The sequence below is a fragment of the Cricetulus griseus genome, chromosome 2 (assembly GCF_003668045.3).
Source record: "Cricetulus griseus strain 17A/GY chromosome 2, alternate assembly CriGri-PICRH-1.0, whole genome shotgun sequence".
In the NCBI taxonomy this organism is placed as follows: Eukaryota; Metazoa; Chordata; class Mammalia; order Rodentia; family Cricetidae; genus Cricetulus; species Cricetulus griseus.
In genome coordinates this window covers 235827930-235972108 of record NC_048595.1, presented here as the reverse complement: position 1 = coordinate 235972108, position 144179 = coordinate 235827930, and the positions used below count along the sequence as shown (strand labels likewise).

At 39.8% G+C, this 144179-nt stretch overlaps 1 protein-coding gene, 1 long non-coding RNA gene and 1 pseudogene across 4 annotated transcripts; 1 reads left to right on the top strand and 2 right to left on the bottom strand.

Annotated features, from left to right (window-relative positions):
* Positions 1-73305: 73305 nt before the first annotated feature.
* On the bottom strand, positions 73306-80920 carry LOC107977850. Its single transcript, XR_004768407.1, has 3 exons — positions 80754-80920; positions 77324-77387; positions 73306-73966 (listed from the first exon to the last, which is right to left on the bottom strand). It is a non-coding gene; the product is annotated as an uncharacterized LOC107977850 (long non-coding RNA).
* A 49-nt stretch (positions 80921-80969) lies between these two features.
* Positions 80970-111480, top strand: Tmx3 (thioredoxin related transmembrane protein 3). Of its 3 annotated transcripts, none has more exons than XM_027403645.2 (16): positions 80970-81164; positions 82029-82083; positions 85115-85154; positions 86591-86714; positions 87899-87944; positions 89179-89259; positions 92111-92210; positions 92835-92912; positions 95256-95322; positions 100251-100349; positions 102120-102177; positions 102329-102382; positions 103509-103565; positions 105987-106116; positions 107431-107499; positions 108238-111480. In XM_027403645.2, the coding sequence occupies exons 1-16, from the start codon at positions 81098-81100 to the stop codon at positions 108493-108495; spliced, it is 1383 nt and encodes a 460-aa protein (XP_027259446.1). In that variant the 5' UTR covers positions 80970-81097; the 3' UTR covers positions 108496-111480. The 3 variants fall into 3 exon arrangements, with proteins under 3 accessions (XP_027259446.1, XP_027259445.1, XP_027259444.1); XM_027403643.2 differs by having other exon boundaries at positions 80972-81164; positions 86591-86780; XM_027403644.2 differs by lacking the exon at positions 103509-103565 and having other exon boundaries at positions 86591-86780.
* On the bottom strand, positions 97336-98241 carry LOC103159334 (annotated as a pseudogene).
* Positions 111481-144179: the final 32699 nt, after the last annotated feature.

Genomic DNA, 144179 nt, shown 5'->3' with positions numbered 1-144179 from the left:
GTTACTAAGGCCACAGGGATGCCTGTGTCTGGGCCACTACCTGTAGCCATTTTGGTGTCCAAAGGCAATGCCACCACTAGAGCCATGTTGATCTGTGCTGCCACCAGGGGACATGATTGAAAGGTTCTGGCATTATGCTGGCCTGCCCCTGTTACTTGGCAGAACAGGCAGTACACTGGTCAGCCCAGGGTTCCATGGGAACTAAGTCTGCACGCAGGTGCAGAGGACCCTTTAAAAGACAGATCCCTGCCCATTTATGCTCTGTCTACACTGGCTGTCTACTCCCTCTCTTTCTCTCTACTCTTCTCTCTACTCTCTGCTCTTCTCTTCTCCCACCTTCTCTCTCTCTCTCTCTCTCTCTCTCTCTCTCTCTCTCTTCTCTCTCTCTCTCTCTCTCTCTCTCTCTCCTTCTCTCTCTCTGGCAACCAGCCATGGTGGTCAGCCATTAACCCTGTTTCTCTGTTTCTCTTCTCCTTTAGTCTCCCTACTCTGCCAGGCCTATAATAAACTGGTTAATATGTCTAATAGTCTCATGTCTCATCTTGAGCCTTCCTCCTCTTCTTCTTTATCTTTAATTTAAACAAAAATCTAACAATGATGACATCTGGGTCTGAGCTACTGCCAGGGGCCATGTCTGGATCTGTGTCCCTGCAGCAGCCTTGGTCTGTGTTGATTTCCATGGCTTCATTAACCACTGAAGGCTGTGTGGATGACTGGGATCTGGTCAGACATCTGAGTCCATGTTGGTGTCCAAGGGGTACACTGATGTCAGGGCCATGCTAATCTGGTTGGCCTGTGCTGCCACCCAGGGTGCCATGGTGATGTCTGGGTCTGTGGTCCTACAGTAGCCAGTGTCTGGGTTGATAACCATATTATTCAAGACTATGCCAATACCGGGTGGTTGGGCTGCCTCCTGGGGCCATGTTGGTGTCTGAGGTCTGTCTTGCCCTGGAGCCATGCCAATCTGAGTGGCCTAAACATTCACAGGGGGTCATGGTGGGTGGGGGGAGAATATATTGGAAATCTATTCCATCCTGCCTCGAGTTCAGAGAGCCTCAACTCCTATTGTCTATAAGATATCAGCTAATGGCTGCAGGATGTCCTGGCCTCTGTGGTGAATGGCTCCTATCTAAATAACAATAGACTTAGTCCCAGGCGAGTTTATACTAAAGGTTGGATGATATGTACAGCTATGGAGAACCTGAGAGCCCAATAGTACATGCAGCTACAGAGTGTCTTTAGGATTAAGGGAAGTAATTGCTATTTGCCTTTTATACATGATAATAGAAGTCTTCTGCCTTTGTCCCCACCTTTGGTTGATGACTTAAGATGGTGTATCTTTAAACTGAGTTGGCATTCAGTATTAACTGACACTGCCCTCCTGATATGATCTGATGTCTCTATCTTTTCTTTAACTAGCCTTCCCTCATCCACACTTCCCAACTCAGGAATGGACCCGGGACTGTTCGGCTGGTCCAGATCGCAGCCCCATAGAAACCAGGCTGAGGGCTAATACAGATGGCACCTGACACATGGTGACATCTGAGCCCAAATGAAGTCTTTGTCTCAGTCTATGGTCTTGTCACAGCTGGGGTCTGCATCGATGTCCATGGACTGTGGTGCCACCAAAGTCTACACAGATACCCAGGGTCTAGGCTGCAACCTATGGGGTGCTGGTATCTGAGGGCCATGATACCACTGGGGCCATACTGATCTGGCCATTGTCTGTGCTGCTACACAGGTTCAAGGTGTCATCTGAGCCTGGGATTCTGGCTAGGAACATGTCTGGGTCTGTGGTGCAGCAGTAGCCAGGGTTTGAGTAGATATCCATGGAGCCTGTTACTACTGAGGGCTATGTGGCTGCCTGGGGTCTGGACAGCTGAGACCATGTTGGTTTCAGAGGGCCTTGTTGCCTCCAGGACCATACTGACCTGGGTGAGCTTGCTGCCACCAGGACCATGGTAATGATCCAAGCTGCTGCCATGTCTGGGTCATGTTCCTTCTGCAGCTAAGGTCTGTGATGATGTCCATAGTCCATAGGGGGGCCATAGTAACCATGTGTGTTGAAATTTAAGGGCTCATGCTGAGCTGGCCCACCCCTCACTTGCCCTGGGAGAGCTGGCCCTGCCCTTCTCTGGACACTGCAGCAGGAGAGTCACCTGCACATGGGAGAGCTGGCCCCATCCCTCACCATGGGTGTGGGAGAGCTGGTCCCAGTGGCTTGGGCCTAGGAGAGCTGGCTCTGCCCTTCACCTGAGAGGGGCAGACCTAGTAGCCTGGACCAACCAGCTCAGCTACCACCCAGACCCAGACCCAGATCCAGGGCTTTGGGTTGGCTCATCCTAACATCTGCCCCATCTGGAGCACGTGGTCCTGAGGAACAATAACCACAGGATCTCCATGACTTGGAACAACAGCAGGATATCTGAGAGGAGTTTCTGTGAGGGTTCGGTGATAATGGTCTGCCAGAGGTCTTGAGCCGGACCAATGACTCATTGCAATGACAATTTTTGCTGGTGGGGCTGATTGAACAAAAGGGTATACTTTGTTACACACCACAGCACCCAGTGCCGGTAAGTGTAATGAAGAGCTCAGAACGACAGGAAAGATGGTGGAATGAGTTTGTTGTTTGTGTTTGTGTTGTTTTGTTTTTATTTGATTGGGGGGATGCTGCAGGGGGGGAGCGGAATATGGGAGGGACTGGAGGTGAGTGGGATTGGGATGCATGATGTGAAATTCCCAAGGAATCAATAGTTATGAGGGGTGTGTGTGTGTGCGCGTGCGTGTGTGTGTGTGCGCGCGCGCGTGTGTGTGTGCGCGCGTGCGTGTGTGTGTGCGTGTGTGTGTGCGTGCGTGCGTGCGTGCGTGCGTGCGTGCGTGCGTGTGTGTGTGTGTTTCCAGGAAAGTATGGAACTTATTGTGGTTAATGTAGTTTTCCAAAGGGCATCATATTTTTAAAAATGTATAACAACTTCACCAGATTCTGAACTTTAGTAAACAGAAAGTTATGAGAATTTAGATTCCATTCTGTTTTAAGAGGTTGGTTTGGCCGGGTGTTGCTGGCACACTCCTTTAATCCCAGCACTTGGGAGGCAGAGGCAGGTGATCTCTGTGAGTTGGAGACCAGCCTGGTCTACAGAGTGAGTTCCAGGACAGCCTCCAAAACAATACAGAGAAACCCTGTCTTGAGAAAAAAAAAAAAAGAGGTTGATTTTATATAGTTAGTACTCTCCCCAAAGTAGTTTATTTTTACATGTTTTTCTAGGTCTGAGAAGTGAATCAGGAAGAGTATATCCGTTTTCTTAAGAGTGTTTCTCTTGAGATCAGCCAAGAAGTTTTTTGGGGTTTTATTTTCTGTAATTTTTTGTTTTTGTTTTTCTTTTTTTTTTCTTTCCACAGAATATTCCGCCTTGGGAATAAATGTAGTTTGACATTTTTTAGATCTACTACAGCCTTGGTCCTGCCAGGGCAGAGTTGGGGATACGGGAATCTGTCAAGATTATAGCAAGAAAAGTATATGGCAAGCTGTGAGTACACAGTGTACTCAGGCTTCTCCTGACTCATCCTGGAATGTTTTCCTCTAACATCTGTTTTGTATTTCTTTTTTTTTTATTTTTTTAGATTTTTATTTATTTATTATGTACACAACATTCTGCTTCCATGTATATCTGCACACCACAAGAGGGCACCAGATCTCATAACGGATGGCTATGAGCCACCATGTGGTTGCTGGGAATTGAACTCAGGACCTCTGGAAGAGCAGTCAGTGCTGTTAACTTCTGAGCCATCTCTCCAGCCCCTGTTTTGTATTTCTTAGAAACTGCTATTCCATTGAACTGCAAACATACTTGCATTGACCCTAGAAATAGAAGGAAAGTTACTCCTCTGCTTTATGTCATTGCTGTCTTGGAGACCTCACTGTGACCACACCCCTAAACCCAAACATGCAAATTGCTAATACTCCATTACATATCAAGAATAGGGGATTTCATATTTGTGAACCTTCTGAGATTATGTATTTGTGACTACAGTCAGAGAAGGGAACTGAGTAGTTCAGCGAAGTGATAGTCACGCACATAGTTGATCACATGACCTCTTATTTTTTCCAAGTCTCCAATCTAGATTTCTTCCTCCTGCCTAAAAACACCACTCCACTGAATTTCACGGCTTTGCTTTCTGACCCATTACTTTTCAGGGTTTTACATATTTCTCTGTGGTGATATATTCGTTATTATTTAATAAAGATTGCCTGAAGTATCAGAAAGCAAATCCAGCCACACTAGTTAGCTGTAGAAACTAGGCAATGATGGCACACACCTTTAATCCCAGGACTCAGGAGATAGGCAGATGGATCTCTCTGAGTTCAAAACCACTCTGGTCTACATAAAAGTAAATCAGTCTAGAAGAGAAACAGAGCTCATGCTTTTAATCCCAGCTCTAGAGAGATATATAAAAGTGTCTCAGATTGCATTCTGATAGTTTCTAGCCACGCTGGGGAGAGCACTGCAGTCTGAGTGAATCTGAGGAGCAGTGAAGTTGGGAGCAGTCTGAGGATCACCCCTTTGGTCTGAGGTAGAGGTGAGAGCAAGTGGCCGGCTGCTTTGCTTTTCTGATCTTCATCTTGAATCTTGAACCCCAATATCAGCCTCTGGGTTTTATTTTTCAAGTTCCATTTCGTTTGGTGAGTTGTATGTTTTTGGCAATGACCAGTTCTCACTCAGTGTTCACTTTGCTTTCTTTCATCAACACCAGTCCCAACTTTAAGCCCTGACCAGCTGGCTTTGAATTCACAGAGATCCACCTGCCTCTGCAGCCCAAGTGCTAGGACTAAAGGTGTGTGCCACCACACCCAGAAAACTAGAATGTTTAAAAAGAAAATCAAAAATCTTGTTTTTCTTTTCATCATAAAAATAGTACATTTTTTTTTTGTAAATATTTTGGAAGATAAAAAAAGTAAGCAGAGAGGAAAAATCACCCATATTCTCACCACCCAGTTACAATCACCACTGATGTGCTTGGGGTATCTCTTTTGATCTTTTTCCCTCTGCAGACATTTATGTGTTTTATACATTGTATATATAATTTTTGTATACTGTTTTTTTAATTCAGCTTATATAATCTTGGTAGCATATTTACCCTGCTTTTAATGCCTGAATAATATCACTCTGCAGATAATTATGATCATTTATTTAAGCATGATTCTATTGGCCTATAAATAGTGCTGTATGAATGTTTTGGTTTTTTCTTCCTTTTTTAAAAAGATTTATTTATAGCTGGACAGTGGTGGCATATGCCTTTAATCCCAGCACTTGGGAGGCAGAGACAGGTAGATCTCTGTGAATTTGAGGCCAGCCTGGTCTACAGAGGGAGTTCCAGGACAAGCTCCAAAAAAAGCTACACAGAGAAACTCTGTCTTGAAAACAAAGATTTATTTAATTGTTATATATACAGTGTTTTGTCTGCATGAATGCCTGCACATCAGAAGAGAGAACCAGATCTCATTATAGAAGGTTGTGAGCCACCATGCAATTTCTGGGAATTGAATTCAAGACCCATGGAAGAACAGTCAGTGCTCTTAACCTCTGGGCCATCTCTCCAACCCCTCTTCTTAAAATTTCGGTGAAAGCTTTATTATTCAATCTACCATGAGTAGTTATGAAAATCAATAGCTCCCTTCCCCCAAAAGGAAGTTGAATATCATTTAATAAAAAGAGCCAATGCTAAGACATGGTGGTGCATGAAACTGCCTCAAAAGGGAAAAATCAAGAAAATAAAAAAATCAATGTTAAGTGAAAAGAAAATCCCATAGAGGGGGAAAAAAAACCAAAATAATCAAATCACAACACAGGTTGGGCAGCCTAGAGCCTGGGAGGTGAAAGCTTCAAGTCCCAGGCCAGAAACAAAACATCCACAAAATAAAACAAACACCCCAAAATGGGCGAAGAGGCAGAGGGATTAATTAAGCTGTCATCCCCAGACACCAGAGTGAGCTAAAAGCCAACCATGAGCCCCACAAACATGCTGCAGAAACGGAATGCTGCAGATGAGGGAGTAAGATGTGCCCTACCCCGCAAGGGTCAGAAATCTGTGGCATGCCATCTCTGCTTTGGTACCTAGAAGAGAGTATGAGCCTTCTCATGGCTTCCAAAGTTTCAGGCAGCCTGGGGTTGGTGTTTTCGGAGAATTCTTCGGGGTTCTGCCTACTTGTCCATCTTGATGCTGCTTGTACAACATTTTGTATTGGCTGAACAGGGGGCGGGGATGAACAGGCAGGAGAGACTGTGGGTACAAGACTCTCACATGACTTGTACACCCTGTACCTGAGCTGTACTCTGTAGGCCTTGGACAACTACTTGAGCTTTATCTTGTTCTTTCAAAAAAGGAACCAAATCTTCATGTCTCTCTTGGTCAGTTTGAATCAGTCAAGTAGGGACCTTGTTCTAGGTTTTTAGCACCTGGTGCTTCTCACGTGTAAACTCAGGGTGTTGATCCCAGCAGGACAAACTCTAAATTCCCTCTATTGCAGTCACTTCCGTCTTGGCTGCAGCTTACTTGAATTCAGTTCATCAGCTTCCTGTTTTTTCTTTTTTTTTTTTTTTTTAAATTTTATTTTATTTTATTAGTTCTAGTTAGGGAACAAGCTTATTTCAAGTCCCTTCTCCCTCTCCCTCCCCTCACCCCCAAACTTTCTCCCCCACCCCCAGCCCACCCCCCCAACCCCATCCACCCACTACTCCCCAGGCAGGGTAGGGCCCTCAACGGGAGCTCAGCAAAGTCCACCAAGTCTTCCTATGCTGATCCTGGGCCCTTCCCCATGTGTCCAGGGCCAGAGTGTAACCCTTCATATGGGATGGGCTCTCAAAGTCCCTTCTTGCACCAGGGAAAAATACTAATCCACTACCAGAGGCTCCCTGGAGTGCAGAGGCCTCCTTATTGACATCCATGTTCTGGGGTCTGGATCAGTCTTGTTCAGGCCTCCTGGACAGCATCTGGGGTCGATGTGCTCTCCCTTGTTCAGGCCAACAGTTCCTGTGGGTTTCTCCATCCTAGTACAGACCCCTTCGTTCTTCATTCCTCCCTCTCTTCAACTAAATTCCCGATTTCGGCTCAATTTATATCTGTGGATGTCTGTCTCTGTTTCCATCAGTCACTGGGTGAGGGCTCTAGGATGGCATAAAGAGAAGTCATCAATCTCATTTTAGGGGGAGGGTTTTTAGGTTATCCTCTCCACCATTGCCTGGATTGTCAGATCGTGTCATCCTTGTAGGTCTCTGGAGATCTCCCTGGTTCCTGATCCCTTCTCGGGCCTACAGTGGCTCCCTCTGATATCGTATCTCTCATCTTGCTCTCTTTCCTCTATTCTTCCCCCAACTCAATGTTTCTGCCCCTCCATTTCCTCTCCTCTTCTCCTCTTCTCTTGCTCTTATTGTAGCAGCTCCTTCCCCCCCCACCCTCATGCCCCCAATTAGTTCGGGAGTTCATGCCACTTCCATTCCTGGGGACCATTTAACCCTTAGAGTCCTTCATGTTTCCTAGTTTCTTTGGTGAAGAGCATTATATACTGGTAGTCTTTTGTTCTATGTCTAAAATTCATATATCAGTGAGTACATACCTTGCTTGTCTTTTTGTGACTGGGTTACCTCACTCAGGATGGTTTCCTCTAGTTCCATCCATTTGCCTGCGAATTTCAAGATTCCATTGCTTTTTTCTGCTGAGTAGTACTCCATTGTATAAATGTACCACATTTTCTCAATCCATTCTTCAATAGAGGGGCATCTAGGTTGTTTCCAGGTTCTGGCTATTACAAACAATGCTGCTATGAACATGGTTGAACATATGTCCTTGTTGTAAGTACATGCCCTATTTGGGTATATACCCAAGAGAGGAATGGCTGGATCTTGAGGTACACTGATTCCCATTTTTCTGAGCAACCGCCATACTGATTTCCAGAGTGGTCTTACAAGATCGCACTCCCACCAGCAATGGAGGAGTGTTCCTTTTTCTCCACATCCTCTCCAGCATAGATTGTCATTGGTGTTTTTTATTTTAGCCATTCTGACAGGCGTGAGATGGTATCTCAGAGTTGTTTTGAGTTGCATTTCTCTGATGGCCAATGATTTTGAGCACTTTTTTAAGTGTCTTTCAGCCATTTCAGATTCCTCTGTTGAGAATTCCCTATTTAGTTCTGCACCCCACTTTTTAATTTCGTTGTTTGGTGTTTTGGTGGCTAGCTTCTTGAGCTCCTTATATATTTTGGAAATCAGTCCTCTGTCAGATGTGGGATCGGTGAAGATCTTTTCCCATTCTGTGGGTGGTCGTTTTATCCTACTGACTGTTTCCTTTGCCTTGCAGAAGCTTCTCAGTTTCAGGAGGTCCCATTTATTAATTGCAGACCTCAATGTCTGTGCTTCTGGCGTAATGTTCAGGAAGTGGTCTCCTGTGCCAATTTGTTCAAGGGTAGTTCCCACTTTCTCTTCTAGAAGATTCAGTGTGACTGGATTTATGCTGAGATCTTTGATCCATTTGCACTTAAGTTTTGTGCATGGTGACAGGTATGGATCTATCTGTAATTTTCTGCATGTCCGAATCCAATTGTACCAGCACCATTTGTTGAAGATGCTGTCTTTTTTCCATTGTATAGATTTAGCACCTTTGTCAAAAATAAGGTATCCATAGGTGCGTGGGTCGATATCAGGGTTTTCAATTCGATTCCATTGGTCTATCAGTCTATTTTTGTGCCAATACCAAGCTGTTTTCAGAACTATGGCTCTATAGTAGAGCTTGAAGTCGGGGATGGTGATGCCTCCAGAAGATCCTTTATTGTAAAGAGTTGTTTTGGCTATCCTGGGCTTTTTATTTTTCCATATAAAGTTGAGTATTGTTCTTTCAATGTCTGTGAAAAACTGTGTTGGGATTTTGATGGGGATTGCATTGAATCTGTAGATTGCTTTTGGCAGGATTGCCATTTTTACTATGTTAATTCTACCTATCCATGAGCATGGGAGATCTTTCCATTTTCTGGTATCTTCTTTAATTTCTTTTTTTAAAGTCTCAAAGTTCTTATTGTACAGATCTTTTACTTTTTTGGTTAGTGTTACCCCAAGATATTTTATGTTGCTTGTGGATATTGTGAAAGGTGATGTTTCCCTGATTTCTTTCTCATTGGATTTATCATCTGTATATAGTAGGGCTACTGATTTTTTTGAGTTAATTTTGTATCCTGCTAACTTGCTGAAGGTGTTTATCAGCCGTAGGAGTTCCCTGGTAGAGTTTTTCGGGTCACTAATGTAGACTATCATGTCGTCTGCAAATAGTGAAAGTTTTACTTCATCCTTTCCAATTTGTATCCCTTTGATCCCCTTTTCTTGTCTTATTGCTATAGCCAGAACTTCAAGTACAATATTGAAGAGATATGGAGAGAGTGGACAGCCTTGTCTTGTTCCTGATTTTAGAGGAAACGCTTTGAGTTTCTCTCCATTTACTTTGATGTTGGCTATTGGTTTGGTATATATTGCCTTGATCATGTTTAGATATGTTCCTGTTATTCCTGTTCTCTCCAAGATCTTTATCATGAAGGGATGTTGGATTTTGTCAAAGGCTTTTTCAGCATCTAGTGAGATGATCATGTGGTTTTTCTTTTTCAGTTTGTTTATATAGTGGATTACATTGATGGATTTTCGTATGTTGAACCATCCTTGCATCCCTGGGATAAAGCCTACTTGATCATGGTGGATGATTTTTCTGATATGTTCTTGTATTCGGTTGGCCAATATTTTATTGAGTATTTTAGCATCGATGTTCATGAGGGATATCGGTCTGTAGTTCTCTTTCTTAGTCATATCTTTGTGAGGCTTGGGTATCAAAGTGATTGTAGCCTCATAGAAAGAGTTTGGCAATATCCCATCTGCTTCTATTGTGTGGAACAGTTTGAGGAGTACTGGAATTAGCTCTTGTTTGAATTTCTGGTAGAATTCTGCAGTGAAGCCATCTGGCCCTGGGCTTTTTTTGGTTGGGAGGCTTTTGATTACTGCTTCTATCTCATTAGGGGTTATAGTTCGATTTAAACTGTTTATCTGATCTTGATTTAATTTTGGTAAGTGATATTTATCCAGAAAGTTGTCCATTTCCTTTAGGTTTTCCAATTTTGTGGAATACAGGTTTTCAAAGTATGACCTAAAGATTCTCTGGATTTCCTCAGTGTCCGTTGTTATGTCTCCCTTTTCATTTCTGATTTTGTTAATTAGCGTGCTCTCTCTCTGCCTTTTGGTTAGTTTGGCTAGAGGCTTGTCTATCTTGTTGATCTTCTCAAAGAACCAACTCTTTGTTTCATTGATTCTTTGTACTGTTTTCCTAGTTTCTACTTTGTTGATTTCGGCTCTCAGGTTGATTATTTCCTGGCGTCTACTCCTCCTTGGTGTGTTTGCTTCCTCTTGCTCTAAAGCTTTCAGTTGTTCTGTCAATTCTCTAATGTGACTTTCCTCCAGTTTCTTCATGTGAGCACTTAGTGCTATGAACTTCCCTCTTAGCACTGCTTTCAGGGTGTCCCATAAGTTCGGGTATGTTGTGTCTACATTCTCATTAAATTCTAGAAAGTCTTTGATTTCTTTTTTTATTTCTTCCTCAACCCAGGAATGGTGCAATTGGGAGTTATTCATTTTCCACGTAAATGTAGGTTTTCTGCAATTCGTATTGCTGTTGAATTCTAGCTTTAATGCATGGTGGTCTGATAAGATACAGGGGGTTATTTCAATACTTTTGTACCTGTGGAGGTTTGCTTTGCTGCCAACTATGTGGTCAATTTTTGAGAAGGTTCCATGTGGCGCTGAGAAGAAGGTATATTCTTTTGTGTTTGGATGGAATGTTCTATAGATATCTGTTAAACCCAGTTGTGTCATAACTTCTTTCAGATCCTTTGTTTCTTTGTTAAGTTTCTGTCTAGTAGTTCTGTCCAGTGGTATAAGGGGGGTGTTGAAGTCTCCTACTATAAGTGTGTGTGGTTTTATGTGTGGTTTGAGCTTTAGTAATGTTTCTTTTACAAAAGTGGATGCTTTTGTATTAGGGGCATAGATGTTCAGGATTGAGACTTCATCTTGATGGACTTTTCCTGTGATGAGTATGAAATGCCCTTCTTTATCTCTTTTGATTGCTTTCAGTTTAAAGTCTAATTTGTTAGATATTAGTATTGCTACCCCAGCTTGTTTCTTGAGCCCATTTGATTGGAAAATCTTTTCCCATCCTTTTACTCTGAGGTATCGCCTGTCTTTGAATTTGAGGTGTGTTTCTTGTAAACAGCAGAAGGATGGATTCTGTCTTCGTATCCATTCTGTTAGCCTATATCTTTTTATGGGTAAGTTAAGACCATTGACATTCAGGGATATTAACGTCCATTGTTCATTGGTTCTTCTTAGTTTTGGATTTATTGTTGGTGGTATCATTGCATGTGGATTTTGCCCTTCTGTTTCTTTTTGTGTTTGGTGAAATTCGATTAACTACTGCCAGTGTTTTTGTGAGTGTAGTTATGTTCGTTGGGTTGGAGTTTTCCTTCCAGAGCCTTCTGTAGTGCTGGATTTGTTGATATGTATTGTTTAAATCTGTTTTTGTCGTGGAATATCTTGTTTTCTCCATCTATAGTGATTGAAAGTTTTGCTGGGTACAGTAGTCTGGGTTGACATCCATGCTCCCTTAGTGCTTGTAGGGTATCTATCCAAGACCTTCTGGCTTTCAGAGTTTCCATTGAGAAGTCGGGTGTGATTCTGATTGGTTTGCCTTTATATGTTACTTGGCCTTTTTCCTTTGCTGCTCTTAATATTTTCTCTTTATTCTGTAGATTTGGTGTTTTGATTATTATGTGTCGGGGGACTTCTTTTTGTGGTCCAGTCTGTTTGGTGTCCTGTAAGCTTCTTGTACTTTCATAGGCATATCCTTCTGTAGGTTGGGGAAGTTTTCTTCTATGATTTTGTTGAATATGTTTTCTGTACCTTTGAGCAGTATTTCTTCACCTTCTTCTACACCTATTATTCTTAGGTTTGGCCTTTTTACGGTGTCCCATATTTCCTGGATATTTTGTGTTAGGGTTTTGTTGGACTTGAGGTTCTCTTTGGTGGATGAATGTATATCCTCTAGCGAGTCTTCAGTGGCTGAGATTCTCTCTTCCATCTCTTGAATCCTGTTGGATACACTTACATCTTTAGTTCCTGATCGTTTATCCAACCTTTCCATTTCCAACATGGTCTCATTCTGTGTTTTCTTTATTGTGTGTATTTCAGCTTTCATGTTTTGAACTATTTCAAGAGCTTCCTTCACTTGCTTGGATGTTTTTTCTTGGCTTTCTTTAGATTCTTTAAGAGATTTATTTATTTCTTGAATTTTTTGGTTTGTCTTTTCCTCCAATTCATTTAATTTTTTGTTTGCTTTCTCTTCTATTTCTTTAAGGGATTTTCTTGTTTCCTCTTTAAAGGTCTCTATCAACTTGCTGAGATAATTTTTGAGGTCCATCTCATCTTCATGCTCTGTGTTGGGCTTTTCAGCTCTTGCCGGAGTGGAGTCCCTAGGTTCTGGTGGTGTCATGTTGGTCTTTGTGTTGTTGAGTGAAATCTTATTCTGTCTTCTCCCCATATCCTTTTAGTGGGTGCGGGTGGGTTCTCTCTATCTCCTCTTGTGGCCCAGTGGTGTGTGGGGGCTAGGAATTCGATGTCCACAACTCTAGATGATCTCGACGCTCCTGGTGGTCTCCTCGCTAGTTCCTAGTTTCTCGGTCGTTCGGCGGAATGGAAGAGTGGGGTGCTACCAGATTTGGGGCACAGGGAGCTCCTCCCTGCCTGGGCTTGTCTGGCCCAAGCCGGCAGGCACAGGCGGGGGTGGTGGGATGGGGGTGGTGGGGTGTTCTGGTCTGGGGTCGGGAGCGGGCAGGAGCTCACTCACCTAGTTCCAGGTCAGTCTGCGGCGGCGGAATGTAAGAATGGGGTGCTAGCAGATTGGTGGGGCAGGGGGCTCCTCCCTGTCTGGGCGTGTCTGGCCCAAGCCGGCAGGCACAGGCGGGGGTGGTAGGGTGTTCTGGCCTGGGGTCGGGAGCGGGCAGGATCTCACTCACCTAGTTCCAGGACAGTCTGCGGCGGCGGAATGTAAGAATGGGGTGCTAGCAGATTGGTGGGGCAGGGGGCTCCTCCCTGTCTGGGCGTGTCTGGCCCAAGCCGGCAGGCTCAGGCGGGGGTGGTGGGATGGGGGTGGTGGGGTGTTCTGGTCTGGGGTCGGGAGCGGGCAGGAGCTCACTCACCTAGTTCCAGGTCAGTCTGCGGCGGCGGAATGTAAGAATGGGGTGCTAGCAGATTGGTGGGGCAGGGGGCTCCTCCCTGCTCTGGGCGTGTCTGGCCCAAGCCGGCAGGCTCAGGCGGGGGTGGTGGGATGGGGGTGGTGGGGTGTTCTGGCCTGGGGTCGGGAGCGGGCAGGAGCTCACTCACCTAGTTCCAGGTCAGTCTGCGGCGGCGGAATGTAAGAATGGGGTGCTAGCAGATTGGTGGGGCAGGGGGCTCCTCCCTGTCTGGGCGTGTCTGGCCCAAGCCGGCAGGCTCAGGCGGGGGTGGTGGGATGGGGGTGGTGGGGTGTTCTGGCCTGGGGTCGGGAGCGGGCAGGAGCTCACTCACCTAGTTCCAGGTCAGTCTGCGGCGGCGGAATGTAAGAATGGGGTGCTAGCAGATTGGTGGGGCAGGGGGCTCCTCCCTGTCTGGGCGTGTCTGGCCCAAGCCGGCAGGCTCAGGCGGGGGTGGTGGGATGGGGGTGGTGGGGTGTTCTGGCCTGGGGTCGGGAGCGGGCAGGAGCTCACTCACCTAGTTCCAGGTCAGTCTCTGTTTTTTCTTAAATGGTTCTCAGAACCAGGTAAGAATAGTTTAACACTTTCCAGGAACATTGTTTTGCCAAGTTGCGCCCTTTTATTCTCTCTCTAGCACTGGATTTGTCATTATACTTGAGTTAATTTGTGTTAATTTGTGTATCTTTGATTGTGGTTGTTCAATTTTCCACATTTATTGATTATTTTTTCAATTGATTTATCGTACATGTATTAGTGTTTTAACTACATGTATGTGTAGCATATGCATCCCTAGTGTCCAGGGAAGTCAGAGAAGGCATTGAATCCCGTAGGACTGGAGTTATGGATGACTGTGAGCCACCATGTTGGTGCTGAGAATTGAATCCAGGTCCTTTGAAGAGGAACTAGTGTTCTCAACCATTGAGCTGTCTCTCCAGCCCATGATTTTTATTTTTCTATGAGTTAATTTATGCTTCACACTTATTCACCTATTGGGTTTACATTTTTCCTAAATTCATTTGTATTTTTATGTATACATATACCATCACAATCTTTCTTTTTCTAATTGCAGATTTTTACCAATTTTTTAAAATTTGAATGTTTTTCTTGTTTTTGTTTGTTTGTTTTTTTGTGTTTTTGTTTTTGAGACAGGGTTTCAATGTGTAGCCCTGGTTGTCCTGGAACTCAGGATCCAACTGCCTCTGCCTCCAAGTGCTGAGATTAAAGTATGTACCACTACTAACCGCCTTTACTTTCATTTTTTTAAAAAATAATTTTCAGGGGCTGGAGAGATGGCTCAGTGGTTAATTCCCAACCTCCACATAGTGGCTCCCAAATTATTGATAGTGAGATCTGATTCCCTCTTCTGCAGATAGAGCACTCATATACATAAATAATAACGAAAATAATTTTTATGTGTGTGGGTGTTTTGTCTGCATGTATTTATGTATACCACATGCATGCAGTGCCTGTGGAGGCCAGAAGAGGACATTGCATTCCTTAGGACTGGAGTTACAAAGAGTTGTTTAGACACTCTGTGGGTACTGGGAATGGATTCTAAGTCATCTGGAAGAACAGCCAGTACTCTTAACCACCAGGCCAACTCTCCAGCCTCAAGTTATTTTCTTTTGTGCCACTGCTCTTCTGCCATGTCTTGGTTATATGTAGTTTCATTTTAAGTCTAATTGGAATATATCTTGATATAAAGGTAAAAATTGTATGTTCTCAAGGCAAGGTATGGTGGCATATGCCTTTGGTCCCAGCACTTGGGAGGCAGAAGCAGGCAGATCTCTCTGAGTTCAAGGCCAGCATAGTCTACAGAGTCAGTTTCAGGACAGGCTCCAAAGCTACACAGAGAAACCCTGTCTCAACACCCACCCCCCAAATTATATGTTTTCAAATTACTAAAGAATTTTAAAATATTCATTCAATTGTATGTGTGGGTGTGGAGTGTGGGATATATGTGTGAGGGTACACTGCACCACAGCAAGTGTGTGTGTGTGGGGGGTCAGAGGGAAACTGTGGGAGTTGGTTCTCTCCTTCTAGCTTCTGAGTTCTGAGGATTCAACTCAAATTATCAAGCATGGCAGCAAGCACTGAACCATCTCTGCAGCCCTTGAAATTGGTAAACAATTCTGTTAGCAGCATCAAACAATACTTTTCTCTCTCTATTTTGTCTTCCCTCCCTCCCTCCCTCTATCGCTCCCTCCCTTCCTTCTTTCTTTCTTCCTTTCTTTCTTTCTTGCTCTGTGTAGCCCTGGCTATCCTGGAACTTGCTCTGTAGACCAGAGTGGCCTCTCTTGAAGTGCTGGAATTTAAGGTGTGTGCCACCACCATTCTGCTAACAATACTTTTCTTAATGTATTAAGACACCATTAAGACACCATTATCACCATATATGAGCATGCTTTGTTCCACATAATTGTATATATTATTGAACTATCCCATATATTATTGAACTGTACTAGATGTATATTGTACATCTCTTAAGAACAGAAAATGGATGACTAAGAAGGTAAAAGTGCCTTACACAAAAGCCTGATGACCTAAGAGCACAGTGTGTGTGTGCGTGCAAGTGTGCGCTTAGGCAATTATTTCGAAAACATTAGATTTTTATCAGCTGGGCCATGCATATTTCATACTGTATTTATTCCTGGCTAGTCTATGAATTTTGCTGCCACCCTAACTGGCCAGGAACTTTGTTTTCACTGTTTCATGATTATATGAAAGTGTAGTGTTGAATGTGATAGGCTTATTATCAGCCATTCTGCTCATCTCTTATTATTGTATCCATAAGCTCTTAATTATTTTGAAATTCTTAATAAATGTTAGTAACCACTAATTCATCATAAGTATGACAGGATCTGTACTTATTTTATATAATGCTTCTTTTAAAATTAATTTATTTTGTGTGCATGTATGTGGATGAGTGTGTGTCACTGTGTATGAGTGGAGGTCCAAAGACAACTTTGTGGGCATCAGTTCTCATTTTCACCATGTGAACTCTGGCTCTCAGGCAGTCAGACTTGTCAACCAGTCCTTTAACCCTGAGCCATCTCAACAGATGCCCTTTGACACATCTCTAATGCTTGCTAATAATGTGTTTTGTTGTTCTCAAGAGTTGGCATTAGACTTCAAATATTAAACAAGCAACAGTAACAGAATTTTATTTATTTACTTTACACATTTTTACTTATTTATTTCATATGCATTGGTGTTTTGCCTACATGTATGTGAAGGTGCTGGATTTAGTTACAGAGTGTTGTGAGCTGCCATGTGGTTGCTGGGAACCCAGGTCCACTGGGAGAGCAGCCAATGCTCTTAACCTCTGAGCCATCTCTCCAGTCTCCCAGAATTTCATAATATTGTTTTGTGATTTTTTTTTATGGCTGCCTCTTCGTTGTGGAAAATAGCTTTGTTTTCTTATCTTCTGTAATAATACAGCTCAATTTTTTTATTAGTTCAAATTAGGAACAAGCTTGTTTCAAATATCAATCCCTTCTCCTTCTCCCTCTCCCCTCACCCCCACTCCTCCTCCCCCACCCGACCTACCCCCTACCCTATCCACCCTCCACTCCCCAGGCAGGGTAAGGCCCTCAACAGGGGCTCCACAAAGTCCACCACATCATCCTGGGCCAGGCCTGGGCCCTTCCCCATGTGTCCAGGCCGAGAGTACATCCCTTTACGCAGGATGGGCTCTCAAAATCCCTTCTTACACCGGGAAAATACTAATCCACTACCAGGGGACCCCTGGAGTGAAGAGGCCTCCTCATTGACATCCATGTTCAGGGGTCTCGATCAGTCCTGTACTGGCCTCCCAGACAGCAGTCTGGGGTCGAATATACAGTTCCATTTTAAAGCAAAATTTAAGTATAAAAAATTACAGTAGTGAAAAATGTTATTCAAACAATAATGCATGTTTTATTTGGCATATAAATATTTAATTGATGTTAACACATGAATGAAGAGAAAGACACTTTCTTTATTTGTGAAAGGGCTTTTTATATCAGAAATTAGCAAGTGCTTTAAGATGAATTATTTCTGTGTAAAACTAGCAAAGCATGAAAAGAAATTTAAAGATGCATGCTAAAGTCCAAACTGAAACTCTCCCTAAAAGTAATTAGGTTAGAAAGAGAATCAAAATAAATGTTTTTTTTTTAAATGGTGGCTTTCTATGATTTTATTTGCCAATATAAAACTTAGTTGTTATAACAGCCCACGTATGAAAAAAATTAAAATGTAGGCTGTTGTAACTGAGGCGGGAGCTAACAGCTGCGAGTCCACCCACATCTCTCTGCTTCCAGCACCAAGAGTGCGCAGAGAATGCCTAGCCTGGGGCTCTGAGTAAAATGATTCCTAGTCACTGTCCTAGAGGATATTTATGGAGGATATTTATGCAAAGCTACCCCCTGAAAAAGAGTATGGGAAATATATCAAGACATCACAGCATAACTAGAATGCTTGTGTTTTGACTACAGCCAGTTATTTTAAGAACACACTTGATTAGTTGTCTATACATAGAACTTACCCAGGCAACTACTGATGTCATTCCATTGGACTATGTACTCCAAGAGCTTCATTATATTAATTTTACATAATTCTACAAATACCTTTGGCATTTTGTCCTACATTAAATATCAGAATGTAACTCCCAATTTTTATCAAGACGGTGGCCTCTGGCTCCTGTTGATTACAAATCAGAACTGGATAAAATATCTATTAAAACACTATCTCAGGACTTTACAAAGTGAACACGATGGACAAGCTGTAGCATGAACTCAAAAATTAAAGCAACACAGGGCTACAGAGACAGCTTCTTCATTTAAGAGAATTAGCTGCTCTTTCAGAAGACTTGGGTTTAATTCCCAGCACCCACATGGTAGCTCACAACCATTTATAACTCTAGTCCCAAGGATCCAATGCCCTATTCTGGCTTCTGCAAGCACTGGAGGCACATGCTGTACTAACACCCACACACATCCACACCCACACCCACCCCCCCAACCCCCCCACACACCCACACCCACACACAATGCAACACACTTTTGGTTTCCCCAAACACTGTAGGCACATGGTACACTAAAACACACACACACACACACACACACACACACACACACACACACACACACACACAGCCCACATAGAGGAGTGAGTTTCCCACTTTCCCCCTTTTTTTCCTATGGCTTTTCTCTAAGGGGAGAACTGAACTGCAGAGCTTCTTAGCAGCACTAATACAGGGTGTTAAAACTCTTAGAAGAAACCATCTCTCTGCACAGAACTGGGGGAAAGATACCTCTATAAAAGAATGTGAAAGGAATCCTGGAAAAAAGTGAGCTGGGGAAGAGAATGACCCCAGAAATGAGTAAGAGGCTCCCAAAGTGCCAAGTTACCTTTGAGGTACGTGTACATGAGACCAGCCTAAGGCAAGACAGAAATATCTTTGAGAACTGAATAAAGGAATTCAACTCTGCTATTTGGAGCCAGGTAATTCCTTGCTCTGTCCTGTGCAATGAAAAATGTTTAGTAACACTTCTGATCTCTATGCAATGCATGCCAGTCACCAGTGAGGGCCAATGAGATCCCAAGGGACCACACAAGTTGGAAGTATATTTTGATGTTTAAGTGTTGTATAGATATAAATTGACATTGACAAAGATCTGGAAATGTTAGAAACCCTGTCTACAGACAGAAAATTTTAAAACTTGCAATTGGATGGCGGGCAGTGGCGGCGTACTCCTTTAATCCCAGAATTTGGGAGGCAGAAACAGGTGGATCTCTGTGAGTTCCAGACCAGCCTGGTCTACAGTGTGAGTTCCAAAACAGCCAGAGCTACACAGAGAAACCCTGTCTCAAAAAAACTAAAACCAACCAAACAAAAAATCCCTTACACTCAAAAGCTAATGTGATTGGTCATCGGCAAAAATAACAATTATTTAAAATAACACTTTTTAGGTTTTTACAAGACTCATATCCAAATAACAAAAATTCAAAAGGTCCTAAACACAATAAAAATGAGTCTAAAACTGAAGAACCAGGAAAAAGTGACTATCAAGAAGACATGTATGTTAATATGGTCAGACAAAGGCTTTGAAGCAGGAAAAATTGAACACATGAAACAAAGGAGAAGAAAAAATTTTTCTTGGCAAAGGAATGAAGTTATATAAAGAGAAAAAAACAGACAGTGGAATCACAATGACTTTTTCAAGGAGCTTAAAAAAAAGTATGCCTAAAATATATATGGAACCACGAAAAGCCTGTAATAACAAAAGCCATTTCAACAAAAAGAACAAAACAGAAGGTTAACTTCAAAATGTACTACACAGCCATAGTAACCAAAGCAACACAACACTTCCACAAAATAGGCACAGAGATTGTGATGGTCACTATCATCAATTTGACAGGATGTAGAATCACATGGGAAGACAACCCCTGGCTTTCCTGTGAGAGACAATCTAGATTAGGTCAGCCTCTGATCATGCCTTTCTTGGTGATATATTGTGTATGATTTATTAAAACTTGCCTGAGGATTCAGAAAGCAAAGTCAACCACAAGCCATAGAAGCCAGGCACACACCTTTAATTCCAGCAGCCAGAAGTTAGGAAGTGGTGGTCCACACCTTTAATCCTAGGACTCAGGATTAAGAGGTAGAAGGATCTCTGTGAGTCCAAGGCCACCCAGATCTACACAATATTGATTCAGTCCTAAAGAGAAACAGCTTACACAAAGATGATCTCAGCACTTGGGATCACACCCCTTTAATCCCAGCATTAGGGAGGTATATAAGATAGGAACAGGGTCTCAGTATCAGGCATTCATTCTCCAGCCACGTTGAGAATAGATATCCCCCAGCCCTGTTAGAGATAAGAGCTCTCTGGTAGCTTGGCTACTTTGCTTCCCTGATCTTCAGCTTGAACCCCAGTATCTGTCTCTGGGTCATTTATTCATGTTACACCTTTCAGATTAACATAAGACTTTCCCATCTTCCTCCTCTTTTATCTTCCTGCATAGCCACTAAGTTTTTCCTGCTAATTGTACAGGTCCTGAACTACACTCCAGTCTAAAGACTACACATGGCAGAAGAGTAATTCTCCAAAGGAAAGCCATTGATGTTACATTTTCAGTTGCCAACATTAACTGGATTGTTTTCATTACATTGCTTCCCCATTGGGAGGTATACGCACAGTTAGAGTTATTACTTCTTTTGGTAGGCTACCCATTTGTAATTGTGTTATGTTTCTTTTTCTCAATAATAATAATACTTCTTTTCCTAAATTTCCTTCAGTGTAAGCTGTCCAAATTCATGACCTGGAAATATTCCATCTCACATTCCTGAGTCACATATCTTAATCTAATTTAGTCAGAAAATCCAGTAGTTTACATGTTTCTAAAAACAGAACTATTGGGCTTAGAACAAATTGAGAATTGTGTGACTAAAGCATACAACCCACATACAAGGCCATCTCACATCACCAAAAAAGAAAAATTTTAGAAAGTATTCTGTGAACTAGCATATTGAATGTAAATTGAAATGATAAGTGGAACCTTCTGCTGAGTTTTCCTCTACATTTAGGACACTCTAGCCTGTTTCCTTTCTATACTTCCTCAGCACACTAGGAGGAATAATCTTCACAGTGCCACCCCCCCCCCAGTCCTCATGCAAAGCATACACACCACACACACACACACACACACACACACACTCCCTAAATGCCAACCCAAATTCCTGAGGGAGCCGAGATCTACTTGATATCTATTTCTGGATCTGTGGGTAGTGGAGAATTTTGTCAGGTTGTTTTTAGACTAACAAGGCAGCATACACCAACTGTGTCATTGGTGGGGGAAATTGTATCTCCTCACTACCTACTCATGCCTGGTTATTTATTTCCCTGGCATAGCCCTTTCCAAAACCAAGAAAAGCTACAAATCAGAAAACAGCCCTTATAGTCAGAGGGAGAAACTGTCTTTGGTGAGATTTGGCAAAAAAGTTAAAGGATGAAAATGGAAGTGCCCTTATGTCTCAGCTCTCTTTTCTGGGGGTTGTTCTGAGAAGGAACTGAGATTAGTGATATGGTTCAGTAGGATAGGGCATTTCCTGCCAAGCCTGGATGGCCTGAGTTCCATATCTAGGACACACAAGGTGGAAAGAGAGAATTGACTCCTTCAAGTTATCCTCTGATCTTCACATGCATCACAATACCTAAATAAATACATTAAAAATAAAATACTTTAGTATGCTATAAAACATTTGATGCTACGTTTCCTTTGATTCAATAAAAAAGCATTTGATGCTAACTATTAATATTCATTTCTCTATGTACCAATAAGATTTATCATCTTACTTCTTTAGTTGGAATTGGAAAAGATGATTTCTTTTGTTTGTTTTTCAAGACAGGATTTCTTTGTGTAGCTTTGGAGCCTGTCCTGGAACTCTGTAGACCAGGCTGGCCTTGAAATCACAGAGATCCTCTTGCCTCTGCCTTCTGAGTGCTGGGATTAAAGGACTGTGCCTCCACTGCTCAGCTGAAAAGTTGATACTTTTAGTTTATATTTTCTTAAAATTCTCTTACTATAGAGAAAGGCCATTGGCATATCAGAATTTCTCCCCCTGGTGCTGGGGACTGAGCCCAGGGCTTTGCAATGTAGGCAAGTCTGCCATGGAGCTAAATCCCAAACTCTCAGCAAATAATTTCAAATTGCTTTATCTTTGCTATTTACTGCTCTCCTTTCCATCTCCAATGTGAGTGATTAAATCCACCCACATTATTCTCAAAGAATTCATATTAATGTAAAGGCATTTCAAGCTTTCAGAGTATTTTCACGAACATATATGGGGCCTTTTATCTTGTAGGACTAAAATTGAAAGCAAAAACTCCCCTGCTCTTTCTAGAATGCATTAACCCTAAATACTGATTGTGGGTGATATCTTGCTTATAGTGGGAAATTACCAATACAGAGTCAGGTAGAAATATAAGGGCATTTAATAGGGAAAAGCCTTACTTACAGAGCGACCTAGCCAGCCGGCGTGGCAGCGGTCTGTATGCAAGCCCAAAAGAGAAACCGAAAGAGAAAATGCAGTCCCCTTCAAGTCTCGCTCTATGTCACTCTGACCACGCCCTCGCAAGTGTGGTCAGGCACACCTGTAACCAGCCCCTAAGTAGGCGTGGCTACAGCTTCCCCTACACTTGCTCATACAAATAAAGCCTCTCTGAGGGTCTGAGAATGGAGCTTGCTACTAGCTAACCTTAGAGGTCTGGAGGTCTGTACAGACAGGAAGTGAGATGGCTGGGCAGAAACAGGATATAAGCAGGGAGAAACAGGAATTGCTCTCTTGTCTTTGGAGATGCTAATGAGGTAAGGTATGTGTGTGGCTTGCTCTTTCTCTCTGATCTCTCAGCATATCCCTCTCTATCTGACTCTGGGTTTTTATTACTTAGACCAATTAAAAACTCATTTAAAATCAATGTTTGATAAATAGGAAGTCACAAGTTCTCAGACGTTGTATCTAGTAATTTTAAAGTTTGCAATAAAGTCTGTTTTTTGAGTATGTGAGTAATAAAAATAACTAAAATATAATTACATTTTAATTGGCACAGATCACACTAAATTTAAAATTTGTTAAATTATTTATATTTATGTGTATGTTTGTGTATCCCTGTGAGTTAATGTGCACCATGTGTGTGCAGGAGGCCAGAAGATGGAAGCAGTTGTAAGCCATCATATGGTTCCTAGGAACTGAACCTGGTTCCTCTGTAGCAGCAGTATAAACTATGTTTTCCCTTTTTTCTTTTTAATTTAGAAACAAGCTTGTTTTACATATCAATCACAGTTCCCATTACCTTCCCTCCTCCCCTGTCCCACACAAGTCCCCTATCCCGTCCCCTTTTTGCTCCCCAGCGAGGGTGAGGCCTTCCATGGGGATCTTCAAAGTTTGTCACATCATTTGGAGCAGGGCCTAGGCCCTCCCCAATGAGTATAGGCAGAGAGAGTATCCCTCTATGTGGAGCGGGCTCACAAAGTCCATTCGTACACTAGGGATAAATACTGATCCACTACCAGAGGCCCCATACATTGCCCAGACCTCCTAAGTGACACCCAGGTTCAGGGTGTCTAGATGGGTTCTATGCTGGTTTCCCAGCTGTCAGTCTGGGGGTCCATGAACTCCCCCTTGTCAGGTCAGCTGTTTCTGTGGGTTTCTCCATCTTGGTCTTGACCCCTTTGCTCATCACTCCTCCCTCTCTACAACTGGATTCCAGGACTTCAGCTCAGTGTATGGCTGTGGGTTTCTGCTTCTGCTTCCATCAGCTACTGGTTGAAGGCTCTAGGATGGCATATAAGTCAGTCATCAATCTCATTATACGGGAAGGGCATTTAAGGTAACCTCTCCACCTTTGCTTAGATTGTTAGTTGGGGTCATCCTTGAAGATCTTCGGGCATTTCCCTAGTGCCAGATTTCTCCTTAAACCTATAATGGCTCCCTATATTATGGTATCTTTTATCTCGCTCTCCTGTATTCTTCTCCGGACTCAACCTTCCTGCTCCCTCATGTCCTCCTCTCCCCTCTCTTTCTCCTAACTCCCTTTCCCCCCACCCCATGCTCCCAATTTGCTCAGAAGATCTTGTCCCTTTCCCCTTCTTAAGGGGATCATGTATGTCTCCATTAGGGTACTCCTTGTTTCCTAACTTCTCTGGTGGTGTGGATTGTAGCCTGGTAATCCTTTGCTCTGTATCTACAGTCCATATATGAGTGAGTACATACCATGTTTGTCTTTTAGTGACTGGGTTTCCTCACTCAGGATGGTTTCTTGTAGTTCCATCCATTTGCCTGCAAACTTCAAGGTTCCATTGTTTTTTTTTTTTTTTTTCTGCTGAGTAGTACTCCATTGTGTAAATGTACCACATTTTCTCCATCCATTCTTCGGTTGAGGGGCATCTAGGTTGCTTCCAGGTTCTAGCTATTACAAATAAAGCTGCTATGAACATGGTTGAACAGATGTCCTTGTATAAAAATGTACATGTTTTAGGTATATGCCTAAGAGTGAAATTGCTAGATCTTGTGGTAGGCTGATACCCATTTTCCTGAGGAACCATCATACTGATTTCCAAAGTGGCTGTATGAGTTGGCACTCCCACCAGCTATGGAGGAGTGTTCCTCTTTCTCCACATCCTCTCCAGCATAAACTGTCATTGGTGTTTTTTATTTTAGCCATTCTGACAGGAGTAAGATGGTGTCTCAGAGTTGATTTGATTTGCATTTCCCTGAAGGCTAAGGATGTTGACCACCTTCTTATGTGTCTATCAGCCAGCCATTTTAGATTCCTCTATTGAGAATTCTCTATTTAGTTCTGTACCCCACTTTTTAATTGGATTATTTTGTGTTTTGGTGACTAGCTTCTTGAGTTCTTTGTAAATTTTGGAAATCAGCCCTCTGTCAGATGTGGGGTTGGTGAATATCTTTTCCCATTCTGTGTGCTGCCATTTTTGTCTTGTTATCTGTGTCCTTTGCCTTACAGTTTCCAGAGGTCCCATTTATTAATTGTCAATCTCCATGTCTGTGCTACTGGTGTTATGTTCAGGAAGTGGTCTCTTGTAGCAATTCATTCAAGGGTACTTCCCACTTTCTCTTTTAAGAGGTTCAGTGTGGCTGGATTTATGTTGAGGTCTTTGTGCATGGTGATAGATATGGATCTATCTGCAATCTTCTACATGTCCGCATCCAGTTTTGCCAGCACCATTTGTTGAAGATGCTTTCTTTTTTCCATTGTATAATTTTAGCTTCTTTGTCAAAAACCAGGTGTTCATAGCTTTGTGGGTTACTATCAGTGTTTTCAATTCAATTCCATTGGTCTGCCTGTCTATTTTTGTGCCAGTACCAAGCTGTTTTCTATAATAGATCTTGAAGTCAGGGATGGTGATGCCTCCGGAAGTTCCTTTATTGAACAGGGTTGTTTTGGCTATCCTGGGTCTTTTGTTTTTCCATATAAAGTTGAGAGTTGTTCTTTCAAGGTCTGTGAAGAATTGTGCTGGGATTTTGATGGGGATTGTATTGAATCTGTAGATTGCATTTAGCAAGATTGCCACTTTTACTATGTTGATCCTACCTATCCAAGAGCACGAGAGATCATTGCATTATCTGGTATCTTCTTTAATTTCTTTCTTTAAATACTCAAAGTTCTTTCGATACAGGTCTTTGACTTGTTTGGTTAGTGTTACCCCAAGATATTTTATGTTGTTAGTTGCTATTGTAAAGGGTGGTGCTTCTCTGATTTTTTTCTCAGCACATTTATCATCTGTATATAGTAGGACTACTGATTTTTGGAGCTAATCTTCTATCTTGCCACTTTGCTGAAGGTGTTTATCAGCTGTAGGAGTTTCCTGGTGGAGTTTTTCAGGTGACCTATGTAAACTACCATATTATCTGCAAATAGTGAAAATTTGACTTCGTTCTTTGCAATTTTTATCCCCTTGATCTCCTTTTGTTGTCTTATTGCTCTAGCTAGACCTTCAAGTGCAATATTGAAGAGATTTGAAAAGAGTAGACAGCCTTTGTCTTGTTCCTGACTTTAGAGGAGTCATCTTAAGTTTCTCTCCATTTAGTTTGATGTTGGTTGTTGGTTTACTGTATATTGGTTTTATTATGTTCCTGTTATCCCTGATTTCTCCAGGACCTTTATCACGAAGGGGTGTTGGATTTTGTCAAAGGCTTTTTCAGCATCTATTGAAATGATCATGTGGTTTTTCCTTTGCAGTTTATGTATATGGTGGATTACATTGATAGGTTTTCGTATGTTGAACCATCTCTGCATCCCTGGGATAAAGCCTACTTAATCATGGTGGATGATTTCTCTGATGGCTTCTTCGATTTGGATTTGCCAGTATTTTATTGATTATTTTTGCCTCAATGTTCATGAGGGATAATGGTCTGTAGTTCTCTTTCTTAGTTGTGTCTTTGTGTGGCTTGGGTACCAAGGTAATTGTAGCCTCATAAAATGAACCTTTGGCAATGAACCTTCTGCTTCTATGTTGTGGAACAATTTGAGGAGCATTGGTATTAGCTCTTCTTTGAAATTCTGGTAGAATTCTGCACTGAAGCCATACTCAACTTCATCTGGAGAAACAAAAGACTCAGGATAGCCAAAACTACCCTGTACAATAAAGGAACTTCCGAAGGCATCACCTTTCCTGACTTCCAATTCTGTTATAGACCTGTAGTCCTGCAAACAGCTTGCTATTGGCACAAAAATAGACAGGCAGACCAATGGAATCGAATTGAAAACACTGATACTAACCCACATACCTATGAACACCTGATTTTTGACAAAGAAGCCAAAGTTATGCAATGGAATAAAGAAAGCATCTTCAACAAATGGTCCTGGCATAACTAGATGCTGGCATGTAGAAGACTGCAGATAGTTCCATGTCTATTGCCATGCACAAAACTTAAGCCCAAATGGATCAAAGACCTCAACATAAATCCAGCCACACTGAACCTATTAGAAGAGAAAGTGGGAAGTACCCTTGAATGAATTGCTACAAGAGACCACTTCCTGAACATAACACCAGTAGCACAGACATGGAGATTGACAATTAATAAATGGGACCTCCTGAAACTGTGAAGCTTCTGTAAGGCAAAGGACACAGTCATTAAGACAAAATGCCAGCCCACAGACTGGGAAAGGATATTCAGCAACCCCACATCTGACAGAGGGTTGATCTCCAAAATTTACAGAGAACTCAAGAAGCTAATTTTCAAAACACCAAATAATGCAATTAAAAAGTGGGGTACAGAGCTAAATAAAGAATTCTCAATGGAGGAATCTAAAATTTCTGGAAGACACATAAGAAAGTGCTCAACATCCTTAGCCATGAGGGAAATGCAAATCAAAACAACTCTGAAATACCATCTTACTCCTGTCAGAATGGCTAAAATAAAAAACACCAATGACAGTTTATGCTGGAGAGGATGTGGAGAAAGGGGAACACTCCTCCACTGCTGGTGAGAGTGCAAACTTGTACAACCACTTTGGAAATCAGTATGATGGTTCCTCAGGAAAATGGGTATCAGTCTACCACAAGATCCAGCAATTCCACTCTTAGGCATATACCCTAAAGACGCACATTCATGCAACAAGGACATCTGTTCAACCATGTTCATAGCATTATTTGTAATGGCCAGAACCTAGAAGCAACTTAGATGTCCCTTAATTGAAGAATAGATAGAGAAAATGTTGTACATTTACACAATGGAGTACTATTCAGTGGGAAAACAATGGAATCTTTGTATAGTTCTATCATTCCTAGGACTGCCTGACCAAACATGATACCCCCACAGTGATTAAATAATTAAGAAATGAAGTTCCACACTGTCTAGTCTATATGCTAATTTGATGCAAAACCAGTATACAAATCAATTCAACTTATCTTTAACAGTGCATTATCAAGTATATTACTTCTTCCCACCTCCAGCACTGCTGTTCTTAGGCAAGCCATCATGATGCCTCAGATCAGGTATTTTAATAACCTCCATCCTTTTTGTTTCCAAATGAATCTACAGACCCACTTGTTGAAGACAGTGACTCTAGAGAATATGATTTTAAAACTTATTTTTCTCTCATATATTACATCATGACCATTTTCCCTCCCTCCACTCCTCCCAGTTCCCCCCACCCCCACATACACAAGTCCCCTCTCACCCAGGTCCACTCATTTGTTTCTCTTAAGAAAATAGTAGGCCTCTCATGGATATCAACCAAACACAGCCCATAATAAGAGGCCCATGCCACAGAGGTAGGGAACATTTTAATAGGTAAATCAGATTATGCTAGTCTCCTGCTGAAATTCCTTTGGCAGCTTCCAATTCACTCCTAGTGTAAGTGAAAGTACTTCAGTTCTCTTGGACCAACAACCCCTCAGTTCACATTTTCTACCCAAGCCTCTATTCTCCCCTAATCCCTTTGACCTTGTTAGTGTTCTTTGTAGACTCCAGGCACACAACAGCAAGATAACTAAAATTAGTTAATATCATGATGCACAGAATAAGCTATTGAAAGAATACAATAGAGAAAACTGACCCAGAAATTAATGACTGAACTTACTCCTTTAATAGCTGAACTACTTTTTAAATATTATTTACAATCAACTTTAATTTTACACTTACCTCTTGAAACTTAGGCTAAGACTGATGGAGTTGTAACAAAATATATTTAGCAGATGAAAAGTTGCTGACAATATAATGTAGATGCAAAAGTTGATTCATTAGCAGAATTATGAAAGACATCCACAAATGATATGCTACAATTTTTAAAGAGAAAGCATCATGAATGGGAAGAATCTGCTAAATCAATCAATGGATCTTCATTAGAAAGCATTTTCCAAGATGTATCCTTTTGTTTGATATTTAGTTCATATATTCTCTCATAAGACCTTTTTATCTGAGGTTGCACCATGATACAATTTGAGTATTACTCTGTGAAAATTCTCTTTTCATATTCTATTTTGAGAACTCCAACTTTGTCATTGGTTGTATCTCTAACTTCAGAAATAGCTGATATAATTTGATAGGCAATGTAAAAACCACCCTAAAGATATTGTCTAAATACTGAAAGTAATGTATAACCTATAAACATAAAGATTTACATGTTTTGCTGTAATATGAAAAGAGAATTTCATTTATAAAGGGGTGTAGCACATGGTATACTTCAAAAGCTTGATGCTTTCATTTTGCCTTCATTTCATCTATCAGGACAATCTGAAGCCATTTAGTGATTAATGCAGACAACAAAGTTCAACTCTTAGTGAAATATGTGTGGCATAATTGTGTCACTGTTATTAACAATGGACATAGTTTGGTCTCCCCTGAATATCAAATTCACCATTTCTCCAAGAAGGAGTCAAGAAATTATTTTACAAGTTTCTTCTTGGAAAAAGAGGTATGAATAGTAAAAATCTTTATATGCCTATAAAAAATCTATAAATTTGCACACATCTATGCAAAACTCTTCTTTCCTCCACTCAAAAATTTAATTAATCATCTTGGGGTCAAAGGTAATCATTCTTCTTACATTCAGTTTTATGGAGTTAGAGTGTGTGTCACACTAAGGAATGTGTCCCTCCTGCATCTTCATTTAAATTGTGGAGTCAGAAGTAAATGTAGGAGATTCACCTATTTTCTGTTTTGGAACCTCTGGTAAGTTCTTTATTTCCTCTATCAGTCTTATGCAGGAATTCACTCAGACCATCACTGACTTCTTCACATCTCAGACTTGGTAGTACATGATAGTACCTCAGTGTTTAGGTGAGGTACAGATTTTTTTTATGTGTCCATCTGGCTTGTTTAATCTACCATAAGTCAAAAAGGGAAAGTTACAAAGTCCAGTTGTTTGTTCAAACATATAAGGAAGCACAAAGATTAAAAGTGCCCAGAAAAAGCCCTTTTCTCTTTTAAATTGCTTTAGTCTGTGATTTATCACAAAAATAGGAAAACAAGCTAGAATATTTGTATTTTTGAGAAGACATTCCAAATTGCTTCAAAAGCCAGCCTATTTTAACCTACAGTATGTAATTAAGAATCTACACTATACATTCTATTGCAAACTTTTTTCCATTCATTTATTTAGCTCATAAATAAAGTCATGCACAATTATGATACATAATACAGTATGTTCACAATGGCATGGCTAAATTAAACCACTTAACATGTTATATCACGCATATTCATCATTTTTGTTCTGAGAACACTTAAAGTATACTATCTCATAACTTTTAAAATATAGCATATTGTTATCAACCATATTTATCATGCTCTCAGTAGACCTCAAGACTTCACAGAGTCCGTGCCTCTTGTCCAACTGCAGTTTTATATCCTTAAATCAATCATTTCCCCATTGTTAAAAGAACCACATTGAAGCCTAATAGCCACAATTAGGTGAGGTACAGATTGTTTTGACAATGCATTTGTTCAAAGACTCTGTGTCTCAGGCTTATGGGAAGAAAGGAATTTTTTCATCCTTTTACAGTTTTTTAAAAAGATTTATTTATTTTATGCATATGAGTGTTCTATCTGCATGTACACCTTTATGCCAGAAGAGGGCATCAGATCCCATTATAGATGGTTGTGAGCTACCATGTGGTTGCTGGGAATTGAACTCAGGCCCTCTGGAAGAGCAGCCAATGCTCTTAACCACTGAGCCATTTTTCCAGGCGCTACCTAACAGTTTCTTTCTTTTGTATTTTTCCCTTTCTATCTGCTCTGGTTGGGACAATCCTCAAAGCTTTATTGAATACCAAATATCAGATCACTTAGAACCATAGATTCAGCCATGATCTTTCTGCATGTAGCTGAGATTTTTTTTTTTTACTAACTCTCTTAAGCCAAGCTTTTATCACAAAAATAGGAAAACAAGCTAGAATATTTGTATTTTTGAGAAGACATTCCAAATTGCTTCAAAAGCCAGCCTATTTTAACCTACAGTATGTAATTAAGAATCTACACTATACATTCTATTGCAAACTTTTTTTTGTATTTTTGAGAAGACATTCCAAATTGCTTCAAAAGCCAGTTTTTATACTAATAAAACCTAGTAAAATAATGGGTTTCAACAATAAGAATTTACTTTCAACTTCAGGCAACAAAGGGCAACTACAATAACTTATATTGCCTTTCCTGATCACCCCTTCAAAATATTTTTGGTGCCTGGCACATGAATATCTATTTCTGAAAACACTATATACTTTGGACACAAAATTCAGAGGAACTGAGCTAGATCTGACCCAAAGACTCCTCTGTGAGGACCATCTTACTACCAGTAAGTGCAATGCAAGTTGGCAAGGGAGGAAAGAAATAAATATTCCTGTGCAGTTGTGACATCTATAAACCACAACAATGACCATCATGGCAAGATATCCCTAAATGTGCAGCAGTGGCACTTATATCTTGGTGGTAAACAATATTTGTCTGAATTGGACTGAAGGTTTTTTCAACAGAAGAGATATAATGCCTACTACTAGAAACCTAGCTAACTATCTAGGGCTAGTGAGGTCATGGATTTAAGAGAAGAACCTAATACTTCCACTTTTCTAACTGGTATAATTCCTAAATGCATTGTAAATACATATCATTATACCCATATGAGTTGGCTAGTTTTTAGTCAACCTGACACAAGCTAAAGTCATCTGAGAAAAGTCATCAAGAAAATGTCTCCATTAGATCAGGCTGAAAGGTAGGTAAGTCTGTAGGGCATTAGTTATTGATGAGGGCAGGTACCACCCCTGGGCAGATCGCTCTGGGTTCTATTAGAAAATAGGCTAACCAATCTATAAGGAGCAAGCCCGTAAGCAGCACTCCTCCATGACTTCTGCATAAGTTCCTGCCTCCTTGTTCCTGCCCTGCTTGAGTTCCTGTCTTGATTTCCTCCAATGATGAACAGGGATGTGGAAGTGTAAGCCAAATAAACACAACCTGTCCTCCCTGAGTTGTTGGTAATGGTGTTTCATCCCAGGAATGTTAACCATAAGACAACACAAAGAAAGTTTGTTTTCACCTCTCATGAAGAAGAAGAAGAAGAAGAAGAAGAAGAAGAAGAAGAAGAAGAAGAAGAAGAAGAAGAAGAAGAAGAAGAAGAAGCTTCTCTTTTCATCAGGAGACCACTAAAGAAAGATACAATCAGTCAAAATGCCAAGACTAACTCATCTGATGTCTACAACACAATTCCAATAATGAAGGCTCAGCAGACAACATGGAAGATGAGCCTGGGGGACATGATTGCAATAGTTAGAGAACCCAGAAATTTGAGCAAAATTGTATATTCTATATATGACAGGGGAAACTCAACCATGAAATCTTAACAATATGGCTACTTAAATGGGACTTGAATAATGAGCATTTGGCATGTCAACAAGAATGGGGACAATCTCTAGGGCCTCCATTCTTATTGTCATCTTTTTGTATTTTTAAAGTTTGTTTTCAAATAGTTTATTTAGATTATAAATTAAGTATTTTCTAAAATACTCAATTGAAGTTGATATACCATACTTTTCTATCAATAATAATGTTAGAAACCATAAAGATATATACTGTCTTATCCTAAAAAACATATTTAGCTGCTTCTTGAAATTATATATCTGTTACATTTCCTCCATATTATCAGGTTATAACATAGTTTCATACTTCAAACTATATATTGAATAATACAATATAATATATTGTAATAAATACACAAAATAAAATAATTATTGCACTCTTACAAAATATTTTTATTAATAACTTGTAAAATTATCTTTTCACTGACTACACTAAAGAAAGCATAAATAAAACAGAGAGAATTCATGTCTCATTTATCAATAAACAATTTCATCCTTGGAAACACAAATAGTCACCTACCCAATAGACAACCTATGCACTAAGTTGTCTGTTTGACAGTAACTGCATAGCATAATAATTATTAAAAGCACATTCTAAAAGAAATATTGATATTATTTTACAAGTTATGAAGAAATGGAAAATATTTTGTAAGAGCACAGTCATTGTTTTGTTTTTAATCTCCTAAACATATGCCAAAGCCACATTTCAACGTAATAGCAAAATTCATTATTCTCATCTATAGGATTACTGATTCAGATGGTCTTGTTCCAATATTTTTGTGAAAAGAAAGGTTAGAAACTACCTAAGATGCCAAATATTTTGTGTCTTATGTTGAATTTGTTTCTCAAAACCAATATTTCAAAATACCAACTTGGCACCACCTCATTTCTCCAGGCCGACAACATGCATCAAAATAACCCTGGAGTTGTGGATACTTACACCATTATTATAAAAATCAGATGGAAAGTCATATGCGAAAGGAGAGTATGCTTGAAAACCTCTGCCCTTAAACAGATTGATTCCTGAAAGACCATAGATGGAATCTGTAAATCTGGTATTGGAAGTCATGTGACAATTCCTGAAGAGAACAGAGACAGTGGTGTGGGGCTGGTGATCACTGTGTTCTGTTTGCAGAACTCTCCATGAGCTTTTAAAGTTCTATGGATATCTACAGAATTGTGGGACAACTTGTTTATATAAATCCTAAGCCAAAAGATTAAAACAATGAAATGACACCAAGAATTTCAGGACATTAACATCTACTTAACACAATTAAAGGAATATAACCTGATCTGGTAAAATCCTAAAATAGTGAAGCAACATTTCCTGGAAAATCTTATTGAGTAGTCTCAGAAAGGATAAATCCAGACAAAAGTGAGGCAAGATTCAGAGGCTGCACACTTTAGAGACTAGGTACAGGGATACCTATGGACATTAATTGTTTGTTGTTCTAATACATTTTTATTTTAAGTAAAAATTTAAGGAATAGTATTATTATAAGAGAAAAAGATATATAATAATGTTCTTATACACAATGAAAATGCATTGCAGATAATGATCATTCTAGAAATACCCCAGATGAAATTAAGAATCTAAATTTTTGGTATAATCTAATCAGAATTAATGAAATGATAAATTATCCAAAAAAGATTAAAAATGAGAAAAAGTAATATTATTCATGGAACACTCAAAATAAAAGGAAAATAACTTAGTCTTTATTCTAATGAAAACTGAAAAGAAATGTGGAATATTGGAACCTAAACATGAATGCATCAGTGAACCAACTTTCCATGAAAACCATGTCTCTAGGTGACTTATACTTTGTATTTTTTGTGTTAAAATAATTAGAATTAAAGACAAAGTATTTAAGAATGAATTAGAAGGTAAACTAGAACAAATAAGTAAAATGTATTCAGAGAACATGAGAACAAATTAAATGCCAGATTCCTAACATAAAAAAATTAAAAAAAAAAAAAACAAGGTAAGACATTTAGAACCTGAGAGATGTTCCAGAAGTGCCTGCTATCAAGCCTGAAGACCTGATTCCATTCCTGGGATCCACGTGGTAGAAGGACAAAAACTAAATCCCACAAGTTGTCCTCTGACTTGGAGATGCATGCATGACAGGTATATATTGTGTGCTAGGACAGAGGTACATGATTGTGTACACACCGATACAGTACACAAATAAATAAGTAAGTTTATCTGTATAAAATATTTCAAAAGATAAAATACTTAAAATAGTTCTAGCAGCTGTGATAAAGAAAAGGCACAAATGGCATTTAACATATTTGTAAGTATCTCAGACTTTCACTAATAAGCCTTAGGAATACTGGCTACCTCATGTATAAGATGTGATGGGTCCCACTAACAGAAACCTAGACTCTGATGCAATGGCTTATTACAGATTTAAAACAGGATATTCCAAGTATATGTCATCATTCTATAGAATAAAGAAACTGGGAAACATGACTAAAATTGTGTCAGTTGTGCTTGGCAAATAACATGGAGTTATATCTGATCTCATAATGCATTAACTTTTGAAAATTAGTAAGGATAATAAGGTAAAAAGTTGAAACTACCTGGATATTCAAGTTCACGTACACATAATTCTACATGTGAGCACTTGATACGATGACCCCTATAAGCTAATGTATTTGAATGGCTGGTCCCCGATTGTTGGAGTGTTGTGAGGTGAGTTTTGGGGATGAGTTTTGAGATTTCAGACACCCATTCCATTACACTTAGTTTCTCCTCATCTCCTCACTCTCCTTGCTCTTGCTCCACTCTGGCGTCTTTCCCAGGCTCTACCTATCTCTGTCTCTGTCTCATGTTTGTGCTTCAGATTTAAGTCCTCAGGAACTATTCCAGCCCATCTGCCTGCTGCCATCCTCCTGTCCAAGATGATCAAGGGCTCTGACTCTAGGGAACTGTAAATAAGCCCCAGTAAACTCTTCTATAACTTGTCTTGGTCATAGTGTCTCATCAAAAAAAAAAAAGAACAAAATTAGATTCACTCAACTTTAGAACATTATGTACATTCATATTTTTGCTACTATGAATCCTGAGATATCTAGGTGAGCAAAATATGAATTAAATGAATTTGTCTTTATTTTTAATATACCTGCTAATATCAAATTAGAAACAGTTACTGGAGCATCACAATTCTGCAACTTTTTTTTCTAGCTATTTTGGATCACAGAGTGAAACTCCATTTCAAAAAGGTCTACGTGATAGCTTAAAGTGTAAGCACCAAGCCTTAGAGTACCTCAGTTAATATCAGCTTTGCATGGATGTTTGTTGTGTGACCTTGAGCAAGTCTTTTAGCTTTCCTGGCTTGCCATCCCTATCTGTGCATCCACGAGGACTGTTCGGAACAGTCAATTCTGCAACTTTTGATCCATGGTTCTGGGCAGAGAGTATTTCACAAAGATGAACAACCACTGTGTTCCCACCCATAGGAACAAATGGACATAGATATTATTTTTTTCAATTGTTGCTGCTTTTTAAGACCCAGCTGTCCAACTGTCAGAATTCTGTTCCCTCCCGCACAGACTCTTTCAAAGCTACAAAGGGGATTTATGTAAATCTCTGTCCTCTAAAAAACTCAAGATTCAAAGGTTGAGGTGGAATTCAGCTCCTGGGAGAGGCTGAATAGCAAGTAGCTCAACCTCCTCTCCTCCTAGCAGCCCTGGTACTTCTCCTTGGCCCTCTTTAAAAACCCTTCTCAACCTGGCTCTTCCCTACACTTCCCGTCAGCCAGTTGCTGACTCAACCTCCTGACTGCTTGTGACATCTTTGCATCTTTTTATTTTATTTTATTATTTTTTTATTAACTCAAGTTAGGGAACAGGCTTGTTTCACATGTAATTCCCCTCTCCCTCTCCCTCTCCCTCCCATCACCCCATCCCTCCTCCCCCACCCCCAACCTACTCCCCACTCCATCCACCCAACACTCCCCAGGCAGGGTAGGGCCCTCAACTGGGGCTCTACAAACTCCACCAAATCTTCCTGTGCTGGGCCTGGGCCCTTCCCCATGTGTCCAGGGCCAGAGTGTATCCCTTCACGTGGGATGGGCTCACAAAGTCCCTTCTTACACCAGGGAAAAATGCTAATCCACTTCCAGAGGCTCCCTGGAGTGCAGAGGCCTCCTTATGGGCATCCATGTTCAGGAGGCTGGATCATTCTTGTACTGGCCTCCCAGATATCATCTGGGGTCGATGTGCTCTCCCTTGTTCAGGCCAACTGTTCCTGTGGGTTTCTCCAACCTGGTACAGACCCCTTCAATCTTCATTCCTCCCTTTCTTTAACTAGATTCCAGATTTCAGCTCAGTGTATTTCTGTGGATGTCTATCTCTGCTTCCATCAGCCACTGGATGAGAGCTCTAGGGTTGGCATAAAGAGTAGTCATCAATCTCATTTTAGGGGAAGGGTTTTTAGGTTATCCTCTCCACCATTGCCTGGATTGTCAGATCGTGTCATCCTTGTAGGTCTCTGGAGATCTCCCTGGTTCCAGATCTCTTCTCGGGCCTATAATGGCTCCCTCTAATATGGTATCTCTCATCCTGCTCTTTCTCCTCTATTCTTCCTCCTACTCAATATTTCTGCTCCTCCATTTCCTCTCCACTACTCCTCTTCTTGTGCTCTTATTGTGGCAGCACCATCTCCCCTACCCTCATGCTCCAAATTAGCTCAGGAGTTCATGCCACTTCCCATTCCTGGGGTCTATTTATCACTTAGAGTCCTTCATGATTCCTAGTTTCTTTGGTGAAGAGGATTATAGGCTGTTAAACCTTTGCTCTATGTCTAAAATTCATATATGAGAGAGTACATACCATGTTTGTCTTTTTGTGACTGGGTTACCTCACTCAGGATGGTTTCTTCTAGTTCCATCCATTTGCCTGTGAATTTCAAGATTCCATTGCTTTTTTTCTGCTGAGTAGTACTCCATTGTATAAATGTACCACATTTTCTCTATCCATTCTTCAGTTGAGGGGCATCTAGGTTGCTTCCAGGTTCTGGCTATTACAAACAATGCTGCTATGAACATGGTTGAACATATGTCCTTGTTGTATGAACATGCATTATTTGGGTATATACCCAAGAGATGAATGGCTGCATCTTGAGGTACATTGATTCCCATTTTTCTAAGCAACCACCATACTGATTTCCAGAGTGGTCTTACAAGTTCACACTCCCACCAGAAATGGAGGAGTGTTCCCTCTTCTCCACATCCTCTCCAGCATAGATTGTCATTGGTATTTTTGATTTTAGCCATTCTGACAGGTGTGAGGTGGTATCTCAGAGTTGTTTTGAGTTGCATTTCTCTGATGGCCAAGGATTTTGAGCACTTTCTTAAGTGTCTTTCAGCCATTTCATATTCCTCTGTTGAGAATTCTCTATTTAGTTCTGCACCCCACTTTTTAATTTCATTGTTTGGTGTTTTGGTGGCTAGCTTCTTGAGCTCCTTGTGTATTTTGGAAATCAGCCCTAGTCAGATGTGGGGTGAAGATCTTTTCCCATTCTGTGGGTGGTCGTTTTGTCTTACTGACTGTGTCCTTTGCCTTAAAGAAGCTTCTCAGTTTCAGGAGGTCCCATTTATTAATTGCAGACCTTAGTGTCTGTGCTACTGGCGTGATGTTCAGGAATCGGTCTCCTGTGCCAATTTGTTCAAGGGTAATTCCCACTTTCTCTTCTAGAAGAATCAGTGTGGCTGGATTCATGCTGAGATCTTTGATCCATTTGCACTTAAGTTTCATGCATGGTGACAGGTATGGATCAATCTGCAGTCTTCTGCATGTCCGAATCCAATTGTGCCAGCACCATTTGTTGAAGATGCTATCTTTTTTCCATTGTATAGATTTAGCACCTTTGTCAAAAATAAGGTGTTCGTAGGTGTGTGGGTTAATATCTGGGTCTTCAATTCAATTTCATTAGTCTATCTGTCTATTTTTGTGCCAATACCAAGCTGTTTTCAGAACTATGGCTCTATAGTAGAGCTTGAAGTCGGGGATGGTGATGCCTCCAGAAGATCTTTTATTGTAAAGAGTTGTTTTGGCTATCCTGTTTTTTTTTATTATTTTTTCCATATAAAGTTGAGTATTGTTCTTTCAATGTCTGTGAAAAACTGTGTTGGGATTTTGATGGGGATTGCGTTGAATCTGGTAGGATTGCCATTTTTACTATGTTGATTCTACCTATCCACGAGCATGGGAGATCTTTCCATTTTCTGGTATCTTCTTTAATTTCTTTCTTTAAAGTCTCAAAGTTCTTATTGTACAGGTCTTTCACTTTTTTGGTTAGTGTTAACCCTAGATATTTTATGTTGCTTGTGGACATTATGAAAGGTGATGTTTCCATGATGTCTTTCTCATTGGGTTTATCATCTGTACACAGTAGGGCTACAGATATTTTTTGAGTTAATTTTGTGTCCTGCTACCTTGCTGAAGGTGTTTGTCAGCTGTAGGAGTTTCCTGGTAGAGTTTTTCGGGTCACTAATGTAGGTTATCATGTCATCTGCAAATAGTGAAAGTTTGACTTCTTCCTTTCCAATTTGTATCCCTTTGATCCCCTTTTCTTGTCTTACTGCTCTAGCTAGAACTTCAAGTACAGTATTGAAGAGATATGGAGAGAGTGGACAGCCTTGTCTTGTTCCTGATTTTAGAGGAAACGCTTTGAGTTTCTCTCCATTTAGTTTGATGTTGGCTATTGGTTTGGTGTATATTGCTTTTATCATGTTTAGATATGTTCATGTTATTCCTGTGCTCTCCAAGATCGTTATCCATTTCCAGCATCGCCTCATTCTGTGTTTTCTTTATTGTGTCTATTTCAGCTTTCATGCTTTGAACTGTTTCAAGAGCTTCCTTCACTTGTTTGGTTGTTTTTTCTTGGGTTTCTTTAGATTCTTTAAGAGATTTGTTTATTTCTTGTCTGTTTTGGTTTGTCTTTTCCCTCCATTTCGTGTAATTTTTTGCTTGCTTTTTCTTCTATTTCTTTAAGGGATTTTCTTGTTTCCTCTTTAAAGGTCTCTATCATCTTGCTGAGATAATTTTTGAGGTCCATCTCTTCTTCATGCACTGTGTTGGGCTTTTCAGATCTTGCTGGTGTGGAGTCCCTAGATTCTGGTGGTGTCATATTGGTCTTTCTGTTGTTGAGCGAGTTCTTATTCTGTCTTCTTCCCATATCTTTTTCCAGTGAGTGCAGGTGGGGTCTCTCTATCTCCCCTTGTTACCCAGTAGTGTGTGTGTTCCAGGAATTCAATGTGTGCAGCTCTGGATGGTCTTGCCTCTCCTGGTAGTCTCCTCACTCTGAAGGAGTTAGGCCTCCATAGGGGTCAGGTGTGTGTGGGGAGGACAGGAAGTAAGAGTGGGGTGTTTCCAGGCTCTGGGAGTTCCTCACTGCCTGGGCAGGTCTACTCCAAGCAGGCACAAGCCCAGGGAGATCTGGGTGAATTATGCTTTGGAAGGTAGTTGGGTAAGAGCAGGGAGCCACTCACCTAGTTCCATTTTTGCATCTTTAAACAAATGTTCCAGAGCATAAAAAAGTAACACACCTTAAAATAATATACAACAGATAGACTTGAAACACAACTCAACCAAACCCTTAGTGTTCAGCCAGTGTTCATGAGAAATCCAGGGACTAGAGTAAGATACCCAAACATACTACCAAACTCTACAGGATAAATGAACTGATTATTTAATACATAAATTATCTGAAGACAAAAAATGAAGAAAACATTTAAAGTAGACAAAGCTCAATAAATTTAAGCTGTGTTTGATTTCTGATTCAATAAGTAAACTATAAAAACATGGTTTTACTAGAAAATTGGAAATTTGAATAATGCACATCTATGTTGGGAAATTGATTCAACATTTTGCTTTTAAATGTCATTGCTACATTTACCAAGACATAGTCATTACACTTAGAGATGATGCAGAAATCCAGATAAACTAAGACAAGGTAAGAATATGAATAAAATAGTATGGCTAGAAAAGATTGCCTCTGGGTGATAATAACTACCAATGGCTGATGAAAATGTATAACTTATCTGACTATTCTGTTAATTTTATACATGTTTGGAATCTTCCATACTAAAAATTTAAAGATGATAATCCTCACTTTTAATGTTGGTGCTCTATCTTTCTCTATATTTGGGAGGAAAGATTCACCCTTCGTTTCTATCCACGAGTCCACATAGTTTTAATTTATTAACAGACCTTGAAAATTATTAAAGATAGTCATATTTTTAACATGGCTCCATGGAAAGTGCATGTAATAGGTGGAGGACATTTGGACATTTTCCTATACTGTTTTTCAAGTGCTGAACTATTACTTCTTAACATCATAAATAAGAAAAATCCAGAAATTGAATGTAAATTGTCCAAATGGCCATTTTAATAAACAGAGTTGTTTTTTGTTTCTTTTTTTTTTTTCTTTTTCTTTTTGGTTTTTCGAGACAGGGCTTCTCTGTGTAGCTTTGGAGCCTATCCTGGCACTCGCTCTGGAGACCAGGCTGGCCTCGAACTAACAGAGATCCACCTGCCTCTGTCTCCCGAGTGCTGGGATTAAAGGCGTGCGCCACCAACGCCCGGCTTAAACAGAGTTTTTAAACTTTTATTCTTTGTGTCTTTCACATCTTGTCTTTACATCATGTCTGCTGATTGCATCCACCCCCCCCAAATAAAAATAAGAAATGAAACAAAATAAAATTCAAGAAAAGCAAAAAAAAAAAAAAAAAGCAAGAAAGGGAGAATCTCATCATGGAATCTGCAGTGTAAAACAATGGGTTATGCAGTAAACCTCTTATTCATAGATTTTTACATGCAGGTGTTCATGCCATCAACACTATGTCCTCACTGGGACTCGTCCTGGACAACCTGCTGCTGTACTGTGTCATGGGGATCTTGTCGCCCTGGGTCCACAGGACTGACTTCTCCGCCCTCCTCCTCAGTGCGCCAGAAGGTCACAGATGGGGTGGATGTTGGGGTGGGACAACACTGGTTCTGGCCTGGGTAGTTGCAGGGTTGATGAGTCTGCCACTTCTCCCTGTCTTAGCCACCAGGTGAGCTCTCCAGCATTGCTATGGCTAGTTCAACCCTCACCTGGGCAGCACAGTAGAGCCAGCTCTATTGAGGAGGTCTGGGTGAGCCAGCCAAGGTGAGTCTGAGAGAGCTGTCCCCATTACTTACCTATGATGTGGCAGCATGGACTGAGGAGAGCTGGCACTGAGGTCAGCAGCAGCAGCTCTCTCCCCTACACCTCACCTTTGCAACACAGCAGAGCTGCCCTGAAGGGTTAGGTGTGGGAGAGCTGACCACGAGGAAGTGAAAGCAGGAGAAATGGCCCTGCCTCTTCTCAATGCAGTTATTTTTTAGAATTACTAGATTTCTGGTTACAATAAAGTTCCAGTCGTTCTTTTAATGACACAAGGTTATCCACTTTAGCTGATGTCTTGTTTTTATCCATAGTCACTCAAAAGTCAGAGAAAATCTAATTAGTGTCCCAAAGGGTTATTTATAGCCCTTAAGAGACTTACCCAAAAGTTTGTAAAGTATATCACCGTGTCAAGAGAATCATGACAGGCAAAGAACATTGATCTGAGAAGTTTAATTTATATACTTTTACGAATAGTTCATATTTTTTAGATAAAACTTCTAAAAAGTGAACATATTATGTGCCTATGTGTCAATCTATGTAATATTCATGTAGAAATAACAGACATCTTTGATTGGTACAAAAGAAGTTGCTTTGCAGTCTGGTATAGTGTAGAACACCTTTAATGCCAACACCTGGGGGCAGAAGAGAGAAACAGTGAGCTCAGGTTTAGACTCTGTAACAAGACCCTGCCTAAAATGTTACTTGGTAAAATTATTGACAAAATATAATTCTTTTCTAAAAGTTGAGTACTTTTCATTATCCAATTTTTAATCAAGAAACATTTCATTAAACTTATGGTGTTTATTTTTAATAACTTCTGATACTAAGCCACAAAATAAATATCTTTTTATAGGCGCCTAATAAAATTTTATCATTTTGGGCTGAAATATAACTGCAGAGCAGCCCAGTAGGACCCTGGAAACAAATGAAGAATTGTTCTTTAGATGTGATCCTAATTAAACTCTTGAACACATTTGGATATTACAGATGTTTTAGGTCTCCACAATATTAGAAAGACATTTGCCATTTTCTCCTAAGAAACTTATCAATTAAAGAAAATGATTGAAATTACACTTGGCAATATATTATTTAATCAGAAGACTGAGCAATGTCTTAGAAACAAAGTAAAACATAAAATTTTGAATGAAAGAAGGAAATAAACTTTGCTAACTAAAGAAAAATTAAAACGCCTTCTGGAGCCAGGTATAGTGGTGTTTGTCTGTAATCCCAACACTTAATGGAGGAGAACAAGTAGAGGTATCATGGAAATCAGGAACTTAAGGTCATTCTCAGCTATATAATGAGTTCAAGGCCAGCCTGGGCAACCTGAAACTTTATCTTAATCAATATTTTTAAAGATCCAAATATATTTTCATAGCTCTTCACAATACATATTACACATAAAATACATAATATATAAAACTGACTGAGTTTTAAGTTTTTTCAAGTCATATTTTAAAGGAAACACAAAACAAAACTGTCCTTTTAACATATGATCAAATGACACTGGCTGCTATCCAAAATAAAGTCATAAGAGACCAATTTTCCAAAAGACAGGACAAAATACAGTAAACTATTGAGAACACACTGACTATAGGGCCATACTTGAGCATGAAGAAACAAATCAAAACAGATGCAAGATAACTCAGCCTCCACTTGTTGGGTGCTTTCTATCTGTGGCTTGCAAAGATTGAACCAAGCAAGCAACCAGTGGTGGAGCTCAGATTCTACGAGGGTGGGGTATATCAAGGCATAGCTTTTACAAGGCAGAAGATCTTCAAAAAGAGAACCTTGTGGATTCAGGGTACACAACAGTAGGTGGCCGTTTATATTACCTATTTCTGTGTCATTATTACCACAGTAATAAAATTAGACTTAACAGCAAAGCTTGAAGATAATTACAAAATAATTTGAGCTAGAAAGATGTCTTGTCAGTTAGGAGAGCTTGCTGTTTTTGCAGATGACCCGTGTTCATTTCCAGTACCCTCAAGGCTACTCACAACTTTTAACTCCAGTTCTAGGGCATTCAGTGGCCTCTTCTGCCATCTGCTAGCACCGGGCATACACATGATACACACACACACACACACACACACACACACACACACACACAAAATGAAAGGGTAATCTTTAACAGAATTATGAAAACATTCACCATGCAACAACAACACATAGTTAATAAGAGGAATTCCCTTAGTATTACATGACATTCAAATAAATAAGAAAACACGACCCATAGTAAGGTTAAATTCATTTCAGCATTGACCAAGAGGACTTTTATTTTCACTTTAGCTAGATGAAACTTTAGAGGACTTTGTAATTATAGAATCTTGACTTCATTTTTTTTTGGAACAAAAACTTAAACCAATAAACCGAAATTATGTTAAATTTATCTCTGATCCTGTGAAACATAGCCTTTTGCTAGCCATAAAAGTCTTCTCAAAGCCTGGAAACAAACACTGAAACAAACACTGAATGGGTCAATTCTCAGCTGCCCTTGAGAAGGTAGACTTAACTTCATTGAGCCCCAGTTAGCAAACAGAGCTGGCCGACCCAAAGAAAATGACATTAGAAAACCCAAGCATATCTCACACTGATTGAAAAATCCATTGACCAAACTACCTTCCTAAATTCTCTCACCATAGTCCAATAACTTACCTGGTTACCTTAAATATTAGCCAATAGCACCGCAACATAAAGCTATTCAATGGCCTGTGATCTATTTGCAAATAAATTTCTAAGCAGAGATAGGATCTATCTGAAAAACAAGTAAGTATCAGAAGTTTCCCAAATGTAATATAAAGTATACACTGCAGATTATAGAATTTAAGCAAGTCCCAAGAACATAAGAGAACACTATCCTAACACACCAAAAAAGAAACCCATATCTACTGATCATTTTCAAGTGCCTCAGCCTAAAGTAGCAGAGGAGCCCATAAGAAGAAGCGATTGTTTCTACTGCCAGGGTGACTATACTGTGTAAACAAACAGGAGAAATCACGTACTAAAATGCATGTTCTCACTACCAAATACTCTTTGATAACTGTAGTTTGACAATGACGCCACCTAATGGACTCTTAGGGAAGTAAAGGGAAAAACAGTCTTGGGTTTTACAGTTGGAAACAAACTGTAGGACAGAAAGCAAATATTTATTCAGAATGAGAAAGACAAAACTTCACAAATTTCAGAAATCTGGAAAAAACCCACAAAATTTCATCAATTCAAAAATAAACACAATAACTGCGTGAAATAATACTTTCTTTTACAGGTTTACCTGCATATCCTGGTCAGCTCTTGATGTAAGACTGACTTGTAATTATGTTTTTTTAGTATACAGGTTATAATCATTCTTTCAGAAAACTTGATTTTGTAATGAGATTAAAGTAATGAGTTCATAATGTTAACATTTAAGCCTATTTGGTGTTTGGAATATTCAGTTTTCAAAGCTTGTATCTCATACATGGGTATCTTAAAATTAGTGTTTTGTGTAACTTCATTTAAAAGTTCAGTGAAGCCCATCCTGGCAGGGTCCAGCCAAGCCAGAAACTGCCAGCTAGTGCTCTGGTCCCTTTCTCTGCCCAAGAGACTAGGTGAGATTGGGCCTGTTTCTGGCCTACCTTCTGGGCCATGCTAAGAGCCATCTAAGCCCTGGAGACTACGTGCTTCAGATCCCACCCAGGCAGGGTCCAGCCCAGCCAGAGACTGCCAGCCAGCCTCCAAGTCCCTTTCTCTGCCCACAGGATGAGGAAGAGGAGGGCCATCAGAGTATTGGACCTGCTTGCACCCACTGGAAGGGAACATTGGTCCCATACCCACCAGGGGAGGAAGAAACTCTTGTAGGGAGAAACCCTGATTACAGGTACCACTGACCATGCCCGACCTTTGTGATTGTTAATTATAGATAACTTACACTGTTAATTATAAATCCTCTTTAGACTAGACTAAAAGGGGAATTGTAGGGAGAAACACTGATTACAGGTACCTGGGTGTGGTCAGTGGTACTGTAATCAGGTTTCTCCCTACAGACTCCTTCTGCACCCACTAGAAGAAGGGATGGGAAGAAGCCAATATAAAAACACACTCAACAACAGAAAAACCAATAAGACACCACCGGAGACTAGGGACTCTATATCAGCAAGACCTGAAAATCCCAACCCAGATGAAGCAGAAGAGAAGGACCTTAAAAACAACTTCATGAAAATGATAAAGGTCTTCAAAGGGGATGTAAGAATCCCTTAAAGAAATCAAAGAAAAAAAAAAACCCCAAAATCTAAAAGAAGTCAACAAATGTCTTAAAGAAAGCCAAGAAAATCAAACAAACAGATGAAGGAAACAGTTCAAGACCTGAAAACTGAAATATAGACAATAAAAAAACACAAACTGAGAGAATGCTGGAAACAAAAAAGCTGGGTAAATGATCAGGAACTAGAGATGCAAGCATAATCAACAGAATACAAGAGATAGAAGCAGTCAGCAAAAGTCTCCCAACAACAACAACAACAACAACAACAACAACAACAACAACAACAACAAAGCCCAGGGCCAGATGGCTTTAATGCAGAATTTAATACGAGAAATTTAATTTAATACGAGAAATTCAAAGAACAGCTAATACCAATTCTCCTCAAAGTGTTTCACACAATAGAAGCAGAAGGGTCATTGCCAACCTCCTTTTACGAGGCTTCAATAACCTTGGTGCTGAAGTCACACAAAGACACACTTAAGAAACAGAACTACAGACCAATATCCCTCATAAACATTGATGCAAAAATACTAAATAAAATACTGGAAAATCAAATCCAAGAACACATCAGTAAAATCATCCACCATGATCAAGTAGGGTTTCTCCCAGGGATTCAGGGATGTTTCAACATGCAAAAATCCATCAATGTAATCCACCATATAAACAAACTGAGAAAGAAAAATCACATGATCATCTCAGTAGATGCTGAGAAAGCCTTTAGCAAAATCCAACACCCCTTAATGATAAAGGTCTTGGAGAGATCAGGGATAACAGGAACATACCTAAACATAACAAAAGAAATATACAGTAAACCAACAGCCAAACTAAATGGACAAAATCTCAAGGTGATTCCTCTAAAATCAGGAACAAGACAAGGCTGTCATTCTCTCCGTACCTCTTCAATATTGTACTTGAAGTTGTAGCTAGAGCAATAAGACAACAAAAGAAGATCAAAGAGATACAAATCAGAAAAGGAGAAGTTAACCTTTCCCTATTTGCAGATGATATGATAGTTTATATAAGGGACCCAAAAACTCTACCAGGGAACTCATATGTCTGATAAACACCTTCAGCAAAGTGCAGGATTAACAACAACAACAACAACAACAACAACAACAAAACAGTAGCCCTACTATATACAGAAGATATGGGCTGAGAAAGAAATCAGAAAAACATCACTCTTTACAATAGGCACAAACAACATAAAATTCCTTGGAGTAACACTAACCAAAGAAGTGAAAGACCTCTATAGCAAGAACTTTGAGTCTTTAAAGAAAGAAATTAAAGAAGATACCAGAATATGGAAAGATCGCCCATGTTCTTGGATAGGTAGGATCAACTTAGTAAAAATGGCAATCTTGCCAAAAGCAATCTACAGATTCAGTGCAATCCCCATCAAAATCCAGGCACAATTCTTCATAGACCTTGAAAGAATGACTCTCAACTTTATATGGAAAAACAAGACCCAGAATAACCAAAACAACCCTGTACAATAAAGGCATGTCAAAAGGCATCCCCATCCCTGACTTCAAGCTCTATTATAGAGCTGTAGTCCTGAAAACAGCTTTGTTTGGCACAAAAATAGACAGATAGTCCAATGGAATTGAGTCGAAAACCCTGATGTTAACCCGCACACCTACAAATACCTGATTTTTTACAAAGAAGCTAAAGCTATACAATGGAATAAAGAAAGCATCTTCAACAACTGGTGCTGGCATAACTGGATGCTGGCATGTAGAAGAGTGCAGATAGATCCATATATATCACCATGCACAAAACTTAAGACCTCAACATAAATCCAGCCACACTGAACCTCTTAGAGCACAGGAGACTGCTTCCTGAACATAACACCAGTAGCACAGACAGTGAGATCGACAATTAATAAATGGGACCTCCAGAAACTGAGATGCTTCTGTAAGGTAAAGGAGACAGTCAGCAAGACAAAACGGCAGCCCACAGACTGGGAAAAGATATTCACCAACCCCACATCTGACAGAGGGCTGATTTCCAAAATTTACAAAGAACTCAAGAAGCTAATTTTCAAAACACCAAATAACCCAATTAAAAAGTGGAGTACAGAACTAAATAGAGAATTCTCAGTAGAGGAATCTAAAATGGCTGAAAGACACATAAAAAAGTGTTCAACATCCTTAGCCATCAGGAAAATGCAAATCAAAACAACTCTGAGATAGCATTTTACTCCTGTCAGAATGGTTAAAATGAAAAACACCAGTGACAGTTTATGCTGGGGAGGATGTGGAGAAAGGGGAACACCCCTCCATTGCTGGTGGGAGTGCCAATTCATACAGACACTTTGGAAATCAGTGTGAAGGTTCCTCAGGAAAATGAGAATCAGTTTATTACAAGATCCAGCAATTCTACTCTTAGGCATATACCCAAAAGATGCACATTCATACAACAAGGGTTTTCAATTCGGATCCATTGATCTACCTGTCTATTTTTGTGCCAATACCAAGCTGTTTTCAGGACTATAGTTCTATAATAGACCTTGAGGTGATGCCTCCAGACATTCTTTTATTGTACAGGGTTGTGTTGGCTATCCTGGGTCTTTTGTTTTTCCATATAAAGTTGGTGGGTACAGGATTATGGTTCTCTTCTGGTGGGTGCAAGCAGGTCCAATACTCCAATGGCTCTGCTCTTTCTGTGGGTGGAGGGGAGACTACTACAGGGCCTTGGCAGTCTCTGGGTAGTCTGGCTTGCTGGCATGGGTTTCTCAGCACACAGTTCCCAGGGCTCAGGTGGCTCTGAGCAGAGCACCAGAAGGCAGGCCGGAAACAGGCCCATGCTTACCTTGGGTGGAGAAATGGACTAGGATGCCGGTGGTCTCTGTATGGGCTGGATCGCTGGGATGGGATCCCCAGTGCTCAGTCCCCAGGCCTCAGGGGCTCTGAGCAGGGCACCCCAGTTGTTCTACCTCTTTTTCCATTGCTTCACATATTCTAAATACACTTAGGACTTAGAACAAAATAGAGAAAACTTTTAAATAACTTTTAGAATCCATCAAATTTTGTTTTCTATTTCTGTAACTTTTTATATTTATCATATAAAATGTTTTCAACTATTCCAAAATACAAGTATTAAAACTTGACTTGATGGACAGTTGTTAGGATTAAAGTCTCTTTATTCAAGAAGACACCAAGGCAAAACACAGGCCAGAGCTAGGTTATAGAACCCAGCAAGCACGACCAGAACAAAAGGGGCCCGGGTCCCCACGTGCAGCCCCTTAGGAAGCTCCCTTACGTCACCCCGGCTTTCCTTCACCACGCCCTTATGGGCGAGTCCCGGGTCCACCTGGTACCTGTCCCAGGACTATTGGGCGGGGCTAGGGTGTCTCCCTACAGACAGTGGTGGCACATAGCTTTAATCCCAGCACCCTGGAGCAGAGGCAGGCAGATCTCTGTGAGTTTGAGACCAGCCTGGTCTATAGAGTAAGTTCCAGGACACTCAAGGGTATATAGTGAAACCCTGTCTGGAACAACAAAACAATAAACATGATTTATACTTTATTAGTTTTATATTATGTTACATATATTTAATTTGTAATTATTAGTATCGGTTTTCTACCTTTTTTTCTTTCTCTCTCTCTCTCTATCTTTCTCTCCTTTGTATATTTGTATACATAGAAGAATATTCCATATTGTTTTAATGTGGTTTTTAGTCCAGGTTCCTACTGTGGCTATCAGTGAAGAATAATCCCTCTAGGTGACACAGAATATGTAGTAGTGTCTCTTATTTATTGTTAAACATCCATCCTTAAGCCATCAAGGAGGCACATTCCTGTAATACAAGTAATCAGAAGGCCAAGACAACAGGGTCATAGGGGAAGGCCAATTTGCAGCAAATTTTCAAAAGAGATTGCTTAATGGTTAAGATCATGTAGTTCCCTTGCAGAGTACTCAAGGTCTCTCCCCAGTATCCATGGGATGGGGGACTCATGGAAGGAAGGTGGGCCACAACTGCAAATAATGTAAGTTCCAATGAATCTGGTGTGTTCTTTTGTATTCCCCTAGAATCTGCACTCACACAATCAGACTGGCAAATACATACCTACATGTATACATAATTTAAGTGTGTGGGTGCATGTGCATGTGCATGCACACACATGTAAAATAAACCCCACCTACCAGACTGCTCTGAAACCTGGCAAAACAGTGTAACTTGGAACTCCAAATAGGACCTCTCCAGAGCCAGTCCATCCTTTGTCCAACCAACACATCCACTGTGCAGGACCAAACTGAGTCCTGAGATTCAGAACCTCAGGTACAGAACTCCAGAATAAGTCCATCCAAAATGCCTCCACAAATTAGCACCTCTATCATAATGTTCCCTGAAAAAAAGCAACTTAGCTGATGCACAAGTCAATGACTAATAAACTCAGAACATTAAAAAATGCCAGAATGAAGAGCAAAACCACAATAAATTGGATAAAATGTGAAAATAATAAATATGAAAATATAATAAAGAGAATAATAAAGAGAATCTCTGAAGAAAAGCAAAATTGAAATCAAAGTTGAAATGGAAAACTCAGAAACCCAAACAAACAGCTAAAAAAAAAGTGCTTCACCAACAAATTGCATCAAAGAAAAGAGAGACTATTGAGTCTTAACAATAAGGCAGAGTAACTGGATTCCTTCAGTGAAAGAAAATATTATATTAAAAATATAGAAATGCAGGAATTCTTAAACACTATAAAACAACTTAACCTACACATTACAGATAATAAAAAAGAAGCTTAGATCAAAGACACAGAAAATAATTTAAACAAAGTCATAGAAGAAAATTCCCCAAATCCAAGGAAAAGAGATGACTGCCAAGATACATGAAACATACAAAACAACAAATACACAGACTAGAAAAGAAATTCCTTATATCACCTAATAATCAAAACTCTAAATGAACAAGACAAAGAAAAGCTATTGAAAGCTGAAAAAAAAATAAAAGATCAGCTCACATATTAAGGAAAGCCTGTAAGAATAACACCTGATTTTTTAAATGACGACTTTGAAAGCAAGCAGGACACAGACTGATGTTCTACAAGTTCTGAAAACCATAGATGCCAACCTAGACTACATCCAGAAAACATATCAAACTGTCTATGGCAGAAAAAAACTATTTAAGGAGTTTACAAGCTGTATCCATAGAAAATGATAATAATAATAATAATTCTGTTTGAAGAGAATATTAAACATACAAATGAAGGTATAAAGGATAAACAATTCCATATAGTACTCAAAGTTCGAGCTAGAGCAATAAGACAACAAAGGGAGATTAAGAGGATACAAGTTGGAAAGGAAGAAGTCAAACTTCTTCTATTAGCAGATAATATGATAGTATATATAAGTGTTTCCAAAAATTCTACCAGGGAACTCATACAGCTGACAAACAACTTTAGTAATGTGGTAGGATACAAGAATAACTAAGAAAAACCAACAATAACAACTCAGTGGCCTCCTATATACAAATGATAAACAGGTTGAGAAAGAAATCAGAGAAACATCATCCTTCACAACAGCCACAAATATAAAATATCTTGGGGCAACGCTAACCAAACAAGTGAAACAACTGTACAACAATAACTTTAAGTCTTTGAAGAAAGAAATTGAAGAAGATATCAGAAAATGGAAAGATCTTCCATGCACTTGGATAGGTAGGATCAACATAATTAAAATGGAAATCTTACCAAAAGCAATCTACATATTCAGTGCAGTCCCAATCAAAATCCCAACACAATTTTTCACAGACCTTTGAAAGAACAACTCTCAACTTTATATGGAAAAACAAGAAACCCAGAATAGCTCAAACAATCCTGTGCAATAAAGGAACTTCCGGAGGCATCACCATCCCTGTCTTCAATCTGTACAAAAACATCTTGGTATTGGCATAAAGACAAACATGTGGATCAATGGAATAAAATGAAGACCCTGACATTAATCTACACACTTATGGACACCTGGTTTTTTTTGACAAGGAAGCTAAAATTGTGCAATGGAAAAAAATAAAGCATCTTGAACAAATAGTGCTGGTATGTGGATGTCGACATGTAGAAGAATACAAATAGATCCATACCTATCACCATGAACAAAACTCAAGTCCAAGTGGATCAAAGACCTCAACGTAGACCTCAACATAAATCCAGTTACACTGGATTTGACAGACGAGAAAGTGGGAAGTAACCTTGAATGCGCTGGCACAGGAGACCACTTCCTGTCTATGTCTTTGTTATGGTATTATTGCTGTGATGAAACATCGTGACCAAAAACTTGGGAACAAAAGGATTTATATATCTTGAATCACAGTCCATTGAGGGAAGCCAAGGCAGGAGTGACTCAAACCCTGTTTTGAACTCTACAGAGGCCACGGAGAAGTGCTTCTTAGTGGGTTGTTTTTCCTGCTTTTCAGCATGCTTTCTTACAAAACCCAAGATCACCAACCCAGAGATGACCCCAGTCAAAAATCTAGATCCACAAGGATGACCCCAATTAGGATTCTAAGCAGTAGTAGATAGGCTACCTTAATTCCCCTTCTCCTATAATGAGAATGATGACTACCTTAATTGCCATCCTAGAGCCTTCATAGAGTAGCTGATGGAAACAAGCAGAGATCCACAGCTAAGCACCGAACTCTGGGAATCCAGTTATAGAGAGGGAGGGGTGATGAAGAAAGGGGTCAAGACCAGCTGGGAAAAACCACAGAAATAGCTGACTTGAGCAAGTGGGAACTCATGGACCTCAGTCTAACAGCTGGGTAACCAACATAGGACCAAACCAGGGCCCCTGAACATGGGGGTCAGCTAGGAGGACTGGGCAGTCTATAGGGCCTCTGGCAGTGGAACTAGGATGTTCCCTAGTGCATGAAAGGACTTGGGGAGCCCATTCCCCATGGAGGGATATTCTCTTACCTAGATACAAGGGGGGTGGGGTGGGGGTCTAGGCCCTACCCCAAATGACTTAACAGATATTGATGATCCCACATGGAAGGACTCACCCTCCTTGGGGAGTGGATGGGGGATGGGATGGGGGGTCAGTGGAGGGTATGGGGGGGATGGGAGAGAGAGGGAACTGGGACTGATGTGTAAAATAAAATTGTTTCTAATTTAAATAAAATTTATTTTTAAAAAAGTGACTGGGACCTTCCACATCAACCACTAAATAAGAAAATACCCTATATTGTTGCCTGCAACACTATCTTATGGATCCATTTTCTCAACTGCGGTTCCTTCTTCTCTGATGACTCTCCTAAAAACAGGCCATAACAAACTCAAGTCCCCAATAAAGAGGCAGAGACAACATACTGATTAAAAAACAGAATAGGCCGGGCAGTGGTACCACTCGCCTTTAATCCCAGTACCCGGGAGGCAGAGGCAGGCGGATCTCTGTGAGTTGGAGACCAGTCTGGTTTACACGAGCTAGTTCCAGGACAGCCTCCAAAGCCACAGAGAAACCCTGTCTAGAAAACCAAAACCAAAACCCCAAAACAAACAAAACAAAAAACAAAAAGCCCCCACAAAACAGAATAGATTTTTTTTGCCACTTCCAAGAAACATATCATCACCCATAATAGTCACCACAACCGGGCGTCGGTGACGCACGCCTTTAATCCCAGCACTCGGGAGGCAGAGGCAGGCAGACCTCTGTGAGTTCGAGGCCAGCTTGGTCTCCAGAGTGAGTGCCAGGATAGGCTCCAAAGCTACACAGACAAACCCTGTCTCAAAAAACCAAAAAACAAACAAACAAAAAACCAAAAACCAATAGTCACCACAAACTTAGAGGAAAGGGATGGGAAAAGGGTATTTCAAACAAATGGTTTTTTAAAAAAAAGTAGGCATAGCTAGTGTAATATCCAAAACAAAAGGCTTCAGACCAAAACTAGTTAGAAGATATAGAAAAGGATATTTCATACTCAGTAAAGGAGATATCTATCAAGAAGTTATCACAATTTTAAATATTTATGTATCCAACACAAGTATACCAAAATTTTTAAAGAAATCCTATTCTAAAACCATAAAGTGAGCCAACCATCGTGATAGTAGGTGGGTCATCCAGACAAAAATTAATAGAGAAATTCTGTAGTTAAATGATATCATAAATGAAATGCATCTAACATATTTACAGAACATTCTATCCAAACACTAAGGAAAATACTTTCTTTTGAAAAACCCATGGAACGTTCAGCAAAATCAACCACATATTAGAACACAAAGCAAGACTCAATAAATAGGGAAACTGAAATCACATACTGCAGTCCCTTTAACTATAAGGAGAAACAGCCAAATTTTAAAAAACAATAGAAATAAGCATACAAACTCATGCAAACTAAACACCACACTACCCAATTGGGACACATCCATAAGGAATTTAAAATTTTCAGTGCCAAATGGTCAATCCTGAAAACACACATACAAGTAGTGTTATATTAACTGAACCAGTTATATTAAGGAATATATATGCATATAAATATATGTATATGCATGCAACAACAATTAGTGAAAAAAGAGGTTATGAATTTCAAAGAGAGTAAAGAAGGTACCTGGGAGGGTTTGGAGAGAGTAATGGGAAGGAAGAAATGTCACAAATAATTTCAATAAATAATAATAAATAAAATTTCTGGAATTGAATGAAAATAAAAACACAACATATCAAATTCTATGGAACATGATAAAGTTCTAGGATTTTTAATTTTGAAGTTTATAGCAGTAAGTATCCATATCAAAAAAATGAAGAGATTCCATTTTATTAAACGTATGATGTACCTGAAAGTCTTTGAAGAATAAGAACAAACATCCCCAAAATGGTATACAGGAAGAGATAATCAAAATCAGAGCTGCAATAATAAAACTAAAACATTAAAAAACAAAGAATCAATTGAATGAAGAGTTTGTTCTTTGAAAACATTAACAAGATTGTGAAACCTTTAGCCAAATTAACCAAAAGAGAGAGGGACTCAAAAATAGAAATATTACAACTGAAACTGAGGAAAGTTAAAAAATCTTAAGGACATACTTTAAACTTTATATTCCACTAAACTACAATTCCTAAAGAAATAGATGAATTTCTACATATGACTTTACAAAATTAAATCAAGATGAAGTAAATATTGAGGTAGATACATAACAAATGATGATACAGAAGTAGTAATTAAAAATCTCCCAATTTAAGAGATGTAAAGGACCAAACAAATAAAGCACAGAAGTCTTCCAGATGTGGAGAATCAACACCAACACTCCTCTAATTATTCTGTAAAACATAAAAAGGAAGAAACACTTCTGCAATCTGTATATGAAGCCAGTCTTACTCTGATACCATAACCCCAAGAAGACCCAACCAGTCATAAGAAAATCACAGGGCAATTTCCTGACCATGAACATTAAAATTTTTAGAAAGGAACTTGGAAACCAAATCAAGAGCTGGAGAGATGGCTTGGTGGTTAAGAGCACTGACTGCTCTTCCAGAGGACCGGGGTTCAATTCCAGCACCCACATGGTAGTTCACACCTGCCTGTTGTTTCAGGGGGATCTGATGCCCTCATACAGACATTCTACATGCAAAAACCACCAATGTACATAAAATATAAATAAATAAATTTAAAAAGAAAGCACATAAAAATTATACACCATGATCAAGTTTGTGTCATCTGAGAGGTGTGAGGCTGGTTGACTATATATGGTGAATCTATAAATGTAATCCATCACAAAAATAGATTCAAGAATAGAAGCCACATGATCATCTCATTGATGAAGAAAAGGCCTTTGACAAAACCCTACATTCATTTATGATAAATGAGCATCTAGGAATACTTGAGACATAACAACATAATGAAGGCAATGTACAACAAGCTAACAGCCAACATCAAGCTTAACAGAGAAAAGCTCAACACATTTCCAGTAAAATTATGAAAAAAGGATTTCAACTCTTTTTACCCTTTTCAACATAGTATTTGAAGTGTTAGCTAGAGCTGTAAGACAGTGAAGGAAATTAAGGGAGTACATATAGGAAGGGAAGAAATGAAAGTTTCCTTATTTGCAGACTCATAAAGACTCTATTAAAAAAACTCCTATAGTTGGACTGGAGAGATGGCTCAGAGGTTTAGAGCACTGACTGATCTTCCAGAGGTCCTGAGTTCAATTCCCAGCAACCACATGGTGGCTCACAACCATCCGTTATGAGATCTGGTACCCTCTTCTGATGTACAGAGATATATGGAAGCAGAATGTTGTATACATAATAAATAAATAAAATCTTAAAAACTCCTATAGTTAATAAACATGTTCAGAAAAGTAGCATAATACAAAATTAACACATAAACATCAGCGAGTTTCCAGTTTACAAAGAAAAACATACACTGAAAGTGAGCAGTCTCAGTTATAATAGTATAAAAATAAATAATCTTGGAATAAACTTAACTAGGAAATCAAAAGCTTGTATAATAAATACATAAAAGTGATGAAGAAAGAAATTGAAATTGGAAAGAATTTGGAAAGATCTCCCATGAAAATTGATTGGTAAATATCATTAAAATGCCTATTTTACCTAAAGCAACCTACAAATACAACACAATATCAACCAAAATTCAAATATAATTCTTCACAGAAATTGAAAAAATATTTTAGATAGAAACACACACACACACACACACACACACACACACACACACACACACAGCAAAACCATGTTGAACAATGAAAGAATTGCTTGTGGTATCACCATCCCTAATTTAAAGTTATACCACAAAGCCATAGTAATAAACAGTTTTACTTGCATAAAAATTGAAACATTGAAAGTGTCATGTTTTGATGCTGTTATTTAATAATGCAAATGACAATTCAAAATTTTAACTAGCCTAAGCATTTCAGAGAAAGTTCACCTTAATCTAAAAATGCTATGATTCCTTAAAAAATAACCCCAATGATGTTATAGAGTTATTTAAGTAATCCTTTTGAGAGTTCATGACAATTTAAAAAACACAATTTAGAAGCACATTCATACAACAAGGACATCTGTTCAACGATGTTCATCGCAGCATTATTTGTAATAGCTAGAACCTGGAAACAACCTAGATGCCCCTCAACTGAAGAATGGATGGAGAAAATGTGGTACATTTATACAATGGAGTACTACTCATGGGGGGGGGAACAATGGAATCTTGAAATTCACAGGCAAATGGATGGAACTAGAAGAAACCATTCTGATCGAGGTAACCTAGTCACAAAAAGACAAACATGGTATGTACTCACTCATAGGTGGATTTTAGACATGGAGTAAAGGATTACCAGCCTAAATCCACACTGCCAGAGAAGCTAGGAAACAAGGAGAACCCTAAGAGAGACATACATGGTCCCCTGGAGAAGGGGAAAGGGACAAGATCTCCTGAGCAAATTAGGAGCTTGGGTGGGGGAGGAAGGGAGAGGGAACTAGGAGAATGAGAAGGGGAGAAGAGGAGGGGTGAAGAAGACATGATGGGGCAGGGAGGTTGAGTTGGGGGAAGAATAGAAGACAGCAAGATAAGAGATAATATAATAGAGGGAGACATTATAGGTTTAAAGAGACATCAGGCACTAGGGAAATGTCTGGAGAGCTACAGAGATGACACCAACTAACAATGTAAGCAAGAGAGGAGAGGCTACCTTAAATGCCCTCTACTGATAATGAGATTGATGACTAATTCATATGACATCATATAGCTTTCATCCAACAGCTGGTGGAAGTAGAAGCAGATACCCACAGCTAAACCTTGAACTGAACTGGAATTCAGTTGCAGAGAAGGAGGACTGATGAGCAAAGTGGTCCATGGCAGGCTGGTGAAACCCACAGAAACAGCTGACCTGAACAAGGGAGAGTCCTGGTCCCCAGACTGATACCTGGGAAACCAGCATGGGATTGATCCAGAAACCCTGGATGTAGGTGTCAGTGAGGAGACCTTGGAAATCTATGGGACCTCTTGTAGTGCATCAGTACTTATCCCTAGCATAGGAATGGACTTTGGGAACCCATCCCACATGGAGGGATACTCCCTGAGCCTAGACACGAGGGGGTTGGCCTAGGCCCTATCCCAAAGAATAAGACAGATTTTGAAGACCCTTATGGAAGGCCTCACCCTCCCTTGGGAGCAGAAAGGGTATGGGATAGGTAGGGTATTAGTTGGGGGGCGTCAGGGGATGAGAGGAGGGAAAGGGACCTGGGATTGACATGTAAAATAATTTTCTTTCTAATTAAAATAATAAAGAAGAGACAGCAAAAAGATTTCCAAAATATACAAGGATCTCAAGAAGCTAGCCACCAAAACACCAAACAATGAAATTAATAAGTGGGGTGCAGAACTAAATAGAGAATTCTCAACAGAGGGATCTGAAATGGCTGAAAGACACTTAACAAAGTGCTCAAAATCCTTGGCCATCAGAGAAATGCAACTCAAAACAACTCTGAGATACCACCTCACACCTGTCAGAATGGCTAAAATAAAAAATACCAATGACAATCTATGCTGGAGAGGATGTGGAGAAAAAGGAACACTCCTCCATTGCTGGTGGGAGTGTGAACTTGTACGACCACTCAGGAAATTAGTATGGCGGTTGCTCAAAAATGGGAATCAATGTACCTCAAGATCCAGCCATTCATCTCTTGGGTATATACCCAAATAATGCACGTTCATACAACAAGGACATATGTTCAACCACGTTCATAGCAGCATTGTTTCCAGAACCTGGAAACAACCTAGATGCCCCTCAACTAAAGAATGGATAGAGAAAATGTGGTACATTTACACAATGGAGTACTACTCAGCAGATAAAAGCAATGGAATCTTGAAATTTGCAGGCAAATGGATGGAACTAGAAGAAACCATCCTGAGTGAGGTAACCCAGTCATAAAAAGACAAACATGGTATGTACTCTCTCATATATGAATTTTAGACACAGAGCAAAGGATTACCAGCCTATAATCCTCTTCACCAAAGAAACTAGGGAACAAGAAGGACTCTAAGGGATAAAGGAATGGACCCCAGGAATGGGAAGGGGCATAAACTCCTGTGCTAATTGGGAGCATGAGGGTAGGGGAGAGGGAGCTGCCAGATTGAGATTAGGACAGGAGGAGTGGAGGAGAGGAAATGGAGGAGCAGAAATATTGAGTTGGGGGATGAATAGAGGAGAGAGAGCAGGATGAGAGATACCATATCAGAGGGAGCCACTATAGGTCCGAGGAGAGATCTGGAACTAGGGAGATTTCCAGAGACCTACAAGGATGACACGATCTGACAATCCAGGCAATGGTGGAGAGGATAACTTAAATTCCCTTCTCCTAAAATGAGATTGATGACTACTTTTTATGCCATCCTAAAGCCCTCATCCAGTGGCTGATGGAAGCAGAGACAGACATCCACAGATATACTCTGAACTGAACTCTGGAACTTAGTTGAAGAGAGGGAGGAATGAAGATCAAAGTACCAGGTTGGAGAAACCCACAGAAACAGCTGGCCTGAACAAGGGAGAGCACATCGACCCCAGATGCTGTCGGGGAGGCCAGTACAAGACTGATCCAGCCCCCTGAACATGGATGTCAATAAGGAGGCCTCTGCACTCCAGGGGGCCCCTGGTGGTGGATTAGTATTTTTCCCTGGTGTAAGAAGGGACTTTGAAAGCCCATCCCATGTGAAGGGTTACACTCTTGCCGTGGACACATGAGGAAGGTGGACTTTGCAGAGCTCTGGTTTAGGGCCCTACCCTGCCTGGGGAGTAGAGGATGGATGGGGTGGGGGTAGGTCGGGGTGGGGGAGGAGGGATGGGGATTAGGGGAGGGAGAGGGAGAAGAAATCAACATGTGAAATAAGCTTGTTCCTAATTTGAACTAACAAAAAAAAAGAAATATTAAAAAAAGATAAAAAGAAAACAATTTAAAAATACACATTAACTTTGAATTTGTTATGTATGTTGGTAACCCTAAGCTATAACTGCAATACTTTACATATTGACAGATGTAAACGTACGTATGATTATATATGAATGCATTAAATAGGAAGTTAAGAATTGAATATATAAGTAAAATATTTGAACTCAGTCCATGAAATAAAAAAATATATTGCCAAATGAAATTCAAAAGTATTATGATTTCTTTACTTATTTAAAAAGTGCATTAGTAACACTTCAAGTACATATGTATACATAAAAGAGGTTTTCTTTATATATATGATATATATATAATAAATAAACTAATTGTTATAGCCAGTTTTTTTCAAAATGATATATATTTTTATTATGAAATACTGCAACTTGGTCAATGGAGCTATAAGAAAGGTAATTCATAAAACTTTACTAAATGATAATGTGTACTTGAATATTTTACAAGAGCCCCATTAAGCAAAGTTGAGTGTTGTACCTTAAAGATATTGTAAATCAGGCTGGAGAAATGGCTCAACTGTTAACGGCTAGGCTCGCAACCAAAAGATGTTGTAAACCTACTTGAATACAGCAGAGGGCACTCTATGAATCCTTAATTTTCTATTGTAATGAATTCATTCTGTTTCAGAGAGGTTTTCAAGTTTGAGTCATCTTTTTTTTTTTTTTTTTTTTTTAAGACAGGGTTTCTCTGTGTAGCTTTGGGGCCTTTCCTGGCACTTGTTCTGTAGGCCAGGCTGGCCTTGAACTCTGCCATCTGGCATTCAATATATGTCTACAACATTCAATGTATGTCTACAGTCTACAATACATTGCCCCAGAGTTCTCCTGGTGAGATAAGCCTGAAGATAGCAACCTCCGCCCCACCCCGACACATGCACGCACATTCTTGTTAGGGGAGATTCCAAGGTTTTGTCCCCATTCACCATTGTCTTTCTCCTGAGATCAGCCCTTCACTAAATCACTTCCACAAGAACCATGTGTCCATCTCTCATAAAATAGTTCACATTTTCTAAGTTTAGATTTCAGTGCTCTCCAGATATTGACTAAAATATAAATCACTAAAAGAAAGACATATCATAAACACAACACAAATGCAATGATCTTCATTGTTTTATAAATAAAATTTCTAACAAAACATCTCTAACATGCAGAATTGGGACTGAATGATAAAGGGATGCACACAGTACAGTGAGAATAATGAGTCTGACCACAAAAGTATAAAAGCACAACATATGAATCTTTGGCCAAGGATATAGCTCCACGAGTTCAGTACAATATACCATGAAGCAAACTTTGTGTTTGATCTGCAGCAACACATAACACCAAGCATGTTGGTGCTTCCTTATGATCAAGAGATGGAGGTAGAGGAATTAGTATCCAAGGACATCTTTGGTGACATAGCAAATTCAAGGCCAGCCTGGACTACACAAGACCCTAAAAACTAAAACAAAAATTAATTGAAGTCTTATATTAACTCAGTTAACATTAAAGCACTGTCAAGTTACAGAATTATATTCTGTTTCTTTCAAAGAGGTATTTCTGTGTTCAGTGTTTAAGCATATCATCATTCCTTTTGAGACACAAATAAAAATTCATGTATTTTTCTAAAATCTTTCTCATTGTCGATTGACACTGACATTGTTATGTCAAATATTGATAACATTACGTTCAAGTCATTCTAAAAAATGTCACACACTAAAAAATTTTGTACTTTTGAATAGTCTGTCCTAAGGCAGCCTTTTGAATACTCTCCCCATATTTATTTATAAACAATTTTCTAGTAACCCTAGAAATCATATAAATATAGTCTTCAATAAAAATATTACTTTGTGATAAACATATGTGGTATCTGACATTAAATGTCAGAATCAGTGCTTGTGGTAACATGATTAGATCAGGTCATTGATTGAGTAATAAAGGGGAGATGACTGCACCACCTCCTGCTGACACATGAGGTCTCTCTGAGGAAAGGTTATCAGGTATGGAAAATGGAACACTCGAAAGACAGTCAAAAGATATACTGTGTAGATAAAATTAATGAGAACAACATGGCAACTCAGGTCTTGCAACATAAGGTGATTCTAAGTGCTAAAATCATACATAATCTCAAAAGACATCAAAAAAGGAATCATCTGGAGAGTTCTATGAGGACACTTGGTGAGGACTTTGAACAGTTGAGGACTACCACAGTGGATATGTACTTGGTTTTCCTTTCCAGATTTCCCTCTCTGTCAAACAAGGTGGACAAAGAAGACTCCATGCTTGGAAATTCTAGGGTTAAAATTTAGATATATCAAAGACCCAGAAATTATAAAGCTTTCAGGGAGTCAGATCATCTTCAAAGAAACAATGATTAGAAAGTTACAAAACTAACAGTCAAGTGGATGTAAGAAAAGAATGTTTTGATATGTTTGAGGAAAGAGTGTTAGATACAAAATTGAGTGTAGACAGAAATATCCTTTTAAAATGAAATATATATTAACACACACCATTAATCTCTATCCAACAATATATCAGAAATGCATGTGTATAAGAAGTATTTTCTAAATACTCATGAAGTAAATCATAAAAATCATTTATTCCATGACATACAAGAAGTAAGGTTGGAAATGGCATCATAAAGTATTTTTGTGTTCTAAATCCCATTGTTGAAGAAATTGAAAAGAAAGATTATGTAAACTGAGTCTGAATTTTTAGATAATATAAGCAAGCTGAGGAAGATGTTAATATATTCATACCACACACACATATTGCCTTCATTTCTTCTAAGTCACTGAAAATACAATGGGAAATGTGTAGGGAATGACAGCTGAAATTATCAAGTGTTCTTTCACGAAATGTGGTTAAATAGCTGTTATATTTAGTCTGATAGATAATATTCTGAAAAGCTTGACATTTATCAAGCTATGAGAGGAATGAATAAAGTATTCATTTTCGTAATACTGAATTAGGAAGCACTGCTTTAAATCTGAAATAGACTCAAAATTGTGACATTTGAATCACTCTAAATAAAACTCCATGGCATTTATGGATTTCTATTTCTGATTTAAATATATACAATGCACAAAATGTCTCCCTAAGCAAAGCGATGGCAGTAATATTCCCTTGGTATTGTCTTAATGTGGTGTTCAAAACAATCTGTATCATGCTGACTATAAACTGAAGTTTGGGTTTGGGATGGCTAATCTCCATGCTCCAAAGAAAATAAAACTCCATGCTTACTTACAGATAGAATAATTGGCTTTTCAAAGCTAGTCACCCCCTGTCACTCCTGTCTCTTAATAAGCCCTAAAAACAGCATCCCTTGAGACAGGAATCTATTTTGTTCTTCCCAGAGGACAGGTTTCCATTGGTACCATAGCAACCATAGCTGACTGCTTTCTCTGTTTTTTTAAGCTTAGTGTGGGTTTCTTTGCAAAAATATTATTCTGTAAGCCTCAAGTTCTGAAAATCTTTTAAAAGAAGAGCTTCACTTTGTCCAAATTCAATTTTTCTTCTAAATAAAGCATAAACTCTGTTATTTCTCCATTTTACTTGCATGCCCGTAACCCTCAAAAAAAAAAAAAAGGATGAAGGCCTGTTGCTATAACCATTGATGCTGAATCATGTAATTCTGATACATCACCATTTTTGTCACTAACAAAAAAATAGGTACTTCTAGACTTCAAGCTTAGTTTTCACAGAAAGCTTTTAGTAAAAATCATCACAATGTAAACACAGTATATTACATGTGATCCAGTTTAAATTTTCCTGTATACATTGCCTTATAGTAGTGAATAGAAGGCCTCCTAGGTACATTTTCATTTGAGGCCATTTTTTTGGTGTTTTTTAATTTCCTAAATTTCAGTTAACTTATTGTCTTAGGGTTTCTAGTGCTGCAACAAAACACATGACCAAAAAGCAAGGTGAGGAAGAAAGGGTTTATTTGGCTTATACCATGACCAAAGCAACTCATAAAGGAAAACAATTAATTGGGCTGGCTTACAGTTCAGAGGTTTAGTCCATTATCATCATGGCAGGAAACATGGCAGCATGCAGGAAAACATGGTGCTGGAGAAGGAGCTAAGTGTTCTACATCTTGATCTGCAGGCAGCAGAAGGAGACTGTGTACCACACTGGGCGTAGGTTGGGCATATAAGACCTCCAAGCCTGCCCCCACAGTGACACACTTTCTTCAAAAAGGCCACACCTATTCCAACAAGGTTATATTTCCTAATAGTGTGACCCCCTATGGACCAAGCATTCAAACACAGGAGTCCATGGGTGTTATATTTATTCAAATGACCATGCATAATACTCTGAAATTTAAGAGAAAAATTTAGATGGAGATGATGACATATTACCTGTGGTTAGTGAGGGTTACAACAGAAATAACTTGAATGTTACTTTGTAAAAGGCCTTTGAGAAATGCCAAATACTGTTGTAGAAGAATAAGGTTTCAAGACATAGTTACTATTACCTGAGTCATTTGTGGGATCCTCCATAGAAATACTAAAAATACCACAAACACAGGATATTCACAATATCCTATTGGTGCTCTTTGGCACACAGATAGATAACAAGATATCTTCTAGCAATCAGTATATTTCATTGAAATTAGTTATCCCATTTTATGAATATTCACATTTGAATAACTAAGATGCTATCAAATAGAAAAGTTTCACAGGTCTCATGCCTTAACATCAGGACCTACATCTCCTGTCTGACATAAACCCTAGCATCCAAGCTGGCTGCAGCCAGATTCTGGGATTCTCTAGGTTTGGGTAGAGAGTGCAGGGTGAACAGAGCTCTGTCTGCTTGAGACAGGATTCAGAAAACATTTGTTTACTAACCTTAAGTGTGTCCTATTGTTAACCTCTTCAGCATTACAAATGGCAGGATTTATATATTTTAATTATTCATATGTCCTGCTGGGAAGTGACATGATAATACATTCTGGTAGAGAAGAGAAGCCAGGTAAAACTCAGGCAAATATCCCCTTGTGTGGTTGTTTGTAGCTTTCCTGACTCTGGGGGAGGAGTTGGGGGATAATTAAGGCCTTAGACTGTGTGCTTTGCAGACATCAGTGAGGTTTCACTGATCCCCCTGTTGCCTATTGCTGCCAGCACAGAGTCCAGACCTGGGCCCTGGCATCTGCAGTGCTGTCTGAAGTGTAGTCTCAGATAGAGCATGGCCTAGGGTGGAGGAGCATCCCAGGGTAGACCCTACAAACCCAAGGTCTGCTCTGAGTTTATCACTGGGCTCCATGTGAACCTCTTCAGTAGGCTGCCTTTCGAAGCCGTGGGAGACCATGGAAACTGGAATCTATTTATTCTCAGAATGAAGAATGCCTAGGTCTCTCAGGAGAACCAACCCAGAAAAGGCCCTCACCTCTGAATATGTGTCAGACCTCCATGGAGAGAAATTCTAAATCTTAATCGTTACTTAAAGCCATATTGAAAACAATGCTAAAGTGTAAAGGAATAACTCAATACTAAATGCATAGCTCCTAAAATCTATTTTCTAAGTAAAAGAGCTCAAGATTTTTGGAAAGACGGGTGAGTTCATGAAGGTGGGATTTAAATGATTCCACCAGACCCAAGATGAACGATAAGTATTTATTAGGGAGGCACTTACACAGATCAGAGTAAATAACTGCTGCGGTCTTCCTGCTCCAGAAAAAGCAGTCTCTGCCCTTCCAGTGCTCTCCTGCCACCAAAGAGAGCACGAGCCAGCCCCTCCTATACCTTATAATGGGTCATGTCTGCACCTGAAACTATGCCCAAAGGGTGTGGCCATCACTACAAGCTTGCTGGCAAGACAAGATGCCACTACAAGTTCAGATCACTGAAAATATATTCTAGGAAAACGTATTAGTTCTTATATAAGAAGCCAAGGTTTTCTTTAAAGGGTTAATGGAGCTAAATTAAGAGAACATGGAAAACAAATTACAGGGCTTGGACTGTGATAATATAGGCATCACACATGCAATAGTATTTGTGGATAACATAAATATATTGAGTTTTCTGTGGTTCTGAGTCCATGCTATGAAATAAAAAAAGATCTATATGAAAGACACTAAGGAGATTAGAACATTTCATAGGAAATCTTAATACTTGGTCCTTGTGGTGTGTATTACATTTATTCCACCAATAAAAACCACAGTGTCACTCAGCATTATATGCATCACTTAGATGATACATATTGTGTGGCTCAACAGAATTACCCAATCACAGTATCATCCATCCAGATGAAATGTGAAAGAGTTACAATCAGCTATCATTTTTTAACCAGTTTGAACTTATACTTTCAAGAATATGAATGATTTATTGTATGTATATAAGTTTTCTTTTTTGATGCAAACTGCATGAGGCTTTATTGTTGTTTAACGAGCTAACCCCATGTTAGCTCGGGTCTTTCACCCATCCGCCATGGCAGATGGCTAGCAAAGACAGCTCGAACCGGCTGCAGAGAGATCTTGTAGGGCAATGTAAGGGGAGCGTCTAGGGGTACATACAGGCTCAGGATTGGTGTGCCTCCAGGCTTGGAGGGCTTGCCCTGTGTTGATTGGCCAATTGGTTGTTATGGCCCATAGGCCCTCCCAGGGTGGTTGCTATGCTCTGCACGTCATTGCTGTGCACTTGTCCGTAAAGCAACCCAGAGCCGTAAAGCATAGCTCCACCAGCTAATTTCTGATTGGTTCCTTGCCATGAAGCAGGCATCTGACCTCTTAGTGTTTATAAGCTCTTAACATTCAGAAGGATCATACATTTTTAGCTCTGTTGTTCAATAGTGTGCTAACCAGCTACTTTATTTGCATAAACTTATAAATTTCTATGGGTAGAGACAATGAAGACAGGAGTGGGACAGCCTACTGCAGAAATTATGAAAAATTTACAAAAATAAGGCCTACAGTGTTTCTTCAGAACTTCGGATAAAAATTTAAGTTATTTCCCTGAGATCTCTCTCAAATTTTGATTAGCATCTTCAAGTCCAGAATGACTTAGAATTAAGTATTTAAAAATTACTGAAAAGAAAATACTGATAATATTTAGTTAATGTATAGGAATCTTGTCTATTGTAATGACATGCATTCAAGAGCCTACTTAGAATTCAGTATTAAATATCTAAAAGACTTAGTCTGACTGCATTTATATTTTAGATCTAAATTCGGGTAGGCCATGTAACCACATAAGCCCTTAGAAACAGAAGAGACAGGAAGAAGCATCAGAACATTTCTGCTAAAGGGAAAAGGCAGAGAAGACTAAAGTAGAACGTGGACTGCTGTTGCTAGCTCGGGGAGGCAGGAAGAAGTTGGTGAGTGTGTCTCTAGATGCTGAGAGCTATTACCCTTTAGCAGTCATTAAAGAAGCAAGGCTCTCCATCCCACACCCCCAGGGAAGAGAACTTCACTGGCAACCTGGATAAATCTGGAAGAACATTACTTTGTAGAGCCTCCTGGAAGAAGCAGGGTTTCTTACATCCTGATTTTGATTCTGTGAATCCACGGACCTAGCTTGTTTCTTTGAATTTCTAATCTGGAAATCACAAATGTGTGTTGTTTAAATTTCACCATTAGAAAACAAATACATTGCCTTAGTACTAAATAGAATCATTTAGGAATTCCAAGCTGGAGGCTCATTCAAACTTTACTCTTTCAGAAATTCTTCTAATATTGGGCAACTCAAGAACTCTGTTTAGGTACTTTTTAAGAGCTAGGAATGTAAGGATTCAGGCACTATGATGGCCTGCCCATGTCACCTGGCAGAACGCACACAGGCAGTACCCTGGTCAGACCAGGATTCCATGACTACTAGTCTGGACACAGGTATAAAGGTCCCTTTAAAAGAAAGACCTCTGGCTGGGGTCTATGGATCCCATCTGGCGGGATCCCGCCCAGCTAGAGAGTGCCAGCCAGCCCTATAGTCCTTGGCTTTGCTCATGGGACAAGGAAGAGGAGAGCCATCTAGAGTATTGGACCTGCTTGCACCCACTGGAAGGGAACCTTGATCCCGTACCCACTAGGAGAGGAAGAGACTCCTTCTGCACCTACTGGAAGAAGAGATGGGAAGAAGACAATATAAAAACACATTCAATAACAGAAAACCCAATATGACACCTCCAGAGTAAAGTTCAGCAAGACCTGAGTATCCCAACACAGATGAAGCAGAAGACAATGAGCTTAAAAACCACTACATAAAAATGATAGAGGCCCTCAAAGAGGATATGAGACAATCCCTTAAAGAAATGAAAAAAAAACAAAAACAATACAATAAATCAACAAATCTCTTAAGGAAAGCAAGAAAAAACAGTCAAACAGATAAAAGAAACAATACAAACAGTTCAAATAAGTGAAAACTGAAAGAGAGGCAATAAAGAAAACACAAACTAACGGAATACTGGAAATAGAAAAACTGAGTAAAGGATCAGGAATTACAGGTGCAAGCATAACCAACAGAATACATGAGATGGAAGAGAGAATCTCAGGCATTGAAGATACACTAGGAGAAATAGATTCACCAACCAAAGAAAATCTCAAGTCCAAAAAAATCCCTAACACAAAATATCCAGGAAATATGGGACACCATGAAAAGACCAAACCTAAGAATAATAGGTATAGAAGAAGGTAAAGAAACCCAACTCAAAGGTGAAGAAAACATATTAAACAAAATCATAGAAGAAAACTTTCCCAACCCAATGAAAGTACAAGAAGCCTACAGAACACCAAATAGAATGGACCACAAAAAGTCCTCTCAACACATAATAATCAAAACCCCAAACATACAGAATAAAGAAAGAATACTAAGAAAAGCTAAGGAAAAAGGTCAAATAACCTATCAGAATTAATCCCGACTTCTCCATAGAAACCCTGAAAGCCAGATGGTCCTGGATAGATATTCTACCAACACTATGAGAAAATGGATGCCAGCCCAGACTACAATACCAAGCAAAGTTTTCAATCAACATAGATGGAGAAAACAAGATATTCCACATTAAAACCAGATTTAAACAATACATATTCACAAATCCAGTCCTACAGACAGTACTGGAAGGAAAACTCCAACCCAAGAAAGTTAACTACAACCAGAAAAACATAGGCAATAGATAATCCCACTTTACCAAGAGCCAAAAGAAAAACGGGGAGGAAATCCACACACAATTCCACCACCACCAACGAATCCAAAGCAAACAAGAATGAACAACCAATGGTCATTAACATCCCTCAATATTAATGGTCTTAACTCCCCTAGAAAAAGACACAGGCTAACAGAATGGATACAAAGACATAATCCATCCTTCTGCTGCATTCAAGAAACATATCTCAACTTCAAAGACAGATGGTACCTCAGAATTAAGGGTTGGGAAAAAAATTTCCTAACAAATGGATCCAAGAAACAATCTGGGGTAGCAATCCTAATATCTAACAAATTAGACTTTAAACTAAAGTCAATCAAAAGAGATGAAGGATATCATTTCATATTCATCAAAGGAGAAATCCATCAAGATGAAGTCTCAATTCTGAACTTCTATGTCCCAAATACAAAGGCATCTACATTCATAAAATAAACATTGCTAAAACTCAAATCACATATAAAACCTCACACACTTATAGTGGGAGATGTCAATACACTACTCTCAACACTAGATATGACCAGAAGACAGAAACTTAACATAGAAACAAAGGAACTAATAAAAGTTATGGCCCAACTGGGTTTAATAGACATCTATAAAACATTCCATCTGGACACAAAAGAATATACCTTCTTCTCATTGCCACATAGAACTTTCTCTAAAATTGACCACATATTTAGCAACATAGAAAACCTCAACAAGTACAAAAAAATGGAATAAGCCCCTGTATCCTATCAAACCACAATGCTTTAATTCAACACCAACACAAATTACAGAAACCCTACAAACTCATGGAAATTGAATAATGCACAACTGCACCATTCCTGGGTCAAGGAAGAAATAAAAAAAGAAATTAAAGACTTCCTGAAATTCAATGAGAATGAAGCACAACATACCCAAACTTACAGGACACTTTGAGGTTAAGTGTTAAGAGGAAAGGTCATAGCTCTAAATGCCCAGACGAAGAAACTGGAGAATAGTTCCACTAGAGACTTGACAGCACAACTGAAAGTTCTAGAACAAAAAGAAGCAAAATCACCCCAGAGGAGTGTATGCCAGGAAATAATCAAATTGAGGGCTAAAAACAATAAAGTAGAAACTAGGAAAACCATCCAAAGAATCAATGTAATGAAGAGCTGGTTCTCTGAGAAAATCAACAAGATAGATAAACCTTTTTGCAAACTTACCAAAGGGCAGAGAATGAACATGCACAAGTAACAAAATCAGAAATGAAAAGGGGGACATAACAGGGGACTCTGAGGAAATCCAGAGAATCATTAGGTCATACTTTGAAAATCTGTACTACTCAAAATTTGAAAATCTAAAGTAAATGGAAAATTTTCTGATAGAATCACTTACCAAAATTAAATCAAGAACAGATAAGCAATTTAAATAGACCCATAACCCCTAATGAACTAGAAACAGTCATCAAAAAACTTCCAACCAAAAAAAGCCCAATGCCAAATGGCTTCAGTGCAGAATTCTACCAGAAATTCAAAGAATATGTAATACCAATGCTCCTCAAAGTGTTCCACACAATAGATGCAGAAGGGTCATTGCCAACCTCCTTTTACGAGGCTTCAATAACCTTGGTACCCAAGCCATACAAAGACACAGCCAAGAAAGAGAGGTATAGACCAATATTCCTCATGAACATTGATGCAAAAATACTCAATAAAATACTGGCAAATCTAATCCAAGAACACATCAGAAAAATCATCCACCATGATCAAGTAGGCTTCACCCCAGCGATGCAGGGATGGTTCAACATATGAAAACCCATCAATATAATCCACCACATAAACAAACTGAGAAAGAAAAATCACATGATCATCTTATTAGATGCTGAAAAAGCCTTTGACAAAATCCAACATCCCTTCATGATAAAGACCTTGGAGAGATCAGAAACAACATGAACATACCTAAACATAACAAAAGCAATATACAGTAAACCAACAGCCAAGATCAAACTACATGGACAAAATCTCAAGGTGATTCCTCTAAAATCGGGAACAAGACAAGGCTGTCATTCTCTCCGTACCTCTTCAATATCGTGCTTGAAGTTGTAGCTAGAGCAATAAGACAACAAAAGGAGATCAATGGGATACAAATTGGAAAAGAAGAGGTCAGACTTTCACTATTTGCAGATGATATGCTGGTTTACATAAGTGACCAAAAAAACTCTACCAGGGAATTCCTACAACTGTTAAACACCTTTAGCAAAGTGGCAGGATACAAGATTAACTCAAAAAAAATCTGTTGCCCTACTATATACAGACAATAAATGGGCTGGGAAAGAAATCAAAGAAACATCACCCTTCACAATATCCACAAACAACATAAAATACCTTGGGGTAACACTAAGCAAACAAGTGAAAAACCTGTATTGCAAGAACTTTGAGTCTTTAAAGAAAGAAATTAAAGAAGACACCAGAAAATGGAAAGATCTCCCATGTTCTTGGATGGGTAGGATCAGCACAGTCAAAATGGCAATCTTGCCAAATGCAGTCTATAGATTCAATGCAATTCGCATCAAAATCCCAGCACAATTCTTCACAGACCTTGAAATAACAACTCTCAACTTTATATGGAAAAATAAAAGACCCAGGATTGCCAAAACAACCCTGTATAATAAAGGAATATCTGGAGGCATCACCATCCCTGACTTCAAGCTCTATTATAGAGCTATAGTCCTGAAAACAGCTAGGTATTGGCACAGAAAATAAACAATAGACCAGTGGAATTGAATTGAAAACCCTGATATTAACCCACACAGCTGTGATTATCTGATTTTTGACAAAGAAGCTAAAAGTATAAAAATGGAAAAAAGAAAGCATCTTCAACAAATGGTGTTGGCATAACTGGATGCTGGCACATAGTTCCATAACTATCGACATGCATAAAACTGAAGACCGAATGGGTCAAAGACTTCAACACAAATCCAGCCACACTGAACCTATTAGAGGAGAGGTACCCTAGAATGAATTGGTACAAGGGACTACTTCCTGAACATAACACCAGTAGCACAGACACTGAGATCAGTTTTGTAAGGCAAAGGACACAGTCAACAAAACAAAAAGGCATCCCACAGAATGGAAAAAAGATCTTCACCAACCCCACATCTGACAGAGGGCTGATTTCCAAAATATACAAAAAACTCAAGAATCTAGTCACCAAAACACCAACTAATCCAATTAAAAAGTGGGGTACAGAACTAAGTAGATAATTCTCAATGGAGAAATCTAACATGGCTGAAAGACACATAAGAAAGTGCTCAACATCCTTAGCCATCAGGGAAATGCAAATCAAAACAACTCTGAGATACCATCTTACTCCTGTCAGAATGGCTAAAAATAAAAACCACGAATGATAGCTAATGCTGGAGCAGATGTGGAGAAAGGTGAACACTCCTCCATTGCTGGTGGGAGTGCCAACTCATATAGCCACTTTGGAAATAAGTATGGAGTTTCCTCAGGAAAATGGGAATCAGTCTACCACAAGATCCAGCAATACCACTCTAAGGCATATACCCAAAAGAAGCACATTCATACAACAAGGACATCTGCTCAACCATGTTCATAGCAGCATTATTTGTAATAGCCAGAAACTGGAAGCAACCTAGATGCCCCTCAACTGAAGAATGGATAGAGAAAATGTGGTATATTTACACAATGGAGTACTACTCAGTGGAAAAACATGGAATCTTGAAATTTGCAGGAAAATGGATGGAAGTAGAATATACCATCCTGAGTGAGGTAACCCAGTCACAAAAAGACAAAAATTCTATGTACTCGCTCATATATGGACTTTAGACATAGAGCGAAGGATTACCAGCCTACAATCAACACCTCCAGAGAAGCTAGGAAAGAAAGAGGACCCTAAGAGAGACATACACGGCCCCCCAGAGAAGGGGAAAAGGACAAGAATTCCTGAGATATTTGGGAGCATGGGGGGAGGGGAGAGGGAGCTAAAAGAAAGAGAAGTGGAGAAGTGGAGTACACGAGAGAGCAGAAAGATTCAGTCAGGGGAAGAATTGAGAGCAAGAAAAGAGATACCACAATAGAGGAGCCATTATAGGTTTAAAGAGAATTCTGGCACTAGGGAAATGTCCAGAGATCTACAAGTTTGACCCCAGCTAACAATCTAAGCAGTGGTTGAAAGGCTACCTTAAATGCTCTTCTCCGATAATGAGATTGGTGACTAACTTACATGCCATCCTAGAGCCTTCATCCAGGAGCTGATGGAAGCAGAGCAGACACCCACAGCTAAACACTGAGCTGAACTCTGGAATCCAGGTGCAGAGAGGGAGGAGTGATGAGCAATAGGGTCAGGACCAGACTGGAGAAACCCACAGGGACAGATGACCTGAACAAGGGGGAGCTCATGGACCCCAGACTCATAGCTGGGAAACCAGCATAGGACTGATCCAGACCCCCTCAGCGAGAATGTCAGTTTGGAGGTCTGGGAAATCTATGGGGCCTTTGGTAGTGGATCAATATTTTTCCCTAGTATACAAATGGACTTTGGGAGCCCTCTCTACATAGAGGGATTCTCTGTCAGCCTAAACACACAGGGAAGGTCTAGGTCCTGCTCCAAATGACATGACTTTGAAGATTCCCCACGGAAGGTCTCACCCTCCCTGGAGAGCAGAAAAAGGTTGGGATGGGGGGTGAGGGGAGGCAGAGGATGAGGGATGGGAAAGGGAACTGGGATTGACAATTAAAACAAGCTTGTTTCTAATTAAAAAAAAAAAAGGAAAGACCCCTGCCCACTTTTGCTCTGTTTCCCTCTCTATTTCCTGCTGGTTCCCTGGGGCAGACCGTACTTTTCCTGTCTCCCTCTTCTGTTCTATCCTTGCTCTGTCTCTGTGTCTCTTTACCTCTTTTCCCTCCCCCTTTCTTATTTATAACAGACCTTCTTACCTAAGCTCTGTCTGTCTGCCCTGTTTGTCCCCCTTGCCTAGGTCACCCTCACAGGCCAGAGTTCCCTGAGCATTGTCATAACAAGGGAGTTGAAGGTAAGCTATAATGTTGCACTAGCTTCATATAGATTGCATCTAGGTTTTGGTGGGCAACCTGCCAATTCCACACCATTCCATCTTAAAATTCTTGCACTTTAATTCTCCCAGCCTTTTCCTCCTCCTTTTGCGTTTCTTTTTGATCTTCCTCTTCCTTCTGGAACTATCACTTTTTCAATAAATTCTGATATGGAATCTATTTCCTCTGCCCCTTTCTAATCAAAAGAACAAAATTATGCATGGGGTCAGAAATGGTAGGCTCTGAGATCCAGAATCCATCATTTCCCTGAGTGTCATGCCACAGAGATTCATTTCACTGCCATACTGTCAGTCCAGTGCATTCTGCACGGGAGAACTCTTCAATAGACAATCTGAAAAACAAGGAAAGCAGCATGGGTCAGTCATCCTTCTATATTGGAATTCTCATTGGATCATCCACAAAGATAGCAGCCAACGAAAGACACAAGGTGGTGCATAGTCACACATCCACTAACTTATTAGGAATCAACTTAGGTATAAATTACTTATATAAACTTCTCAGGAGTTATTTTAGCAGAGGTTCATGAACACAATACCTATAACATTTTTGCAAGATGCCTTCAAAAGAATAATCCTTTCATATCTTTCATTGGCAACTTGTCACTTGTGGATGGTCTGCATTGCAGTGTAACTGATAGTGTTAGCTGCCTCTTCAAAAGCTTGTCCAGGTCTTTTGCATGGGGTTCCATTTGAGAGCTGGAGACTCAACCAAAAGACAGCCTGAACTTAGTTTGACTCTTATTAATTCTGCAAGCAGCAATTTAAAACTGAATTAACTTCCCTTCAATTTTCACACTGCTATATTCAGCTCAACTGAAGGAGAGTCTAAACTGAATTTACCTTATGTCAGTGTAAAAGGAGCACCTGCATTTTTCATAAACCTGACGTAAGTGTGCAGTTTCTTCTAGCCCCTAGAGTTCTCGATTGAAGTAAAAAGTTTTTTTTTTTTTTTTATCTATAGCTGACTTCAAAATATGTGCTACTTCAAACCACATAGGTTGGCAACCACCACTACACCAGCATTCCACTGTTATCTAGTTTATTAGGATTATCTTTTCTGTTTATAGTAACTCCTTGAGAATTTCATACATTGTATTTTGGTCATATTCAGCCCCTCCTTTAGGGAGCAGAAGAAGCCCCGAGTGAGTGAAGTGTTGAGGAAATGTGTAATGTGACATAAGCCCATCCGATTAAGGGCTCCAAGACCAGCAGGCCCAGGTAAATTGTCAAAACTGTTACCAATGTGGGTCAGGCTCAAAAAGGATGGCAACACTTCCTTCAGGAGCAATTAAGAAAGATTGATGAGTGTGTGCAAAGACTAGCAACTGAAGCTTCCTCTGGATGTTTGTAACCTCAGACTGCCTGTAAACAGAAACATCCCATCAAGAGTAGCTAACTCCTTCCCTTGTGCTGTACTTAATAAACAGGATGAGGTTCCAGTTTCTGGCCATAGGGTTAGAGAATCCTCATCCAATCCTAGCTTCATTGCTTGTGAGTCTTTGTGTCTGTCCTTCTTTTCATTCCTCTGCTGCCCCCAGCCAAGGATACAGAAGCCAAGTAGCACAGGACACAGCACAATCCTTCGAACTCCTCCAAGATTCACACCACCTACATATCCTCATGAAGCAAGAACCCACAAAAGTAGGATAACCCATTTATTAAGGGGTGCAATGAAATACAAACTCACAGATACAGAGCAAGGCAGATGCTGCCACTGATCCCTCCCTACCTCTCTGGTGCTTGGTCTCAGACCATGCCAAGCATGAGCCAGAGTGAGACTGTGCTTCCCCTCAGCTTATCAGTTGTCACATAGCAGACAAGACCATGCCCCAAGGCTATTGGCAAAATGAGTTTCCACAACACTTTCCTCTTTTGTCTAATTAAGAAGGTTCTAAACTTAATACAAAACTATTACAATAAGAACAATTATCAAGTATTGTGCAGGAGAAAGAAAGGGTAATAACAAAAATGGAACTACAACCAACAAGAACAACATCAAGCAAGAAACACATACTAAATGTTCAGACTATAGGTGATTGGCAAATAACAGAGATTATTCCAACAGCTGTCTTATCCTGAAGAGTCTAATTCTTGTATCTAATATACCTTAACTAAGAGAAAAATATTAACTGTGACCATCTAGTCTTCAGCTCCATCAAAGACCTGAGAAGGAAACTAACATTACCTGAGTAAGCAGGATGTGCAAGCAAGATACTCCCAAAAGATGCAAGAAATGACAGAAACAGCTGGCTACCTGGACAGTCAAGTTTCCTTTGCAATGTAGGGGCATCCATCTTTGGCCTACAGGCCTAGAATACCTGACAGACCCTTTTCAGAAGCAGGAAATTTTGAAAGACTGTTCTACCCTGTAACAATAAGTCTTTCCATCAAGCCGCCAGAACCCTGCTGCCACTTTCTGCCAGGCCGCCCAAGTTCTGCCTGCCACCACATTAAGGTCCCAAGTAACATACAGAGACTTATATTAGCTACAAATGTTGCTTGGCCAAAGACTAGGATTTCTCATCTGCTAGCTCAGTCTTAATGATCATAAATCTATATATTTTATAAGACTTATCTTGCCAGACGCCAGCGGCAAGCGTCCTGTCTCCCAGGGCTCACATGGTGACTCTGTGCTTTCTCCCACCTTTCCCAGAATCCTCCTGACTTCTAGCCCCACCTATCTTGTCTTCCTATTGGCCAACAGTACTTTATTTATCAACCATAAGACAATCATAGACACAGAAGGTCCTCCCCTATCCCTCCCTGTCTTAGCAAGGGTCAGCAGTCACTTTTCCTTGTATCCTGCTCATCTAGATTGGACAGCATTCTTACTGTCAGCAGTTGAGGCAAGGGCAGTTCTTTGCCTTATAGGCCAGTTTTGCCAAGAAGAAAAAGAAAACAAGCTCCATTTGGAGTGTCTCTGGCGGCCATCATTCTCTCGGGAGTAACTCAATGCTGCCAGGTGAAGTTGTGTCTCATATCAACAGTGTTCTAAATTATTAAAACATTTAAATGCCATATCTGTAGGTCTTTGAAGTGTTTGAAGATGACCTACCTATGAAGAGTACATCTCTGTCCATCTAGAGAACCTAACTAACGTAACATACAAACATGGGTGATTATTAACCTGTAATTCTAGCCCAGCTCAGTCGGAAGAGCATGAGACTCTTAATCTCAGTGTGGTGGGCTATAGCCCAAAGTTGGGCACCAGGTGAAGCAAGAAACCACAAAAGTATGTAACCAATTTATTAAGGGGTGCAATGAAAGACAGACTCACAGATACAGAACAAAGCAGATGCTGCTGCTGACCTTGTACCACCTCTCTGCCAGAGCAAGAGAGCTGCTACCCCCACCCCCAGCTTATCAGGTGTCAAGTAGCAGATAAGACCATATCCTACAGCTTACTGCCCCAAGGTTACAGCTACAACATCCTCAGAGCTGGGTGTCCTTATTTCTTTAAAACCCATGACACGACTCCAATTTGTACTGCACATTTACTCAAAGGTGTGTGGCCATCCATTAGAGTATGATTGGCCTAAAGGGAGTCACACCCTTAAAGAAAACAGACTCTCCCTCAACAAGTAGCTATCAGTTCCCAGTATCTCCTCAGCTAGGGGATACTTTTGTATCACCTTGAAGAGACACCGTGACCAAACAATTTCTAGAAGAAAATTTTAATGGAGACTTACAGTTTCAGAGGGCGAGTGGGGAGCACAGCAACAGGCAGGAAGAGCAGCAGCTGAACGCTTACATCTGAAACACAAGCATGACACAGAAAGAGCTAACTGGGAATGTTGTGGGCTTTTGAAACTTCAAAGCCCACCTAGTGACACACCTCCTCCAACATGCCATACCTCCTAATCCCTCTCAGACAATCCCAAAACTAGAGACCAAACAAGCAAATATATGAGCCTATGGGCTTTCCTTAAGGACACCTTTTCTATTCTGCTCTTACGTAAATTATCTTTATAATATTCTTTCTCACACTTGCCTCTTTTAGGTTTTATATTAACTTTCTACTGATCTTGCTTATTTTTTGTTTTGTTTTGAAGATTTATTTACTATGTATACAGCCTTCTGCCTGCATGTATGCCTGCAGGCCAGAAGAGGGCATGTTTGTGAACCACCATGAGGTTGCTGGAAATTGAACTGAGGACCTCTGGAAGAGCAGCCATGGCTCTTAAGCGCTGAGCCATCCATCTCTCCAGTCCTAGCCTTGTTTTATGAATTGATGAATGTTCTCTATTGCTCCTATTCTTGGGAAGTTTGAAACAATTTGATAGCTACTTTTATGTGCCAAAGTGCTGCATTAAAGCATTTTCAGCCAGGTACATAAAATGTTATTCTGAGCATGTCTGTGAAAATGTTTCTGAAAGGATTTATCAACTGAGTAAGAAACTTATGAAAGTAGGCAGTTTTCTTCAGGGTGGGTGGGCATCACTCACATTCATCTTTGATAGTACAAAAAGGTAATGGGAATGCAATACACAATGTGCTGGGACATCATTCTGTTGCTACTGCCTGCCCTGAGTTTTTAGGATTCAGAATTATACCACTGGTTTACACTGATAACATCATGTGACTTATTTATCTTGTGAATCACCCCCAATAGATCTTCTCCTACTTGTTTTGTTTTTGCTGAAAAATTATCAGTAACTACTGTTTTTCTTAAATAAAAATAGGTAATAGATCAGCACATTTTAGAAACAGAGTCTACTGCTTTCTTTATGGAATGATTTCAAATCTGAATTGATTTTTCTAAAGGCTAATTTTTAAATCTATTTCAACTTTGAATTTTTCTTTATTTCTAATACCAATTTCAAGTTGTTCATCCTATTAATTTCTGCTACAAATACAGTTGTGTGGGGAGCCTTTTAACCAGGCAGGCAAAGGCCTGGCTGGAGGGAGATTAGCACAGAGGCTACAAACCAGGCAGGCCAAGGCCTGGCTGAGCATAGGCCCACCACGCAGCCCAGCCGTTGTAGATAAAAGTGAAAATGTGTGAAGTGTGGCAAAGTGTGATTAGCACGATTTAGCGAATTATTTAAGGACCAGCTCAAAACTAGGAATTTTAGAGTGCACCACGACTCTATGTCCTGGAGCTCTCCTTCGCTAATCTAAGACAACCAGTCCATCCAGCTGAGTGCTGCCAGTTCTGAGCCCGACTCCACGACCCCGGGGCCCTCGAGTCTCCTGAGGGCCCGAATCCAGAGGAGCGGAAGTCCCGAGCCTGAACCTGCGGGCCGCGGCAGGAGAGATACCCCCTGCTGTGAGCCTATTGTCTGTGGTTCTTAGGATTGTTTGCTTATGCTTGTGTGTTGCTTTGACATAAGTGTGAAGTAAAACTTATACTCTTAAACCAACTAGCTGAGTTTGTCATTCCTCCCAGGTCAAAACCTGGTAAGGGCTCGAGACAGGGTGCTGAGGTAGAGGCAAGTCTAGGGCAACTGATTACACTGGCAGCGAGAGAGCAGAGAGCTCAGGTGCATGGAAACATGGAAGTCCTTATCCCGAGCCTCTGTTTCAGCTAGAGAGGCCCCCTGTCCCTCCTTTAGAACTTCCCTAAGGAGCATTCTCAACTAAGGAATAACTGCTCAAAAACATGAACCTATGAGGGACATTTCTCATATAAATTAAACAAAGGTAACATTGTGTTTATAAAATTTGAGAAGCAATAGTATCTTTCCACTGAAAGTAAACACAGGTTTCTGTTTAATGTTTGGTTTTAAACATTTTAAAACCCAACACTGAAATTTAAATTCATTTTCACAAGGTGAACACATCTTTGTAAGCAACACCAGAACGACAAACTATTTATCTGTATCCTTGAATTCTACTACTCTTTGTTAACTTGTTTAAAGATGTGTGCGTGTGTGGGAGGTTACAGGCATTCAGGGAACACAGAGCTTGTTACATGGTAGATGTTGGTATCTGCACTCTAGTCCTAATGATAATCCAGAGAGCAATAAGTTAAAGTCTTGGTTATTTTTGAGATTATGAAAGTAATACAGTGAGTATCATCTTTTTATTTGACTTCTTTTGCTTAACATTTATGACATCCATCAATCCAATAAATTCATAAAAGTTAACTCATTGTTTTTGTTTTTGTATGTATTTGTTTCTGAGTTTTTGGAACAGGGTCCTACAGAGTGGCCCAGCCTGACCTTGAATTCATGGTAGTCTTCCTTGCTCAGCCTCTTGGGTCTTGGAATCAAAAGCATGGACTTACCCTGACTGTGGCAATCATTTCTTATTGCTACATAGTATCTTACTATAGGAAAACAACACCACATAAGTATTCTACTTTTAGTCATTACAATCTTACTACAAACATTTCTTATATGCTTTTCTGCTAAGTATGTGTTTCTTATCCCCTTTCTCCCTCTTCTACTCCTCTGCCTTTGCATGCTCTGTTTCTATTAACATACATTCAAAGAACTGGTTTAATCCAAATCCCCTGTACCACATTCCTATTTTTAAAATCTCATCTAACTCTGATGTAGTAACTGTCACAGGGACCAATTTATAAAAAGTATATTATTTTTTATAAATCATTGTGTTGTAGGAACGGATGTAGGCTACAACCCAGACATTTTATAGCAAAGAAACAGTAAAAACATAACCAAGATGTTATAATTAACTTATCCCCTTTTAAGTTTCAGAGTAAGAAATTCTCTTATTTTTATTCTTTCACATTTTCAAAAGTTATGATGAGCTTGGGTAACTTTCACGACCCTCATCGTCCTCCTGTCTTACTGAAACTCTTGTTGAAGACCTGAGTGTCCTTTCGTGTGTGTATGTTTGTGTGTGATCCACTGAGTTTCACTGTCACAGTTGCCTGAGCATGGTGGCAACCTACCACTTAAAAAAATGCCACATCCCATCCGAGCAACCAGTAACTGTTGATAGTTTTCCTATCCATAACGGAACAGTGACGAACCAGTTTATAATATTCTAAATAGGATTTCACAGGTGTCAGAGCTCAGCAATCCAGCCTTTTATTTTAAAGCACGGTCCACAGTGTGTGTTCGCCGAATTAAAGTAGCCACTTTAAAACGTGGTAAAACTCAAGCTCGCAATGCACGCCAGACCCTACCTCCCCTCCAGCCCCAAATTCACCGGACAATGCCACCCGTGCATTGCGGTAGGAGTCCCATGGCACACACAGAGGAACCCTGCACGGACGGACGCGCGCGCTCTCCGGGGCTCCGGGGACGCCACTGCGCCTCGGGAACCCGGATGCGCATGCGTACTGCTTGGGCGCATGCGTCCCAAACGGCGCATGCTCAGAGGTTACAACCGCTGGGCTGGCCGGGGCCTGAGAGAGGCCGCCCCTCCCAGCCCCGCCCGCCCCGGCCGGCTCCGAGCTCTCCTGCGGGCCGGCTTGTCCTCGCTTCCCTTCCAGCCGGCGGGCGCCCGGCGCCGGCCTCTCTGAGTCTCTGCTCGCGCTCCACGCGGGCGCCATGCCGCGCTCCACGGCCGGGGCTGCGGGGCCGAGGGGCTGGGCGACCCTTCCGCTCTGCGCTGCGGGTGAGGGGCGAGGGCAGCGGCGGGCAGCGGCGGGAGGTGGCGCTGCGGATGGAGCCGGGTTGGGCGGGGGCCGCGCCGCGGGGTCCCCGGGGTCCCGGCTCGGCCTCTCGCGGGCGGGCCCTACCGGCTTCCCGAGCCGGACGCTGCCGGCGGATGCCGGAGGGTCCTGCTGCCTTTGCGAACAGGAAGCTGCTTTCGCTCACTCCTCGGCAGGCTTGTCGAGCCCTGCTTGGTTGGTGCTGAGTCTTGTTATTGTGGAAGGCTTTTCCTGCAGAAACTCAGGAAGGGATGACGCCCAAGGGCAGATCCAGGCCAGGGGGCCAGGACTGTGTTAGGAGCGGAGACCCGGTGTCTTTTAAGCTGTCAGCGCGGGGTGTTTGCGTTCTCCGCGGTTCTCTCCTGACTGAGCCGCCCATTTAGTTCACCGACTGTGAACCCGGCGCTGCCCTGAAATCAGTGTTAGAGCCGGAGCCCAGTTGTGCCTCGTTCTACCTATTTTGGGGAATTGCATTTGGACTTTGTACCGAAAGGATAAATGCTACTGAGAAAAATTATTTTTATCTCTAGGCCACAAAATTAGGTTAGTGAAAAATAAAAAGGAAACGAGAGCTGAAATATGTAGAAGAAGCAGCTCTGTAGTGTGTGCACTCACCTACAGAGTGCTTGCCCTTTGCAATAGGATTACATAAATTGCATTTTACTGAGTGGATGAACTGCTTTTGCTTTTGTGTTACTTAACACCGTGTAATGGGTCATTGGTGAACTTTTTGGTATTGTAAAATAATTCTAACATTTTATAGGCAATTTAGACGTACAGTAAAAACAGTGATAAATCATTTATCTTCTACATTTTGTCCTTTCCAGTTTTTTTACTTGACCTGGCTGTCTGTAAAGGATTTGTAGAAGATCTAAATGAATCGTGAGTATACATATATGTGTAAAATACTATTTAGTGCTATTTAATATCATCTAACTCTGATGCCATCCAAATATCTGCACAGGAATCTTAAGTTTTGAATAATAGGTGCAGTGCTGACTGATGTTACTATATTGCCAAAGTGCCATGCACATGCAAAATGGAGGAATACACCAGAGAATTTTGCTAAAATAGTTGGAAGGTGAAAATCCAGCAGATGTTTCTATAGTCTTTTGGTTTAATCATACCGAGTGAGTGCTGGAATTCAGTGTCTAATCTGCAGTATAGCAGGTTTATTCACAAGAGATTGCTCACAGTAGGTTAGAAGTCTAACTCTTTCACAAAATTCAATCTTTGTGCCTTGACTGCAGGGGATAACAATCTTTTCTCCTGCAGGCCACATGGGTGCCTTTCCCACACCAGATTTTGTATGCAACCATTCTCTGGAGGGACTTGTAGTTACTGACTCAGGCCTCCCATGCCAACCAAGCTCATAAATATACCAGCACTACTAGCCTATTTGTTGAGTAATTATTGGCGACTTCACCTTTTTCATAGACTTCACTACTGAAATGTTCTTACTAAGGTCTTTCACTTAGTCACTTTTCCACTTACAGAGAGGCAGAAGTTTTTCTTCTGTGCTCCTCATCAGTGAGATGGATTCCCTATCTGCCTGATGTTTATATAGTACTGTTTCATAAAAGAAACAAACAACAACCATCCAAGGAGTTGCCATCCATTTTTTCTCATACCTTTCACTGTTAACAGTAGATGAATTCGGACTTGTTACTTCCAATTTTCTTTGTGTGTGTGTGTGTGTGTGTGTGTGTGTGTGTGTGTGTAGGCATTTGTAGTTTGTAGTGTGTGTGCACATGTGTGAGCACAACCTTTGCATGCATGTACAGAGGACAGATGATCATTCTGGCAGTACTGCTTTACTGGTTTATATCTTACTCCTTTGAGACAGGATCTTTCACTGAAGCTGGTGCTGGCCAGTATCTAGCAAGACCTAGAACTCTTCCTGTCTGTGTCCCTATAAACTGTAATTGCAGGTGTGGTGGGTGCTATAATATAAACCCAGGTCCTCTTGCTTGCACAGCAAACTACCTTACTCATTGAACCATTTCTTCAGACAGTTAATTTCAATTTTGTTCCTTGTCCCCATCAACTATCTTGGCTTCTGACTGTGTGATCGAATTGCTGTAGTGAGTCAGTGATTATTTGAATACAGGTACTCCGATGGATTAGGAAGAAGTATGAACATCCCATGGTTCCTAGTCATAGCAATGGGCCTTGAGGATGTATTTTAAGATTGTTTATAGAAAGTGATTTTTGAAGAAAACTCTGATAATCAGAAACTAGCTTTATTTAACTCAGTGGTATCTTGTGGGTATGTCACTATCAGCTACCTTTTCACACTGCTCAAATAATAGTAACTGTGCCTGAGGAGAGGAGAGTTTCACTTCTAGTAATCGTTTTGCTCCCTATGTGGTTGCTTACCTGAAAGACTCTTCCATTGGAGAATGTTAATGGTAGAGTACCTTGCTTGTTGGCTAAATGACAAAACTAAAATGTATCTTGTAGTAATGCCAGCAGCTGTTGCCCCTCAGATCCATAAATTTCAGACATGATCCCAGACTGTGCAGGGAATTCCATTGTGAAAAAGCACCAAAACAGTATGAAAAAAAGGTCTCATTTTTCATATCTCAGTGAAAGCTAAAGATACCTCACAAGGAAATTGCTGAAACTCAAAGTCATACCATTCTCACCAGATGCATGTTGGACCCCTGTGTTGTCTGTAATATTCCTCTGGACCTGACTGCCAGTGATGTGACCCTGAGTTTGCTTAGTCATCCCCATGCTTTGAGCTGTTTTGACCCACTCTGTCTTTCTCATTTGTGCCATAATTGCTTCCTGTTGAGGTTACCTAAGAGCGTTACATCTGATGGTGGCCCCAGAGGTTTGAATTAGCCTGTACTCATTGGGCTCTTTCAGGGGTATACAATTAATATTGTGCTGTGTCACACTAATCCACAGGACCAGGTGAGTATTAAGATGCACAGTTAAAGGACAAGTGTAACTAGCTGATGGCATTTTACAAGTTTATTATAGCTTGGAATATGAATCTCAGACCTTTGATCCCATTACAGCAATTCTGGATTTGCTGCTTTTCACAAAAATTTTGAGAACTGCAAATTCTTTACCAGGAAGTGATGGGACTCCTCCTAAAATCCATGCTCTTAATATGAACAAGGGGTCAATCTTGTAAGCAGAGTTTTCTAATAATAAACTTTGGTCACTACATTAAATTTCTAGTACATATTTAAAATGGAATACAGGAGAGAAGAGCTTGGGAAATACATCATCCCTCGGTACTCATGGAGATTAGTTTCAGGGTTTTCTGTAGAGAACAAAGTTTGGATACTCAAGTACATATATATATATATATTATATATATATATATATATATAATGCATATATATATCATAACTTATTTGCATGTATCTGTACACATCTTCCTGTGAATTTTGACTCATCCCTAGGTTTTTTTGTAGCACCAACTGTATTGTTAATGTAGTAATGACAAGAGAAGTGAAAAATAATACTTGTTCAGAATAGAGAAGCCCCTTGCTCCAAGTGGAATATCAAATAAAGGAAGCATACTACATTTGTGGTTTCCCCCAAATATTTTCCTTTCTTTTGTTGGACTTTTAAAATTCTTATATTTTTGGTTGTGAGCCTAGCCTTTAACGACTGAGCTATCCCTCCCAGCCTGGACTTTTTAAAGTCTTTGGATGGTTTTTAATTTTAATTCTCAAAGTGTTTACTGGATAGGAAAAGATTTAATAGTTACTGAGTAAACATTTTATATGAAACTTTTATACAGAGAATTTGTTCTGTGTTCTTGTATTGATCAATTCAGTATTCTTAAGTTGTACATTTGTAAATTGTAGTTATGGTAATATACTGTCATTTGGGATATTGTTTGTGAACGTAAATATAAAAACAGGTTTATTTTTCCTTTTGTGTTTAGATTTAAAGATAATCGAAAAGATGACATTTGGCTTGTTGATGTGAGTATGTAAATTTAAGTGTCGTTTTTTAGTCTTGTCTATGCAAGGAGACTGATTTGTTTTTTCAGATATTGCTACTTTTATTTCCCTTGCATGTGTGTGCGTGTGGTGTGTGTGCATGTATGTGTGCATATTTCCAAGTGTGCATTCACTTCCGTGTGCCAGTGTACATGGTGTACACTATGCCTGTGAAGGCTGGAGGATGACATTGTGTCTTCTTCAATTGCTCAACACCTTATATAATCTGAGGCAGGCTCTCTCACTGATCCCAGTTGGAACTCAAAATTTTCTCTTTTGGTTAGGTGTCTTGCTCTGGGGAGTCCCTGTCTCTTCCTCCTGTGAAATAAGAGATATAATCTTTGTTGCATGTACCCACCTGGGCTGTACTTGTGTTTTGGTGATCCAAATTCTGGTCCTTAGAAATGCATGGCAAGCTTGTTACCCTCCCAGCTATCTTCCTACCCTTATTTAGATTTTTTAGATTTAAATGACCCTGAGAACTTTCATGCTTCTGGCAAAGGAATTTATTTTGATGAAATGCTAGGAATAGGGTCACTCTGGGAGGAAGCTGGGACTATTTCTTATAATGAAGTTGTGGATTGTATCTTGAGATTATGTTATGATTTCAGTATAGACTTCACTCTTATTTTTTTAGAGATTGAGTTATATTAATATACAATAAAATAAAACATACTTTCATCCCAATACTGAGCAAAATTAAATTTGGGGATGTGCTTTAACATGTATCAGAAAAAAAAAGTCACCCCACAAAATGGAACAAGAGAGCAGAGTTGGTGACTGTCGAGAGTAGAAAATAGTACCTGAGAATCTTCTGCTTAATTCTTTCTCCTTCTGTTTATGTTTTAACATTTCCATGGAATCACATTTAAAAATAAGTCTCATTTCATGAAAACACATAAATATTGTGTTAATACATAGAGTGCCTAATTAAACTCTGATGATTCTGAAATGTGACTTGTCCCTATGTCAAATCTCTCAGTGATCACCCAAAATCCTGCCAATGAAAACTCAACAAATGTACCTACCTCTGTGTTAAATTTTTGTACTAGGAACAGATGTTTTCCATGAATACAAGTTGCATGTGGTATGGTGCATGCATGTTTATTTAGTTTTTTTTTTCTTATGTAGAACATGGAACATTTGCACAGAATTAAAGACTTTGAATCCATCATGTTTCTATTCTAAATAGGCATCAATAGTTGATTAAAATGAAATTAAAATACTAGTTTTGAGGTATGCCCGAAGAGGTAAGTGATCTAGATTCATGTGTTTCATTTTGTTGTATTGCCACTTAAAAACTATTTTGTCTGAAGTAGGTCAATATTAGATTGCTTAAATAAATCTTTGAATATTATGGTTGAGCTTCATAATGGTACAACATTTTAGAGTGTTATCTTTCTTTTCTTTTTGTGTAGTTTTATGCCCCCTGGTGTGGCCACTGTAAAAAACTGGAACCGATTTGGAATGAAGTTGGACTTGAAATGAAGAGCATTGGCTCTCCAGTTAAAGTAGGAAAGATGGATGCTACTTCCTACTCCAGTAAGCAAGCGCACAGTTACATACTTTGTTGTTCTAATAATGGAAATATTTTTTATGACATTCAGGGTGAGTAGAAGAGATGTTTATCATGTAAAGTTTCTTAGTAAGTTACTTAATCCTAATAAGTATATTCAATTTTAATATACAGTATGGCCAGCAGTATTCCTATTCTTTGTTCTTGTTAAAGTATTAGTTTTGAAAATTTCCTTTCTAGTTTATAAACTCTTTTTAATCTGCATTATTGACATTTTGGACCAGCTATTTCTTTCTGGTCTTTTATTTGTGTGTGTGTGTCTGTGTGTCTGTGTGTCTGTGTCTATCTGTCTGTGCTGTGCATATTGTTTTCCATGTGTTCTTGCAATTTTTAGCACCACCTTATCTCTCACCTCTTCTCTAAATTGAAGAAAACCCCTTTTACATTCCAGTTCTTCTTCCTCTGCCCATATGTAAATTAAAAGCATCTTTACCTACTCAGGAGTCACTATTTGTGCCATTTTCATGTTGGTCATATAGTGACAAAAAATAGGTCATATAGTGACAAAAAATTCTACCTTCCTTTTCAGTTCATGGATAGTTAGCAGAAGGTAAATAAGGTGAAAAGACTGATCTCACATGCCAAAATTGGAGGCCAAGCTAGCCCCAGAATCCAAGGTGACCACAAACAGCTTCTGTGAAAGGATTGATACCGTTTGTATGTGAACAATTTTTCTTTAGTGTTAAAAGAAAAACAAGTCTATCAGACTGAGTTTCTATTTCACTCTTGCCTCCTAATTGATATTTTCACTATGTATGTCTTCATTTAAAAATCCTTTTGCACACTTTCATGAGTCTTTAGAATTTTAATGTATGTATGTAGTGTGTGTGTGTGTGTGGCGGGGGAAGTGTAGATCATCAAGGAAAGATCATAAAGCTAGAAGACCATGAGAAGGAAAGAAGATTATAGAAGAGGGAGAACAACAAAGTATAATCCTTATTTTGACATTCACTTTTTATCTTTTCAAAGTATTTTCTGAAGTTCATATGTGAGATTATTAACTAATTAAAGTAAAATTTCATGCTTTTTCTTTCTGAAATTTTAATACTTCAAAGCATTCATTCATTTTTTCCCCCTAAAAATGACTCATGTTAGCTAGTTTTCTCAGTTTAAAAAGAACTTACAAATATTTATTGTTTTTCTTATCAAGGCATTGCTTCAGAATTTGGAGTTCGAGGTTATCCAACAATTAAGCTGTAAGTTGAGTATTGTATGTTTATATGTATATTTTAATAGTTTATTGTTCTTACAATTTATTTATTCTAGTACTTTCTTTGGAGGGTGAAGGTTTAGGTCCAGCCATTGTTTTTAATCCAAGTGTGTGATCAAAGGTGAGACATTACACCTCTATATGTCTTAATATTTTAGTGTGTAGTGTGCAGCTAATTCAATAAATGTGTTCTGAGTGCTTGCTGTGAAGCATGCATTTATAGGATGAGGTCTACATTCAGAAATCATGAAATTATGAAAGGTCTTCCCTGAAGGAATCCCATTGTGTGTTCTGCTTTGCAACTGCAAATTACGTCTAACAGATTTCTTTCTTGTATAATTAAAGAAGGAAAACTGATGTTAATTTTAATCAATGAGTATTGATCAAGTCTAGTAGAGAATTTAAGTTGAAAAATGGTGTGGTGATTCTAAAGGGAATTGTTTTATAGTGATTTTGCTGCATTTTCGTGCTGTTTTCATTAACCTTACTTTGGCACTATTAGGAGCTAAGCAGAGTTTTCAAAGTTATTATTTTTAAATAAGCTAGCCCCCCTCCCCCCACCATCTTAAAACCCTGGAGTTTACAGTGTTGAGTAAATACATTACTCTGGGGTTTTGTATTGACGTTTTTCCTGTGTTTTTGAAAATGTTACATTTCTAGTGCAGTCTGGATTAATGATCCTTTCTCTTTGTTTTTAGGACTTCTGTTTTTGCTTATTGTTTTTATGTGTACAGTTGATTCGATGTAAATTTATTCATTAACAGATTTCTTAGAAGATAATCTGTGTTTTAGGAAAGCTATTTTTATGTCTGGTTCATGGTGCATACTGGAGGGTTTATCAAGTAACTTGTATTATATTGCTGAAAATGAGCTTTGCCATCACCAAAATACTCTAGTTTCTAGTCCTTTTATTTACCACTTCATGGAAAGTCTAATTAAAAGTACTCTGATTTAAGCCCTCGAATGGGAATGTGCAAATTACTGTTTTTAGACAGTACATAGTAAAACTCTACACCATAGTATAAATCGAATTCCTGAGTGGAGTATAGCTTTTCTTACTCATCTGAAGGTGCTGTTCCTCAGAAGACAGTTACTCTGTTTTATAGTAAAGTTTCTCCTTATTTAGTGTTTTATGCATTTTAAGCTTGTATTTCATTAAAGGAGGATTGAGATTAAATATGAAGGCAGTTAATTTCCAGTTCTTATCTTTTATTTCTAAGATTAAAGGGGGACTTGGCATATAATTACAGAGGACCTCGGACTAAAGATGATATAATTGAGTTTGCTCACAGAGTGTCTGGGTAAGTTGAAAGAACCTTTAATATATGGTTTTAATATTTGAAAGAAAATATATCATAATAGACCACATTAGACATACATATTTTAGATATTAAATGTGTTGTATGCATTTATGAAAAACATAAGGTTTGTAGCATATGCAGTGCAATTCTGTAAAGACATATTTGTAATATATGTTAATTTTGTATTTAAGGACATTTTATGTCTAGAAGAATCTTTTTTTCCTCCAGTGAATTTGCAAATTCTTTCTTATGTAACAGTCTTTCCTATTTATAAAGGACATCCTAAGATTCCCACCTCCCCACCTCAACCCCCCACCCAGCAATGCTGAAACTATGGTTAGTACCAGATCATATAAATGTGCTCTATTTCTTTCTCAAAATGTCTTGTACTTTTAGCTTTTCCCTTAAAAGAAACACTTGATTTCCTTTCTTTAGTATCTAGATTTCTGGTATCACTAATTTCTTTACTTTGGGTCCATTGTTAAACAAAGTAAGGATTACTTTCACTTAATTCTTGGATTTCCTTCATAAGTCAGTCTGGTAACTCATAGGGCTAATGGACAGGTTGTGTGTACAACATACATACACTGATCAAAGTGATGATTCACTGGCTTTCTAAGTACACTTAAGGGATAATACTGTAAAGTAGGGTTTCATATTATTCAGTGTATAGTTTAACGAACTGTATCCTGTGAAAGTTCTATTTTTTATTATCTGACAATAATTGTTATGGGTAATTGGAAACATGGGGAATGAAATTAGGAGGGTTTCTCTAGCAATTTTGTGAATCTTAACTTTTAAAAATATTTTTCTTATATTTCTTGCTCTCTAATTTCAGAGTCTTAAGAAAAGCCCAGAATATTCTTGTTCTGATAGACTTGGGATTCCATTACTAGTTTGTGGTTCTGAAAATATTTTTATTTATTTATTTAATTTAGAAGCAATCTTATTTACCTATTCCCTCTCCCTCCCATCCTTCAATGACCCCCACGGGTCCCCCATACCACCCCCTATCCACTCCCCAGGGAAGGTGAAGCCTTCCATGGGGTATCATCAAAGTCTGTCACATCATTGGGGGGAGGGTCTACGTCCTCTTTCATGTATTTGGGCTGACAGAGTATCCCTCCATGGGAAATGGTCTCCCAAAGTCCTTTAGTACACTAGGGAATAAATACTGATTCCACTGTCAGAGGTCCCCATAGACTGCTCTGGCCTCCTAGCTGGCACCCACATTCAGAGGGCTTGGTTCAGTCCAATGCTGGTTGGTTCCCCAGCTTTATGACTGGGGTCCCTGTGTTCTCACTTGGTCAGGTCAGTTGATTCTGTGGGTTTCTACAGCATGGTCTTGACCCCTTTGCTCATCCCTCCTCCCACTCTACAACTGGATTCCAGGAGTATGGCTCAGTTCATCCAATAGCAGACACCACAGCTGAAAATATTTTTTAGATGCACCTAAATTAATTTTCTTTACCGTCAGATTTTTTTTTTATTTTTATGCCGTCTGCAAAGTAATCTGTCAGTATTTGGTTAGCAGATGACAGAGTTAAAACCCAGTGAGCCATTTGCATTGAGTGACAGTTCTTTGACTTATTTATGGTCGGGAAGTAGATCCTTTCACAAGCAATTCATACTTATTTTAAATAAAGTCTGTTTTGCTAAGGTGTAGAGAATATCAGTGTTTATAATTATATTTGTAGTATGTTTGTGTGTATCTCTTTTGAAGTTTATTTGTTAAGTTCTAATAATCTATATTGGCTTTAAAGTTCTAGGCACCTCTATATTGGTAATTATGAATAGCTGTAAGTTAAAACAGGATAGTTTTTTGTGTAAAATGATGCCTCAAAATATTTGTGTAAATGCATAGAATTAGGAATAATTGTGGTTAAAGTTTCTGATGCTTATATGTGTAATTTCCATTGGATTTTCTCATTGTGTTTGGCAGTTCTAATTTCATTTTTCTTTAACCCTAATAAGGAATTCTCCTGATGTGAGGGTGCCTTTGGAGTAGGGGAGATTTCATGACTCCGTTCTAGAGTTGCATCACTTACTGGTTAATTATGAAGGATTGAAGCAGAGGCTAGGGAGAGTGATGCAATGACCTAAAGAACTGTGTTTTGAAAGTGTTTACCTTTGCAAAATAGGTTATGCTTAATTTGTAGGTTTTGAGTACTGAAAGAATGATAATCTACACCATATTTAAAAGAAGAAAGCATTCATTTGATTTCTTAATTGTGTTTTATAAGTGATATGTTTTATAATAACCTTTAGTATAATTGATTTGTTCATTTTTGAAAAATGAGTATAATAAAATTCATAGAATTGTTTTCTTTTTGTCCTAGTTTAAAAATTGCTTCATTTTATTTTTCTGAAAATAAATAATAATATAAATTGGAAATTTGGGGTTTTGACCTGTAGGGTATTTAAGAATTATGTAACATTTAACTTGACTCATTATATAAATACTAACTCTTGTTAACTCCTGGGATACTGTTTCATGATCTGTTTCTGTAAATACGCTTTTGAAAAGAAAATATTTATCAGGTGATTATCTTGCTTTTAGCCAAGGACTGACTGTAAATGGATAGTCATTCTGTATCTCACTAATCAAAAATATTATTGATGTTTTCTGAAGAGATGTATTTGAAACAGGCAGATTTAATTCTGGATACTATACAAAGTATTACTAAGTACTACACAAGCACCATAGGCTGAAATTTTACTTGGGCGGGTTTGGGATATATTTAAGTGCAGATAATACATTGCTAACATGTTAAACATCATCAGCTGTCACATAAGTTAGAATGAACTGTGCACTGTCTTGTTCATACCCATTTGCTTTCTTTTCAAATAGGGCTCTGATTCGGCCACTTCCAAGTCAACAAATGTTCGACCATGTACGGAAGAGGCATCGTGTATTTTTTGTTTATATTGGTGGAGAATCACCCTTGAAAGTATGAAATTATCTTTTTTCTTCCATATAAATAGACATATTGTGGTTTTATTTGGTGTACCGCTATGATTTTACCAAAACTTTAAAGAAAATATTTTAACTTACTTAAGTATTTTTGACAATGAAAATACTTTCTTTAATTTCCTTTTCTAAATTTGCCAGTCTGAAATGGGAGTAAAATATTTGGGTAAATATTGCCTGGCATAGTAATTTTTATGTTTTTTTATTTTAATGCTTTTAAACATTTTAAGTGAAAGATTGGAAATTACAGTGATATGTTACCTTTTAAAAGCAAAACGCTGTGCCTGAGCTTACTTAATGTGTATGTGTATGTCCATACCTTCCTACTATCATCTCCATCTTCATATTCATCATTGTTAATCTGTTAATAACTGGGATTGACTTTGAGTCATCAACTCTCTTTGAAGGGGAAGATGGGAGCACTTGGTTGCTGTGATTGTTTACCTTCATAACAGCTTATTTTGTTTAGTTATATTTTCTCCTTTCTCTAAAAGGTAACATAGTAGGAAATTCTTTTGCTTATAAATAGCTTTGATTGTTAAATGAGAACCAAATTTTGATCTTTGATATTCAAGATATCTTTTCTCTGTTTGTATTATCATAGGAGAAATACATAGATGCTGCTTCAGAATTAATTGTGTATACATACTTCTTTTCTGCCTCAGAAGATGTGGTTCCTGAGGTAATATTTAATATTTGCTTTAGTGACAAAAATTTACTTTTAAGAATTATTATTGGATTTGCGTGTCTGGTTTATTCATAATGTTGTATAAAAAGAGAAATTTTTACTATTATTTTCACACTCTTTATTATTCATGAGCCAGCACATCCATGATCACAGATCATGCATAGAGACTGCAGTCATTACATCAGTGACTCTTTTCTCTGTCTGTGAGAACTCTGGTGAGCAGTGACACACATCAAACTCTGAAGATGCGTGTATGCTTCAAATGCAGTCTTCTCCTAGTCTGTCAAATGCAGTAGTAAATGAATATTACAGAAACAAGTTTCCATCAATGCTAACAAAATAAATGGGCAGTTTGAGAGTTGGGGTATGTAGGGATGGACAACTGTTCTTCCTTTTTGATCCAAAAAATAAAAATAAAAAAATAAAGGCAGGGAGAAAAGAAGGGAGGTCAGTCTGAGTCGAAAATATTTGAACTGAAAACTGCCTGATGTGAAAGAGCCTCATGTAGGTCTGTGAACAGAATGTATCAGAAACAAGTAAGACATGATACAGACACCCAAGACAAGAGCGTAGCTTGCCTATTTGAGAAGCACCACAGTAGCCAGTGCTTCTGTAGTACTGTGAGAGGAGGGTAGAAGCAAGCAGAAAACAGTTCCTGTCTTGTACATATCGTGGTATAATAAGGTTGAAGTTTATTTGAAAATACTAAGAGCACAATGAGTTATCAAGTGTGAAAGCAGGTCCAGAGATAAGCTGACCTTTGAGCTTGAGAGTCAGTAAGAAAGCAGGAGAATATGAACTAACTTACGAGTCTTCACCTAATACAATGCTTCTCAAATTCCCTCATGCTGCAACCCTTTAGTATATTTATTTATATTTAGTTCCTCATGGTGTAGTGACTCCCAACCGTAAACTTACTTTCATTGCTACTTCATAAATGTAATTTTTCTACTGTTATGAATTGTAAATATCGGAAATGCAGGATATCTGAGATGCTACCCCTGTGAAAGGGTCACAGCTTACATGTTGAGAACAACTGCTCTAGTACACATCTAGGTTCTTATATTATAATGGGAATTCTGAAATGATTTCAGTTTGTTGAAGAACTTCTATTTTTGAAAACATAAAACCACTCCACTTTACCTAGTTTGATGATGTTATTTTTCAGAGCAGATCATGTTCATATCCTTAATTTGCCATTTCTCCTTTTTAGATCCAAGTATTCCTGTTTGCATTTTTTAGTCAGAACCATTTTGGTGTTCAGTTGTATGAGTTTTGGTGAATGCAAGTAGCTATGTAACCACTACATCTTTGAAGCTGTTTAATTAGCTGGGCTAATTAAAGGTACAAGCAGGAGCTCAAGGCCAGCCTGGATTACATGAGACTTTGTAATTAAAAAACAAACAAAAAATTAAAAAGCTAGACAGCAGACCCAGTACTCTGGCAGTGTGATAGTGAACATCAAGGAATGTAGGAGACAGATGAATGTGGGGCTGGACTATCTGCTGCAAGTTCTTCCAGGAAGGGCAACTCTGTGGTTTGTTTGAAGCAAAGCCTTGTGTATTGAACATCTGTATCACTTCTGTGGACGAGTTACCAAGAACAGGTGTATTTACTCATGTTTGAAAGTTATTTTCATGTTTCATCCTTCATGAGTAATTGCTTAGCCAATTATTTGTCCTCTGATAGTTGTAATTTTACTCCTGAAATAAATACAAGATGGAAGGGTAGGTACTTTTACGTGGTTTTTTATGAATGACAATTGTGTTTAAAAAGCAGTTTCGAAGCTGGGCATTGGTGGCGCACGCCTTTAATCCCAGCACTCGGGAGGCAGAGGCAGGGGGATCTCTGTGAGTTGGAGACCAGCCTGGTCTACAAGAGCTAGTTCCAGGACAGCCTCCAAAGCCACAGAGAAACCCTGTCTCAAAAAACAAAAAACAAACAAACAAAAAAAGCAGTTTCGAGAGTTCTTCTTTCCTAATGTCGTTCATGATTATCCTGTGAGGTAGATGTTGTCATAGGCCTTGGGTGTCTTGAATGAGGCAGCCATCTCCCTAGGTAAAGTTGCATACCGTGTAACTGGTGAGTGGTGGGGATGACATCCTTAGGTATGCTGCTGAAGTGTTGGTCCTACTGTTTTCCTACCCAGAATGCTGTCTGTGGTCTTTTTAGTAGTCTTTGGTTTTTCTCATGTTTTTGGTCAAATAGGGTGCTTCCAGGGAGGTATCTGAAAACATTCAGATAGAAAGTCTGTTGTTGTGTGTTTCCTAGTTTCTTTCTGTAGGAACAAACTTAGTTGTTAGTGTTGAAAGTTAAACTTTTGATGTTTTTCTGCAGTATGTGACACTGAAAGAGATGCCCGCTGTGCTTGTTTTCAAAGATGACACTTACTTTGTTTATGATGGTAAGTTCCAAAGTTTTAATTCCTATAAAGCCTTTCATGATAACAACATTGCTACAAGAAGGTGTTTATAAAAGATTGTATAAATGATGCCAGTGTCATAGTTCCTGGTGGTAGAGTGGTCTTTTTAACTCATCAGTAGTTTTTCTATCATTGTGTATTCATTCTTAATTGCTTCTAGTGTGTGTGTGTGTGTGAAATTATTCACCACTTTAAGAAATAAGATGTATGTGATTTCTATGCATTAAAATATGCAGACTTAATTTAAGAGGCTAGTTAACATTTCACCACATACATATAAAATAAAACATCTTCAGTAGAATGGCATACGATGCCCTAAATCTTTTCCCCCTCTGTTTGAAAACCCTTCCTTGAAGTGAATACTTAATTTCAAATAAATTTTATCTTACTGTCACCCATTTTTCATAAAAAGAATGACATAAAACCCTAATACACTAATATTAAATGAATAACTGTACCTTATGGTAGTCGCTTCGGTTTTATTGTTTCTCTTTTGAAGCATTTCAAAGCAAATTATAAAGGCATTTTGTCACCATATTTCATTATTTTTCTTTTTACAACTGTTGGATATTTTTTTAGGTAACCACTTGGTTGTTGGACCGCTAAAGACAAAGTTTTTTCATTGTTTCAGTAAAAGAGCATATTATTTTGATAATGGTGCTGATAAAACTAAGCATCTTTATTTTTTTTACTGTGTTTAATTGAGTTAACTTTTAATTTCTTGATACATAATTATCACTACTATGCATACAGTTACTATACAGTAGGTGTACTGTGTTACTCTACTTAATGTTGCATTATTATTTTATCCTTTAAGGAATTTATGCAGTGGATAGTATAGCAGATACGTGAATGTCATACATCACTAGAACATTAGATAAGGAGATTTATACAATGAAATAGCAAGTCAGTTCATAGGCTCATTCATTCAGGGGTTAGTTATTTAATGTTTGCAGTTATCACCAAAAAACAGTCAAATGTCTGCTGTCAAACTCGAGAGGACCTTGCATACAGAGAAGTGTTCAGTATATACTCGGCCATTGTTGCTATTTTATGTATTTTTAAAGTAGAGTATTTCTTTTTTTTCTCCCAAGGTAAAGTGCTTATTAGCAATATTTAAATTCAGCCTTCGCATCTCTTAACTGTAGTCCTGCTAAGAGGTCCTTAACTCAGATAGCTTTCTTTTTTACTATCTGGGGGAAAAAAGTCAAATATTTTTTTTTTCTTTTTTCAGTTAAAACATCTTTATTTTTGCAATCATTCCATACAAAAGCAATAGAAATGCAAATATTGACAAGTTTACAATTGAATACATGAACAGAATATCTGTACACATTATCATTTACAGCAATATTACATGGTAAATTAACTGATCATTAAAAAAAAAAAAACTTTCTAAATCCCTCTCTTCTGCCTCAATTCTCAGAGCACACACTATACCTCACACTAGTGCTATTCCAAGTTCCAAATTAACACTATGTAACTTACATAAAGCCCATTAATATAACAGCCTAACATTTTTGTTCAGAGCTCTGTATGAGAGAAAAACTACATTCACATTGATAAAGACCAGAAAATAAGTTTTGCAAAGTCACTGGAGCTGCCTGACTGAGAAGATTTCATCAGTTACCTGTAAAGACAGCTGACTCTAAATTGGTCCCATAAACACATGGTTAAAATCCACTGCCATCCCATCTGAAATGTGGCAACTGAAATCTCAAGTTCTCGTGGAAAACCACAAGTATCCTGTTGTCTAACTTGGGGGGGCAGCGGCGTATATGGCTCAGTCTTCAGATTTAGCTTCGTCTACAATTCAAAACATGTGTAACACTCATCATACATAAAAATAAGTCAAGAAAAACAATTTATCATGAGAAAATAAACTCTTAAAGGAAAAAACAAATACAAATGCACAGCAGCTCATGCTTAGCCAGCCTTCCAAGATGGCCAGGCAGAGCCAAATATTCCCCAGAGTCGCCACAACTCTGGCTGGCATTAACTCATGGCAGAGAAGGCTCTCAAGGGTTCAGTTAAACAAGCATCCCAATCAAACTCCTCCTCCACTGGGCAGTCTACATGCCTGACTTTGGTGGGTGTGCCAGCATACATGTCAAAGCTACCCTGTGAACTCGTCTGGGACTCAGAGCTGCTTTCTGTGAATTCTGTCTGAGACTGAGAGCTGCTTTCTGTGAATTCTGTCTGAGACTCAGAGCTGCTTTCTGTGAATTCTGTCTGAGACTCAGAGCTGCTTTCTGTGAATTCTGTCTCCTTTTCCCACGGTCTACAGGTTGTTTGCCTTGCAAATCACATCCTTCAGCAGGAGGATCCCAAAAATGCAGAGCCACCTTCCAGAGTTTGATCTGTTGATCCCGTGACGACGACTGTACTTGTTAAATTTGTTGGGAGTCCTGGGATGGATTCCAGGTGGTTACAGGTGTCTGGGGACCTCCTTAATTTTTGGATCATAGGCAATAGTGTTCTTCCCATAGTTGATCTGCTCTGTCTTCTCCTCGAGACGCTTTCATCCTTCTCCACGTCAGCGGGCACTGAGGACAGAGGCTCCTTTGAATCAGAACTTCCTGATGACGATCTTCTCTCTTCCAAAGCCATTTATGATAGTTTTCTCTTGTATCTTGCAATCTTTGTTAACTCTGGTCCTCATTTCATCTTCAGCTGCACTTGCCCAGTCAGAACGTCTAGAATGGGGCTTAGGGCCTTCAGGAGTCGTAAAGCCGTCGACGGACTGCAGTCTGGGGCTGACTTTCCTCGGAGTCCTCGGGCTTCCGGTCCTTTCAGTCCGCTCTGCGCTTCCGTCCGAGGCTCCATCTCACAGGGGACCCGGGTTTTCGCCGTGGTCGTGGTGGCTCCCATATCGGGGTGGCTTCTAGGTCTGCAGGCCATGGCGGCAAAGGGTTGAAGGTTGGCTCAGCAGCAGTAACCTCACCTGGAGACAGGGCTGACGAGGTCGCCATGTATTTGTTTAGGTTTTATATATTCTTTGCACCTACCTGGGAAAGTTCCTTTCCTTTTCTCCTGCTTCCTGCTTCAGATGTCTTTTGTGCTTGAGACGTAGGTGGTTGGTGAAGTTTCTGCAGGTGTTGTACATGTCCAGCTTTGCAGTCATTTCACAGACAGTATTTTGAACTTGCCTGAAGTCTTCAGGTGGACAGTAGGATCCATAAGGCCTCAGATGTTTACTCGCTACTGATTGTTTGTGAATCTGGAAGCATTAGTATGCTGCAGGGACAGTTTTTTCTGAAGCGTTTTAAGTTTATCATGTGTAGTCTTTAGAAAATTTGCTCTGGGCATGGAATTAAGATCATTGCCCAGTAATCAACTGTAGTCAGAGGTTTCTGTCCCACCCAGTCCTGCAGCCTTTCAGTCCAAAATGAACACACAGAGACTTATATTAATTATAAACTGTTTGGCTGATGGCTCAGGCTTCTTATTAGCTAGCTCTCTCTTAATGATTAACCCATTTCTATTAATCTATGTATCTCCATGTGGTCTTGGCTTACTGGAGACTGCACGGGCACCCTATCTTCTTGGTAGCTATGTGGCGTCTTGCTGGCCACTCATTCTCTCCATTCTTCTTCCCAGAATTCTCCTAGTCTGGTAGCCTGTCCTATACTTCCTGCCTGACTGCATCCTGCCTGTACATTGGCCAAAACAGCATTATTCATCAACCAATAAGAGAAACATACTCACAGCATACAGAAGGACATCCCTCCATCAATTGACTTTTTAGGTTCAATTTTCTAATTTCTAAATTCAGCTCCATAAATACATTCAAACTGAAATTTATTCTATCAGTTTGATTGCTTAAAAGTAGTTTATTTAACTATATAGATGACTGGAAAAGCACACCTTTCAGTCAGTGGGTACACTATAGTCAAAAAGCACTGATAGGTTTTTAAAGACCTATACTTTTAATGGTTTCTTCATGACATTATCATGTTTCCAAAAGTATTTCAGAACTCTATGTTTTTTTTGTTTTTCAAGACAGGGTTTCTTTTGGAGCCTATCCTGGCACTCGTTCTGGAGACCAGGCTGGCCTCGAACTCACAGAAATCCACCTGCCTCTGCCTCCCGAGTGCTGGGATTAAAGGCGTGCTCCACCAACGCCGGGCTTCAGAACTCTATTTTTAAGGATGGACTAGTTCCCCTAAATACCATATTTCCTGTCAGTCTATAAAAGGAAGTATTTGATGTTGAAATAAAGCTCATGACCTATGTTTTATGTTTGTGTTTAAGTTGTACATATGAGAAAGAATTATAAACTAAGATAAAATCTAATAAACAGGAGCAAAGAAATTACATTACAAATTACTTGCAATGATAAGAACCAGATTATCATTGTAGGAATATATGTTTTCATTTGATCAGTCTGTAACTATCTTTTTAAGTACATTTTTAAAATGAATATTCAGGGAATAATTTTTTTATCATTTTTTATTTGAATTAGAAACAAGATTGTTTTACATGACAATCCCAGTTCCTTTCTCCCTCCCTTCCTCCCCTACCACTCCCCCAACTAAAACCCTACGTATCACATATCCTTTCTTCTATTCTTCTCAGGGAATAATTTCTGTTTGCATAATAGTTTATGTATTATAAGTTATTTTGAAATTTATAAATGGGGTTTTTCAACATGTTACAAAATATATTCAGTTTTGATTTAGGGCATTTTAATTATTTGTTTTATTTGAATTATTCTTTGCTAATTTTAGTGGTGCTACAGTAAATAATTGCATTGTTCATTAATCTTATTTTCATCTGATTGAATAGAATAAATAACCTAACAACCAGCTTAACATTTTAAAATTATAATAGTGTGTTAGTTACTTTATTCACATTGCTGGATTCAGACAGTACAGTACTCTGGTGTATTTCATTTGTTTTGTTTTAAGAATATGAAGATGGTGATCTGTCCTCATGGATTAGCAGGGAGAGGTTTCAGAACTACCTTACTTTGGATGGCTTTCTTTTGTATGAACTTGGAGACACAGGTAACAAGCATATGGACATTCCTGTTTCATTACAAAAGTTTTCTTTGATTGAATACTTAATTATTGGTTCTTTTAAAGCTGCATTTCCTAATTAAAGTGCACTTGTGTGTACTAGGTCTGCTTTTAAAAATCGAGACATATATCCATACCACAAAGATAAGTATGTATACTTATATATCCATATCGTGGATATATACTTTCATATGAGGATCAGTGTAGCTAAAGAGAGGGTTTTTCTAACAGCTAATGGTAATGAGGAAGACAAGGAGCCTGCATGATTCAGGAATGAGGGGGAAAAAACCCCCAAAATCATGAAGCTTCGAGTTAAAATGAAGCTTTCTTATGGTCTTCTAAGGTCTGCTTTTACTTATGAGTAGGAATCAGTCATTATTTATTTCTTAAGGTCATATAGATAGTGACAAATAAAGCAAGAAAATAAATAGATGTGAACTACACATAAATTGAAAGTTCAGAACTTATAAGACACTTTTTTAGGAGAAAGTGTTATATATACTTAGACAATTTTAAGGGGAATATCTATTTATTGTTACCACAATTTCACGGTCATGTGTTGGAAGTGCAGCTATAGAAAAGAGGCATTTGAAAATTGAATTAACACAGAATAAAAACTAAGCATGCAATGTTTCAAGAGAAGAAATAATCATTATGGATTGATGTTTTCAACGAAAACAACATTGAGGGGCTGGAGAGATGGCTCAGCGGTTAAGAGAACTGGCTGCTCTTCTAGAGGATCTGGGTTCAATTCCTGGCACCCACATGGCAGTTCACAACTCCAGTTCCGGGAGACCTGATACCTTCATACAGACATATATGCAAGCAAAACACCAGTGCACATAAAATAAGAGTAAATAAATTGTTAAAATATATTAAAAAAACAACAGCAGTGAATTGAGATTGTATAGATGTATTATTTAGAGATGTATTATGCAGGGCGGGAGTAGGAAAAGTAGCAAAATAATGTAGAATGATATACTTTGTTTTATACTTAATCCTACATTTGTGTTCCGGCCCTTGTGAAATAATACTCCAGTATACTTAGGTGTATACGTTCCTTTAACTTTCCTCATAACTCTGAAAAACTGTTGCTTTCTTGAAGTTAAGGTTCTTAGCTAGTAAAAAGGCACCTCATCTTTGTTTTCCCAAGGCTTGTTATAGTGCTGAGAATATAATAGCTTCAGCCCACATGAGCACCACCAGACCACCACTGTTGTGTTATTACATCATTCTACCCTCCTGGGCATTCCCAGCAGGCTTAGGAGCAGTGTGTCACTCAATCTGATACTATGCGTCATCACTGGTGAATGGTGATCCATTGTAATTGACAAACTTGCCATGCAGAAGCATCTCCTTCATGTTATAAACTATTGCTTTTTTAGCACCAACAGTTTTTATAAGTTTTTTAAAATCAGTGTTTTTCTTTATGGTATACTTTTTGACAAAATACTGTGCCAGTCTGTGGGTCACATAAAACATTTTAATAGATAAATTACTACAAATTTATTATGATTTATCTCCTAGAGGAAATTTACCATTTGCTGTTGATTAAGTCATCGGTCCAGGCTACTCACAATGTACCATAATATGTTGGCTTAATTTTGTGTAACATGTAAAGGATGGTTGGAATTAAAGTCTAGAAACATATTCTGATAGTTCCTACTTACAGCAGAAGTAATATTTGATTAAGCATATGTAATGTGAATTACATCATTCTCAATTCTAGGAAATGAAAGCTATTATTCTTAATTTCAGGAAAGCTTGTGGCCATTGCAGTTATTGATGAGAAGAACACATCACTTGAACATACCAGGTATAGTTGCTTTGAAAAAGATTTAAGCCTCAAATGTCATCCAGTTTTTGCTTTGCCTGTAGCACTTAGATAAGGTGACAGGTGTTATAATGGGATAATTAAATTAAACTTTGTAACTAAAGAGGTGAAATATTTATTTGTTCTTCTACAGATTAAAGTCAGTTATTCAGGAAGTTGCTAGAGATTTCAGAGACCACTTCCATAGGTATGTGATTGTGTTCTAAAAGGTTGTCTTTGTTTGAAAGGTTGTCTTTGTGTGACTTGGTGTTACAGTGAAATAAATCTAAAACAGTAAGACAAGTTGAATATCCCTAATCTCTAAATTTTAAATCTGAAATCCGAGATGCTCTAAGGTATAAATGCATGGACTCTGATATGACACTCAGTGGAAAACTCTACAACTACTTCATATGATAGTGGTCAGAGCACAAAGTCACTTTTAAAGAATTGTATGAAATTCCTTCAGGATATGTATATAAGGTGTATGTGGGAAAAAATGAATTCTGTACTTAACATTTGGGGTCCTGCCCTAGAAAGTATATTGTTTATGTGTAAATGTTCCAAACCACAAAAACTTTGAGAAATGTGAAGTACTTGTGGCCCCGGGCTTTTCAGAAAAGAGAATCCCTCCCACACTTAGAAAGGGGAATCAAGAATTGCAGAAATGACCTGGAGCTTCAGGTTAGCGTGAGGATAAATCTATGTCACATCTGACAAGTTAGAGAAGCTGTACCCAGTCATTTACAATTTATTCCATTCCTGCTTCCTGATAGGAAAATTTGCCCATAGACTCGCAAATTTGAAACAGTTCAGATGAACAATCATATGTCAGGTAGACGATTATGACAAAACTTCAAATTAACAGAATGTAAAAATTTACTTAGGAATGAGATTTTTTTGCTGTATTCCAGATTTTTATGTTTGTTGCTTCCATTAAACACAGAAATAGAAACTTGCAGGATTCATTATTTTTTTCATATTTCAAATCTACTGAAAGTTCATTGTGCAGTTCTCCTGGTATATGAGACCTCTACTGAGTGACCCTATCTCATGGTAAATTGACTTTCCTTAAATGTATTTTCCTGGGAGCACATTTTCTTTCCCTGCCTTTTAAACATGTATAATGAGGTGAAATGTCTTAAAATTTGTTGCTTCTGCTTATATATTTGTTTATCGTAACACAGTAACACACACATGTTCAATATTGAAAGTTTATGTTCTTACCAAGTTCTCATTTGTGTTGGGTACCTTCTTTTTTTTTTTTTTTTTTTTTTTTTTAAATCTAATATTGTGTTCTTGCTCTTCTCTCTGTTGTTGCTGGTGCCTGATAGAGATTTTCAGTTTGGTCATATGGATGGAAATGACTATATAAACACCTTGCTGATGGAGTAAGTAAAGTGTAATGGTTTACTAGCAGTTTTTCCACTCTGGTATTTTAGATTTTGAGAGAAAAGGAAAGACTTAATTATCTGGGAAAAGCATATCAAAAAAACAAAACAAAACAAAACAAAAAAACAAAAAAAAACCTCACAAAAACCCACACCATTTTCTGATGCTGACAGTCTACCATTAAATATTCTAGTTTATAAATCCTTTATTTTGAGTTTATTGAGATTCAATTTTATTGTTTACTGTAGAAGATTATCTCCCACGTCCACATTATAACTTACGGCATTCTCAAATCATTCTACAATATGTGTATTTGTGGGTTTTTATGATACATACTTTAACAATTTTAATAGGTAATCATGGGCTGGTCAGGTTGTTCACTGGGTAGAGGCACTTGCACAAAGGCCTGACAACTTGAATTTGATCGCAGTATACACTGTAGAGATTCCATTCCTGGGTTGTTGGCTGATTTACACATACAATTATGGAAGGTACCTGAAGTATTTGACACTAGTATTTTAGAAATTCATTGACAGATTCATACGTGTGTAGAATAAAATTTAATTATTTTTACCCCATTCTCCCCTCTCTTCTCCACATTTCCTTCTGAAATCCTTCTGCCCAGCAAGTCTCCCTCCTTTTATATCTTCTTTTTGTGTATGACCCAACTGAATTAATGAGAGTTGTTTGCATGAGTGTGTGGTAGGTTGTGGACTGGAGCATTGGCAACATAGATGAAGAAAATGATAACCTCCTGACCTGAAAGCAATTAACTGCCAATAATTGCACAAGAAGGGATAGGACCCCATAGGCCCCTCCCCATTTGTGATGAAATGCTGACAAGCCCATGTTGTTCCCCAAGTGGCACTAAAGTTTTAATACCAAAAATAAAATACAGGGATGGAGAGATGGCTCAGCAATTAAGAGCACTGCCTCCTTTTCCAGAGATCCTGAGTTCAATTCCCAGCAACCACATGGTGCTCACAGTCATCTTTAGTGGGATCCGATGCCCTCTTTTCGAATAAAGTTGTACATGTAGATAGAGCACTCATATACATAAAATAAATTTTAGAAAAAAAATTGTTTATATATTTCCTATTGCCCATAAAACAATTATATTATAGAAGTTGTAAGGTTGATCTTGTATAAACCAAAGAAGGAAGATATTCTGTATAATCTTTTAAAGAAGATATCCTATAATTGAAATTCATATGTATATATCAAATGGACTTTGATAAGACCATTTCTTAAGTTTTTTTTCAGTGAATAGATATGATTTATTAAGAAAAAAATGGCAACATTACACAACAATTTTGTTCCAGTAACTAGCATCATAATTCAGGATGATAGTATCAACAGTAGATAACATTTCTTAATACATAGTTTAATCGGTTGTGAGGTAGTAGAAAATCTGAGCTCAAACTAGAATTCAGAGAGCATAATTAGCTTAAGTTGCTAGGTTTGAAGAGTATATTAGTTCTTTGTCTCTGATAAATCCTTGAAGGAATGATATTAAAAGAGGTAAGATTTATTTTGGCTCTAGTTTATAGGTCTTAATCAATGTTGGTGGGCTCCATTGTTTTCAGTCTAAAGGAGGCAGCGCATCATGGCAGCAAGAGTGTGTGGCTGATACTCCTTGCCTTTGGTGACTAAGACGCAAAAGAAAAGGAGACCAAAAAAGAAAAAAAAAAAAAAAAAAAACCACATTAAGGGCATGTTTCCAGTGACTGGTATATCCAGCTAGGCTTAACTGTTGATGAATTCCCTATCTACCAAGATAATATCACCAGTTGGGGATCAAGCCTTCCACACATGAATCTGCCTAGGCCATTTCATATTCAAGCTATAATATGTGCTTATGTGCTAAGATATGATCTGCTTTGATGAATGTTTAAGTATATTGGAAATTATATATGTCCTCTTGCCGGGTAGAATTACAAGAGACCACAGAGAATTCACAATACTGTACTGTTTATTCAACATGTTTAGTATGTATTTACTCAATTCTACAAGGTACCATATTGAATGTTTAACTTGAATTTTCTCATGTATTATTGGTTTCCTTATTTTATAATAAAAAACTTTACACGTAAGTAGCTAAGTTACTTGACTGACATCCTGTAATGTTGGTAGAAAGCTACAGATTCAAACACAGTGTGACTCCAGAGACTGTCCTCTTCCATGGGGGTTTCTGAGTGGCATCTGAGGTAGGATTAAATTTTATTAGTACTCTGTATAATTCTGTGCAAAAAAAAAAAAAAAAAAAGGAAAGGTTCTTGTAGATCACAGGGGTAAAGGTATTTAAAATCTCTCTTCTTCCCTAACTGTAGTTACTAAGATGTAAATGAGCATTAGGGTATTTATTATTGCTGTGCTTAATATAAATTGTGATTCTTTTCTTCTTCTTCTTTTTTTTTTAGTGAATTGACAGTCCCCACCATAGTTGTACTGAATACTTCAAATCAACAGTACTTTTTGCTAGATAGACACATTAAGGATGTCAGTGATATGGTCCAGTTTATTAACAGCATTTTGGATGGTTCAGTACCAGTAAGTACTTCATATCCATTTCAGAGGGATGAAGGGGAAGAGGCAGAAGAGAAATTAGCAGATCTTTACCTCTGATCCTGTGAAAAATGGATAGTCATTGCCTGGAAGGATGAGGGAGTCAGATTCCACCCACTGCATTCTTCTTCTGTGACAGAGGCTCATAGGTGCAAATGTCCTTCAGGGAGTTACCTGGAATACCTTTGTTTGTCATGATGATGGGAAAAGTGCTCTTGGCCTCTACTGTTGCATTAGAGATATTAAGAGGTTTGTGATGAGGAGTAATGCTCTTTAGAGAATTTTCATGGCACATAACACCCTTTTTGTTCAGTTGAATTAAGGGCAACTGGATTAAGTTAGCAGAAACAACTATTTTTTAAAAAGATGTGAAAAACACTAGTTTATTAAGCAGTCCACAAACATATTGAGAATCATAGCTCCAACAGGGAGTTCTAAAAATAATGTGAAGGAATTGTCATAACGACTACATGATCTTAATTTTTCTAATTTTCTTTTTTGTTCTCTTTAAATCTTATTGTAGTATTTCTCAAACTAGGTTGCAACTCATTAACAGTTATGAAATCCTGCTCAGGTAGAGATCATCTGTGATAAGCTCATACCTTTATTCAGTGAAAATATCAGGAAGGATCTTTGTTACATCAGTGAAATTTACTGTTTTCTTATATTTTTATTTTAGTTTTACACAAATTTTGAGAAGTCAACATGTATACCTACCTTGGTTTAAAGCCAATAAGTTGGGGAAACTTTCTTAGTCACATAGTAGCAGTATGATATATATTTAAACAGACTCATTTGTGGTAGTGAGAGCCCTTCTGTTTGTGATTTAGTGAGACCCGATCAGACTTTTATAACAGAGATTGCACTGGTCCTGTAGCTTAGGAATTTAAAGAATGGGCCAGATTTCTGGGATGGCTTGATTTCCTCAAGAACTTTGCTGTTTTTCAATACTCCTTGTTGAGCTGTATCTGTGGAAGGGTGTCCCTACTTAGTAGGAAAGTGTTCTGCCACAGTGTGGCTAAGTGGCCCAGAGAAATTCAAAGGTTGTACAAACCTAGGGAGAGTGACTCAGCTTCCAGTAAGACACAAGGATCATGAATAAGGGAACAGTGAGTTTTTAGGGTGTGTTAGCATAAGGTAGGAATGTAGGACATGAGGGGATGTAAACATTTAACATGAATTTGGGGGTGATGTGTGTAATATTTTGTAAGTCAACTTTATGATCTCCAGTTACACGGTTATGTATCATAAAATGGAGTACTAGTATGTGCATAACACTTTATTCTTATTAAATTGAAGGCCCAAGGAGGTGATGGTATGTTGCAGAGATTGAAAAGAATAGTATTTGATGCCAAATCTACAATTGTGGTAAGTTCTGGCAGTTAATTTAGTTACCTGGATAACTGAAAAACTTGGGGTTCTCAGCCACCTCTCTTTCTTTGCACTTGCCTGCCTTTCTTTTGTACTTTATTTCTTTAGATGGCAGACGTAAATTGTAGAATTAAAATGTGACTGATTTTCTAACAATGTCTTTCTTCATTTATTCATCGTAGCTGTCTTGCTAGCTGTTTCATGTCACTTTTCATTTGTTGAGTCTTAGGCCACCATGAAAATGTAACTATCCTTCTTCATTGGTAAGGAGTTCAGACATAGATAATAATTATCTAAGAGATCTTCTTCATGGGTAATGTGAGAAAAAGAAGGGTCTTTATTAAATACTCAGGCTATTTGGTCCCTTTTCCTATTGCCCCTAGCCAGTTCTGCATACATGCATACTCACAGTCAGTTCTGCACACATGCATACTCACAGTCAGTTCTGCACACATGCACACTCACAGCCAGTTCTGCACACATGCACACTCACAGCCAGTTCTGCACACATGCACACTCACAGCCAGTTCTGCACATTCACATGCACATGTATGAGCACCGTTTTTATCTTAGAGTCTTTAACATGGTGTGTAATGCTCAGGTATTGACATGTGTTTGTTGAAACTAAGTTGAGTAGTTCAGTAGTTCAGAGTGGAAATCTGTTGTGGCATAAATTTAAATCATGCTTTTTATGTCAGAATTCTGTTCAAGTACAACTGAATCTCTTCCCCACAGTCTATATTCAAAAGTTCCCCACTTATGGGCTGCTTTCTCTTTGGCCTGCCACTTGGTGTCATCAGCATCATGTGCTATGGAATCTACACAGCTGACACAGACGGAGGCTATATAGAAGAGCGATATGAAGTATCCAAAAGCGAAATGGAAAATCAGGAGCAGATAGAAGAGAGCAAAGCGCAGGAGTCCATCAGTGAAGGATCTCTGGTGCCTACTGTGCAAGAGCCCAAGGATGTATTAGAAAAGAAGAAAGACTGAAACTTCACAGGGGAAAAAAATATTTGATAGGATTTCAGATTATTAAAGAGTATTTATTGAATTTAGAGATTTAATCATGATCTATTTACAGAAGAGAACATGTTATTTGTATTTTGCTAATAACAACTGCATGAAATAAAGTAATCCTCCCATAAGTGGGAAGATATTGGAGCAGAGAGACAAGTTTGTCCAAAACAAAGCCAGGTGATTTCATCATTTACCTTGCAGATGCCCATTCTGTGCACACTCCTCTGTGTGCATGTCCTGTGACAAAGTTCAAAACTTGACAGAATATTAACTTGACTATTGCAGTGGAAGATACGTGGTTTTGCAGAGAGAAATAGTACTTTTACCTACTATATCAATTCTCATATTTTGGATAAAATTTATATAAACAAATTAAGTCTTTAAAATTTAGATGTTTTAAGAGAAACTAGTAGCTTTTTCCATGTATAAAATTTAAGATTCTGAGTTTAAAAATAGTGTGGTTTTTATATAGCATAGTGATTTTATTTTACTAGCTGTTTTTAAAGGAGAAATGTTACTTTTTTACTTATATTCAGTTGCATTATTATGATGTTGGCTGTGGTCTCATGAATTGGGACAAGAATCTTATAATTGACCTTTGCAAAATGACCAGGGTATGCAGGGAGTGGTGACGTTGGCCCCTGCCTTGTGCTGCTCAGCGGGGCACACTGGCCATCACTGCAGGAAGGACAGGCCCTCTTAGTACACCTCACTTTCAGCCAAAGCAGCCTAATATTTTGTTCTGTTTTATTTTTATTTTATAGTTTGAAATTACTTCTAAAATTTCTATTAGTTAAGCATGTTTTCAGAAGTAACATAAATCATGTTTTTATGAAATGTAAACTAATAATTTAAAATGTACTCCCACACCTATAGTGTGGGAGGACTTGTCCGTGATAATAAGCTCGTTAAACTTGGATGTCATGAACAAAGGGAGAGATCCAAGTTCCCTTCTCTAGCCTCTCATTGTTGCCTCCATGACAGTCATGACCTCTCATCTTTCATCATAATGCAGTCGTGTCTAAGAGTGGGTATTTTGTGATAACATGTTTACTACACATTAGTTAATTCTGAGGCCTTCATTTTAGCTAATTTCGGAATTTTTATTAGATAGTATTTAGGTGACTGTTTGTTGAGTAGTGTATGGGTTTATTGAAAGGATTTGCTGAGCATTTGCAAATGTGGTTTGCAGTTCTTACACTTATGTTACTTAGGGCTTCTGCTTTGATTACCAGGGGAGCTTCTGGTTTCTGACCCAATATTAATCAGCACTGAACTGAAACTGTGTTTGTTGAGCCAGGGAATTGTTATTCATAGTTTGTGTCCAGGTGTTCTTTTCATAGTTAAAAACATCATATTTAAAACATCCATTTTTAATACTTAACCACCCATCATTAACTTTTTTGATAATGGTATAAATATACAGTCACGGGGAATTTCATAAAATAAAAGAATATTTTCAAATGGAAACTGAAGATAAACACTGTTACTTGTTGCTGTGACAGGCAAACTCCTCCAAAAAATAAAGAAGACTCTTTGGAAAGGTTCATGATAGTTGTCACAATGGTCAAGTTTTTTTGCAGGAGGAAAGACCTGAACTGCATATAGATGACTCCTTTATGATATTTTATGGTAAGGAGAGAGACATGATGAAATAGGAAGTACCACTATCATCACTATCAAATGTTATGTGTATTTTGTCTTATCAATCGTAAGCTGTAAATAAATTCTAAGTAGGCAAAAAGAAAAAGCACGGTAAACAGAAGCGCAGAGGTAGTTTTTTGTATTTTGTTTTCTGTTTTTGTTCATTTGTTTATTTGCAATACTTTCCTTTATGAATCAGTGCTTTGGTTCTCTGTTGTGAAACAACTTTATACTGATCCTCATTCTGTTTGTACTTGTAAAATGTGTTCATTGAGGAAAAAAACCCAAAATCTATAAGTGGTTTGTAAGTGAATGTTTTATTTCTTTTTGTATTAAACTTCTACTTTTTGCTTATTCTTGAGGATATTTTTGTCTGCATTGTCAGGTTGGTCACATAACAAAGTTTAAAGTTTGTTTACTCGTATGCTTTTTAATGTGTTACCATTCTAAATACTGTTTGCTTATTAGGAGAACATTAGAATCGAGGCAGCTCTCTTCATAATCTAGGAAAAGATTGATCCTCTAAGTCAGTGGTAAGTCCCATGGTTAAATACCCACAACAGAATCCTTTCAGGAAATTGGAATTCCACCTTTTCTTTGATGTGTAAAGTTCTGATTTCTGAAATTCAAAAACATAGCTCTTTGGTGCTCAAACAACATTTTAAGAGTATTCTAGAGAATGTGCATACGTAGTCCAGCACCCTCACCATCTCTGTCTGAAATCCTTCTCTGTTGTGTACATCAATATTTTTGTACCTTCTAGTGTTTGAAACTTGTTTGAGATTTATTAGATGTATAGCTTTTGTTTTCTTCCTCACTTTAAAGGACTTCTGGAACCTGGTTTAGAAATGCCAATTGAGTAAAGGTGATGGAAAATGACTCTTGAAGAACTTGAGCAATTGTGTCTGTTGTTTATGTTTAGTCAGTTTTATTGTCCGTGATATTTCTAATATTTTGAGTTGGTAGCTCTTGATTTTAAAATATTTTCATCAGTGTTTACTGATGAAATCGACAGGGGGAGAAATGACTCAGCCATTCTTATGCAGAAATTGTTAAGCCAGTGTGAGATATAATATTTAAGTGGAGGGACTGAGTTTGCCATTTTATTTTTACAAATATATTTTTTTCTGAATGTTTCTGAGTCCCAAGAATGAACAAAATAATCGTAATAATTTTCTAGTTTGGAATTAGCTATAAAGGTTTTTGAAAGTCTCTATTAATACTAACTTGTTGAATTGTGATACTCTGCCTTATGGCATCAATTACAAACCTTTGTTTTTCTAAAATAAAGTAATTAAAAATATGATTGCTTAATTGCTACATTTAATGTGTATTTTTCAGAAGTTTGCCACATGACTAATTCTATAAACAAAATCAAACTACAAGTAATATTTCGTGTAATATTTTCCTTTTCTTGAAATGGTTTATAATTACTGAAACACAATTTTAGATTTTAAGCAGGCTTGGAAATGAATGTAGCTTAATTCCTTATAGACTAAAACCCCAACACCCATTTGTCTAGTGTATTTTGATTTTCATAAAGCCTGTTTTTTTTAAATATTTTTTTCGAAAAGAATACCTCAGTTTTTCTTCCAAAGTTAAAGTTAGAACTGGGTTTGAATTTTGAATTACTAAGTTACAATCCTGGATACAATACTACTATCCTTACCTCTTATTTTTGTTATCAATAAACAGAGAATGTAAAGTCTTTGGGATGGGGTGGTGTACTTTTTGTATTTGAGTTTTAAGTATTTTGACATTGAGTGGAAAACATATTATAAAAACATAAATTTTATGCAAAGTTATTTTTTTAAATTTCTTGCATCAGAGAGATGTGTTTTCATGGGTTAATGGGAACAAGAATAACAAGTGAGCCCAAAATATGAGCTTGCACTGATTTTCAAGTTATGAGCGTCCACAGTCCACTGAGTTATGTGTGAGGAGATGTCATGTGTCGGGTTGGGGGCACCGTCTGTATGAAAGTCTGGTCTCACTTCAGGGCTCTTTTTTTGCTCCAACATTGTGAAGTTAGGAAAGCCAGTTAACCTCTCCCACTTCTGAATTACCTGTAATTTGAGTATAATGTTACCTATCTCTAAATTATGAAAGTTAAATGGACCTGTGGCTGGCATAAGACTATGAAAAGCCTGGCAAGTTCTTTCATATTAAGAGATGGCTGTGAGAATTAAATCACTAGTTTCCACTAAGAGTATTTCCAAAGATAATCCCTGTGGTGTTAAAGCTGAGAGAGTGTCAAGGAGTGATCTCAGCTGTTTGTCATTATAAAATATTAGGAAATGTGAAGAGTAGTTGGGAAGGACCAGGAAAACCAGGAGAAACATTTAAGGCAAGAAACACACAGAAGTACTCACTCAAGAGAGGATCTATGAGCATGGTAATTATGAGAGAAAATGTCTTCTTCCTGCTCAGTTTGTTCTTGAGATTATTTCTGTTATTGTGACTCATACAAAAAGTTTAAAATGTGATCCGGAGCTTAGTGATCATCATGAAAATTTGCAGATAAAAGTAGTGAATGTAAAGAACCTATCAAAACATTCACCTTATTCAGTTTGCAAGAACTCGCAGTATAGATTAACCCTACAAGTGCTATGATAATGCTCTTTCTTGTGGTACCTCTTTTTGAATACCAGAGAACGTATGTGGAGAAAAATCCTATGAATGTAAGGAATGTAGGAAATTGTTCATCTAGTGCGTGAATCTTATCAGGAACCAGCTTATTCACACAAGAGAGAACCCTATGAATATAAAGAATGTGGAAAGTCATTCAGCAGAGGAAATCACAGGAGACAAATTATACACTTCCAGTCAGTGTGGGAAATCCTTTGTTCATAGCTACAGGATGATCAGTAATCAGAGAACTCACACTGGAGAGAAACCCTATGATTGAACTGAATGTGGTTAACTTTTAGATACAGCACTTTTCAGATAGTTTTTTCAGATATAAAAGTCTTACCCTACATTAGAGAACTCAAATTCAAGTGTGGCCCTATGAGTGTACTGAATGTGGGAAGTCCTACAGCCAGAGGTCTCAACTATGTTGTTGTGGACCATAATATTTACACTGGACTGGAGTCTTTTGAGTTTAATGAATGTAGAGAATGTTTGAGTTGTAGCTCTCATCTTTCCTAATATCGGAGAACCCACGCTGGAGAGAAACTATATGAATGCATTGATTGTGGGAAGTTCTTCAGCTAGAGTTCTGCCCTCATTGTACATCAGAAAGTTCATAATGGAGAGAAACCGTATGACTGTTTTCAGTGTGGGAGGGCCTTTATCTGGAAGAATGATCTCAGTGCATTCTTACTGGATAGGAGGCCAGTAAATTAGGCCTATAAGTGTAGCCTCAAAGTAGCATTATCTTCAGCCAGCACTCTCCATTTATGATCTACCTGTTAGCTCAAGCTAGGAACAGTTCCTCACATGTCATCAGTGTGGAGCAGGACTACTAACCAGATAAATCATTGTAGAGAAAGCACTGATTCAATACAGAGCATCTTTCATCTTGAGTTTAATGGCTGAAGAGAAGCTGTGCAAATTGGATCTCATAGAAATGCTTTCACTCTTATTATCACACTGTTGCATTCCATAGATTGAGTCCTGGATGGGGCAAAACACACACTTCATTCCAATATACAAATCAGGTACTGTTCTCTGTAAAATTCCTAGTAAATGCATTATCCTTGGAGCATTCTTGACAAAGCCTTAAATCCAAGAAAGCTTAAAGAAGTTGAGAAATAATCCAGCTTGATTATTCCCTTCAGAAATAAATAAATGAATATGCCACTGTGTTGCTGAGAATGAAAAATAAGCTAATCGTTATTGTACCAAGAGATGTGAAGTAACAGTCCAGCAAGATTATGTCACTAGAAGCTTTATTTCGCTTGTCTTCCAGAGCAGCTAATAGAGCTGTCTTGTTTTCTATGTCTTCCAGAGCAGCTAATAGAGCTGTCTTGTTTTATGTGTCTTCCAGAGCAGCTAATAGAGTTGTCTTGTTTTATATGTCTTCCAGAACAGTTAATAGAGTTTGTCTTGTTTTATATGTCTTGTGTAAACATTTTGGTTGGTAACAAGTACAATATCTATAATGCAAAACAAACATATTTTACACTTCTGTAATCCATTTAAAATACATTTGCAAATGGTCAAGTATTGAGTAGAAAAAATAGGATCAAGATAAAGGAACAAAATTTTATTTGTTAGATGATGGTATTTTTAGTGTGAGATTTTTGTTTCTTTTTTAAATTAATTTTTCATTTAAATTAAAAACAGTCTTATTTTACATACCGATCCCAGTTCCCTCTCCCTCCCGTCCTCCCATTTTCCCCGCCATTTCCCCTTCCCACCCCACATCCATTTCTTAGAGAGGGTGAGGCCTCCCATGAGGGAATCATAAAAGTATGTCAATCATTTGGAGCAGGACCAAGGCCCTCCAAAAAGCCAGTTCTATGTCTGGAGAGATGGCTCAGCGGTTAAGAGCACTGACTGTTCTTCCAGAGGTCTTGAATTCAATTGCCGGTAACCACATGGTGACTCAAAACCACCTTGAATGAGATCTGGTGCCCTCTGCTGGCATGCAGACAAAAGACTTATTAAAAAAAAAAAAAAAGCCAGTTCATGCACTAGGGACAAATACTGGTTCCACGGCCAGTGGCCCCATAGGCTGCCCAAGCCCCTCAACTGACACCCATGTTCAGGGTTTCTGGTTCCGGCTTTTGCAGGCTCCCCAGCTGTCAGTCTGTAGTCTGTGAGCTTCCATTTGCTCAGGTCAGCTGTTTCTGTGGGTTTCCCCAACATGGTCTTGACCCCTTTGCTCATCACTCCTCCCTCTTTACAACTGGATCCCAGGACTGTCTTGGACAGGAGGGGAAAAGGGAATCAGGAAGGATAGAAAAGGAGAGCAAGGGAAGGGATGTCTTAATAGTCTTTGTTTGAGATGGACCACAGCCTGTGAGCCATTGTAGCAAATTCACTTTCTACATACATAGTTGTGTTCCAGTAGAGCACCTTGACTAATACTGCTGGATTTCTGTTTGTTTCTTTTGGGTTTGTTTTTGTCTTGTTTTTGTTTTTCACCTGCATTCTTCCTTGCTCCAACGTATTCAATTTGCCATGAAGACTATACTTTCCACTATTATTCATTAGTCAAGAATTTGACCTGGATTTCATGAATAAAAAGCCTAAAGCAATGGAACCATCATTCAGCCTTCTGGGGGTGGCGCCAGAAAGAGCCATAATCTTGTTAGTGATCTGGTTCCTGCTCTTCTCTTGTGGTTGTCTGAAGTCCATATGACAACCAGGTTAAAAATTATATGCAGTTTACCTGACCTCACTGTGCAGTCCTAGACCAAATATCTTTTGTGTCCTAAATTCTCTCTTTAATTTTTAATATTCTGGTCATCTATCCACCAGTGAGAGAGGGGAATCACTCCACTCCACATTGAGTAAGCAAGCTAGCCACATAGTGCCAGGGCTGTGCAAGCTAGCTAGCCATGTTTGCATTTAACCTGTAAGTTCCATTTATAGGTCAATTTTGTAGATGTTGTAAGAGGCGTCATGTACACTCCACTACTAGCTGTGATGTAGAAGAGTAGAATCTACCTATGTTTAGGAGATAGTAAAGTCTCACAAAGTAGAATTTAGCAGAGGGAGGACTGCCTCTAAAACACCCCAAAGATAAGTATATGCTAACCAGGCCTGTTAGAGATTAGGATGCTAGGACACACATTTGTTCACCAGGATTGTTCAGATGTTTGGCTGCAAATGATTACAAAGGAGCCACCCTGATTTACAACCAGCCTCTAGGCACAAACCTAGAACAACGAAAAGACCTGTAACAAGCTGCTCAAGGAGGCATTGCAGGGTCACACCTAACCTTGAGTCCTGGTGGGCCATAAAGTTCCAGTTTTCTTCTGGAGAAAAGCATAGCTCTGTCGGGTGTGCAATAGGACACCAAGTGACAACTGTTTGTAAAGTAAAACATGGTTGGGTTAAGGACTTCCCTGATCAAGCAAGGCTTTTATTTAGGCCCTCAGGCAGGGAGGAGGAACATTTTTGGGAGAGATAGTAATAGCCTGGGACCTAGACATTGGGAAATTTCTCTAAGGGTCTTACGTATTGACAATAAAACAGAGCTCCTTCTCCAAAACCAGGAATATGCTTGGGAGAGCTGGTATGGTCTGGGGCCCAGGCTTCTTCAGATCCTGAGAGCGCAACTCTTCCCACCACCTGGAGCTATGGTTATTGGTCCCAAGGCCACTATGGGCTTAGTCAGTAATGATCTTGAGAGAACCTGTGTTCCCCTTGTGCAGCATTGTTTGAGTTTGTCCCATTGACTTTCTGCTGACTTCATAGTGTAAGACCCCGAGAAGCTCAGGCCTCCAGAATCTTTCCCCAGGAATGTGGCCACCCCAACCACCAGAGAGGAGGCAGAAACTTGATGCAAACAGCAAGAGACTTTAATTAAAAGGTAGACGTTTGTACAAACAAGCTCTTTCAGCATGCAGGCTAGAGAGCAGCCCCGTCCCCCAGGCTCAGGCCTTTTTAAAGGCAAAAACCATAAGCTTAGGGAGGGGCCTTGACTCTGTCCGTTGAATACGTGACCAGAGTCATGGGTTCCTAGGAAGCCCTTTGTCTTGAGGGAAGGCCTGGGAATCACATAGCCTCCTGACCCCACCAGTTATAAAACCTGCAGACCTCAGGATGTGCTAACTAATGGTAGCTATCTCTTTGTTTCACAGGGACCCTTAATTGTTAATGATTGCCACATTGGCCAGTGGGGCAATCTGTTTCCTTCATGAGCCCCTCGGGGAGGGTGGCCATCTGGGAATTCTTGGTACCCAGTTATCTTATGGCCTTGTAAGGGAGTAATTGCTGGTGGCTGGTAAATTCCAGGCACTAAGTCATAGTAGTAACCTTGGTCGGTTATTTCCTTGCTAATTTTTAAGTCTTTTAATAGAAGGTCCCTATTCCCTTCCATTTATCCCTGGAAGTACTATACAAGATAGTATATGGTAGTATTTTTCTTTCTTTCCTTTCTGTTTTTTCTTTTTGGTTTCTTGAGACAGGGTTTCTCTGTGCATTTTTGTAGCCTGTGCTGTAACTCTCTCTGTATACGGGGCTGGCCTTGAAGTCACAGAGATCCATCAACTTGCCTCTGCCGCCTGAGTGATGGGATCAAAGGCGTGCACCACCACAGCCCCGCTAAGATGCCATTTTTGTTAAGAAGCTTACCTGACATGGGAAATAGCTTGTGCAAGATATCCACAACCTAGCTTTTTATACCTTCTGTTTTTCCTGTCTTTCTCATCCCCTGGCACTTTCACCTCCTGATCCTGTCGGTGAAGAATGACCTGCTGTTTCTGGTCACTGGTGTACTTAAGAGGTATTTCTGGGAGTATCTTTGCTATGTAACTCTCCCATCTGCCAAAATGGCTAGACATCCAGTTTTCTGTCTTTATTTAAATTGTTCAAAGTGTAACCTGGAGCATGAACCTAAAAGACACTTAAGGATGACTGTATATGTGGAATGCAAAGTCTGTGTAGGCGCTTCCTTTGAGCATTAGCCAGAGATGGATGCATACTATTATTTAAGAGGTTATTCTTCATTAATCTCCTAAGTGTGTGATTTCTCCCAGGCAAGGCATATTCATTCTAGAACAGCTGCATCTACAGCTTTTTTGTTTTGTTTTGTTTTGTTTTTTTGAGACAGCGTTTCTCTGTGTAGCTTTGAAGCCTATCCTGGCACTCGCTCTGGAGACCAGGCTGGCCTCGAACTCACAGAGATCCGCCTGCCTCTGCCTCCTGAGTGCTGGGATTAAAGGTGAGCGCCACCAACACCCAGCTGCATTTACAGCTTTTTAGGTAAATGTTTCTGAGACAAGCTCTCCTATGTCAACTCAGGTGATTTGATTCCAATCTGTTGTTCTCCAGGGCAATGGCCTTGCTGTTCTCTGTATTACACCTTCAAAATTCTTAAATTTAATGCTCCACCGCCGCAGAGTTTTAAATTTCTATTTGAGTCATGCAGTCGACTGTCCACTGCAGTCACAGGGAGAGGATTCGGATGTGTCCCGGTGCTTCTGCCTTCAGACCAAAATAGAGCCCACTGCAGGGGGAAACAGTGCCACACACTCACGTGCCCAGTGTCACACACTCACGTGCCCAGTGTCACACACTCACATGCACAGTGTCACACACATGCCCAGTGTCACACACTCACGTGCACAGTGTCACACACTCACACTCACAGTGTCACACACGTGCACAGTGTCACACACTCACATGCCCAGTGTCACACACTCACGTGCCCAGTGTCACACACTCACGTGCACAGTGTCACACACAGTGCCACACACTCACGTGCCCAGTGTCACACACTCACGTGCACAGTGTCACACACAGTGCCACACACTCACGTGCCCAGTGTCACACACTCACACTCAGTGTCACACACTCACGTGCCCAGTGTCACACACATGCCCAGTGCCACACACTCACATGCAGTGTCACACACTCACACTCACAGTGTCACACACTCACACTCAGTGTCACACACTCACGTGCCCAGTGTCACACACTCACGTGCACAGTGTCACAAACTCACACTCACAGTGTCACACACGTGCACAGTGTCACACACTCACATGCCCAGTGTCACACACTCACATGCAGTGTCACACACTCACACTCACAGTGTCACACACTCACACTCAGTGTCACACACTCACGTGCCCAGTGTCACACACTCACGTGCACAGTGTCACAAACTCACACTCACAGTGTCACACACTCACGTGCACAGTGTCACACACTCACATGCCCAGTGTCACACACTCACGTGCCCAGTGTCACACACATGCACAGTGTCACACACTCACGTGCCCAGTGCCACACACTCACGTGCCCAGTGTCACACACTCACACTCAGTGTCACACACTCACATGCCCAGTGCCACACACTCACATGCCCAGTGTCACACACTCACATGCATAGTGTCACACACTCACGTGCCCAGTGTCACACACTCACACTCAGTGTCACACACTCACATGCCCAGTGCCACACACTCACATGCCCAGTGTCACACACTCACATGCATAGTGTCACACACTCACGTGCCCAGTGTCACACACTCACACTCAGTGTCACACACTCAAATGCACAGTGTCACACACTCACATGCAGTGTCACACACTCACATGCCCAGTGTCACACACTCACGTGCCCAGTGTCACACACTCACGTGCCCAGTGCCACACACTCACACTCACAGTGTCACACATTCAGTGTCACACACTCACATGCCCAGTGCCACACACTCACATGCAGTGTCACACACTCACACTCAGTGTCACACACTCACGTGCCCAGTGTCACACACATGCCCAGTGTCACACACTCACATGCAGTGTCACACACTCACACTCACAGTGTCACACACTCACGTGCCCAGTGTCACACACTCAGGTGCACAGTGTCACAAACTCACACTCACAGTGTCACACACTCACGTGCACAGTGTCACACACTCACATGCCCAGTGTCACACACTCACGTGCCCAGTGTCACACACATGCACAGTGTCACACACTCACGTGCCCAGTGCCACACACTCACATGCCCAGTGTCACACAATCACATGCACAGTGTCACACACTCACATGCCCAGTGCCACACACTCACATGCCCAGTGTCACACACTCACATGCATAGTGTCACACACTCACGTGCCCAGTGTCACACACTCACACTCAGTGTCACACACTCAAATGCACAGTGTCACACACTCACATGCAGTGTCACACACTCACATGCCCAGTGTCACACACTCACGTGCACAGTGTCACACACTCACATGCCCAGTGTCACACACTCACGTCCAGTGTCACACACATGCACAGTGTCACACTCACATGCCCAGTGTCACACACTCACGTCCAGTGTCACACACACAGTGTCACACACTCACATGCCCAGTGTCACACACTCACATGCCCAGTGTCACACACTCACACTCAGTGTCACACACTTACGTGCAGTGTCACACACTCAAATGCACAGTGTCACACACTCACATGCAGTGTCACACACTCACATGCCCAGTGTCACACTCGCATGCCCAGTGTCACACACTCACGTCCAGTGTCACACACACAGTGTCACACACTCACATGCCCAGTGCCACACACTCACATGCACAGTGCCACACACTCACATGCCCAGTGTCACACAATCACATGCACAGTGTCACACACTCACATGCCCAGTGTCACACACTCACATGCCCAGTGTCACACTCACATGCCCAGTGTCACACACTCACACTCAGTGTCACACACTCACATGCCCAGTGCCACACACTCACATGCCCAGTGTCACACACTCACATGTACAGTGCCACACACTCACATGCCCAGTGTCACACACTCACACGCAGTGTCACACACTCACGTGCCCAGTGCCACACACATGCCCAGAGTCACACACTCACACTCAGTGTCACACACTCACATGCACAGTGCCACACACTCACATGCACAGTGCCACACACTCACATGCCCAGTGTTACACACTCACATGCAGTGTCACACACTCACGTGCCCAGTGCCACACACATACCCAGAGTCACACACTCACACTCAGTGTCACACACTCACATGCCCAGTGCCACACACTCACATGCACAGTGCCACACACTCACATGCCCAGTGTCACACACTCACATGCAGTGTCACACACTCACGTGCCCAGTGCCACACACATGCCCAGAGTCACACACTCACACTCAGTGTCACACACATGCAGTGTCACACACTCACATGCACAGTGTCACACACTCACATGCACAGTGTCACACACTCACATGTACAGTGTCACACACTCACGTGCACAGTGTCACACACTCACACAGTGTCACACACTCACATTCACAGTGTCACACACTCACATGCACAGTGTCACACAGTGTCACACACTCACATGTACAGTGTCACACACTCATGTGCACAGTGTCACACACTCACACAGTGTCACACACTCACATTCACAGTGTCACACACTCACATGCACAGTGTCACACACTCACATGCACAGTGTCACACACTCACATGCCCAGTGTCACACTCACATTCACAGTGTCACACACTCACATTCACAGTGTCACACACTCACATGCACAGTGTCACACACTCACATGCACAGTGCCACACACTCACAGTGTCACACACTCACATGCACAGTGTCACACACTCACGTGCAGTGTCACACACTCAAACAGCGTCACAAGCTCACATGCGGAGTCACACACATTCACAGTGTCACAAGCTCACACAGTGTCATACGCTCACATGCACAGTGTCACACACAGTGTCACACACTCCCATGCGGTGTCACACACATTCACAGTGTCACACACTCAGTGTCACACACTCACACTCACAGTGTCACACACTCACACAGTGTCACACACTCACACACACAGTGTCACACACTCACATGCGATGTCACACACATTCACAGTGTCACACGCTCACATGCGGAGTCACACACATTCACAGTGTCACAAGCTCACACAGTGTCACACGCTCACATGCACAGTGTCACACACTCATATGCACAGTGTCACACACAGTGTCACACACTCCCATATGGTGTCACACACATTCACAGTGTCACACACTCACATGCAGTGTCACAGATCAGCCACAGGCCTGCCTCTCACCACCACTAGGCCCAGGACACAGCAGCCAGCGTCCAATCTGTTTCGCCCCTGTGGGAGTTAGGTATGTGACATTCCCTCATTATTTAATTACTTAGTTATTTAATTATTACAATACAGTTACATAATCGGCAATGAATTGAGTTTGGCGCCACCTTGTGTCAGGCATACAAGATCAGCTAGTTGTTTAATTATTCAAATCTACCACTAAATAAATAATTGATGATCACGGAATTCGGCACCTCCTTGTGGGAGTCAAGTATGATAGAGCATCTGCTCATTTAAATATTTAATTATTTAAATCAATGATGACATCCTCCCCTATGAGTCGGGCTTGAGCCCAGTTCCAGCACAGCAGGGTTCCCACAAGGCCTAGGAAACCCCAGAAGGAACCAGCTGCAGGTCTGGCTCCAGCCAGCAGGACCATGACACAGCAGGGTTCCCTCTCACAAGGCCTAATAAACTCCAGATCAGCCTTAAGCCGAGCTACTGCCCCTGGCCAGCCCAGGCAGTGTTATGCCAACTTTGTGCGACCCCCCAAAAGACCACCAAGGAGCCAACTCAGTGATGCAAATGCATAAGGTTTAATGTTAAGTTACAAGCCTCAGCAGGGACCCTGTCCAGCAAACTGACACAACAGCTGCAGGAAAAAGGGTACCTGGCCTCAACTGCCAGGGGTGTTTAAAGGAAAAAAACCACAAGCAGGGTTTTAGGTGCCTGGGCTGTTCAGGATTGGATAAGAAGAGTAGGTGACCTTTGGATTCATTGACGTGAGGGCTAGGGGGGATTTCAAAATTGTTACTAATGGTTTCCCACAAGGACAGTTGTGACGAGAAGATGTTATTTACCAAAATTAGTCATTGCCTGACTACCTGGATGGGGTCACTTTGTTGGGGGTGGGCAGTTTGGGTGCTTCTTGGAACTGTTTATGGTTCTTGGCTGGAGCTGAATCAGCTTTGTGCCATGCAGGGAATTTCTAAAGGTGGCTTTTTTTCTGAGGATGGAGTTAACTCCATCTTCTCCAGTTACCTTGCTCTTACACGCAGGGCTCAGGCCAGGCCTAGGAAACCCCAGAGGGAGCAGCAAGACAGGCTCCAGCCAGGGCCGCTATTGTCTTCTGCTTCATTTGTTCGAGATGAAACACGAACCACAAGACTCAACAAACCCATGTGGATTTTATTGGAGGGACAGACAGCCATTGACTAAACAGGGAACAGACATAAAAGGGGGAAGGGGTGGGGGACCGTGGCGGATCCATGGCAGTCGAGGGTGACTGAGGTGGAGGACAAACACACCAGGCACACCTGAATCCTTAGATTCCCACGTTTATTTATTATTAAAAAGGTGAGGAGTTAGGTGTGGCAGGTTAGGGAATAAGGGCATTGAGTTCTCAACACTACTTCCTGCTGACCTGGGGGCCATTGACCATCTTTTGGGGGGATCTGAGAAAGCTAGTGTGCTACCACATTCTGGGGTAGCTGCTAGTTTCATTGCAGTCCAGGCAGTATGTAACTCTCTGATGCCTCTTTAGACCTGGCAAGATGTAGACAGAGCAGAGGACAAGGTTAAATTTAGGAATTTTTTTTTCTTAGGTCCTGGTACTTGAGGGGAGGAGGATCATAAGATGAGGGAGGGGTTCCCAGGGAGTCCCGGGACCAGGGAGAGGTTGAATGATATTTATCTGGAGTGAATCCGACCTGTTTGGGTGGGTCCAGTTCAGCTCCCTGGAACTTACAAGAATCCTTTGAGCTTGTGAAAACATAAATTTTAGACACATTAGCAGTATACTTACGTCAGAAATGATTTGGTTGAAAGCATTAGCGCTTTTAAAACTGACAGATATCTTTAGCACAATAAAAAGCACCTTCATTTTGACCTTGCAATAATGATCGTATAGTATGTTGTTTAGTACCTTGTCAGAGTTGGATCAATAGCTTATCAGAGCTTTATTGATTAATGTTAAGTAGCATAATGAGAAAGAAATCTGATAACTTGTATTTGTATACCTTAAGTTAGTTTGTTATATCTTAAAATATTTTTAGATTTGAATATCTGAAGCTTTTATGTTCTTACATAAACTTTATACCTTAAAACATTTTTGTAAACAAAGGAATAGTAAGAAGTTATACTGAAACCAATAATTATCAAACTGTATCAGAGTTCTTGAGAAGGATAAAATTTTATGTGAATTCATGATTAGAGAGTAACAGAGACTTACTAGCTGGCTGCATGGACAGCAATCCCTGAGACCTCCATAGTTGTTGAGGTCAGAGGTTTTAAGGACACCCACCTTCTGCTGATAGCATGGGACTGTGGATTAGGAGTTTTCTGAAGACTTGCCTACTGTTGGCCCAAGCAATGTGGAGAAAGTTGATTCCACTGGCATCTTGTCCATGTTCTGAAGAGTCCTTTGCAGCAGTTGAGGTGAAAGGCAAGATTGCTCAGTGGCTAGCATTACTGCCTTTTTGGGTGGAGTTTCTTCAGTGTCCAGTCTTCTTGGAGGAAATTGGGGTGGGGCCAGCTGTTGTCCTGTCTCTCTGTTATGAAAAGCTTTTTAATAAAAACATTTAAATGCCATAGTCTCTAGATCTCTGAGCATTGAGGGCTGTCTGTCTATCTCAGCAGACAAAATTTGTCCTTAGTTACTTGCCTTAAGCACATAGGTGGCTATGTAAGGCTTTATCCCTGTAATTAATTAATCTGTACTTAGAATGGCTACAACGTCATTAGTGCAGGATCTGTCTGGAGAACTGGATCCAAGCTGAGAGGCTGTGGAGGGAAGTTTTACTCAGAGTCCTCCAGCCTGACTATAACTGGTTTTTAACTCAGTAGGTTAGATTTATGCCTGTAAAGGACAAAGAAGTAGAGAAAATTCCCCTTTTGTTTATAACTTTAAATTTTTTCATCACTTAAAGATACATATCAATTTAAAGTATTTGAGACTTAGCACAGTTGAATTTAAGTTGCATAGAGTTAGCTTACATTCACATATATAAAGTTAAATTTAAATCTCATGTATAGATACACACAGCTTTATCAAACAGGACTGGGTAAAAGTAAGAAGAATGGGAGAACCAGTGTAATCTCTGTCTTGCACATTGTAGCAAACAGGCAGGACATTTAAAGAGACAGAATAGACTTAAAACTGCCAGGGACAAGAAAGCAGATTGCTACAGATGGAACAACCCATGTTTTTTCGGGAAATGTGTGCCTTACCAGGCCCTGCATAGGCACACCATTACGTAAACAAACCATGTGCAACAGAGCCAGAGAAAGAAAAAAATTAGAGACAAAGAAATAAAAGACTAAAGTAAATGAATTATGTCTGGCAGAAGCTGGCTAGACTGTCCCTCTGCCTAGGCATGCAAACACATTCCCATCTGCTGGCAGAGGTTAGAAAGTTTTGAGATTATTTTGTTGGCTTTTTCTCTATGAGTGAGGCAGAAACAGGTGTGAAACCAACAGGACACCAGAGTTCAAGGGGGCACAACATGCAAAAAAGACCACTGTAGGTCTGAGAAACAAATGCACCAGTCTATGGACATTGCTAGGGTACAAAACCCAAGAGACCCTTCAGGGGTCTGAGAAATGAATGCACCCATCTGTATGAGCGGTGCTAGGGTACAAAACACTAAAAGCTCATTTGTGGGGAAAAATTGAAAAATAAAAACTCTCAGAGCATCGTGGGTAGATGCTGCCTCAGGCCAGCCCACTGTGAGCTGCTGGCATCTGCACAGAGAAGAAACAGGGAAGTAGCACAGCTCGATGGAAAAGAGGAACTCACCGTCCCAGGCTGAATGACTTGGCAGAGACAGGACAAAGAGGAGAGAGAGAGAGAGAGAGAGAGAGAGAGAGAGAGAGAGAGAGAGAGAGAGGGAGGAGGGAGGGAGGAGGGAGGGAGGGAGGGAGGGAGAGGGAGGGAGGGAGGGAGGAGGGAGAGAGAGAGAGAGAGAGAGAGAGAGAGAGAGAGAGAGAGAGAGAGAGAGAGAGAGAGAGAGAGAGAGGAGCATAAGACGTCTAGCGAAACAAGACATTCCCAGGTGAAAGGATCCTGCCCTGGAAGGGCTTGTGGGAGGCCTCAGGATGCCACTGTGGCAGGTGGGAGAGTTTTAGCATGCTGACAACAGGAGGGAAACAGACAAGTGAAAAACAGCAGAGGCCACACTTCCAAATTTGGATCACTGGTAGAATGTAGGGTGCCAATAAGTAGGCATGTGGTTTGATATGGGGGGTCTCAGTTTCTGTGAGAGAGGTAGAGAAGACCCAAAGCCTATAATCTCCAGCATCCCAGAGACTAAGGGAGGATTGTTTACGATTGGCACAGGCTGATTTTGTGGTCCATTGACCACAAATCCAGGGGCCAGGGCTCCTGGAGCTTGAGAGACACCTGGTCACCCAGTACTGGTATTTTCACCAGGCCAAAAAGGCGAGAGACCACAGTCTCCATACAAGCATGGGCAGAGGTAGAGAGGAAGGGGCGGGCTTGCCAGAGATGGCGGTGATGGAGAAGAATCCAGAGATCTTTTTGCTGAAAAAGTGACCGGGTTGAAGGTTCCTTTGTCCCAGCATAGCTCAGACTGCAATGGACAGGAGTAAATATCAGGAAAACCTGCCGAGTCACATGCACCATTGTTAGCAACTTTCTCAGGTCCCCCAAAAGATGGTCAACAACCCAGGTCAGCTGGAAGCAGTCTCGATGATTCAGTGCCCCGTATTCTTGCCCTACCTGACACCCCCTGTTTAATCTCCCACTTTTTTGAATAATAAGAAGAGGTGGGATTGTTAGTATCCTTGCATTATGCTGACCCCATTCCCTGACAAAAGGCAGGGTATGCACACATGCATTCAGGCGGATACTTAGGCAGCTCAAAGGGCCCTGTGTTGTGTGGCTACGACATGGCTACATCATTCATTACATGGCCTCGTAAGGACTCTGTACGCACGTGCAAGCTTCCCCTTTTAAGTGAGCACCTCCACCTGTCCAGGAAAAGTCCAGTCTGGCTCCACGTTTTGGGAGTTAAGTATGTGATATCATCTCATTATTTAATTATTTAATTATTAGAATAGATGTTTACATAATCAATAATGACTTGAGTTTGGTGTCACCTTGTAGGAGTTAAGCATGAAAAACCATGTAATTAATTAATTACTCAAATCTATTACTAAATAATTGATAATACCTAGAGTTTGGCACCACCTTGTGGGAGTCAAGTATGCCAGACCATCTAATTAGTTAACTGTTCAACTATTGAGATCAGTGATGACATCATCATCTCAGGAGTTAATCATGCAACATTGCTGGCCAGCCCAGGACACAGCAGGGAGCTTGATGCCATGTACTTCTGAGCCAATTTTTCATCAAGAGTTCACAAGAAATCTTGATAATGCTAAGCAATATATATGCTTTTGTGGCTACAACATCTCCTACTAAAGGAATAAAGGATGACCAAGATAAAATGGCCTTTTAAAATTGGTCCAGGATGTCCCCAGTAGTTTTAGGTATATCAAAAACTAAATTTGCCTTCTTTTTTTAAAAAAGATTTTATTTATTTATTATTAAGTATACAATGTTCTGCCTACACACCACAAGAGGGCACCAGATCTCATTACTGATGGTTGTGAGCCACCATGTGGTTGCTGGGAATTGAACTCAAGACCTCTGGAAGAGCAGCCAGTGCTCTTAACCTCTGAGCCATCTCTCCAGTCCTAAATTTTGCCATCTTAATTACATTATATCTAACCACTCATTAGCATCATGTCAAATTCAGAATGTCAAATATCAGAATGAACTGACTTTTTCTCTCCATTAGCACTTAGCATAGCAATGGTTGCAAACAATAATTCTAGTATGGCTGGGCGTTGGTGGCGCACGCCTTTAATCCCAGCACTCGGGAGGCAGAGGCAGGCGGATTTCTGTGAGTTCGAGGCCAGCCTGGTCTCCAGAGCGAGTGCCAGGATAGGCTCCAAAGCTACACAGAGAAACCCCGTCTCGAAAAACCAAAAAAAAATCTAGTATGATTATTAATAATAGACACATAATTGGCTAGATTGCAATTCTCATAATTTCATTTCAATCAAAGGACAATAAACTGTTCTCAGGGTGGATGAAATATGAGTAACTCCACAATAATGAACCTTTTCTTTTTCCCTCTCTTAAAGTGCAATGCATTGTTGCTTCTAATTTCCAAAGATAAGTTTGAGATACAGTCCTTGAGTTTTGAATGCTAGCTGCAAAACTTTTGTCCATCTCCTCCTCACATACCGCACAGGGGCTTTAGCTACATATCACCTCCATAATATTGTTCAATTGTCCTAACGAGTCCTCCCCCCCCAAAGTTCTATGTCTCAAGACAAAGTGTGGATAAAGTGCTAGACCTTCAGTTCTTGGCCGGATCCAGGATAAAAACTCACAGAGATTTGGGAAGTTGATGCAGCAGGTTTGTTGAGAAACTGGAAATCTCCAACCATAGTCTCCTTCTAGATCTGTTGTCCATTTTTATAATTTTAGGAATTTCCATGTAAGCAAAATATTTTAAGCAGTGAGTTATCACATGCTTAGTGGCTTCTCCAGTTTGTGCAGTGGCCATTATGAAGCCTGAATACCTATCAATTGCCACATGCATATATTTTAACTTGCCAAATTCTACAATATGAGTAATATCCATTTGCCACAAATGATTAGCAAGTAGGCCTTAAGGATTTACTTCTAAATTAGTCACAGGTAAATATTGTAGGCACACAGCACATTGACAATTTCACAAGCAGCTTCTCTTGTTAAGCCAATTTTTTTCTTAAACTTCTATTTTGATGATGAAAGGTATGTGACTGTTGAGCCACCATCTTTGTTAATCTGTTGGTTGACTCATTACCTTCAGCCAGTGGGCCAGGAAGGTTTGAATAAGTCCTTATATGACCCACAAAGTATGGGGATTTTCTTTAATGAATGGCATTTTGAATTTGCTGAAACAGTATTCTAACTTGACCATTACTAGTTCCAATGCACAGAACTGTCTCTATTACTTGAAGAACTTTAAAAACACAATAACTATCAGTATGCAAATTAAATGAGTTATTCAACAGAAGTTGAAAAACTCTGGCAACAGTTCATAACTCAACTATTTGAGCTGAAGCTGGAGTTGTTTGAACTACATATTCTTTACCAACAATAATATAAGCTGTTTTTCCATTAGAAGAACCATCAGTAAAACGTAATAGCATTTATTTTACAGGATTTCTCCTTACAATTTTAGGGAATATAAAAGGATGCATTTGTGCAAATTGCAACCATCTGTCAGCTGAAAACTGATTATCAATTTGGCCCACAAAGCAATTGCCCAAGAATCATTGTTTTGAAATAACCAATCAACTTGCTGTTTGGTATAGGGAACATGTATTACACTTGGTTCTCTGACAAAATATCTCCAAGATTCCATATGGCATTTCTGTACCATATGTAAGCTACTGCTTCATAATAAGGATTTAACTTTGGCTGGAGATACCCGTAGGTGCAACCATAATAACGGTTCCCCTTGCCGTAGCATATTTGTTGATGCTGGATCACATTCTTAACCTTCAGGAGAACTTGCCTACCTTCTTTAGCTAACTGTCTAGGTGAATTGGGTTCACTATTCCCTTTTAGAATGTCGCTTAAAGGTTTCAAACCTCCAGTAGATGCTTTTAAATAAGGTCATAACCATTGAATATTTTCCAATAATTTTTTGGAAACTAAAGTTTGTAGCAGTCTTTTCTTTCTTTAGCTGTCTTGTCTCATTTGCTTTTTCAGACACCTTTCTAGGTGGGGCCTAACAGGGCAGCAGTTCCCTGAGGCTTCTTCTCAGTAGTACTTCTCAAACCTTGTATTAACCTCCATTCTCTAGAATTCCTTTTTAACCACAAAATAGGAGAATTTCTGTATCCTCTCCTCTGCTAACATCTATTGAATCATTCATTAAGGCTCCTTGGGCTCTCAGGCCTTGCTGTCCTTGGCCATTTACCAAGGGATAGGCTTGGGGAGGCACAGATCACCAACCTTTCCTGCTAAGACATGGTTTGACCTGGTGCTCCCTTTGACTACGTCCAAAGCAATCCAAGGAGGTCCTTTTGTTAGGATACAGACATTCAGAATCACACACATGTGGCCACACCATACAGAACATAAATACATATTTCAGCCTTCCTTTTTCCTAAGCCGTGATTAGTTTGTTGGGGAAAAAAATCATTAACTGAAACCCCTTGTAATGCAGCAGCTATAGCTAACCCTTGAGTGTTCCAAAATCTGAATATATTTGAATAAAATCATCTAAGTCCCCCTTTTCCTATAGAGTCTTAAAACAGTTTCTGACAGACTGCATTAATTAGCAGTTTTTTATACACTTGGCTTGGCAGCAGCCACGGCAGCCCCTCCCAAGGCTGCAGGCTTCTAGGCTTGGCCTGGCCTCAGCTTGCCTTTTACTTATGGGCCTGGGCTAGCCTGCTGCAGGTCATCTGTGGTTGCAGCTGCCTGAAAAGTCAATGGCTACCACTGTAGCAATTCTGAGTTCTTGGCACCTGCAGGCCCTGCTGACCTAAAACATTTGTGGGCCACACCTTCACTTCCCCAAGTCCTGGCTCAGCTCTAAGACAGCTGCAGCAGTGACTTCTGTAAAGGAGAAGAATACTTACAAAATTTACAAATTCTAAAAATTTCTGTACTTGCTTCTGCTTTGCTACAGCTCTCCTGGCTATTAAAATATACCCAAGTAAATATGCAATCATCTGACTAATATTTTTCTGTTTCATATCTACAGTTATATACATTTTTACTCCCAAGATTTTTGCTCACCACACTTCAATTTTTTATCTGTGAGCTTCCTTCACACTTGTACACCATCAGTGTCTATTCCTCTGTGGTGTCCATCACTTCTGTCCCCCCCACCCCATTCTCAGCCCACATTGTGGGGCCAATCTGTCATTATCATCTTCATGGGGCTTCAGTCGGATCCAGCTGACTTGCCTGGTTCATACCTGAGAGGGGGAGTGTGGATTGAGAAAGGCCAGGTAAAGACACTAAGAAAGATACAGAGACACAGGATGGAGTCAGGAGGGCAATCTAGAGAATGCTGAGAGCCCTGAGTTTATTCTCCAATATTCCAACCAAGAGAGGACATGGCAAAAGACTTCTTTATCATGTGTAAGAAACAAATAGACTTTCTTCCATTAATCCTCCAAACATTTGATAACCACACCCTAGACCCAATTTCCTGTTATCTGGCCATGAGTGTCAAGAGTAACCACACCTTAGACCAAGTCTGTTGTTATTTAGATAAAACATCTGCTACCAAGATCAAAACATCCTATAGTAGCCAAGCCTTAGACCATTAGGTCTTATGACTCACTAAGGACAGTATTTCACTCTATGACCTTGAGCCAAGAGCCATCTTTATGGACCCCCAACAATGAACCTTTGCTTAAAAACTTTTATTCAAGAGTGTTTAATTATTTTATTTATATTTTATGTTTATTGTATTAGGGACAAAATCCAGTACCTTTCACATGCCAAGCAAATCTTTCTGTACTGAAATCCACCCACAGTCCCACCTTTTAGGGATAAATACTTTGTTTTCATCATATATTTGTATACATTGCCCTATAGAAGATTAACTGAAAAGAGGGACAGAGGTAAGAAAAGATGAGAGAAACCAGAGGACTAAACAAAAGGAAGTCTAAGCAAGAATTGGAGAAAGAAAATCAAAAGATTCCAGAGTGAACTTCACATACAATGAATGACAAATATACACGGCAAATATTTATACAGCCTGCTTATTGCAGCTTTAAGAATTTGGGAGTACAGAAATAAGAACATTTATTCAGAAAGTTATAAAGGCTCTGTATTAAAAATGTTTCTCCATGAAAATATAAAAATTTCATATCTGTTGATTTGAAAAACTGTGTTATCTAAGTCTTATGTATGATAAACAAGTGTTATTCTATATAAACATATATTTGGTCTTCCAGTGTGAGATTCTGAGATGTAAGAAACTGCCTTTGGAGGGAATAGATGATTTCTTTCCATTATGAAAGGTTTCTTTTGATGTTCTAGTGGAAATTTCTTACGTCCTAAAAGGGGGGATTTCTCAGATTTACTATGGGCAGCATGGAGTTTCTGGGCCTGTAGGCAGTAATATTTGTGGTTTAGTTGAGTGAGTGCAAAGCTCTCAGCTGTGTGAATAGATCATGGGAATTATTAGTGGATATAAGGAATCTAACAGCCTGCTGCTTTAAAACAAGCAAGGAAAATTTAGTCCTGAAGGGAACAGCAACTTTTCTGTTTCAAGTTTGTACCGTGGAGAGTGTTGTTACCGTGCAGCATGGGAATGCGAAGGGCTTCTGCGGGATACAATGGATCACCATCAAATAGCGGGTAGAAGATCTCTGTCTTTTTTTTTTTTTTTTCCAAGACAGGGTTTCTCTGTGGCTTTGGAGGCTGTCCTGGAAGTAGCTCTTGTAGACCAGGCTGGTCTCGAACTCACAGAGATCCACCTGTCTCTGCTTTCTGAGTGCTGGGATTAAAGGCATGCGCCACCACTGCCCGGCTAAGATTTCCATCTTAAAAAGAGCTCTTCTCTCCAGAGTGTTGTCTCCTTTACTTATTTTGGAAAATCAACCAAGATATAGGATGTTGACCTTGGAGTACATACACATATTTCCAGAAAAGTTTATTATTTCTAAATGTCAATTAATTTCAACTGAGGCAAAAAGAAGGTATTACCAAGAAGTCCCAGGTGAAAATTTGGAATTATGTGTTAAGGAAGGTAAAAATGACTGGTTCTACCCACCTTGCACCAGAGAGACAACATATAAATGCAAACCCTTAAGAAACTTTGGAAAACACCTGTTCTGAGTAATTCATGAGGCTGTGTCTGTACTTCAGTTTCAAAGACCCTTAGATTCCCTCTGTCCTCTCATCATTCCTTAGTGAGTCCAACATACAAAAAATACATATTTCTCAGGTGGGCTTGATGAATGGGGATCTAGAGCCATCTTTTGTAGATTATTGCGTGCTGCGTGCCCTCAAAGATGATCCGTAGTCCGTAAGGCTAAGATTTCTTTATTCAGATAAACACCAGCCCAAAGGCAAACCAGAGCATGTCAGGGGCAGCAAGGCAGTCAGGCCAGAGAGAGGGGCTATTCACCTGTGCGCAGTCCCTTAAGAATTGTCCCGGCTCATCTTGGACCTCCCCTGAGGATGCCCTCATGGGCGTGTCCCGGCACACCTGTCTGGGCTACTAGGAGGCGGGGCTACAGTGTTTCCCTACAATCTTTGCATGGCTATTTCATTAAATGTTTGAAAGAGATAGTCAACTCAGACACAGGCTGGAAAGCAGACTGTCAATGTCTGTATCAGACTTCATTCCTAGTACAGCAAAATGCCTAAAATTATTTCTGTGAAATTCTCATATATGTTAATGTGTTTCCTTCTTTTATTTTTAAAATGCCTAAGAAGGTTAATAGAATGATAACTGATTAGGGAAAATATTATGTGATCATGTATTTGCATTTATGCCCTCCACATATTTTATTCAAATTCTATCCAGATAAAATAAATATGCAAACAATGAGCAAGAGAGATTAAGTGTTCTCAATGAAGTTGTTGATACAGGAATTGTATAGGGTCATGGATATGGCTCAGCAGGTAAAGTGCCTGTCACCAAGACTGACAATCTGAGTTCGATCCCTGGGGTCTACATGATAGGAGAGAACTAACTCCTGCAAGTTTTCCTCTGACCTCTCCACATACTCTATGGTGAATATGCCACCATATGTGCACACTGGAACATAGAATAAATAGATAAAATGCCACAAAAATGCTTGTGGGCTTTATGAAAAATGTGGCATTTGAAGTGTGAATATCCTAAAAACACGAGTCTCACTCATCTAATTGCAAATGGGCTTATGTATTTGTCAGTAGCAAGGTAGGGAACTGGCTGTGTAATGGTCTTCTTGGACAATCAGTTGGGCAAACAGAACATTACTCCTTAACATAGCTCATCTTCTAGAAGGTTTTGTGTGAAGAGTTCTGTGGGAGAACTCAACTACTCAATGTCTCTTAATGCCCAGTTTTGGCTCATACCATCACTCTTGCTATACTGTATTAGTAAAATCAATTTCCAAAGCTACATTGTGTGAAGAGTTGAAGAAATAGGGCACATGACTATGGAAAGTGTAAAAATTCATTGCAGAATGCACACAAAGTTTACCTATTGCTGTCTGGAGGGACAGCCTCCAGGCAGCACAGGGCTCAAAAGGAAATCCAAAGCATCAGTTCACACTAGACTTTTCTGTCTTGGTGGTTTTATCATTTCCAACATTTCCAGGGTCCCACAGCCACACACATGCCCATCAGCATTCAGGTAAAATGCCGAGTCCTTCCAGGGCCTTATGTAACCTATGCACATGTGTGATGTGGCTACATAAGCTCCCTTTAAAAGCAGACATACCTGCCCTACTCTCTCTCTTTTGCTACATTTTTTTCAGACAGGACTTTGCACACCCCTTCTCCCTTTCCCCACTCTCTACTAATAAAATTCTTAGAGTGGGTTTTGTTGCATAATTTGTGGTCTGTTCTCATGCACAGCAAATAACATGGATGCCAAGACTTAACAGGATTTCCTGGCACAGGCGTCACAAGGACCCTGGATCAGGTTTGTGTACAACTGCCCATTTTCCATCTGCTCAGCCACTGGGTCTTCGCACTACACCAGCTACTTCAACTGGTGACTTTTCCTTTTTCAGCCAGTGTAAACACCTTTCTAGACCCTTGGGAATGACTGTTGATCATCCAGCACCCTTATTTGGTGTCTTTCAGAGTGGGGAATTCCCCAGTCACTGCCTTAAGGCTATGAACAGTTCCTTTGTTGAATATTACTTGTGGCAATTTTCTAAAACTGGAGACTGAGTCCTCATTTTTTTTGTCTCAGATTTTTTGGCCTTCAGACTTCTCAGCCCCTGCCCCTGTTCTCTGCTTGATGAAACTTGGAGGAGCTAGCACCATCTGAATGGATCTTCCCTCAATCTCTGGGATGTAAAGCCTTTGGATCATATTTACTTTATTTTCCTCAGCCTCAATCATAGGAAACAAGCCTTCCCAAAATATAAGCTGGGCATCTCCTCTGGATGTATTTTAGAAACCCTCAAACCTCTGAACTATTAAATGTCCTATTTAAAGACTTCCAATCTTATCTGCCTTTGTACTAAAGTTTTTTTCAAATACCCCTTAGGTAACAATTTAAAATTGCCACCTAATGGCTAATTGGATCCTGACATTATCCTGGAACTTTCAATTTTCTGTTGGTGAATAGGCAAATGAAATGAGTTCCCCTGCATTTAAGCCTTTTCCTATCTTAGTTCTAAACCCTTTTCTTTGTCTCCGTTCATCCACTCACATGTTCCTAGCTACGTCACCTAAAAGAGGGACCTCCCACGACCACTCTGGACCCTGATGATGAACTTCTACGTTTCCAATACCAGTACACAACTGCTCCTTTGGCTCCTCTAGTCCCTCCAGCCTCTCCAGCAACTGTTACTTTGGCTCCTCTGGCTCCTTCCTCCTCTCCAATATTGGTCCACTCCAAATGCCCAACTCTAGCACCCGCTGTCACTCCTCCTGTTCTCACACCACTATAGGCCTCCACCTTCCAAAGCCTATTTGGCTACAGTTTTCCCTTTTTGAGAAGTAGCCAGAGTGTTTGGACTGGTTAAGGTCCATATTCTATTCTTGCTATCAGAACTTTCTCAAATAGAAAAGAAACTGGATTTGTATACCTCTACCTCTAGTGCCTTCATAGAAGAATTCCAATACATCATCCAATCTTATAGCCTATTCTTTCCTGAGAGGCTATCAGGCACAGAAGAGTGTGGGAGCAGGCTAGAGTCCATGCAGACAAGGTTTATAATACTAACGTAGGATCTCCCCCGGGGCTGAGGCAGTCCCTGTTTGAGACGCATGTTGGGATTACAACACCTCCAGTGACACTCTGTCCAGACATCAGTTTACAACCTGGAAGGTTTACATAAGGCTGCCCTTAAGCAAGAAAACTATGAGAAACTTCAGAAAATAGTTCAGGGCAGACAGGAGAATCTGTCTCAGTTCCTAGAATTTCTCACAAAGGCCCATTTACAGTATACTCATTTAGACTCTGAAAGCCCAGAGGGCAAACAACTCTTCATGACCCATTTCTTTTCCCAGAGTTTCCCAGACATTAGAGCCAAACTTAAGCATTTGGAGAGAGGGCCCCTGACCACACAGGCAGAAATCTTAGTGCTGGCCTTTAAGGTATATTTTAGAAGAGATGAAAAATACTCAATGCTAGCCAAGGCCATCTGACAGAGCTTGGTGACTGCCCAGGCTCTCTTGCCACTCGAGGATCAAGGACCACTGGGTCCCTGTTTTAAATGTGGTCAGGAAAGTCACTGGTCCTGGGCTTGTCCTAATCCTCACCTCAGGCCCCCTGGGCCATGTCCAATGTGCCATCAAAGAGGATATTGACCCATTGACTGCCCCTACACACCTCATGGCATGTGCACATCAAATGCAGACCACCCACCAGCCAACCTTGTAGGCCTGGCCATGTAGGCCTGAGGGTGCCTGGGCTCCTTTGATCCAACCACTGTCATCTCTCACAGGGAAACATGGGTAGACATTAAGGTATAAGGCCGGTCCAGCATGGGACGATGGGAAGGAGAGGGAACTGAGATTGATATGTAAAATAAGATTGTTTCTAATTTGAATAAAAAGAAAAAATAAAGAAAAAAGAATTGTGGGTAAGTTTAAGCTGGACAAGCTAGTTAGTAATGAGCCTGAGCAATAGGCAAAACAGTTTATAATTAATATAAGCCTCTGTGTGTTTATTTGGGACTGAATGGCTACAGGATGGGGAGGGACAGAAACTTCCATCTACAATTTTTCTTCCTGACTCCCCCTTCTGTGTAATCCTGCCTTTACTGAACACACTCTGTTTCATCATTATCCCCTCTGTGTCTCCAATAACATATTCAAACTTCTAACTAACTACTCAGCTGTTGTCACAGGGACCAACATTAGCCACAGAACTGGGGGTGCAAAGACTATCATCCATATCCAGGGATTCTTGTAAGCTCCAGGGAGTAGAATTGGACCCACCCGAACAATATCTTATTGGGTCTAAACTGTCAGGTCCAAGCAGCACCGGATGATTCTACAGAGCTTAAACAACAGGAAAGGCAACCAGCCACTTCAGAACAAGCCAGCTAGGGATGAAAAAAATACCCACAAAGTCAGCTTGAAGAAATATATATATATATATATATATATATATATATATAATTATATATTAATTCAAGTTAGGGAACAGGCTTGTTTCACATGTAAGTCCCTTCTCCCTCTCCCTCCCCTCACCTCCATCCCTCCTCCCCCACCTCCAACCTACCCCCCAACCCATCCACCCAACACTCCCCAGGCAGGGTAGGGCCCTCAACAGTGGCTCTGCAAAGTCCACCAAATCTTCCTGTGCTGGGCCTGGGCCCTTCCCCATGTGTCCAGAGCCAGAGTGTATTCCTTCACGTGGGATGGGCTCTCAAAGTCCCTTCTTACACCAGGGAAAAATGCTAATCCACTTCCAGAGGCTCCCTGGAGTGCAGGGGCCTCCTTATTGACATCCATGTTCAGGGGGCTGGGCCAGCCTTGTACTAGCCTCCCAGATAGCATCTGGGGTTGATATGCTTTCCCTTGTTCAGGCCAACTGTTTCTGTGGGTTTCTCCAACCTGGTACAGACCCCTTCGATCTTCATTCCTCCCTCTCTTCAACTAAATTCCCGATTTCAGCTCAGTGTATTTCTGTGGATGTCTGTCTCTGCTTCCATCAGCCACTGGATGAGGGCTCTAGGATGGCATAAAGAGTAGTCATCAATCTCATTTTAGGGGAAGGGCTTTTAGGTTATCCTCTCCACCATTGCCTGGATTGTCAGATCGTGTCATCCTTGTAGGTTTCTGGAGATCTCCCTGGTCCCAGATCTCTTCTCGGACCTATAGTGGCTCCCTCTAGTATGGTATCTCTCATCCTGCTCTCTCTCCTCTATTCTTCCACCTACTCAATATCTCTGCTCCTCCATTTCCTCTCCACTACTCCTCTTCTTGTGCTCTTATTGTGGCAGCACCCTCTCCCCTACCCTCATGCTCCCAATTAGCTCAGGAGTTCATGCCACTTCCCATTCCTGGGGTCTATTTGTCACTTAGAGTCCTTAATGTTTCTTAGTTTCTTTAGTGAAGAGGATTATAGGCTGGTAATCCTTTGCTCTATGTCTAAAATTCATATATGAGTGAGTACATACCATGTTTGTCTTTTTGTGACTGGGTTACCTCACTCAGGATGGTTTCTTCTAGTTCCATCCATTTGCCTGGGAATTTCAAGATTCCATTGCTTTTTTTCTGCTGAGTAGTACTCCATTGTATAAATGTACCACATTTTCTCTATCCATTCTTCAGTTGAGGGGCATCTAGGTTGCTTCCAGGTTCTGGCTATTACAAACAATGCTGCTGTGAATATGGTTGAACATATGCCCTTGTTGTATGAACATGCACTATTTGGGTATATACCCAAGAGAGGAATGGCTAAATCTTGAGGTAGACTGATTCCCATTTTTCTGAGCAACCGCCACTGATTTCCAGAATGGTCTTACAAGTTCACACTCCCACCAGCAATGGAGGAGTGTTCCTTCTTCTCCGCATCCTCTCCAGCATAGGTTGTCATTGGTATTTTTGATTTTAGCCATTCTGACAGGTGTGAGGTGGTATCTCAGAGTTGTTTTGAGTTGCATTTCTCTGATGGCCAAGGATTTTGAGCACTTTCTTAAGTGTCTTTCAGCCATTTCAGATTGCTCTGTTGAAAATTCTCTGTTTAGTTCTGCACCCCACTTTTTAATTTCATTGTTTGGTGTTTTGGTGGCTGGCTTCTTGAGCTCCATGTATATTTTGGAAATCAGCCCTCTGTCAGATGTGGGGTTGGTGAAGATCTTTTCCCATTCTGTGGGTGGTCGTTTTGTCTTATTGACTGTGTCCTTTGCCTTAAAGAAGAAGCTTCTCAGGTTCAGGAGGTCCCATTTATTAATTGCAGACCTCAGTGTCTGTGCTCCTGGCATGATGTTCAGGAATCGGTCTCCTGTGCCAATTTGTTCAAGTGTAATTCCCACTTTCTCTTCTAGAAGATTCAGTGTGGCTGGATTTATGGAGAGAACTTTGATCCATTTGCACTTAAATTTCGTGCATGGTGACAGGTATGGATCAATCTGCAATCTTCTGCATGTCCGAATCCAATGGTGCCAGCACCATTTGTTGAAGATGCTATCTTTTTTTCCATTGTATAGATTTAGCACCTTTGTCAAAAATAAGGTGTTCGTAGGTTCGTGGGTTAATATCTGGGTCTTCAATTCGGTTCCATTGGTCTATCTGTCTATTCTTGTGCCAATACCAAGCTGTTTTCAGAACTATGGCTCTATAGTAGAGCTTGAAGTCAGGGATGGTGATGCCTCCAGAAGATCTTTTATTGTAAAGAGTTGTTTTGGCTATCCTGGGTTTTTTATTTTTCCATATAAAGTTGAGTATTGTTCTTTCAATGTCTGTGAAAAACTGTGTTGGGATTTTGATGGGGATTGCATTGAATCTGTAGATTGCTTTTGGTAGGATTGCCATTTTTACTATGTTAATTCTACCTATCCAAGAGCATGGGAGATCTTTCCATTTTCTGGTATCTTCTTTAATTTCTTTCTTTAAAGTCTCAAAGTTCTTATTGTACAGGTCTTTCACTTTTTTGGTTAGTGTTACCCCCAGATATTTTATGTTGCTTGTGGATATTGTGAAAGGTGATGTTTCCATGATTTCTTTCTCATTGGGTTTATCATCTCTATATAGTAGGGCAACAGATTTTTTTTGAGTTAATTTTGTATCCTGATACCTTTCTGTAGGTGTTTATCAGCTGTAGGAGTTTCCTGGTAGAGGTTTTCAGGTCACTAATGTAGACTATCATGTCATCTGCAAATAGTGAAAGTTTGACTTCTTCCTTTCCAATTTGTATCCCTTTTCTTGTCTTATTGCTCTAGCTAGAACTTCAAGTACAATATTGAAGAGGTATGGAGAGAGTGGACAGCCTTGTCTTGTTCCTGATTTTAGAGGAAATGCTTTGAGTTTCTCTCCATTTAGTTTGATGTTGGCTATTGGTTTGGTGTATATTGTGTTTATCATGTTTAGATATGTTCCTGTTATTCCTGTCTCTCCAAGATCTTTATCATGAAGGGATGTCAAAGGCTTTTTCAGCATCTAGTGAGATGATCATGTGGTTTTTCTTTTTAAGTTTGTTTATATGGTGGATTACATTGATGGATTTTCCTATGTTGAACCATCCTTGCATCCCTGGGATGAAGCCTACTTGATCGTAGTGGATGATTTTTCTGATATGTTCTTGTATTCGGTTCGCCAATATTTTATTGAGTATTTTAGCATTGATATTCATGAGGGATATTGGTCTGTAGTTCTCTTTCTTAGTCATATCGTTGTGGGCTTGGGTATCAAAGTGATTGTAGCCTCGTAGAAAGAGTTTGGCAATATCCCATCTGCTTCTGTTGTGCGGAACTGTTTGAGGAGTACTGGTATCAGCTCTTGTTTGAATTTCTGGTAGAATTCTGCAGTGAAGCCATCTGGCCCTGGGCTTTTTTTGGTTGGGAGGCTTTTGATGACTGCTTCTATTTCATAGTGGTTATAGGTCATTTAAACTGTTTGTTTATCTGATCTTGGTTTAATTTTGGTAAGTGATATTTATCCAGAAAACTGTCCATTTCCATTAGATTTTCCAATTTTGTGGAGTACAGGTTTTCAAAGAATGACCTAAAGATTCTCTGGATTTCCTCAGTGTCTGTTGTTATATCCCCCTTTTTGTTTCTGATTTTGTTAATTAGCATGCTCTCTCTCTGCCTTTTGGTTAGTTTGGCTAGAGGTTTGTCTGTTTTGTTGATCTTCTCAAAGAACCAACTCTTTGTTTCACTGATTCTATGTAAAGTTTTCCTAGTTTCTACTTTATTGATTTCAGCTCTCAGATTGATTATTTCCTGGCGTCTACTCCTCCTTGGTGAGTTTGGCTTTTTTTTGCTCTAATGCTTTCAGTTGTTCTGTCAATTCTCTAATGTGACTTTTCTCCAGTTTCTTCATGTGGGCACTTAGTGCTATGAACTTTCCTCTTAGCACTGCTTTCAGAGTGTCCCATAAGCTTGGGTATGTTGTGTCTGCATTCTCATTAAATTCTAGGAAGTCTTTAATTTCTTTTTTATTTCTTCCTCAACCCAGGAATGGTGCAATTGGGTGTTATTCATTTTTCAAGGGTATGTAGGTTTTCTGCCATTCGTATAGCTGTTGAATTCTAGCTTTAATGCATGGTGGTCTGATAAGATACAGGGGGTTATTTCAATTCTTTTGTATCTGTGGAGGTTTGCTTTGTTGCCTACTATGTGTTCAATTTTAGAGAAGGTGCCATGTGGCGCTGAGAAGAAGGTATATTCTTTTGAGTTTGGATGGAATGCTCTATAGATATCCGTTAACCCCAGTTGTGTCATAACTTCTTTCAGATCCTTTGTTTATTTGTTAAGTTTCTGTCTGGTGGTCCTGTCTAGTGGTGTAAGGGGGTGTTGAAGTCTCCTACTATAAGTGTGTGTGATTTTATGTGTGGTCTGAGCTTTAGTAATGTTTCTTTCACAAATGTGGGTGCCTTCGTATTTGGGGCATAGATGTTCAGGATTGAGACTTCATCTTGATGGACTTTTCCTGTGATGAGTATGAAATGCCCTTCTTCATCTCTTTTGATTGATTTTAGTTCAAAGTCCATTTGTTAGATATTAGGATTGCTACCCCAGCTTGTTTCTTGAGCCCATTTGATTGGAAAATCTTTTCCCATCCTTTTACTCTGAGGTATCGCCTGTCTTTGAAGTTGATGTGTGTTTCTTGTAAACAGCAGAAGGATGGATTCAGTCTTTGTATCCATTCTGTTAGCCTATATGTTTTTATGGGTAAGTTAAGACCATTGATATTTAGGGATACTAATATCCATTGTTCGTTGGTTCTTGTTTGTTTTGGATTTATTGTTGGTGGTATCATTGTGTGTGGATTTCACCCTCCTACTTCTTTTTGTGTTTGGTAAAATTAGATTATCTATTGTGTGTGTTTTTGTGAGTGTAGTTATGTTTGTTGGGTTGGAGTTTTCCTTCCAGAACCTTCTGTAGTGATGGATTTGTGGATATGTATTGTTTAAATCTGTTTTTGTCATGGAATAGCTTGTTTTCTCCATCTATAGTGATTGGAAGTTTTGCTGGGTACAGTAGTCTGGGTTGACATCCATGCTCCCTTAGTGCTTGTAGGATATCTATCCAAGACCTTCTGCCTTTCAGAGTTTCCAATGAGAAGTCGGGTGTGATTCTAATTGGTTTGTTACTTGGCCTTTTTCCTTTGCTGCTCTTAATATTTTCTCTTTATTCTGTAGATTTGGTGTTTTGATTATTATGTATCAGGGGGACTTCTTTTTGTGGTCCAGTCTGTTTGGTGTCCTATAAGCTTCTTGTACTTTCATAGGCATATCCTTCTGTAGGTTGGGGAAGTTTTCTTCTATGATTTTGTTGAATATGTTTTCTGTACCTTTGAGCAGTATTTCTTCACCTTCTTCTATACCTATTATTCTTAGGTTTGGTCTTTTCACGGTGTCCCATATTTCCTGGATATTTTGTGTTAGTGATTTGTTGGACTTGAGGTTTTCTTTGGTTGATGAATGTATATCCTCTAGCGAGTCTTCAATATCTGAGATTCTCTCTTCTGTCTCTTGGATTCTATTAGTTATCCTCACGTCTTTAGTTCCTGATCATTTATCCAGCCTTTCCATTTCCAGCATTGCCTCATTCTGTGTTTTCTTTATTGTGTCTATTTCAGCTTTTATGCTTTGAACTGTTTCAAGAGCTTCCTTCACTTGTTTGGTTATTTTTTCTTGGGTTTCTTTAGATTCTTTAAGAGATTTGTTTATTTCTTGAATTTTTTGGTTTTTCTTTTCCTCCATTTCATGTAATTTTTTGCTTGCTTTTTCTTCTATTTCTTTAAGGGATTTTCTTGTTTCCTCTTTAAAGGTCTCTATCATCTTGCTGAGATAATTTTTGAGGTCCATCTCTTCTTCATGCTCTGTGTTGGGCTTTTCAGATCTTGCTGGTGTGGAGTCCCTAGATTCTGGTGGTGTCATATTGGTCTTTCTGTTGTTGAGAGAGATCTTATTCTGTCTTCTTCCCATATCTTCTTCCAGTGAGTGCAGGAGGGGTCTCTCTATCTCCCCTTGTTACCCAGTAGTGTGTGTGGGCCAGGAATTCAATGTGCGCAGCTCTGGATGGTCTTGTCTCTCCTGATAGTCTCCTCACTCTGAAGGAGTTAGGCCTCCATAGGGGTCAGGTGTGTGTGTGAGGACAGGAAGTAAGAGTGGGGTGTTTCCAGGCTCTGGGAGTTCCTCACTGCCTGGGCAGGTCTCCCCAAGCAGGAGCAGCCGGGGGAGAAAGGTGTGGATGGGGCTTTGGAAGGGAGTTGGGTAAGAGCAGAGGATCACTCACCTCATTGCGGAGCGGTTGATGGAAAGGGAAGGTAGACTGGCCTGTTCCCAGGTTCAGAGAGCTCCTCCCTGCCTGGGCGTGTCTACTCCAAGCAGGCACATACCCGGGGAGATCTGGAGATCTGGGTGAATTATTCTTTGGAAGGGAGTTGGGTAAGAGCAGGGGGTCAATCACCTAGTTTCGGATCAGTCGGCAGAAAGGGAAGGAAGAGTAGCCTGTACCCAGATTCAGGGAGCTCCTCCCTGCCTGGGCATGTCTACTCCAAGCATGCACAAGTCTGGGGAGATCTGGGTGGATGGCGCTTTGGACAGGAGTTGAGTAAGAGCAGGGAGTTACTCACCTCTTTGTGATCAGTTGGCTCAGCCTGAAGAAATTTTAAGAGACCCAAAACCTCCATTCCCTCCTACCTGTACCCCTTAACCCCTCACTTTTACAATGAACAAAAAGGTGGAATGTTATCATTTCCAGGGTCACACAGCCACACACATCCTTGTAAGCATTCAGGCAAAATGCTTGTCACCCCAGGTGTTAGCATCTCTAGAGTCTTCTGTACATGTGGCATCAACATTTAGGTAAAAAGCCTAGTCATTCCAGGGCCTGGTGTAACCTATGAGCATGCATGCATGCATGGTTTGGCTACATAAG

Coding starts and splice junctions, on each gene's coding strand:
- Tmx3 (XM_027403643.2), top strand. CDS start 81,098: ATGCCGCGCTCCACGGCCGGGGCTGCGGGGCCGAGGGGCTGGGCGACC. Junction 82,084..85,114: donor GTAGAAGATCTAAATGAATC/GTGAGTATACAT, acceptor TTTTGTGTTTAG/ATTTAAAGATAATCGAAAAG. Junction 103,566..105,986: donor ATAAACACCTTGCTGATGGA/GTAAGTAAAGTG, acceptor TTTTTTTTTTAG/TGAATTGACAGTCCCCACCA.